At 43.1% G+C, this 144,179-nt stretch overlaps 1 protein-coding gene across 2 annotated transcripts; it reads right to left on the reverse strand.

The window, feature by feature from the left end:
- Positions 1–54,128: 54,128 nt before the first annotated feature.
- PTCHD1 (patched domain containing 1) lies at positions 54,129–113,843 on the reverse strand. Of its 2 annotated transcripts, none has more exons than XM_066250134.1 (3): positions 113,243–113,843; positions 71,036–71,573; positions 54,129–58,994 (listed from the first exon to the last, which is right to left on the reverse strand). In XM_066250134.1, the coding sequence occupies exons 1-3, from the start codon at positions 113,591–113,593 to the stop codon at positions 57,340–57,342; spliced, it is 2,544 nt and encodes an 847-aa protein (XP_066106231.1). In that variant the 5' UTR covers positions 113,594–113,843; the 3' UTR covers positions 54,129–57,339. The 2 variants fall into 2 exon arrangements, with proteins under 2 accessions (XP_066106231.1, XP_066106230.1); XM_066250133.1 differs by having other exon boundaries at positions 71,036–71,696.
- Between the last annotated feature and the right edge of the window lie 30,336 nt (positions 113,844–144,179).

The following is a 144,179-nucleotide window of genomic DNA, read 5'->3' on the forward strand; positions in this document are numbered from 1 at the left end:
TGTGAATTTTTTATTTTTCTTCTATTTCTGTACTTATTCCATTGTGGTCAGAGAAAATACTTTGTATGATTTAAATCCTTTAAAATTTATTGAGACTTGTTTTGTGGCCTAATGTATAATCTCTACTGGAAAATGCTCCATGTTCACTTGAGAAGAATATGTTTTCTATTGATGTTAGAGTATTCTTCATATTTCTGTTAGGTCTAGTTGATTTACAGTTTTGTTCCACTATTTCCTTATTGATCTTTTATCTAATTATTCTATCCATTATTGAAAGTGATGTATTGAATCCTTTAACTATTGTAGAACTATTTCTCCTTTCAAATATGTCATTGTTGCTTTATATATTTTGGGGGCTTTGTGGTTTGGTACATACATGCTTATAATTTTTATATCTTCCTGATTAATCAACCCTCTTATCAATATACAATGTCCTTTGTCTTTCATAATGGTATTTTGCCTACTGTTTTGTCATATTTATATAGCACTGGCTCTCTTTTTCTTTTCTTTTCTTTTTTTATTTTTCCAAAGTTTGAAGTGGGGAGGCAGTCAGACAGACTCCTGCATGCACCAGACCGGGATCCACCCGGCATGCCCACCGGGGGCGATGCTCAGCCCATCTGGGGCATTGCTCCGTTTCTGTCAGAGCCATTCTAGCACCTGAGGTGGACCATGGAGCTGTCCTCAGTGCCTAGGCTAACTTTGCTCCAATGGAACCTTGGCTGCAGGAGGGGAAGAGAGAGACAGAGAGGAAGGAGAGGGGGAAGGGTGGAGAAGCAGATGGATGCTTCTCCTGTGTGTCCTGACTGGGAATCGAACCCGGGACTTCCACACTCCTGGTGGATGCTCTAACTCTGAGTCAACCTGCCGGGGCCGCACCCAGCTCTCTTTTGATTACTATTTTCATGGAATATCTATTTCCATCCTTTCACTTTTGAACTATTTAAATCTTTGGATCTGAAGCGAGTCTTTAAGATTCAGCATATAATTTTATCATATTTTAAAAATCCATTTTGCCAATGTATGTCTTTAAATTGTAGAATTTAATCCATTTGTATCTGAAGTAATTAATGATAAAGAAGGAATTGCTTCTGCTATTTTGTTATTTGCTTCTTGTATTTCTTATTTTATCCTTTATTTCCTCCATTACTGTCTTCTTTTTTGTTTAGTTGATTTTTGTAGTAAACTTTTTTGTTTCCCTTCTCATTTCCTTTTATGTATAGTTTTCAGGTATTTTCATACTGGTTACCATTGATATTACATATAAAATCCTAAATTAATAACAAGCTAGGTTGATCTGATGCCAACTTAACCTTAATAGCATACAGAAAATGCTCCTCTACAGCATCTTCATCAATGCACCGGGTTCTTGTTGTTGCTAACTATAATCTTTATTTGTTGTGTGCCCAATAACAGATTATAGTGATTTTTATGCATGTGTCTTTTAAATTCTGTAGGCAATAACATGTGGAGTTATAAACAAAAAATACAAAAATATTGCTTTTATATTTGCATATATATTTGCAATGTTTGGAGATTTTTATTTCTTTATACACCTTTGAGTTACTGTCTAGTGTTCTTTTATTTCAGATAGGATTCCTTTTGACATTTATTATAGGAAAGATCTAGCTGTAATGAACTCCTTCAGCTTTTGTTTATCTGGAAATGTCTTAATTTCTCCTTCATTTCCAAAAGACAGATTTTCCAAACATAGAATTCATTCAACACTTTAAATATGTCATCTTACTGCCTTCTGGCCTTCATTGTTCTGATGAAAAATTGGCTTTTAATCTTATTGAGAATCCCTTGTATATGACCAGTTGCTTCTCTTTTAAGATTGTCTGTCTTCTTTTTTTTTTTTTTTACAGTTTAATTATAATGTATCTCAGTTGGTCTCTTTGCATTTATCTTACTCAAAGTTCATTGAGATTCATGCTTTCATAAAATTTGAGAAGTGTTTTGCCATATGTCTTTAGATATTTTTTCTGCCCCTTTCTCTTATCTCCTGCTATAACTGCCACAGTGCATTGATTGGTCTGCTTGATGGTGTCCCCATAGGTCACTTATGCTTTGTTCACTTTTATTCAATATTTTTTCTTTCTTTTCTTCAGATGCAATAATTTCACTTTCCCTATATTAAGTTTTCTGGCTCTTTCTTCTACCTCTTCAAATTTGATGTTGAATCCTTTTAGTAACACTTTAATTTCATTTACCATACTTTCAAGCTCTAGAATTTCAGTTTAGTTCTTTTTTATCATCTGTTTATTGATATTCTCACTTTGTTAATACATAATTTTACTGATTTCTTTAGTTGCTTTTTCATGTTTTCCTTTAGTTCTTTGAGCATATCTAAGGAAATTGTTTTAAAGTCTTTCCCTAGGAAGGCTGATGCCTATGTTTCTTCAAGGATTATTTCTGGAGATACCTTGTATTCCTTTGAATATGTGGGCCATATTTTGTTTTTTCTTTGTGTGCCCTGTGATGTGTGTGTGTGTGTGTGCATGCACAAAACTAGACATTTGAATATTATAATGTTGGAACTATGGGAATGAGATTATTCTTTTTCCCTAGGGTTTGCTGTTTTATTATTATTATTATTGAATACTGTAGTAATTAATTTGTTTTGTGGCTTTCCCAAATTATTCTGTCAAAGACTGTTTCCTTGGTGTATATGTTCTCTGAAATCTGTTCCTCAGCTTGAGTTCAGCTAGTATGTGAACAGATATTTCTTGAATGTCAGGAGCTAAAAACAAATAACCAAGCAAAAATAAAACAAAACCCAGATAAAACATCACAAATAAAATCCATCTCTTCCAGCCTTTGCATATTGGCTTTGTTCTGGGTTCTATTCTTTACCTGGTTTGCACTGAGCCTAGATATCAGCCAAAGGTGAAAGCTTTGAGTTTTCTCAGTTCTTTTCTGAACATGTGTTTTGCCCTGGGAATATGAACAACTTTCTAAATTCCCCCATATACACTGGTGATATTGAATGTTTTAATTTCCCAAAGAAATTCTCCCCAAATTTTGCTTTTGAGCTTTAAGGAGGCTACTGTATATTCCAACATTGAACTTTTGTCCCAGGTATCAATGGGTTACTAGTTGAATTTGCAGTGTTTTTGAATAATGCCCCCTGCTTTTCTGGCCCGAGTCCTTGAGTTAGGTGAAAGGGAGAGAAATACCTTGTATTAGTCCTTCAGATAATCCCCAGATAGGTTCAAACAGACATGCACAATAATTTGCAAATAAGGCATACCTTGTTTTCTCTAGGAGGTACCACAAGCCCATACTGAATATGGATGGGCCAAGACTCCTGCCATGCCAGAGAGGGATTAGGGCAAAGACAAATAAGAATGCCATGGAGATTTTCTACTGTTTTGAAGTTACCTTTTTGGTAGTTTAGTGTCTGCTTGATTGCTGTAAACCTTTGACTGTTTTCCAAAGTTCTGAGAGAGTTGTTTTTCATAATTTCTACTTGTTTTTGATGTTTCAGTGGGAAAATGAGAGCTTGGAGCTCTGTACTATGTCATTTTTCTCTACACAGTATCATTGATATGAGAGGGAGGAAGGGCACGCATACATGTGCAAGAGAGAGAGAGAGAGAAAGAGAGAGAGAGAGAAAGAAGCATCAACTCATTTCTTTTAGTTGTTTGATTTAGTTGTGCACTCATTGATTGCTTCTCGTATGTGCCCTGACTGGCGATGGAACCTGTGACCTCTGGTGCATTGGGTCAATGCTTTATGCACTGAGCCATCTGACCAGGGCTGAAGCTCCTTTTAAGAGAAACTATCCACTCATTACTCTTACAGAAGGGATAGTTTTACACGGGTCAAGTGGCTCCACCTCCTTGGCCATAGAAGCTTGTCTTGATAATTTTTTGTTAATGATCCAGATTACCTCTCTTGGGAATCTGAACTGAGAAAATGAGACAGGAACTGAGGCTGAAAGTATGTATATATATATATATATATAATATAAAGAGGTCTCATGATTTAGAATTAGCAGCCAGGGGCCTCACAGCAGGCCAGATTTTGAGGAAGCAGATATCCAGAGAGCTACAGAGAAACCATAAACAAGAAATCATGTGATCTTTGACAGAGAAGATAAAAGCCAATCTCCAGATTTCCCTTGGCTCCCAATGTCTTTTCAATTCCAATGCCTGTGTGTCCTTACAACAAACTCCAGTTATTAAGGTTTCTTTTATGGTTTCCTGTTTTTCACAACCTGTGGAGCTCAGAGCCCTTCCAAATCTAATCAGACTTGTAGGAAATGTGTGTGAGTCACCTCCCTACCAGGGCTTATATGTCTTTTACATTAATAATCTAAGAGACATTAATAATGAAAGGGAAAACATCAGAGCAAATATCTCCAATGAAACCAACTCGTGTGAAAAATTTTTCAAAACACTAGATGTAACTGGATTCATTCATCTTAAAAAAAAAAAGCAGTGGCCAAATTCAAAGCCCAGTAGAAATATGAACATACCTCTGGACTCTGTAAACTCCTTTCCACGCAGCAGAATACCACAGTGGAAAGACTGTATAAGAACTTGGTAGATAAATCTCAGGCGAGCTTTCTCCAAGAAGAGTTACAACTGAATTTCTTCAAAGGAGGCACATAAAAGCACATATGAAGGAAGATGACTACCTTCTAATAGGGTAGCAGAAACAGAAGGCAAAATAGCCACTAAGTCAGACTATCATTCTCTCTTTGTTTTTAAAGCAGAAGAGGGAAATTTGCTCAGAGTAGTTGTATAATACTGAGGGTGAATAACTCTACTGTCTACAAAACCTCTTCTATTGCTGTTATAAGAAACTTCTAAAATGGGCGAGACCACCAGAACTAGTTACCCTGCTTACATGCTAAGTTTAAAAAAAAAAAAAAAAAGGAAAAGCCCTTGGGGAGATTTGAGGTTTAGTGGAAGCACTACCGATTGAAGAATGACAGGTGGCAGGTGGCATGTTCTCATTGGGATACATACCCTTTGAGTTCATTGGAAGGCACCTCAGGGACCCATGTTTGAATCAACCTGAAGGACACAAGGGACATTGTTCCTCTTATCTTAATACCAGAAATATGACTTTAGGTAAATCATATGAAATAGTATTTCTCCATCATTTTCCCCCAATCCATTTATCTTTTTAATAAGTACAAAAATCTCATACCCTCCATTAATATTATTTGTAGTTCCTAAATAAAAATGTGATTTACTGTAAATCAATATGATGAGACAAAGAACTACTTTATTTACAAACTAAGGACTGATCCTTTCAAAGTCTCTAAGCAGGATAACAGAGTAATCAAGTTTCAAGTTGAACTTGAAAGTCAATTTATCAGGTTATCAATTTACATAAGTTTCTTAAATGCTTCAAACATATTTGTAGCCTTCATGTTTATCTCTTGTGCCTCTATAAAAATAGAGATAGATAGAAATAGCTGTATATCACATCTCTCTCTCTCTCTCTCTCTATATATATATATATATATCTGTCTCTATGTCTTTTTATTTCTATTTCTAAAGAGAGAGAGAGAGTACAAAATAATTGCTAATACATTTGTGAGACAGGACTTTCACACCTAAGTCAGCTATCATTGCGAAGTTATGATTTTACATTGAGTCATAGAGAAGATGACGTGAGTACCAGAAAAAAGTTATAAACAAGTACTATTGAGAGAGAACAATAACTGTAATTTGTTTTTGTCATGAAAGGCTTCTCAGTGGTGAGTTAGAGGTGTCCTGGGTCTTGAAAAAAAATGAGTAGAAATTAGATAGGGAGAGAAGAATGGAATAGGTTTTTAGTCTTATAGGATCCCTCCCTTTTTTTCTACAGATTACCCTGACTCTGAAGACCCTATGCAGACTAGCTCCTTATTCCACTGCTAAATTTCAAAAACTTTTATCAAGATCTTTGTAAAAATCCTTTCTTCAATATCAGCTGGTAGTGTTGGAAATTCACAAGAGGACACATAATTGTTTGAGGTAGGCCAAGACATAGCCAGTGACATTTTTTTTTTTTTGTATTTTTCAGAAGCTGGAAATGGGGAGGCAGTCAGACAGAGTCCCGCATGCGCCCGACCGGGATCCACCCGGCACGCCCACCAGGGGGCGATGCTCTGCCCATCCGGGGTGCCGCTCTGTTGCATCCAGAGCCATTCCAGTGCCTGAGGCAGAGGCCACAGAGCCATCCCCAGTGCCTGGGCCATCTTTGCTCCAATGGAGCCTCGGCTGCGGGAGGGGAAGAGAGAGACAGAGAGGAAGGAGAGGGGGAGGGGTGGAGAAGCAGATGGACGCCTCTCCTGTGTGCCCTGGCTGGGAATCGAACCCAGGATTCCTGCATGCCGGGCCGACACTCTACCACTGGGCCAACAGGCCAGGGCAGCCAGTGACATATTAAAAAGAATATAAAGAGGCTGATTGCATGGTAATCATTGCTCCAAAGAAGAAACAGTTCTTTAGGAAAAATAGTAATTAGCCTGTGGCTGAATGTCATTATAGTTCCGGTTGATGCTGGTTAGCCATATTGACTTCTTGTCTTGGTATTGCATGGGATACCAAAGTAATATGCTTTTTTAGATGGCTTTTTTTTTCTTTTTGTGACAGAGAGAGAGACAGAGAAAGGCACAGATAGGGACAGACAGACAGGAAGGGAGAGAGATGAGACGCATCAATTCTTCATTGATGCACCTTAGTTGTTCATTGATTGCTTTCTCATATGTGCCTTGACCAGAGATATGTGCTCCCGCAGAACGAGTTACCCCTTGCTGAAGCCAGTCACCTTTGTTCTCAAGCCAGCGACTATGGGGTCATGCCTATGATCCCATACTCAAGCCAACCATCCTGTGCTCAAGCTGGTGAGCCCGTGCTCAAGCTCATGAGCCCACACTCAAGCTGGTGACCATGGGGTCATGCCTATGATCCCATGCGCAAGCCAGGGACTCTGCGCTCAAGCCGATGAGATTGCGCTCAAGCTGGTGACCTTGGGGTTTCGAACCTGGGTCCTCTGTGTTGCAGTCTGATGCTCTGTCCACTGCACCACCACCTGGTCAGGCTCAGATGGCTTGTAGTATCTTTGTCTCAACAAGATATTAGGTCCTAAATAGGATAGATAGACATTTTTTAAAAAAAATCTAAACTTTTCACGTATAATCACTAATATGCCACAAGAAACTAATGTGCCATCTCAATTCAGTGGAAAACACTTTGTGAGAAGCAGACAGTTTTCAGGACTCTTTTAGATTGAGCTTTTATTAAGAAATGCAATAGAACAAGAAAGGAAAGAACTGTTATGTTACCAAGGCGAAGTCCTGGCCACAGCACAAGCCTTTTCCCCTGTGCCTGTCAGCACTCTTGCTCTCTTCCTACCATGCCCTGTTTTTATCTTATTTCCATGCTCTGAATTCAGAGCCATGTCTGGAGGTGTTTTGAAAGCTCACCATGTGCCCCAAAGCTCTTTTCTCTGGAAATGGTACTGCACTGGCCACTTAATATTGTTCCCCTCTGCTATTGTTCTCTTTTGAGCTGAGTCAAGTGTCCAACAAGTCTGTTTGAACTCCATTTCCTCCTCCATTACACTATGAGATATCATTTAGCCTCTTCTCATTTTAAGGGATTCTAAACCTGAGAGAACAAAATGCCTTCTGAATGTTTCCTTTGTGATTTCTGTTGGCTTCAGCCTGATTTTGGCCATAAACTGAATCATTCAAGCATCATGGCCTACTCCTTTGCTTTCCTCCTCGTCCCAACTCTAGTCCAGGGACTCCACAAAGTTTTATGTTTGTCCGTGCCAGTCCTTACCTAAAGCATTACAGATAAAAGCATCAAAAGATAACCAACACTTTATACTCAGAATCCTTAAAACATTTTCTTGGCTCCTAAGCGGCAACAGGCTAAAATTTATGCTCCTTGTCATGACCAATGGATCTTTAATATGTGACTCTAGCATACTTTTTACAATCCACTACTGCGGTGCTGTGGTGGTTAACTTGCCTATACAGGATGATACTTCCAGCCCGCCAGGTCTTTGCTCATGCCAGAACCTCTGCTCTGAAAACCCATTCACTTGCGTACTCCTACCATCTTCAAGGTCCAACCCAGTGTGTCACTTCCTTAATGCACTCGACATATATTCCACCTCGTATTAATTTCTTCTTTTATTTTTTATTTTTACTGAATTTATTGGGATGACACTGGTTAATAAAATGATACAAGTGTCGCCTGCCTAATCCTATAACACATCTCTGTACACTGTACTGTGTGTTCACCCTGCCCCCCAAAAGTCCAGTCCTCTTCCATCACCATTTATCCCCTTGATACCTTCCTCCACCTCCTGCACACCTCCCCCTGGCAATCACCCTGTTGTCTACATCCAGGAGTTTTTCTCTTTCTTCTCTTTTGCTCAGTCCCTCTACTTTTCCCTAGCTCCCCACCCCACAGCTGCCAGCCTGCTCTTTATGAGTCTGAAAATTAATTTTCTTCTTAACAGTTGTTTCAGTCAAGATAGGCCAGCTTAAACTGCACTAACAAATAACTTCTAGATCTCAGTGACTTCGTGTATGTTACACACGCACCTCGAGTTGGCTGTGCCTCTCCTCTGAACTGCTTTTACTCCAGGGCCCAGCATGGCAGAGAAGCCTTAATCTGGGAGATTGCTGGGCAGTTGGCATAGGGAAAAGAAGAGATAGTGAAACCAAGCAATGGCTCTTAGCTCAGAAGTGGGACATGTCAATTCTGCTCACATATCATTGGCCACAATAAATCCTATGTCATCAGTCAATAAGATGAGAAAGTACAGCACATCCCCAGAGAGGAGAAGCTGCTATGTTGAATATTAAAAAAATCAACCCAGCCTGACCAGACGGTGGTGCAGTGGATAAAGTGTCCAACTGGGACGTGGAGGACCCGAGTTCAAAACCCCAAGGTGGCTGGCTTGAGCGCAGGCTCTCCAGTTTGAATGTGGGGTCACTGGCTTGAGCATAGAATAAACATGACCCCATGGTTGCTAGCTTGAGCCCAAGGTCGCTGGCTTGAGTAAGGGGTTGCTCGGTCTGCTGTATCCCCCTGGTCAAGGCACATATGAGAAAGCAATCAATGAACAACTAAGGTGTTGCAGCAAAGAATTGATGTTTCTCATCTCTCTCCCTTCCTGTCTGCCTGTCCCTATTTGTCCCTCTCTTTGACTGTCTCTTTGTGTCTGTAAAAAAATAAAATAAAATAAAAATCAACCCAACAATCCCCCACAACACTTTGACTATATCACTACTGTATTTGTTATATGATATTACTGGTTACATAGCTTGTCCCTGTGAACTGTGAATTCACTAAGAGCAGGGAATGCTGTCTTATTCCTCTGCTTATTTCTACAGTTTACACTATACTATCAAGGCACATAGGAACTGTTTCATAGTTTTTTGACTAACTGGAAAAGCAAATAAATAATTTTTTACCTGAATTCAATTGGGACATTTGCAAAATAAAAACAAGAACAAAAACAAAAACCCTACTCTATTTAAAATTTTTCAGTGTCTTGGGGAAATGTATTATTTTTGGTGAAATATTCTTGCAGTGTCTTTTGGCCCTATGCCTCTGAATTATTTTCACAAACTGTGAAATCTTTGGAAGCCAGTGGGCATCATCATTAGTCACTGGGAGTTATCCATTTGACACTAGTGAAAACATGGGCGTGTCGCATTTCTCACAAGGGCTCTAAGTTAGTGAAACGCCCAGCAGTGAGAATATATCACTGTCCTTTCCTTTCCGAGGTGATATGGACAATACTCGACCCTTCTGCTGTCTGGCTGTGGAGAAGCAGTCTGATACCAATGAACCTCAGAATGCTAAATCAAATTTGTCCATAGGACAGGACCAGCTACACACAAGTGACTGTGTAAATGATGTTCCTTTAAGTGACTCCAAGAAGCTTTTACTGCTCCTAAATGATCTTTCCTATAGGGTGTCAGAAGCCGGATTTCCCCATCAGAACTTCTGTCATGTCTGATTTCGTGTTTGGTAGTTCCACCTTGCTTCTTCTCCTGGCTCAGCAACCTCCTTAGGGACTTTAGTTATAGCGTGGTTCTTTTTTCCCATTCCCCGTTCCCAGCATCTTACATTTGTATAACCTGATTTGGATTGAGAAATGTAATGGATGCAACAAAAATCTATGAAGTGGATACTGGGTTTTAGGCACTGTGGCTTCTTGTAATAAGTTTACAAGCTAGAGGGGATGGCAGTGTTGTGTGATAAAAAGCTACAATAGAGGGAGTCCTAGGTGCCCAGACATGCCCTCTATAAGGTGGGGGTGGTCAGGAGATGATGACCTACAAGAGATGAAGGAAGAAAAGGCTGTTGTGTAACTCGGCAATAGACATCTGATACAGAGGAACATCAAGGATCTGTGTATGATATAAAGTGTGTAGGTGAGGAAGACGATTTGAGATTTGAGCCTTTTGTGTGTTGGGACATTTGGCTAGACATTTGGAAAGGAAAAGTTGGTTTCTTGCTCATACCATTAGAAAAGTAAGTTCTAGAAGGATTAAATATTTAAATGTGGAAAATAACACTATATAATTATTCAAGGAAAAAAAAAAGAAAAATTATTTTGAATTTTTGGACATGATAAAAGATTTTCTTAGTTTGGCCTCAAGGTTTTACCACAGTAAAAAAAAATCACGGGGGAGTAGAGAAGGTGAAAGAGGGGCTAGATGGTGATGGAAGGAGACTTGACTTGGGGGGTGAGCACATAATACAACGTACAGATGATGTGTTATAGAACTGTACCCTGAAACCTGTATAACTGTATTAACCAATGTCACCCCAATAAATTCAATTAAAAATAAAAAAAGGAAAACCAAATCAGCTTGACCACATAGAAATACGACTACTGTTGCTGCTATTACTACTAAATTATTGGCACACCAACACTAAAACAAATAACAGCCAAAGATGCCACAGGGTAGGAACATATCCTTATTATATTTTACAAATTAATAAAACAAGCACAAATAGAAGAATGGACATTTAAATAGTCAATTTTCCACAGAAGAAATTCACATAGAAGCCAATACATAAGAGAAGATGCTTAATTTCACAATAATTAGAGAAGTACACATTTTCCTTAGAGGAGTACAAATTAAAATGGCAATATGGTGATATTTTTCTCAGCTACCTTACTGTCAGAGCTGAAAAAGATTGCTAATAGCCGGAGAGGCTGCAGATGCGAGGTGCTAAGAGGTCCTTGCACTACAGAGCAGTCTAGATTGACTCACCTTGCTGGAAGACAAGCTTTCATTAAAATATGTTTATCTTTTTTTTTGTATTTTTCCGAAGCTGGAAATGGGGAGAGACAGTCAGACAGACTCCCACATGCGCCCGATCCACCCGGCACGCCCACCAGGGGACGACGCTCTGCCCACCAGGGGGCGATGCTCTGCCCCTCCGGGGCATCGCTCTGTTGCGACCAGAGCCACTCTAGCGCCTGGGGCAGAGGCCAAGGAGCCATCCCCAGCGCCCGGGCCATCTTTGCTCCAATGGAGCCTCGCTGCGGGAGGGGAAGAGAGAGACAGAGAGGAAGGAGAGGGGGAGGGGTGGAGAAGCAGATGGGCACTTCTCCTGTGTGCCCTGGCTGGGAATCAAACCTGGGACCCCTTGCACGCCAGGCCGACGCTCTACCACTGAGTCAACCGGCCTGGGCCTATGTTTACCATTTTTGACGGAAAGATTTACTTCTATGCAATTAATTTAAAGAAATAATAATATAAAAATCCAAAGGGTATTTCATTTCAGTGTTGTATATAATAGAAAAACTGGTATGAACCCAAATGGCCATTTACACAATAGAAAAATAGGTGTTTATTTATTTTTCTTATTTTTCAATTGAATTTATGGGGGTTACATTGGTTAACAAAATCATACAGGTTTCAGGTGTATAATTCTACTACACATCATCTGGACATTGTAGTGTGTGTTCACCACCCCAAGTCAAGTCTCCTTCCATCAACATTTATCCCCTAAATCTTCCTCCACCGCCACTCTTTCCCGCTTGTGATCACCATACTGTTGTGTGTGTCCATGATATATTTTTTATTTATTTATTGAGTTTAGAGTGAAGAAAGGAGAGAGAGAGAAGAGAGACAAAAAGAGAAAGTTCAATTTGTTGTTCGACTTATTTATGCATTCACTGATTGATTCCCGTATGTGCCCTAACCAGGGAACATGCCCACAACCTTGGCGTATTGGGAGGATGCTCTAACCAACTGAGCTACCAGCCCAGGGCCAGTTGGTGTTTATTTTTAAGGACAGGCTAAGTTTTACTGATGGATGATTGGGTAAAGAAACCATAGTATATAAATGCAAAGCAATATTCCACCTTAAAAAAAAAGGCAGATCCTGCCATTTTTGACAATGAGGATCTACCTGCAGGACATTATGGTAAGCGAAATAGGCCAGCTACATATAAAAAAACCCCCAGCATGATCTCACTGGTACATGGAATAAAAAACAAGTCAAATATCTAGAAGCGGAGAGGAGAGGGGTGGTTACCAGGGTAAGGGAGGTGGGGGAAATGGGGAGATGTTGATCAAAGGGCATGGAGTTGCAGTCATGTGGGATGAATAAGTCTAGAGATGTAACTTATGAGATGATGACTGTAGTTAGTAACACTATATCAAAGACTGGAAATAGGCTGAGGGATTTCATGTGCTTTCACCACACACAGAAAGGAAAAACTATGTTAATTAGCTTGACAGTAATCACATGTCACTAGATATATATATGTATATATATATATATATAATATATATATATATATAAAATATATATATATCTACCAAACTATCATGTTGTATGTCTTATATATACACAGTTTGTATTTAAAAATGAAAGATGAAAAAATAAAGGATAGGCTGTGTTTATAGGCTTTGACATGGGAATAATACCACAATCTGCTAAGTACTTTTTCAAAAGGCTACAGAGGCCCTGGCCAGTTAGCTCAGTGGTAGAGCGTTGGCCTGGCGTGCAGGAGTCCTGGGTTCGATTCCTGGCCAGGGCACACAGGAGAGGCGCCCATCTGCTTCCCAACCCCTCCCCCTCTCCTTCCTCTCTGTCTCTCTCTTCCCCTCCCTCAGCTGAGGCTCCATTGGAGCAAAGATGGTCCGGGCACTGGGGATGGCTCCATGGCCTCTGCCTCAGGCGCTAGAATGGCTCTGGTTGCGGCAGATCGATGCCCCAGATGGGCAGAGCATCGCCCCCTGGTGGGCATGCTGGGTGGATCCCAGTTGGGCGCATGCGGGAGTCTGCCTGACTGCCTCCCCGTTTCCAGCTTTGGAAAAAATAAATAAAAAAAAATAAAAAAATAAAAAAAAAGGCTACAGAATAGTATGCATGGAATAAGCACATTTTATGTATCAATACATGCATATGTTAGCAAGACTAACACCAAATAGCTAGCAGAGAAGTTTCTCTTGGAGGTGGAAGGGACTTTTCTTTTACTTTTTTTCATTTTGTGTTATTTAAATTTTTTACAGTGACTATGCGTATTACTTTGAACTGTGAAAAGATACTGATGGTTTGCATTTTGCATAAAATTGAAAATAAAATGTAACAGTTTTACATGAAGTACAATACCAGAACTTTACACAATCACCTTGGACGCCTTTGGCTTTGTTTTAATTACTATAAGTAAATAACTAAGGTAGATAAGGAATCTTGGGCTGAGGAGTTCCCGGGGAAGAAAAACGGGGAGGAGAAAAAACCTGATTCTAGCCACCACCTCTTTTTTTCTTTTAGAGTTGAAGAGAGAAAGAGAGAGAGAGAGAGAGAGAGAGAGAGAGAGAGAGAGAGACAAGAAAGGGGAGAGATGATAAGTATCAATTCATAGTTGCAACACCTTAGTTGTTCATTGATTGCTTTCTCACATGTGCCTTGACCGGGGGGCCCCAGCCAAGCCAGTGACCCCTTGCTCAAGCAAGCGACCTTGAGCTGCAAGCTAGTGAGACCTTTGGGCTCAAAGGAGCGATCATGGGGTCATATCTATGATCCCACGCTCAAGCTGGTGACCTCGGGGTTATGAACCTGGGTCTTTAGCACCCCAGGTCAATGATCTATCCACTGTGCCACCACCTAGTCAGGCTAATTTTAGCCCTTTTGAAAGACATTCCCAGCTTTGTCCAGACCAGACTGGAGTGCTCTACACATACCTGGATAGTGGCATTTGGGGGGGGGGGGCATCATTTCTTCCTTCTGCATACTTTCCCCTCCATTTTTCCACTTCTTTTTTGCACCCTGATAAACAAAAGCATTAAAACAAGAACAGATGCTTCAGACCTTCCTCTCAAGGACTCTGAACAACACCTTGTTTTGCATACCCAGAAGACCAAAATAAATAATGAAGCCATACTGACTTTGGTTGAAGGCGGTTGTAAAGATAGCAAGCTTCTCCCGAAAGAGGTGGGCGGGGCCGAGAGCAGGTTGGCCGCTGCAGCCCAGAGGAAGTGTGAATAAGGCCAATAGGGGGAGGAGGCTCCCCAAAGGTTGACTTTGCCCAGGCCTTCCTCCCAATAAATAATCACCACGCTGCTCTTGGCTTGGAGGCGTAAGGTCTGTGCAGTGGTTCTAAATCAGGGATGCATAGCAGAACTTCGGGAAGATCTTTAGGAATAAAGATGCCTGGGAAGTACCGCTAAGCAAACTGGCTGGAGTCTGGCATGTCATCCATTAAGGGTGATTTTTATGGTCAGCCAGCCTCACCAGCCATTGGAAACCACAGCTCATTGCATAAATCTGCAAAGCTTTGAAGACCAGGAGTCTCAGTAGGCCCCTGGAGATGTCTTGTAGGACTTATTTCTTTATAAATCATCTTATAAAAATATGTTTTTGGTCTTCTCTTCAATAATCAGCAAGCTTTCCCTTCTCTGAAAGCTTATAATAACTCTTGTACATAGTATCGTATTACCGCATGTATAAGATGCACCCTTTTTTGTAAAATTTGGGGTCTAAAAACTGAGTGCATTTTATACAGTGGTTGTAGATTATTTTAGTTGCATTTCCTGCCTTCTTTTTCACACGGATAAGGGGTTGTATGAATTTTATGATGAATAAAACAAGTTCAATAACTTTATGTAATACACTTTTTTTTTTCAAATTTTAGGCCCCCAAATTAAGCTGCATCTTACACATAGGAGTGTCTTATACATGGGGAAATACGGCACATTACTGAAATGTTACCCTGACCCGGCATTATGTCACTAATGCTTGTATTAACAAATACTTACTTAGCATCTACCCCATTCCAGGCCATTTTATGGGGTTTGGTTAGTATTTATTGTTCTTAATTATGTGTTGCACCCACCCTGTAGGTAGGTACTATAAGGATTTTGCATGTCTGCCTGCCTGTCCTACAAGTGCTGAGTTCAGGGATTGTGTCTTATTTTTATTTGTATATCTACTGCTTAGCACCTTTCCAGACACTTAGTTCTAGCTCAGTGAATATTATTATCCTCGTGGGACTGGGGAGAATGGGTGGTATGTTCTCGGATTAACAGGTCAGTGATGAGTATTGGGCATGGCGTACATACACCATAGGAGGGGTGGTGGGAGTTGAGGCTGACTAGGCAGGCAGGGCCTGCCCATGAAGAGTCTTATGGGCTGTGCCAGGGTGTTTTGGTTTCATATACAATGGTGAGTGCTATGGTCTGAATGTTTGTGTCCACCCACCGCAAATTCATATGTTCAGAACCTAATGCCCAAGGTGGTGGTATTAGGAGGTAGAGCGTATAGCACGTGATTAGGTCTAGGTATAGAATGAGATTAGTTCCTTTATAAAAGAGACCCCATAGAGAGCCCTTGCCCCTTTCCATGACGTGAGGACACAGTGTGGACTCAGCAGTCTGCAAGCCGGAACAGGGCCATCACCAGAACCCGCCCATGCTGGCACTGTGATCCCGGACTGCTCCAGGACTCTGAGAAAGAAATGTCGTTATTTATAAGCCCCCCGGTCTATGGCGTTTTGTAATAGCGGCCTGAACAGACTGAGATGGTGAGTCATTCCAACTTTTATGCACGAAAGAGCTGGCAGTACAGCGGGAGGAGGCCAGGAGAAGAGCCATGGTTGGTCACAGAGTTTATTGCAATAACCGAGAAGAGAAGGTAGAACAATTAATGGAGCATTTCCCATGGTTTGCTGGGGCTGGCATGTATCAGTTTGTGTGAGCTGATTCCGTAAACTCTCTTCCCAGCTCCGTGATTAGTGATGTCACATTAGTAGCTTCAAACTGACCATGGTGGGAGTATTTACATGATAAGAATTGGTGAACTCTATAAACCAGAGCTTTTATTTGTTTTTCCCAGAAAGTCATTTTACCAGCCTATCACTACATTTACTTTAGTTTAAAGGTCAGTTCACCCGGAAAGCCTTACCTTGTTGCCATGCCTGGGTGAGGTGCAGCCTCTGTGTGCTCTCACGGCGTCCTACTCCGTCCACTCTGCACTCTGCATTTTCATAACCTGTTCACTTGTTTGGATATCCTGCTGTTTGCAAGCTCTGTGATGGCAGCAACATGTCTGCCGTGTCCACAGCTGTACCCCGTGCCTAGCATATAAATAAGTGTTCTCAGATATTTGATGACTGTGTGAATCAATGTTTTATCCCCGTACTTCGCGTGGCAGACACGTTTCGCCAGTGGTTTCAGAAGTGTACATGGTTCGTACTTTCTCTCTTTTAGGGTTAATTGTATGAGTCAAAATTACAGTGTAATTATAAGATAAAAGCCGTATATGTCCTCAGCTCTCAAAAGAAAATAGAAAGAAAAGATAATTTCTCTGATCTTAACATGAGAGAAATATTTTAAGAGAGAAATTATTTTCATTTTGTCTTAATTTTTTCTGCTTGCAGATATGACGATTGCATTTTTTTTTTTGCATTTTAAGTGTAGCAGGGGAAGAAAGAGGCTTTTGAAGAGCTAAGCCAGAGTTTTATAATAGTTACAAAAGTACCTTTTCAGAAGTTTGATTTGAAGACGAAACTAAAGGTATTAGGAAAAAACTGAGACTTTAATCTTTTCATGTTATTGACATTATAACTCTCAAAGATGATCACTTCCTGTCAAAACAGACATGTATACTTACATGCACATATAAAACATATATAAAGCACAGTTATTAACATAAAGTTCATGAAAAATTTATAACATAGCTGTGTTCATTATCCATTGCTGCATAACAAATCAATCCAAAACTTACTGGTTTAAAACAATGCACTTTTACTATTGGACCCAGTTTCGGTGGGTCAGAGTCCTGGCAGCAGCTTAACTGGGTGGTTCTTCTCTTTTGAGGTTGAAGTTAAGATGTTGGTGTGGGCTCCAATCATCTGAAGACTGGAAGGTGCTGGAGGATGCACTTCCAACGTGGCTGACTTGTGTGTCTGACAAATTAGTGATGTTGTTGTCAGGAGACTTCTCCACTGGGTTGCTTGAGTGACATCATGACATGGCGGCTAACTTTCACCAGAGCGAGTTATGTGAAAGAATGAGCAAAGGTAAAGGCACAGTGCCTCTTATGACCTTGTCTCAGAAGTATGTTAAGTCACGTTGCCATAGTCTATCCCTTGGAAGCAAGTCACTAAACACAGCCTATGTCCTAGAGAGAAGAGTGGTTAGGCCCTACCCTGTGAATGGGAGAGTATCAAAGAATTTGTAGGCATATTTTAAAAATCATCGTGATGACGAAATGCTTATATTGTACTTCTGAGCGAAAAAAAGTCCAAATCAAAATTATGTAATGTGATCAAAGGTGGGTGAAAAAAATAGTGTAAAATGATTACAGAAAGTATGAATAGGCCAGTCACCACATAAGAGACCTTTGAAAAGAGAATCAAAGACTTACGACTAAGAAGGAAAACAATTGAAACACAGGACTTTAAAATATAAAGGGTTCTTACAAAAAGTAAAGAAAACTTATAAAATGACTTAGGATAGCAATCAGGGAATGGGATATGGACAGGATCCAGAGACAGAGGCACTGTGTCAGGACAGCAGATGAGATGATGGTAGGGAATCCTGAAATGAAGGCAAATTTTTCCCCAGCCAGAAGTCTAGATGTGCTTTCTTAAGGGCAAAGGCTAATTTCTGGGCAAGCGAAATGAGGCTCTGCAGGGGGAAACCAGGTAAATTCATTAGCATGGGGGAAGGACTGTGAGTAAGGCTGAAAGGTAGGGCTGAGTTCTGAATTCTGGCATTAATGGTTTATCATTAAACAAGGTGTCTCCCTAGGTGTTTGACCTGCCACATCCATCCTGTCTATTCCATATGTATGCATTGCATAATATTTTCCTGCTTTCTTCTGCTGTATCGGGTGTTCATTTTCTGCTCCAAGCACTTGGGACTATGGACGTTTCAGATGAGGGGGATGCAAATATTGAAGGTTAAGGGAAAAAGTAATTACCTCATGAAGACTCAGATGAATTAGATACACCGTTTCTGAGGTGTAAACTGGGAACTGACGGCAAACAGTGGAGTAAAATGATTTAGGGACATTAGGAATCAAAGCACGGGTCCCAAAGATAGACAGCGACACCTGATGGTCTCTCTGACAAATTGCATTGCAACTTTGAACATTTAGTGAGTCTACTTCTGTCCAAACATACACAGAGAGTAGCCTGTTACTAACACATGCAGATCCACCTAAGTGGCCCCTTAGGAAAATAGAAAAATAGTGTCTAGAAAGACGAATGGGGTCTTTCCAAAAAAGCTATTGTTTGTATTGAAAAGTAACCTTGCTGCACAGAAACTGGCCACATCTCAGTGGAATGGATGCAAAATATTTTGTTTTTCAGGAGAGTTGGTAGTCTTAAAATATTTCCTTCTCAGCTGCTGCAATAATGTGTGTGTGTGTGTGTATGTGTGTGTGTGTATGTGTATGTATACTTTTTAGAGAAAGGATAGAGAAAGAGAAAGGGGAAAAGGAGAGGGAAGCATCAGCTCGTAGTAGTTGCTTCTTGTATGTGCCTTGACTAGGCAAGCCTGGGGTTTCAAATTGGCAACCTCAGCATTCCAAGTCGATGCTGTATCTACTGCGCCACCACAGGTCAGGCACAACAATGTATTAGTTTTCACTTTGTACCCTGATGAAGCCAAGATGTCTCTCAGAATTGTCTTTCCTCTACAACCATGGTTCCTTACCTTCTCCATTTTTCTTCAAATGTGATATACGCCCCCCTCTGAATTTGGGATTTGCCCCATCTCACCATGTTTTTCAATTCTCTCACAACCTAGGCCAAAGCTTACCTCTTCAAAAAGTCTTTCAAGATTAATTCCCTTGACCCTGGCTGGCTGGCTTAGTGGATAGAGTGTTGGCCTGGTGTATGGATGTCCTGGATTCCATTTCTGGTCAGGGCACACAGGAGAAGTGACCATCTGCTCCTTCCTTCCTCCCTCTCCCCCTACTATCTCTCTTCCCCTCCTGCAGCCAGTGGCTTGATTGGTTTGAGCATGGCTCCAGGCACTGAGGATGGCTCAGCTGGTCAAGTGCATTGGCCTCGGGTGCTAAAAATAGCTCGCTTGCAAGCATTGGCCCCAGATGGGGTTGCTGGGTGGATCCTGGTCAGGGCACATCATGTGGGAGTCTGTCTCATCATCTCCCCTCCTCTCACTAAAAAAAAAAGAGAGAGAGAGATTAATCTCCTCTATTCCATCATTGTTAAACTTAAGAGACTTCCTAAGTTTCAAGTCTTTAGTTGATGATATCTTATTAATAACTGGTTGTTTTTAATGACTCCCAAGCTGTTCCTTTTTGTGGCAACATAGTAGTAGTTGAGACCATGGACCTAGATTCTATCTGCCAAAGATCAATTCCCAGCTCTACCACAGGTTCTCTGTGTGACTTGGGCAAGTTACTTCTCAGAATCTTGGTTTTCTCATTTGTAAAATGGGAATAGCATTAATGCCGGTCTTAGGGGCTTGTTGTGAGTATTGGAAGACAGTACAGGGGTGGACAAAAGCAGGTTTACAGTTGTAAGTACATGCAACACAGAGTTTATTTTTGTATTATTATTTATTAATTATTATATTATTTATTTGTATTACAAATGTAAACCTACCTTTGTCCACCCCTGCATATATCAAATGCTCAGAAAGCACTCAGTAAAAGTTAGCAGTAGTAGTAAGAAAGAGATGCTGTATCAGCAGGGCTAGTATGTGTAGAGAAAAGGCATGATTTTGTTTGAGACCCAGATCTGCAATTTAGTAGCATAATGACCTTGGGCATGTTACTTAAACTTTCTGGGCCTTAATCGTCTTATGGTAAATGAGGAAAATAATAAATATACCAACTTCTGACCTGAACTGCTCTTAGAATAACTGAAGGGTTGGTACTTGGAGGTGCTGAAAAATGTTTGTTTCTTTTCTCCTAAGTTGTCAACAAAAAACAACTACTGCTTATTTCAATCAAGATACTATTTTATTTCCTCCTCACCTCCCACCCTGCTAATCAGTTAATTTAGTGGAATTCTGGTAAAGAAAGAAATTAATCAACCTGAGTATTAATCGTCTTGGAGCGTGAGCACACAGCTGATTGAACTTCTCACTCTGCAATCAGCCGGATTCAGGATTCACGTTGCTTGTGTTATTGCCTAGGTTTGTTTACTTCTTCCTAGGGACCGTTCACACTCCCAGGTAAGGTCCTTGTGTCCACAGGATTTCCTGCCCTAATTTAAATACGCGCCCTATGTATTTGTGAATGGGAGGCAGGGAAGCAGGTAGTCAAAACTTACCAGAACCAAATGGTCAGCCACTCCCTGGGGCTATGGCATTAACCTCAATGGCTGATTCTGGAACCTGGTTTCAGTGTAGCTATGGTTTCCACATCCTCAGTGGATATATGGTCATTGTCTCCAGATGCATCCCTGTAGCTCTCATGACAATGATGACAAAGAGGTTGCTTTTTTGTCCTCAGTGTGCACCATGAATAAAGGTAGGGAGTGTGGGGCTTTGTCTTGTCACATGATGCAGACCTCAGGTTTGTGAAGAATCCTTTCGAGTCTGGGATCCAGGGGCTGGCAGCATCAGTATCAGATGGGAACTATTAGAGATGCAAATTATTGCCCTGCACCCCAGACCTACTCAAGATCTCCGGGAGTGAGGCCCACCCATCTGTTTTAACAAACCCTCCAGGTGATTCTTGTGCCAAAATTTGAGGAGCCCAACGATCCAGAATCTTGCTAAATCTGGGTGACTTGTAACAAAATGCTTCTAAAAAGAGGCAAACTCTATATTTAGCCATGGAAACTTAAAGAACATAGGAGGCTTGGTTTAAATTTATGTTCTTTAATCCTTAAAACCTTGAATCACTGATTATTCACGTCCTATTTTATTATTGCACAGGGGCTTTCAGTGACCTGGAAGGCTGTCAAAGAATTATAAAAAAAATTGAAACCTTCAAAACAAAAATAAACTTTAATATAGTTAAAAATAAGCCACCTTAAGGCATAATATGATTGGAAACTAAACCAACAAAAGGACACCATAACTTTATGAGTTTGAGAATCACTAGCCGCAGTATTAGCCAGATATATTTCATGATTGTATCATTAATTGTACGTGTAAACAGGACTAGTACCATTGTTTTTTCTTTAAATCCACGCTCCATTGTAATCTGTACAATTATAGCTCTTAATGTAAAAGTGTTTCCTCATACACCAGAAATGATAAGTAAGTCTGAGTGGGACCAAATAAAAACACAGACTGCCGAACTTCCATGATCCAGCTCCTTCATGAATGGCTTTAACTCCTTCAGTGGAATATATAATGTCAGGGAAGCCTGCCATAACGCATCCAAAATGAAGATTAGCTGCCAAACACACCTGTGTGGCAGAGGTGACTGATTCAGGCAGACTTCAGCACTTAACGAAGCCTGTTTTTCCCCATAAATTAACTGAATGCAGTTAAATTTTGTTGATAGCAAATAACCGTTCTGACCATGAGCCTCTTCATTTATCAAGCTTGAAAGGCAAGCAAGGATTTGGAGTGACACAGACAAGAGAACACAGAAATAAAGTCCCCTAAAGGAAGTAACCTTTTATGGCCTCGTAATGTTTTGGCGTCCATATAGAGAGATGCTGTTGGTGATCTGCCCACTGCCCTCGGACAGGCCGTTTGAGTCGTTTGTCCAGTGCTAGGGCGTAGAGGTACAGGGATAAATTATGGCTTAACTCCTTTCAGAAGGGAAGTCTGGTACACATTGTGGGCATTGGGGAAATGACAGTTGGGCAAAAATCACAAGAGGGGCTGGCTTTACCCTTCCTGCCAATAAGATAGTCCTATAGCTGGTTTTATAGCTTCTTGATCCTCAGTCGCTTCATCTGTTAATGAAATAGGACAACTATAGGCCTTCCAGTTTTTGCTTGAAAAAGGATTAAATTATGTGAAGTGTGGCCGAGCCTGATGGGAGGGCAAGAAAGCAGTGGGATGATGCCTGCTCTATTGATGGGGGTGCTCTTGTCCTCCTTGCTACTGAGAGGTGGAGCCTAAGGAGCAGGAAGAGGTGAGGATGGCAGGGAAGTAGAGAGTACGTAATGGGCACAGGTGACAGTGGTGAGCTCCCAGACAACTAGAGCATTTTGAGCGTACTCCTCAAGGGTGCTCTTCCGTATACTTGGCTATGGTACAAAACTGGCCTATGTTCTTGGGTCCTTTGACAGGCATCCACTGGGTAGTTCTCTTCCGTATGCTCATGGTTCCCGAATACCTGGTGTGTAGAATTGTCCGCTGTGCTTGATGTGTTGATCTTAGTCCCGTGGTAGCCACAGCCTCTGCGAGCACTGTGTAGCCTGTGGCCCACTATTGACTAAAACAATCTAGCTTTAAAAAGTGGCTTATTTTCTTTTTTAATTTATTTGTTTTTATTTAGACAATTAAATTTAACAGGGTAACATTGGTCAGCTAGAATACATAGATTTAGAGAAAACATCTCCACATCATTTGGACAGTCGATTATGTTGTATACCCATCACCCAAAGTCAAATCATCCTCCATCCCCCTATATTTTGTTTATCTTTATGCCCCTCCCCCACCCCTTCCCTCACCTCCCTTCCCCTCCCCCTGGTAACAACTGCACTTTTGTCTATGTCCATGAGTCTCAATTTTGTGTCCCACCTATGTGTGAAATCATATGGTTCTTAGCTTTTTCTAATTTACTTATTCCACTCAGTATAATGTTCTCAAGGTCCATCCATGTTGTTGTAAATGTCACCATTTCATCGTTTCTTATGGCTGAGTAGTATTCCATTGGATATATGTACCACATCTTCTTTATCCAGTCCTCTATTGAAGGGCTTTTTGGTTGTTTCCATGTCTTGGCCACCATGAACAATATTGTGGGAAAGGCATATTTCTGAACTCAGGTATATATGTGCCATGGCCTCACCTATTTCTTTTTCTTTTTTAGTTGTTGCCAGTAAGGAATTTACTTGTTTAAAAAAACCTAAATGCTGACATTGTCCAGAAAGTTTTAAAAGGTCTATTTATAATTGTTATCAAGTTGAACTGCTGAAACTTGTTCACTGAAACATTTTGACTGGCATGAATGCTTTATGTCCCATATTTATATTTTTAAAAAATCACACACAAATGAAAGTGGAAAAACTGATTTTCCACTGATAATCTGATTTCTGTCCTTTTTTTTTTTAAGTGAGAGGAGGGGATGCAGATACAGACCCCCGCATATGCCCTGACCAGGATTCACCTGTCAAGCCCACTAGAGGGTGATGCTTTGCCCATCTGGGGCCCTTGCTCCATTGCAACTGGAGCCACTTTTTAGCACCTGAGACAGAGGCCAGGGAGCCATCCTCAGTGCCTGGGGCCAACTCACTCTAATTGAGCCATGGCTGTGGGGGGAGGGGAGAAGAGAGAGAGAGAGAGAATGAGGAAAGAGAGATGGAGAAGCAGATGGGCACTTTTCCTATGTGCCCTGACTGGGAATCAAACCTAGGACATCCACATGCCAGGCTGATGCTCTACCACTGAGCCAGGGGTCGGGAACCTTTTTGACTGGGAGAGCCAGGAATGCCACATATTTTAAAATGTAATCACATGAGAGCCATACAACAACCCGTGTACGTTACACATTATCCAATAAAAATTTGGTGTTGTCCTGGAGGACAGCTGTGATTGGCTCCAGACACCCGCAACCATGAACAGGAGTGGTAGGAAATGAATGGATTGTAATACATGACAATGTTTTATATTTTTAATGTTATTATTTTTTTATTAAAGATTTGTCTGCGAGCTAGATGCAGCCATCAAAAGAGCCACATCTGGCTCGCGAGCCATAGGTTCCCGACCCCTGCACTGAGCCAACTAGTCAAGGCCTGTCCCCTTATTTTTTATTTGCAATCATATACTTAGGTACCTTTTGACCCCATGGGCAACAAAAAATCTAACGTTCAGAACTACCAATAATAATAAGAAAATTTTTTTTAAAGAATGAAATATTTACTATTATAGTGGATTCTTAAGTGCAGTCTCCTTGTATATGGCCTGCTAGCTGGATGTTTTTTGGCATAATGGTTACACATTTGGCATGGAGAGCACACAAGTTGGTGTCCTCACAAAGGCCAACTGCACAGGCCTCACCTGCCCCTGCAAAGCACCAATAGCTGCACGCTGGAAGCCCAGATCTGTTCTGAATCCTGAGCAATTTCTCGCACCAGACACTGGAAGGGAGTTTGCAAATTAGAAGTTCAGTGGACTTCTGATAACATCTAATTTCACTGAGCGACATGGTACCAGGGCTGTAACCACGAGGTTTCTTTATTCCTCCAGTAGAGGGGCCGCTCTTGGCAGCGGCTTTTGTAGTGGGCAGTTGACTTTCTAGGAGTCATGATTTAGAGACCTTACTTACCTCTTCCACTTCGGCTGGCGCTTTAGGAGCTAGAGGTGGCGGGTGTTAGGGAGCGATGGTGGAGGGGTGGGACTGTGAGCACCATTCACCTATTTCTTATCTCCTAAAACACAAAACACCCAGTCTGGGCTCCTTTGATGTTTACAGTATGAGAAGAGCAATGAGGAAGGATGGGGTGTGGATGGTGGCTTCTCCTTGTAGGGAGAGATTGCTCCTCTGTGCTCTTCTTTCTTCAGCCTGGTGACAACAGGTGTATTTCTGTGTAGCTTTTCCTCAACCTTGAGAGTTTTGGTTCCATTCTCCCAAGCGCTTTTGGGGAAACTGACCCTACCCTTGACACTAAGGGTGATATTGGTCACTTAGGCCTGAACTCCTCAGAGTAATCCCATTCATTGGCCATAAATACTGCTTCAGGGGTGGATATGTGACACATGACTAGGTATTCCTGGGTAAGGAGCTTCCAGGCTCTTTTTTTTTTTTTAAAAAAACAGATTTTTAAAAAAGATTTTACTTATTGATTTAACACAGAGAGGAGAGAGGAGACAGAGAGAGAGAGAGAGTGAGGAATGAGAAATATCAACTTGGAGTTGCTTTACTTTAGTTGTTCATTGATTACTTGTCATATGTACCTTGATCAGACAAGCCCAGGGTTTTGAACCGGTGACCTCAGCATTCCAGGTTGATGCTTTATCCACTGTGCCACCTTGCCTTCCAGGCTCTTTTAGTCTGATTGACGGTCTCCCTAGCTTAAAGAAGATGTAGCTATGGAAGTCACTAAAGCTATCTTGAGACCAGAAAAGGGAAAGCAGACTCACAATAGAGTTGGAACATGGAGGAAAGAATATAGAACCTCAGCTTCACTGTTGAACTACTGAATCAAATCTTCCTCAAATCTGCAAGCCCTAACACTGGACTTTTAAATTATGTAAGACTTTTATTGTTTAAACTATTTTGAATGGGCTCTTCAGTTACTTGCAAGCTAATTCAAGCTAATACAATGAATGGAAGTGAGATTTGAGGTGTGTGGCTAAATTATGACAAATTTCCACAGTGCTTCCAAATTAGCAGAGGAGATGTCTTGGGAGTGGTGGAATTCACAGCAGGGTAGGAGGCATTGCATACATGAGTTTCTTAGATGCTAGCATTGATGTGCATATCACCTTTTTCTGTCTAGGTATGGGTTCCCTGTGGGCTGAGTTTCTATCATAGCTGCCTATTACTGAGCATATGCTCAATGACTATAAAATGTAATTAAATGATGCCCTGGCCAGGTAGCTTAGTTGGTTAGAACATTGTCCTGATATGCCAAGGCTGCAAGTTTGATCCCCGGTCAGGGCACATACAAGAATCGACTAATGAATGCATAAATAAATGGAACAACTAATTGAAGTTTCTCTCTTTCTGTCTTTCTCCCCACCTTCCTCTTTCTCTAAAATGAATCATTTAAAAATGTAATTAAATAAAACCAATGCTATGCAACCAAAAAAGCATGTACACCTCCTCAATTCACTTGGTTAATTTCGTAGTGTTCCAAAGAGGTCACATTTCTGTAGTACATCAGATCCTGAGTCCTTTGGGCTTTTTAATGAGGAATGGGTCTTTGGGAGTATGGGTGACGACCCTTTGCAAGACACTGAAAATAGCACCATAGAGCAGAGGAAGGGCAGGCAGCACAAATTAAGCCTTCATTCTTTTTTTTTTTTTCTGTATTTTTCTGAAGCCAGAAACGGGGAGAGACAGTCAGACAGACTCCCGCATGCGCCTGACCGGAATCCACCCAGCACACCCACCAGGGGGCGATGCTCTGCCCCTCCAGGGCATCGCTCTGTTACGACCAGAGCCACTCTAGTGCCTGGGGCAGAGGCTGAGGAGCCATCCCCAGTGCCCAGGCCATCTTTGCTCCAGTGGAGCCTCGGCTGCGGGAGGGGAAGAGAGAGACAGAGAGGAAGGAGAGGGGGAGAGGTGGAGAAGCAGATGGGCGCTTCTCCTGTGTGCCCTGGCCGGGAATCGAACCCAGGACTTATGCACGCCAGGCCGACGCTCCACCACTGAGCCAACCGGCCAGGGCGAGCCTTCATTCTTGTTACAGTTGCTTCCAAAATGTTTTGTATTCTGTTGTCTCCTTTGATTCTTTTCTAAGCTATATTGACCCCCACATCTTTCAGTGTCGCTTCTATTATATACTCATTATTCCTAAATGAGTGTGTGTCAGGGAACTCCCACTTTTTGTAAACCATTCCAGAACAAATAACACATCATTTGCTCCTATAGAATGCTGACAGTATATACTTGCTGCCAGTAAGAGGACTGAGATGTTCCTTCTAAGGAAGGGGGTCCATGTTACCCTCCACACCCTCTTCTCCTCACTGGGGTCCCATCACAAATCAGGCCCACTACAGTGTAGGGCAAAGAGCTGATCTGAATAAACTTGCTTTTGAAAATAATTTACTTAGTACCTGTTTCCAAAACAGATACTACAATAGGCCTCCAAGTTAATGGTGCAATGAATATAATCTATTTTTTGAATCACCAGGTTAGAGGTAATCACCAATTTTGAGATTTTAATATATAGGGTATCAATAAAAATCTCTGTATGCTTTCAATTTTTAATACATTGTCTTGTCTATAAGATAAACTATTTACAAAAAGCAACAGAGGAAGCATTTACCCACGATTTAACTAAAATTGTTAATGATTCATTTGTTCCTAGATTTATTTTGATTTCTTGTGTTATATTCATAGCTATATACAAATATATGAAAAGTGATGACACACATGCAGTAATTAAATGAGCTAAACATGAAGTTTGCCAGCAGTGGCAAAATTTTACAAATAACCTTTGCATAAGAAATCAAAATTTCTTTGATTTCAAGAAATTATTTCTCACTTTTCATCATCTGAAGCAACTTCCTATCTTACTAGTGAATTAGAAGCTAGTTTGAGTAGAAGAAATATTCAACCTTACCCAATTGCCCACCACATTTCCCTCCGTGTATCATACAGATTTGAGTATCCTCTATGTTTTCTTTGGGCAGGGGGCTTGAGGGAGATTTAGGTGACCTTTGTGTGGGAGGCTGGAATGTTTGATAGGTGAGTGGATGCAAGGCATTTAAGAGGAATTGTTAATAGTAGCAGAAATTATGACTTGTGTGCAATAGCTAATATTCAAGCCCATCTCTTATAGAGGACTTTTTTTTTGCCAGAGATACTATTTTTCTTTCTTTCTTTTCTTATGACAGAGACAGAGAGAGGGACAGATAGGGACAGACAGACAGAAAGGGAGAGAGACGAGAAGCATCAATTCTTCCTTGCGGCACCTTAGTTCATCAATTGCTTTCTCATACGTGCCTTGACCAGAGGGCTACAGCAGAGTGAGTGACCCCTTGCTCAAGCCAGCGACCTTGGGCTCAAGCTCGTGAGCCCTGCTCAAACCAGAGGAACCTGCGCTCAAGCTGGCGACCTTGGGGTTTTGAACCTGGGTCCTCCGTGTCCCAGTCTGACCATCTATCCACTGCGCTACCGCGTGGTCAGGCCAGAGATACTATTTTTCACATGAACCAATTAAGATATAACATTTGTAATCAGATCAACAAAGTAATTCTTTTTAAAATCTCCCTGTGAGTTGGTGGAAATAACCTTGCTCTGTGGAACCTCTTTTATATGTTGTGATCCCATTTAGCCAAAAGACTCCTTGAAATAGCAAGTTCCCTAGTTCATTAAAGGATTCATTTGGCAACCCTTAGTTGAAAGACTGGGGGGCAGAACAGTTTAAATGCAAGAATAACTTAATTGAAAATTAATATGAAATTAAGAAAAGAATCTTCTGGAATGATAATATAATATAAGTCAATAGGGTTTTGACAGGAAAACAAATCCATTTAGAGATCTTTTTAATATTACATACTTTTTACAAGTTATACTTCCACCATTTACAGGTTGTAAGATAGCTAGAAATGATAGTTCCAAACAGCCAAATACCTGATGAGAAAAAAAATACTGTAAAAGATACTGTGTTAAGAGAATGAAGCTTTTAAATATATAGACTAAATACTCCGCTCTTCCTCTCAACCCCCACCCCAACTCATCTCCTTCTTGCCTATCTGAGTGGTTATTCCTAAGTGACAGCCTGCCATCTTGAATTTTATCACTGGCCCTGGAGCTCAGTTCTGTATTGTGATGGAGCAGAGAGTTAGAAATGTTGACTTGGGACTTCAGATTTTGGAAAATGTTAAAGCTGACACATTCTTGTTACCTGGAACTGAGACTGAGTACCTGAGAAAAATACATCAGGCAGTATTCCTAATGGTTCAACAGCCAGTTCTCGTCTGATTCTTTCTTCTGATAATAAGAATACCATCTGGCTGCTATGGACAGAAGGATAGGAGAGATGTAGTAGAAAATGAAAAGTTTTGTACATCACAATTTCTCCAATGGAAATTCGGTGAGAGAATAGTAAAGAAATGCTTCTTTTTTATTTTTTTATTTTTAGCGAAAAAGGGACAGGCAGACAGGGAGAGAGATGAAAAGCATCAACTCATAGTTGCAGCACCTTAATTGTTCATTGGTTGCTTTCTCATATGTGCTTTAACTGGGGGGCTCCAGCTGAGCCAGTGACTCCTTGCTCAAGCCAGCAACCATGAGGTTGTGTCTATGATCCCATGCTCAAGCCAGTGACCCTTTGCTCAAACTGGTGATTTTGGGGACTTGACCTGGGTCCTTGGTGTCCCAGGTTGATGCTCTGTCCACTGTGCCACTGCCTGGTCAGGCAAAATGCTTCTTTTTTTTAAGACCTCTTGAAGAAATTCTGGAACTATTCTAAAAAGGTTTTGGTATTCACGTTTCTATTTTATGTTTCAGGTGAGAGCAGAAAATTATACAAGGCAGTTTAAAATCATAGCCTTGATCAGAGCCAAGGGGCAGCTACTGTAAAGAAAAGCTCTAGGAAGATAAAAATTGTGAGCTTCTGGCCTGGCCAGTAGTGGTGCAAAATGATGCTGAGGGCCCCAGTTGGGAGCTCTGAGGACGCTTGCTAGAGCATGGGCTCATCTAGTTTCAGCACGGCTCACCAGGTTGAGTGTGGGGTTGCCAGCTTGAAACCAGGGTCACCAACTTGAGAGTGGAATTATTGACAGGATTCCAAGGTCGCTGGCTTGAGCAAGGGGTCACTGGCTCGAGTTGAGCCCCCTGGTCAAGGCACATACAAGAAGTAATCAATAAACAACTAAGGCAAAGCAACTATAAGTTGATGCTTCTCACCCCCACCCCTTTCCTATCTCTCCCTCTTGTAAAAAAAATTGTGAGCTTCAAGATGGTTTCTTTTTTCCCAGGTCTTCTTGAGATTCCTTCTGAATATTAGAACTTCCAGAGCAGTCACGTACAAATAATCAAAACTTTGTACTCTTCTATCCTCTAATACTCCAATAGACATAATTCAGAAGTTCCTTGTTATAAAACATAAGAATAAAAGAATTCAACCCCAAATTGCCACCATAGCAGTGAATAGGTATGGGGAGAATTTACTCAGATGCAAAGAAATCTAAAGAGTATGTGAGAGGTATCTTAGTAACCCTAAACTTATATAACACCAGAGAGATAGGGGAAGGGGAATATTCTACTTTGAAAATAGATCTTTCGTTTTGAATACTAAAGAAACAACCAAGAAACGGGAACATAGTTCAGCATGAATCCAGCGTAGAACTTGTGTAGCTATCAGGGAGTTTATAAAAATGTAGAACTTATTTAAAGAGACCTAGGTTTTAGGTAATAGATATCACTTGGGAGGCAATAATTGTTTTACAATATGAAGGTTACGGTGAATTCCAGTTGGTGGTGTGCAGCTGTTTGTGCTGTTGCTTGCAGGAATGTGGAGGCTTCTTATAGCCATGGCAGTGACTTCTGCTAGGATGTGATAGGAGAGATGGGGTTCCTTGAACTCTGGGTGACGAGGAAGCTCGTTGTCTTATGAACTGAATATGCCTCTCTGTTGAATTGCATGGGCAACATTTTGTTCATGATTGGAGGCCAGAAAAATCTGCATTAACTACAATAAGTGCTCATTACCTTAAGTACTCATGACAGTTCCAGGGTCTTCTGTTTTTGGGTATGAATATATACTGCTTACAGAAGTTAGGAAACATGCAGATACTCTAGTACTTTTAGCCTTTTTTTATAAATAAATTTTTATTTTAATGGGGTGACATCAGTAAATCAGGGTACATACATTCAAAGAAAACATTTCCAGGTTATCTTGTCATTTAGTTCTGTTGCATACCCATCACCCGAAGAGAGATCATCCTCCGCCACCCTCCATCCAGTTCTCTCTGTACCCCTCCCCCTACCCCTCTCCCTCCTTCCCTCCCCCCACCCCCCGTAACCACCACACTCCTGTCCATGCCTCTTAGTCTCGCTTTTATGTCCCACCAATGTATGGAATCCTGCAGTTCCTGTTTTTTTCTGATTCACTTATTTCACCCCGCACAATGCTACCAAGACTCCACCATTCCACTGTAAGTGATCCGATGTCATCATTTCTCCTAGCTGAATAGTATACCGTGGTGTATATGTGCCCCATCTTCTTCATCCAGTCCTCTATTTTTTTATACAGTGATTAAAAGCCTTTAAGCAAACTCTTGGCCAATACAGCAAGAATCCATAAAAGAGTAGTGTCCTTAACATGTTCACCAAGTCCAAGTTGGCCCCATCACCATGCCAAATCCCTGAAAAATGCAACCCAAGCACAGTTCAGTCTCTTAGGAGCTGTCACAGGGAGCAGGAGTCCAGGAAAGTTCCCCACAGGAAAAGTCCACATGGCACTGGAATTGTTGTCACCATTCTGTACTTTGCAGCTCATGTCTAAGTCCCAATGACTCCTGCTTCTAGCTGGTAATGATTCAGGTAGACTGGAAAAGCCATTTGCAGCATGCGTGGATATGGAGCTTCTGTTCTCCTCTGCCTGGAGAGATGAGAGAGCAGGTTGCTTTTCCCTGGAGCTCTGCGACTGTGGCATGGTAAAGAGAACCTTGGGATACACTCAGCTGGGTGGCAAAGGTAAATTCATAATACAAGTTGGCAAAAGGAGGAAAGAGAGCTCTAAATTAGGAGTAGGTCCCAGCCTGAAATATGAGTGGGGCATTGAGGTAGGAGGGATAAAGGAAACACTATATATTAAGCAAAGCAGCAGAAAATAGGACTATCAACACCCACAACAGAGATCTTTGAGGGAAGAATAAAAAACCTGACTATTCAGGCAAAACATAGTTAAGTGGCCCTTGTGCAAATGAGATCAGTTTACCTGCTTCTTGGAAGAAATACCCTAGGCTTGTCCACAGTGTCGTAGATGGGGCCAACGGCCCTGGGCACCTTCAGCCTTCAGTGGCAAACCCCAGCTTTCTGGGCAAGGTTAGGTCATAGGTGGCTGGAGCAGGGCTGGAAGAGACTGAACCCTCCCTTAGAGGAGCGAGGGGGAAGCCCACCTTCCAGTGTCCCTGTTTCCTCACAGCAGAGGTGTGTAAGTCTGGCAGGCTTTAGCTCAATGACCTTCCTTTCCACTATTGGAGCAGGACCCAGATGGCATCCTATGAGACCCCATTGGGGCGTTGGAGCCTTTGAGGGTGTATCCTAAAAGCTGGTAGTTCCCCTGATCTCTATTGGGCTTTTTCTGCCTCTAGGTATCTTAAAAGCCATTCTCAGAAGATCTCGCTGAGGGGTTTGAGGATCCCCATCCGCCTATATAAATCTTTTCCATATATCTGGAGCTATTTGGAAAAAGACAAAACAGTGTTATTAGCTAGATCTAATAAAGAAGGTAGTAGTTTGCAGGCAAAAAAGATTTGGTGTCTCCTGTTCATCAGCATTCAAAAGAAATGTAAATTTTTTTTTTTAAGTAAAAAGCATGATATGGTAGACCCGTCGGAGTCATTGGCCTGGTGTGCAGGATTCCCGGGTTTGATTCCTGGCCAAAGCATACAGGAGAAGCGCCCATCTACCTCTCCACCACTCCCCCTCTCCTTCCTCTTCGTCTCTCTCCTCCCGCCCGCAGCCAAGGCTCCACTGGAGCTAAGCCACCCCAGGCACTAATGATGGTCCCATGGCCTCTTCCCCAGTTGCTAGAATGGCTCCAGTTGTAACAGAGCAACACCCCCGATGGGCAGAGCATTCCCCCCTGGTAGGCATGCGGGAGTCTGTCTGACTGCCTCCCCATCTCCATCCTCAGAAAAATACAAAAAATAAATAAATGAAAGAAAAAATACTACAAAAAAGGGGGGCATTCCCTTGTGCTAAAGCTCCAGGGAGCATGGAGTGAGCTTGAGTATGTCCTATGAAACATGGAGCTCTATGTTGACATATACGTCTTTGAAGAAGGAGGAACTGCTGAAATAGTTTATCAGCATTTGTCCCTAAGACAGCAGTCTTTATATGGGAACAACATACGTAAATATTTGCTGTCTATAGATTAAGGGGGGAATATGGCAAATGCTGAAAAGCCATGATCATTGTGCCCCTCCCCTCCCCCACCCCCCTCCCTTTCCTCCCCCCACCCTGTAACCCCAACACTGTTGTTCATGTCTCTGAGTCTCATCTTTATGTCCCACCTATGTATGGAATCATATAGTTCTTAGTTTTTTCTGATTTACTTCTTTCACTTAGTATAATGTTATCAAGGCCCATCCATGTTGTTGTAAAAGATCCTATGTCATCATTTCTTATGGCTGAGTAGTATTCCATAGTATATATATACCAAAGCTTTTTAATCCACTCGTCCTCTGATGGACACTTGGGCTGTTTCCAGATCTTTGCTATTGTGAACAATGCTGCCATAAACATGGGGGTGCATTTCTTCTTTTCAAACAGTGCTATGGTGTTCTTGGGGTATATTCCTAACAGTGGTATAGCTGGGTCAAAAAGCAGTTCGATTTTTAATTTCTTGAGGAATCTCCATACTGTTTTCCACAGTGGCTGCACCAGTCTGCATTCCCACCAGCAGTGCAGGAGGGTTCCCTTTTCTCCACATCCTCGCCAGCACTTATTCTGTGTTGTTTTATTGATGAGCGCCATTCTGACTGGTGTGAGGTGATATCTCATTGTGGTTTTAATTTGCATTTCTCTAATCATTAGTGATATTGAACGTTTTTTCATATGCCTGTTGGCCATCTGTGTGTCCTCTTTGAAGAAGTGTCTATTCATTTCTTTTGCCCATTTTTGGATTGGATTGTTTGTCTTCCTGGTATTAAGTTTTACAAGTTCTTTATAAATTTTGGTTATTAACCCCTTATCAGACGCTATGTCAAATATATTCTCCCATTGTGTAGTTTGTCTTTTTATTCTGTTCTTATTGTCTTTAGCTGTGCAGAAGCTTTTTAGTTTGATAAAGTCCCATTTGTTTATCCTGTCTTTTATTTCACTTGCCTGTGGAGACAAATCAGCAAATATATTGCTGCGAGAGATGTCAGAGAGCTTACTGCCTATGTTTTCTTCTAAGATGCTTATGGTTTCATGGCTTACATTCAAGTCTTTTATCCATTTTTTAAATAAATTTTTATTTTAATGGGGTGATATCAATAAATCAGGGTACATATATTCAAAGAAAACATTTCCAGTTTACCTTGTCATTCAGTTCTGCTGCATACCCATCACCAAAAGAGAGATCGTCCTCCATCACCCTCTATCCAGTTTTTTTGTACCCCCCCCTCCCCTTCCCCCTCTCCCTCCTTCCCTCCCCCCACCACCCACAACCACCACACTCCTGTCCATGTCCCTTAGTCTCGCTTCCATGTCCCACCAATGCATGGAATCTTGCAGTTCTTGTTTTCCTCTGATTCGCTTATTTCACTCCGCATAATGTTATCAAGATTCCACCATTCTGCTGTAAGTGATCCGATGTCATCATTTCTTCTAGCTGAATAGTATACCATGGTGTATATGTGCCCCATCTTCTTTATCCAGTCTTCTAATTTTTTTTACAGTGATTAAAAGCCTTTAAGCAAACTCTTGGCCAATACAGCAAGAATCCATAAAAGAGTAGTATCCTTAACATGTTCACCAAGTCCAAGTTGGCCCCATCACCATGCCAAATCCCTGAAAAATGCAACCCAAGCACAGTTCAGTCTGTTAGGAGCTGTCACAGGGAGCAGGAGTCCAGGAAAAGTCCACACAGGAAAAGTCCGCATGGCACTGGTATTGATGTCACCATTCTACACTTTGCAGCTCATGTCCAAGTCCCAATGACCGCTGCTTCTAGCTGGTAATGATTCAGGTAGACTGGAAAAGCCATTTGAAGCATGCGTGGATATGGAGCTTCTGTTCTCCTCTGCCTGGAGAGTTGAGACCAGGTTGCTTTTCCCTGGAGCTCTGCAACTGTGGCATGGTAAAGAGAACCTTGGGATAAAGGAAACATTTTGAGTTTATTTTTGTGAGTGGTGTAAGTTGGTGGTCTAGTTTCATTTTTTTGCAGGTTGCTGTCCAGTTTTCCCAACACCATTTGTTGAAGAGGCTGTCTTTACTCCATTGTATTGTCTTACCTCCTTTGTCAAATATCAGTTGTCCATAGAGCTGTGGGTTTATTTCTGGGTTCTCTGTTCTGTTCCATTGATCTATGTGCCTGTTCTTATGCCAGTACCATGCTGTTTTGAGTACCATGGCCTTATAATATAACTTGATATCTGGAAGTGTGATACCTCCCGCTTTTTTCTTCCTTTTCAAGATTGCTGAGGCTATTCATGTTCTTTTTTGGTTCCATATAAATTTTTGGAATATGAGTTCTATGTCTTTGAAGTAAGTCATTGGTATTTTAATCGGTATTGCATTGAATTTATAAATTGCTTTGGGTAATATAGACATTTTAATGATGTTTATTCTTCCTAACTATGAGCACGGTATATGCCTCCACTTATTTGTATCTTCCCTGATTTCTTTTATCAATGTTTTATAATTTTCCGAGTACAAGTCTTTAATCTCCTTGGTTAGATTTATTCCTAGGTACTTTATTTTTTTGGTTGCAATGGTAAAGGGGATTGATTCCTTGATTTCACTTTCTGACAGTTCATTATTAGTGTATAAAAATGCCTCTGATTTCTGAGTATTGATTTTATATCCGGCCACCTTGCCAAATTCATTTATCAGGTCTAGTAGTTTTTTGACTGAGTCTTTAGGGTTTTCTATATACAATATCATGTCATCTGCAAATAATGATAGTTTTACTTCTTCTTTTCCAATTTGGATGCCTTTTATTTCTTTTTCTTGTCTGATTGCTGTGGCGAGGACTTCCAGAACTATGTTGAATAAGAGTGGTGAAAGGGGGCACCCCTGCCTTGTTCCTGATCTTAAGGGGATTGCTTTTAATTTTTGCTCATTCAGTATGATGTTGGCTGTGGGTTTGTCATAGATGGCCTTTATCATGTTGAGGTATGTTCCCTGTATTCCCACTTTGCTGAGAGTTTTGATCATGAATTGGTGCTGGACTTTATCAAATACTTTTTCTGCATCTATTGAAATTATCATGTGGTTTTTCTCCTTTCTTTTGTTTATGTGATGAATCACATTGATTGATTTGCGAATATTGTACCAGCCTTGCCTCCCAAGAATAAATCCTACTTGATCATGGTGTATGATTTTTTCCATATATTGCTGGATCCGGTTTGCTAATATTTTGTTGAGGATTTTTGCATCTAAGTTCATCAGGGATATTGGCCTATAATTTTCTTTTTTTGTGTTGTCTTTGCCTGGTTTTGGAATCAGAATTATGCTCGCCTCATAAAAGGAGTTTGGAAGTCTTCCTTCCTCTTGAATTTTTTGAAACAGCTTGAGAAGGATAGGAGTTAGTTCTTCTTTGAATATTTGGTAGAATTCACTTGTGAAGCCATCAGGCCCAGGACTTTTCTTTTTTGGGAGTTTTTTTGATAGCTGTTTCAATCTCATTTGTTGTCATTGGTCTGTTTAGGTTTTCTGATTCTTCCAGATTGATTTTTGGAAGATTATATGATTCAAGGAATTTATCCATTTCATCTAGGTTGTCTAGTTTTTTGGCGCACAGTTCTTCATAGTATTTTCTTACAATATTTTGTATTTCTGTTGTGTCAGTTGTTATTTCTCCATTCTCGTTTCTAATTTTATGTATTTGAGTCCTCTCTCTTTTTTTCTTGGTGAGTCTCGTTAAAGGTTCATCGATCTTGTTTACCTTTTCAAAGAACCAGCTCCTGGTTTCATTGAGCCTCTGTATTGTTTCTTTAGCCTCTATGTCATTTATTTCTGCTCTGATCTTTATTATTTCCTTCCTTCTACTAGCTCTGGGCTTTACTTGCTGTTCTTTTTCTAGTTCTTTTAGATACAGGGTTAAGTTGTGTATTTGAGCTTTTTCTAGCTTCTTGAGGTATGCCTGTAATGCTGTAAACTTCCCTCTCAGGACTGCTTTTGCTGTGTCCCATAAATTTTGAGTTGATGTATGCTCATTATCATTTGTTTCTAGGAATTTTTTAATTTCTTCTTTGATCTCAATGTTAACCCATTCATTGTTTAATAACATGCTATTTAGTTTCCAAGTGTTTGAATGTTTTTCAATTTTTCTATTGTGGTTGATTTCTAGTTTAATGCCATTGTGATCAGAGAAAGTGTTCGATATGATTTCAATCTTCTTAAATTTGTTGAGCCCGCTTTTTTTTTTTTTTTTTTTGCATTTCTCTGAAGCTGGAAATAGGGAGAGACAGTCAGACAGACTCCCGCATGCGCCCGACCGGGATCCACCCGGCACGCCCACCATGGGGCGACGCTCTGCCCACCAGGGGGCGATGCTCTGCCCATCCTGGGCGTCGCCATGTTGCGACCAGAGCCACTCTAGCGCCTGAGGCAGAGGCTACAGAGCCCTCCCCAGCGCCCGGGCCATCTTTGCTCCAATGGAGCCTTGGCTGCGGGAGGGGAAGAGAGAGACAGAGAGGAAGGCGCGACGGAGGGGTGGAGAAGCAAATGGGCGCTTCTCCTTTGTGCCCTGGCCGGGAATCGAACCCGGGTCCTCCGCACGCTAGGCCGACGCTCTACCGTTGAACCACCCGGCCAGGGCCTTGAGCCCGCTTTTGTGCCCTAACATGTGGTCTATTCTAGAGAATGTACCATGAGCGCTTGAAAAGAATGTATATTCTGCTGTTTTAGGGTGAAAGGTTCTGAAGATATCTATTAAATCGAGTTGATCTAATATGTCCTTTAAGTCTGCTGTTTCTTTGTTAATTTTCTTTCTTGAGGATCTATCTAAGGATGTTAATGGGGTATTGAAATCCCCTACTATTATAGTATTGCTGTTGATCTCGCCCTTTAAGTCCATCAAAGTCTGCTTTATATATTTAGGTGCTCCTATATTAGGTGCATAGATATTTATAATGGTTATATCTTCCTTTTGGATTGCTCCCTTTATCATTATGTAGTGACCTTCTTTAACTCTAACTATGGTCTTTGTTTTAACGTCCATTTTGTCTGATATAAGTATTGCTACCCCAGCTTTTTTTTCATTTCCATTTGCGTGAAATATTTTTTCCATCCTTTTATCTTCAGTCTGTGTGCATCTTTTGATTTAAGGTGTGTCTCTTGTAGACAGCATATGTATGGGTCCTGTTTTCTTATCCACACAGCTACCCTATGTCTCTTGATCAGATCATTTAATCCATTAACATTTAAGGTTATTACTGATATGTAATTGTTTATTGCCATTTTTTTTTTGTCTGTAAAGCTTTTTATTTCTCCTTGAATTTTAAATGATAGCCTTGCTGGATAAAGTAGTCTTGGTTGTAGGTTCTTGTTCTGCATTACTTTGAATATCTCTTGCCATTCCCTTCTGGCCTCAAGTGTTTCTGTTGAGAAGTCAGAAGTCATTCTTATGGGGGCTCCTTTGTAGGTGATAGTCTTTTTTTCTCTAGCAGCTTTTAATATTTTCTCTTTATCATTTAGCTTTGGTATTTTAATTATGATGTGTCTTGGTGTTGGTTTCTTTGGGTTTCTCCTTAATGGAGTTCTCTGTGCTTCCTGAACATGTGAAATGTTTTCCTGCCTTAATTGGGGGAAGTTTTCCGCTATAATATGTTTGAACAAAGTCTCTATCCCTTGTTCTTTCTCTTCTTCTTCAGGAACCCCTATGATGTGGATGTTATTTCTCTTCATGTTGTCACAGAGCTCTCTTAGAGTTTCCTCAGACTTTTTGAGTCTCTTTTCTTTTTTCTGCTCTGCTTCCATGCCTTTATTTATTGTGTCCTCTAACTCACTGATTCGATTCTCTGCTTCATCCATCCTGCTTTTAATTCCTTCCATTGTATTCTTTATTTCAGATATTGTATTTGTCATTTCTGACTGATTCTTTTTTATTATTTCAATGTCCTTTTTTATATTTGTTATCTCTTTATTTAGGTTTTCGTAATGGCCATCTATGGTTGTTCTAATATCTTTGAGCATCCTAACAATCGTTATTTTAAACTCTGCATCTGGTAATTTGGTTATATCTGATTCACTTAGGTCCTTTTCTTGGGATTTCTCTTGGTTTATTTGTGTTGTATTTCTCTGCCTCCGCATTTTCTCTTCATGGGAGTGGCTGTGATCACGTGCTTGGGTGCACAAGGGTTGGTGGCCTTGGCCTTTGCCCTGCCCCCATGTGTAACGTTATGCTCAGTCCTGAGGGCACTGGCAAGCACCTTTGCTCAGCTGCGGGTCTCCGCCTGTTTCCGAGCTTTTGCCCGGCCCTTGAGGAGGATCCCATTCAAGGAAAAGCTGCTAGCCTTGGCTCTACCGCCGGGCAGGGCTGCGTGCCCAAGATCAGCTCCGTAGCGGAACTCCACCTCTTCTGGGCTTTTGGCTCCACCCCCGCGGGAGGAGCCGGCTACCAAGTCAGACCGCAAGCCTGGGTTGCACGGGTGGGGCAGGGCTGTGCTCCTCTGCCCTTGCTCCGGGGCTGGTCTCCATCCTTTCCAGGGTTCCCGCCCTTCTCCCGGAGGCTGGATTACAGGCTGCCGGCAGCTGAGCTTGACTGCTTTTGCATGCCCCCTTCTCCCCAGCTGGGCAAGATTGAGCTCACACCTGAGCCCAGTGGTGGCCAGCCGGCTTCCGCCCCTGCCAGCAGAACCGTGCTTTTGTCTCCCGCTGCCGCCCGCTCTCCGGTGCACCCTCAGCCGCGTGGGTGGGGGCGTTGCAGCTCGGACCCTAAGACTCACTACTGTAGACCCGAAAGCTCCCTCCTTCTATGCTACTCTGCTCTGAATGCCGTGCGGGAGCTTGTTTGGCTGCTCTCCTGCTTCCCTTTCCTGGTATTGCTGTTTCCGGGGGAAATATTCACTTCAGCTTTGGGGAGTGACTCATCCCAGGGGTTAGGGTGGCTATCTCCCAAAATGTTTCTCCCTATGCCTCCTAGATTACACTCTCTTCCTGTTACTGTGGTCCTCTCCTCTCTCCCCCCATCCCCAGGAGCCCCAGGTGATTGTTTTTGAGAGAGATGTTCTGTGCGGTCCCTTTAAGAAGGATCCTGAGTCTGAGAAATCAGACTCTTTCTCACAAACAGTATCCTGATTGTTTCCAGCTAAATACTGTCCTTACGCCTCTTCTGGGCTCTGGGGCTGAAGGCTGGGGCTTTGTTCCTGGGGCTCAGGACCCTTTCCCCTCTGCTAAACTCACTTCCCGCCACACGAGTCTCTCCCTGCTGCCGTTTGCTCCGAGGAGCTGGGCAGCCCTCTCCGCGCGTTTCCGTGTTTCCGCTTTGCCTACCAGTCTCGGTGTGGCTTCTTCAGTGTTCCTTGGTTGAAGAGTCCTCTTAGTTTAGTCCAAAGTTGGTTTTTCCAGATGATAGTTCATAAAATTAGTTTGTAATCCACTTTGGTTCTGGGAGGTAGATGCTGGTACGTCTGCCTACTCCAGCGCCATCTTGTCTCTCTCTCACTTTTAGCCTTTTGTATAGTGCATTTTCACCAATGAAATAAAAGTTGGTTTTGCATCTCATTTGCATAACTGAACAGCTTTCTTTGACTTGTTGTTTGCTTTTCTGATGTTCTTGTTTAATAAAAAATCAAATGCTTCTTTTTTTATCACTTCATATTTATTTTCAAATATCTCCTAATTTTTGTGAGCAGTATAGTTTGACTTTACTTATAAATACATGGTGCACAGGTTAATGAACAAGCTGTTGGAATAGACATGTAATGGAATATAGACACATTTTAGATGGCACAGTGCTGGTGGGAGTAAAGGACTGCTGATGTCTGGCCCAGAGACAGTTCTGCCATAATCTTAATTCCAGACACAAAGGCTTCAAAGGCTCTAAGGGAGATAATGATGAAGGGGATTCAGAGCATTCTAAGAGGGAAGCTTGCATTGAGTATCCCCAAGACCCAGATCAGCAGTGTCACCCAGCCCTGGCCGAATAGCTCGTTTGGTTAGAGCACTGTCCTGAAGCATAGAGGTTGCTGGTTTGATCCCTGGTCAGGGCACATATAGGAACAGATCCATGTTCTTCTCTCTCTCTTTCTCCCTTCCTCTCTTTAAATCATTAAAATAAACATTTAAAGAAATAGTGTCATCCATCCACACAAGTGCTGAGGCAATTACAGACATAATGCCCAGCATCAGGACCTGGACATCTTTGTGGTCAGTCATTAGGCTTTCAGCACTCAGAAAGTGGCTGGATGTTGGGTGGAGAGCTTCAGGCAGTGGTGTGCTGGTGCTGGCTTGTGCCAGCTTGTCATGGACAATTGTTACATTTTTAGGAATTTTGTGAGCCTGACCTTAAACTGTGAGTAGTTTAAATTGGCTCTGCCCCTCCTCCCCGGGAAGCCAGTGGCCAAAGCTTGTCAGCACATCACTGGATACAAGGATAAACCTAGAATCAGAGCTCTCCTTGGTCCAACTACTAAAGACCTGGTTTTTCTAGAGTTACCTGGTTTCTTACTTCTCTTCCTACCTCAGAATGCACTAGCTCCCAGATCACTTGATGGGCTATAATCTTAGTCTGTGTTGACCATACTGCTAGTCTTAGTGTTTCCGTATCCTTAATCAGTTTTAGTTTTCCTTTGGTGGTGTTGCTCTGCTGGAGGCCTTAACTAGACCTCAGTTTACCTGCCTTCAGTCCTCATTTATGGCCCTGAAGCCCCAGCACCCATGGTGTCTCAGAGAATTAGGTAAGATTCTGTTAGTTAGCTGTATATATCTTTTTCTTTTAATTAAGTGAGAGGCAAGGAGGCAGAGAGACAGAATCCCGCATACACCCCTACTGGGATCCACCTGACAAGCCCCCTACCAGGTGATGTTCTGCCCATCTGGGTTGCTGTTCTGTTGTTCAGCAACCAAGCTATTTTAGTGCCTGGGGGGAGGCCATGGAGCCATCCTCAGTGCTTGGGGCCAACTTTCTTGAACCATTCGAGCCATGGCTTCAGGAGAAGAAGAGAGAGAGAGAGAAGAGGGAAGGGGAGGGGTGGAGAAGCATATGTTCACTTTTCCTGTATGCCCTGACGGACTCAAACCCAGGACTTCTACACACCAGGCTGATGCTCTCCCACTGAGCCAACCAGCCAGCTGTATCTATTGATATCTTGAGGAATATTTTTCATTGGAGCAGATGCTGCTGGTGCTCTGTCCATATCCTCTGGCATTCATTTTAGTATATGCCAACAGCATCTACAGAACACCTGCAGTTTTCTCCTTGAGGGCCCTTCAGGTCACAGATGGGGCAGGTTAAAAGGTGCCATGAAGAACCCTTATCCAATGTCTGATAGCAGTTGAAAGTTAAATACCCCAGCTTCCTCAGCCCTCAGGTGGAACAGCTAGCTCTGTTCATTTTCCATACCTATGTCCCAGACATCTCCAGTGGGATTGAGCCACAGTTTCCCATAGAGGTAAACTATTCATTCAGGAACACATCCCCTACTGTCTTCCTTCCTTCCCCTGTGTCACTGTCCCTCTCCCCTGCTGATGCCCTAGAATCACCTCCTAAATAATCTACTTGCACACATATCCTTATGTCTGGGTCAGCTTCTGGAGGAGACCCAGCCTAAGACATTCATCACCCTCATTTTCATTCCAATCACAGCCTGGAAGGCACTTATGAACCACATTCTGAAAAATACCTGAGTTAGAAGATTCTTGGTTGGAAGGTGACATATTCAAAAATGTTCAACTTGGCATCTGCCAGCCAAGACTCCTCTTGTTCAGGCTTTATAACGCAAGCACTTTTCAGAATGTGGTCTGTAAGTGGTGCTTGTTGAGCTTTCCCTTTGCTGTCACCAAAGTAATGCAGAAGGGACACACATGCATTTGTTTTTAGTCCTGTGTTTTATTTATCATTCCATATAAATAAATGCAAAACAACAAAAAGGTAAATGTTTACTAAGCACTGCATTTGGTTGTATGACATCACACAGGGTGTCTGAGTGTTTTAGCCTGTAATCATGTCCTTTAGCTGTAGGTGCATAACCTTCTAACTTCTAACATACAAGTCATCTACAAGGTGTATTTACCGCCCTTTAGTGTAATCCCCGAGTGCTTGCATTTGCAAGTTTGTTTGGGGGGCATTTGAGCCACACTGGCTGAAGTCTAGGGATATTTTTAGAAACATCTAACACAGTAAAAGAATAAGGGATGGAAAGGATTTTACTTTCGGATTCATGCAGGGGTGTAAGTCCAGAACACCACAACTATAGTGATTTCAAGTTTAAGCATTGCACTCCGTATGTCTATTTATAACAATTATTGAGTACTACTGATTCTTATTAAAATTCCGTTTTCAACCAGCAGACCACATGGGAGGTCAATTGGCAAGGCCTGTTAATGACATTCAGTACTACTTCCAGTGTTTTGTTTTTAGTTGCTATTTTTTAACAGTCCAAGGTCAACTGAAGTGAAAAATGAAGCGAGCCCTTTTGCTAACAACCTTACATTTCTTAATTCATGTAAACACAGACAAATAGACCAGCCTGGGATCTTTCATTTCATGGCTTTCAATTCCTGGGGTTCAACATTCCTATGGATTCAACATTTGTATCCCTACAAGCGTTTTAATGGGTATTTATTACACATTCTTTTTTTTTAAAAAAAAGATTTTATTTATTGATTTTACAGACAGAGGTGAGAGAGAGGTACCAACTTATAGTTGCTTCTCTTTAGTTGTTCATTGATTGCATGTTTATGTGCTTTGACCAAGCAAGCCCAGGGTTTCAAACTAGTGGCCTCAGCATTCCAGATCGATGTGCTATCCACTTGTACCACCACAGGTCATGCTTATGACACATTCTTTTAGGGCTCCTTCTCAGTGGATGTCTTTGAATTTGGTGACTTAAGTGCATGACTCAATGGAATTTTTCATTTTGTATATTCCTATAAATCAGTGATGCTCTTTGCAGAAATGAAGATTTTCACATAGACGACGGAATGTCATCTCGATGTAGTACCCTGGGGAAGGTAACGCCTGCCCCCAAGGGGAGGGGCCTGGCATCTTGAGCCATCCACTGGTGATGAGAACTTTTAGTTTTCCCACCCCCAGCTCTTCACTCTTGATTGATGTTTTGATCCTAAGAAACGACTTTTCCTACTTATAGAGTAAAATCATTACCGCTCTCCCCCGCCAGGTTTTGAATACAGACTGCTAGCACCCTTGCCCCTGTATAAGGCTACTCATTCAAGTCTGAAGCACAAGCGAGAATCTACTGCAAGAAGGGTTAAAAACCCCTCCATAGGCCCTGGCTGGTTGGCTCAGTGGTAGAGTGTCGGCCTGGCGTGCAGGAGTCCCGGGTTTCATTCCCGGCCAGGGCACACAGGAGAGGCACCCATCTGCTTCTCCACCCCACCCCCTCTCCTTCCTCTCTGTCTCTCTCTTCCCCTCCCGCAGCCAAGGCTCCATTGGAGCAAAGTTGGCCCGGCCGCTGAAGATGGCTCTGTGGCCTCTGCCTCAGGCACTAGAATGGCTCTGGTTGCAACAGAGCAACGCCCCAGATGGGCAGAGCATCGCCCCCTGGTGGGCGTGCTGGGTGGATCCCGGTCGGGCGCATGCAGCAGTCTGTCTGACTGCCTCCCCATTTCCAACTTCAGAAAAACACAACGCCCCCAAAAAAACCCCCTCTCATGTTTCAGATCAGACACGAGCCTTGTCCTTCTGCCCTGTTGATCTTTGCCAGCAGAAATGTATAGCTCTTTCACCCGTCTTGGATTCCAGAAAAACCTAAAATGCTTTATGAGTTATAAAACTCACCAATATGGCTGATGGGTGTAATAAGAGAATCTAATTTAAGATCCAAAATCACCATCTATAATCCATTTTAAAATGAAAGCCCTTGAAAAGAAAGCCAAATTTTCTCTTTTCTTATGGAAAAAATGAACAGAATTAGAAAGTAAAATGATTCCCCCACCAAAAATTGTTCATCCAGGTTGCCTCATCATTAAGGAGGGATATGGAGAGAGGCAGCATTCATTCTTTTCCCAAACTTACTGTAGGTTTTAGCAGTGAGTTCCCTTTTAGAGAAAGAAACTTGAGTGTTGGTCTATCTTTGAGGAAGACAGGGACTAAGAATCATTTACTAACCATCTCCATAAATCTGAAATGTGCTCATATTATTTTGCCATTAAGAAGGAAACTTAACTAAGTATATGTTAAAGTATTAAAGTGAACTCATTCATTTTCTCTTTTCCCTTGGCTCTTATTTTCTAGGCTATTTAGGGAAATGTCAATGCTTGAGAGTAAAGCAAAGTGGGCAAAAAGCCAAGGGATTAAATTTAGTCCCTGTTGATGTCTTCCTACCATAAAATGTTTCCAAGTTAGTTAACTAAATTAATTGAATGTGTGGTTATGAAATGGCATTTTCCAAGGAATTGGTAGCAAACACCTGGTGTGATATGCTTACTTTTCTGACCTGGGCTTTTCATCTACATTATAGGATGGCTTCTGAAAAGGGAGGTCAGCCTGGCGTTTCTTCGATTTGTTGGAGAGTTGTTGCTGATGAGAGTGTCCATGCAGATCTGATGCTCTGGACGCAACCCCTCCCCAAAAGAAAAACCTCTAGACAGTTTGTGTTTGTGTGAGGGGTAGGGGGAGAGAGAGAGGGAGGAAGAGAGAAAGAGAGAGAGAGAGAGAGAGAGAGAGAGAGAGAGAGATATCTCATTTGTTTCCATGGAAATAGGCTAAATAAGGACTTTAACAGATAGCAGGATGAGTGTAACTTTTTTTGCTATTCCCAGTTCAGAACTATTGAGATAAAATCTGAAATGATTCCAGACCTTTACATTATGAGATCAATGTAATAATTTGGTACCTGTGACATATAATTTTGGCTTCAGACTTTCTTTGTGACAGTAATAATCATGCATCCATTCAATGAGCCTTGTGAAATAAACTAAAAATGAAAACCCACCCACCCCCGCCCCCAGCAATTGATTTGGCACCTCCTGCGTATCAACTGCTTTGTTACTCTGCTGCCAGGCTCTTCCCTCCGTCTCCACTCAAGTATTGGCCCATAACTAATACATCTGGCACTCCCTCTCTCCTCAACCCTAACCGCCTGTGCAAGACCAGGAGTCTACAGAAAAGAGAGGCCGAACTTCTGTTTTTCTTAGCCCTCTGTTCACTTCCTTTAAGCCCGGAAAATAGGTACATAGTGTGCTTCCTGCTACAGTTTTATTTGCCTGTTTGTGATTAAATATTAAACTAAGGCCAGGACAGCAGTATAACACTGTGACTCTTAAGCCAAAGAAGGCACCATATGCAAGGTTTTATAAAAAATCATCTACTGCTAAACACACAAAACACTCAAACCCCTGTCTGTAAGAAAGGCTGTCTTATATCAACTTTTTATTATTTTTTTATTTTTCTGAAGTTGGAAACGGGGAGGCAGTCAGACAGACTCCCGCATGCGCCCGACTGGGATCCACCCGGCATGCCCACCAGGGGGCGATGCTCTGCCCCTCAGGGGCGTCGCTCTGTCGCAATCAGAGCCACTCCAGCGCTTGAGGCAGAGGCCACAGAGCCATCCTCAGCGCCTGGGCAAACTTTGCTCCAATGGAGCCTTGGCTGCAGGAGGGGAAAAGAAAGACAGAGAGGAAGGAGAGGGAGAGGGGTGGAGAAGCAGATGGGCGCTTCTCCTGTGTGCCCTGGCCGGAAATTGAACCTGGGATGCCTGCACGCCAGGCCGACGCTCTACCACTGAGCCAACCGGCCAGGGCCTTCATATCAACTTTTTAAAAATTATTATTATTACTAATCTGGAAAAAATAGAACAAGGAAAAAGAACACATGCTAAATGCTGTTAAAGAACATTGAGGGATGGCCCTGGCCAGTTGGCTCAGTGGTAGAGTGTCAACCTGGCATGTGGAAGTCCCGAGTTCAGTTTTGGTCAGGGTACACAGGAGAAGCGACCATCTGCTTCTCCACCCTCCCCCTCCCCCTTCTCTCTCTCTCTCTCTCCCTCTCTCTCTCTCTATCTCTATCTCTCTTCTCCCACAGCCATGTTTTGATAGGTTTGAGCACATAGGCCCTGGGCACTGAGGTTGGCTCTGTGGAGCCTCTGCCTCCGGTGCTAAAAATAGCTCAGTTGTGAGCATGGACCCAGATGGGCAGAGCATCAGCCCCAGACAGGGGTTGCCAGGTGGATCCCAGTTGGGGTGCATGTGGGAGTCTGTTTATCTATCTCCCCTCATCTCACTTAAAATAAAAAAAAGAACATTGAGGGATTCAATGTAAAAAAGAAAGAAAAGAAAAAGAACGTAGACCTGAAAATGTTCTTCTGGTCCACCGCCATTTTACTTTTTGGTGTGTGTCTATCAGGAGATTGGAAATTTGTATGAAAAAGTTAAAGCAATAAGTCTGATATCTTCTTTGTACTTGAAATTTGATATGTAGTTTGAAAACAGGATGCTTTATTAAAGCATGGGATTTTAATACAAAAGGATAGTCAACTAAGGATTCAATGTGTTTGGCATGAGCCATTTCCCAGGTTTAGTGTGCTTCAGTGGCTGGGGGGAGGGAGGGGCCTACAGTCCATAAATTCTATGTGCAAGCCTGAAATTTTGCCCTCTGGTGACAGTTGGTCAGAAGGAGAGAAACTGTGGGACTGCCAGTCATCAGCAGGACAGTTTTTCCTGCTGACTTTTTTTTTGTAGGCGTGAGATGATGTAAATACATATATTAAGTGTCAGGGAAACTCAAGTGGTACAAAATGTAGGACACCATTGTTTCCTGAAAGAGTTGGTCATTTTTTTATTACTCTGATTTTCCTTAGACATCTTAAAAATATTTTGACTTTAGATATAGTTTATTATTTATTGCTCCTTGATGGACAAGTGTTTTAACTCCTTGTGGGAAATTTTTCTGGGCAAGTTCTCAATTAATTCCAGTGGAGCAGGTGCTGCCTGTCACGGCGCAAGGTGGTGTGACTCACACTTTATCAAGCTTCGTGTGCAACAGTGACTGTTTTCTCTGTAGGGTTTGATGCTTATCTGTCTCAAAACTGACCAAGCTGAACCAGTTATGGGCTCTAGGATTTAGATATTCCTTCATAGTTTAAAAATTATTTATTACTCCCAGAATTACCTATTAATTGGCTAGTATGAAGAAATCTACTGGGAAACACAGCATAATGTTGGGGTATTTTCTGGAGAAATAGGTAAGATTTCTGCATGCTGCTGTACAAATGATTAATCTGAATAACAAAATATGATCTTATGATCAATTGACATGGATCCAACTTAAAAATTCATTCTGACTTAGCCAAAACTTTACAAAAATAATGTGCAATTTCAGGAATTCCTTTCACTAGTGATGACAGTAAGAGAGAAACCACATTTTGCTACTTAAACTATTTTATATCTAAGGGTAAGGATCTTTTCAAACACCACTAAGTATTTGGACTCTCTTCCCCTTTTTTTTATTTTGTATTTTTCTGAAGTGAGAAGTGGGGGTGGAGGGTGGAGACAGACAGACTGACTCCTGCATGTGCCCGACCGGGATCCACCCAGCATGCCCATCAGGAGGCAATGCTCTGCCCATCTGGGGTGTTGCTCCATTGCAACTGGAGCCATTCTAGTGCCTGAGGCAGAGGCCATGGAGCCATCCTCAGTGCCTGGGCCAACTTTGCTCCAGTGGAGCCTTGGCTGAAGGAAGGGAAGAGAGAGATAGAGAGAAAGGAGAGGGGGAAGGGTGGAGAAGCAGATGGGCGCTTCTCCTGTGTGCCCTGGCGGAGAATTGAACCCATAACTTCCACACGCCAGGCCGATGCTTTACTGCTGAGCCAACCAGCCAGGGCTCTCTTCCCTTTACCACCCACTAAAATTGAACTACTAAAGGAACATTTCACTGTGATGACTATTTCATTGTTAATAATTATTGGCATGGATTATCTTTGATGTTAAAAAAAAACCCAACACTAAATTTATTGGCTATCCAGACACACTTTTTATATCTTTGAATAATTTGCGCATTTAGAAGAATGAGAGAAATTTGTCCAAGGAGCTATTAAACCCAAGCTGCAACTTTTCTTGTTTGGGCCTACCATTCAATAATTCTGCTCATAGCTCCAAGCTGGAGTGTGAATGCACAACCAGGAGTGGGTGGTTGAGTTATGGGATCCTAGATGATAGGAATAGCACTTAAGTATGTTCTTGCCAAGTTACTGGGGAAGAAACACGGGCAGAGACTTCAAAAGAAAATGTGGGGTCCTTTTACTTTATTTTAAAAAGTACAGACTCAGGCTCCCTATCTTTATCTCCCAGAGATTCCTGAACAACTCTATTATTCTCAGCTTATATTTTTTAGTCATTCCACACAACTGTGATTCATTTTACCTTCCCACTAATTACTTTGTCCCTGTCACACTGTCTAAATTTTTTGGAACTGCATTAGCACTCCTTACCCCAACTCCTCGTAATGACCACTCCCTAAGTGTGTGTGTGTGTGTGTGTGTGTGCGCGCACGCTCACGCGCACTGTAAGTTTCTGGTCTTGGATACTTCTGTGACTTTTCTCCCAATTTGATGTTTCCTATCGCCAGCCTTCCTTGAACTTCCTTCTTTCCTTGAGGTGGATGAAAGATGTTTGCTTTCCTCTCAGACTAATGCTAGGGGTAAGTAGAAAATGCCCAGCCTGACCGGGCAGTGGCACAGTGGATGGAACATTGGACTGGGATGCAGAAGATACAGTTTTGAGACCCCGAGGTCGCCAGCTTGAGCATGGGCTCGTCTGGGTTGAGCAAGGCTCACCAGCTTGAGCCCAAGGTTGCTGGCTTGAGCAAGGAGTCACTTGGTCTGCTGTAGTCCCCCGGTCAAGGCACATATGAGAAAGCAATCAATGAACAACTAAGGTGCTGCAACAAAGAATCGATGCTTCTCTTCTCTCTCCCTTCCTGGCTGTCTGTCCCTATCTGTCCCTCTCTCTGACTTTCTCTGTCTCTGTCACAAAAAAAAGAAGGAAAATGTACATTCCTTCTTAAGACTGTAAGTTGGCAAGATGGAACGACCATCTGATATGTCCTTCCTCCTTCCTTCCCACCCCTTACCCCTTGTTTGGATCACAAAACAAAAATTTTAGATAGATATACACCATTCCAGACCTTGAGAGAGACCTCTGTGGTTTTGGCCTTTCATTATCGTCTTAGAACATTTCATCAAGTGCATTATAAAGCTGTTGATTAGCAATTTGTAAATTCCAAGAAATAGTCACTTCCCCAGGTTTCTTTGTTCAATGGACTGTTTGCTGGTCTCAGACGTGCTCACAGGAAACCTATGGAAGGGAAGGTAATATTTGCTATGGTTTTTTGCAGATAGCTGAAGCTGTGGCTTGTCAGACCTCACAGAACCACAGGGCTGGGCCTGCTAAGGCATTTTTAATGTACCTTGAATGTTTCGGGTGCGTTGTAAAAGGCAGTGCACATGGGTACGTGTGTGATATGTGCATGCATGTATGTGTTTATGTGTATACATGTGTTATAAGTATATTGACTACACGTGCATTATGTGTGCATTATGTGTGCATGTGTGTGCATGTAAAGCAGAGCACTGTGCCGTTATCTGTTTTGACAGCCATCTGTGGTCCTGGGAGACATCGTGGGATCTGAATGGTGACTCTGGCCAGGGGCAAGGGCAATTTTGGCAGGATATTAATTTAAGAATAAAGATCTGAAAATCTGAGCCAAACATGTTGAAGTTTCACCCTGGAAATTAAGTACATTGTTTTGCCAAAGAGAATCATATGGGTTTTTGTTTTGTTTTGTTTTGTTTTTGCAAAATGAGTCTGGAATGGGTAATGGAAATGGACCAAGTCTTTGCCATGTTTTTTTTTAGAATTAAACAAAGCACTTTATAGATCTCAGTGTACAAAAATCTTCAAATTTCAGACGCTACATGTGTGTGTGGGGGTAATATCTGTCTACCTCAGTAGAAGGTTTCTTGTGTCATGTTTGGGCAGAGGGTTATGTAAACGGCGCTGGTTTGTGCTTCAGGGAAGGCCAAGCAGTGGTTCCCCAGCCCTGCCCTGAGGACAGCCCAGGTGCATTCCATTGTGCCTCAAGTTATACTAGAAAAAGCACAACCTACGGGTATAGATCATTTATTGTCCCACTACCTCCATCAGTGTACACCATCTCTAGCTTATGGGCAGGAGTTAAGAGAACTGGGCTTCTATTTGCATATGTGTCCATAAGACACACCTGTCCTTAAATATACCCATATGTCCATGGCCAAGAGTTTCTATTTGCCCAGTACAAATATGATCAAGGTGATTGAGACACATTCTCTCCCTGTTTGCTGGACAGTCTGCTGCTGTGTGTGCATGTGCACGCGTGCCTATTGCAGACATCTCAGAATAGGGCTCAACCGGGAGCACCCTTCCAAGGCTATGATAGGCTACAGCCATGAAACATACACCTACAGAACTTGGAAATAGGCTGCTTGGCCCCTGGTCCTTGAACAGCGCCCGCTTCTTTCTGTTGGCTTTGCCGGCTGCCTCCTTCTGTGTGTGTATGTGTGTGTGTGTGAGTGGGTGTGGTTACTGTAATTTTGAGGTTATAGAGACTTTATTGCAAGAATGAGAAAGTGGTAGCAAACTGGTATTCTTTCTGCCCACAGGAGCACAGTACAGAGGGGTCTCTTCCCCAGTCCTGTGTGATACTGGAACAGAAATTGGACAGTGAAGATATGTTTGCAGAATAAATAAAGAAATGAATGAGGAATATATGAATGGACATAGGCACTTGGTTGGGCTTGAAGAAACCAGTATTTGGAAGCAGTCTGGGCTCCTTAGAGAAAAGATAGTTGAGAAATTCTTGATTGCCAATTAGCCAAAATGAGGACACCAGGATCACACTCCCAATGAGGTCTTTATTAATTCAGGACATTTACCCTTTTTGGGTCACAGACCTCTTTTGGAATCTGATGACAACTATGAACTCTGTCTTTAGGGAGATGCACATATTGAACATATACACACAGTTTTGCAAATGATTTTAGAGAGTTCAGAGTCCCACCCTCCCACCAACTCATTCATGGCCCCCAAGTTAAGACCCATAGTTTAGATACATAGAATTTGGCAGTAAAGTGGCAGGATGGAGAAAAGACTGAGACTAGGAACTAGGAGACTTCATATAGTCCTGTATCTGCTTATAACTGGCTCTGTGCACATAATCTCACTTCTCCGGTGTCAGTTTCCTTACCTTCAGAACAAGGGGGGAAGCTTAATTGTCTCCCAAGGTTCACTGTGGAGGGGAAGAGGCAGGTACTCTCCCCCCCTCCCCCCACGGTGCCTCTGTGGGTTGCCTCCTTGATACATTGTTTCCTTTGGACTTTGGAAGGAAGCCTTCTTTCCCCACTAGGTAGGTTCCTCCCAACCCTTGCAGCGCTCATTTTAATCTAACTTGAAAATCTTCAGAGGCCATAGCTCTCTCTGGTCACCTAACTTCCTCTTCCTGGCATGGAGCTCTCAAAGATGTCACCTGGGCAGAGGCGCAGCAGGTGAGAGGCAGGCTGAGGAGGACATCGTGACACCGCCTAATCAGGTGAACAGATTTTAGTCCATTCACTTTCCTCTTTGCTTTCTCCTGGTCTGGCAATGACAGAGAAATGAACAGTTTTTGCCACCACGGGAGGAGCTTGGCAATGTGCTAGCTGACACCATTCTCTGTTCTTTGCCAGAGGTCCAAGCAGTGCTTGCTAATTCCATACTTCGCATTATATTGCAGCTTTACCATGCTTTTAAAAAATAGGAACTTTGTTTTGAAATAACTGGTGCTTTTTATGTAGCATGAACTACAAAGCAAATTACGCAAAAGGAATGTTTCAATGTCTCCAGATAAGCCAAGCATAGTAATTAAATAGTAAATGCTCTCCTGTCTCAGCTCTCATTCCTAAATGTCCATATCCCATGCTTCCAGGGATTACAATCCAACTCCAACATCCGGGGCATGTGCTCTCTTTACAACTGCTTTACTAAATGGTGCTCTAGCTGAATGTTAATGTCCTAAAATGACCAGGACAACTGGCTGTGTTTTTATATAGCCCTCCTCCTGGGCCCAAATCTGCAAAAATCTATTTCTCTGTAGCAGTATATCCTGAGCCCCACTGTGGTATAGACAAGTGACAAATAATGTCTTCAGTTCCTTTTCTATGCCTGGTCTGGCTATGAGCACATCATCTCAGTTAATCCTTATAGTTCATTTGCAGTGTCACTCAAACGTAGGCTCTCTGAGGGCAGATGGTTTTATCTGATTTGCTCACTGCTGTCCCTAGTCCCTAGAACAGTACCTGGGTGATGGTAGGCACTCCGTAAGTATTTACAGAATTTAAAGATAGTGATTGTTATTATCCCCATTTTACAGATGAGAAAGCAGAGAGTCACAGAGGTCAAACACTACTACAAGTTGCAGAACTACTTTAATAGGATCCGAAGGAATAAAGCCAGTAGGAGGAAGATACCATTTGTGTTCAAAAGGCTCTGCCTCTCGGCAAATCCTCAGAGTGGCTGCCTAGCCCACCTGTTCTTGAGATAAACACAATACCACTTAGAACAATGAAGTGGTGGTCAGTTAAAATGAAAGGGTTATCAAGGGCCTCGAATAGAGAGGAGTTTAATAACTAAGTGGAGGATGGATTCATATGATCTCACTTCTGACTGAACACTGAACGGGTAAAAGTCACAGGAAAGGCAGAAGCAAACAAAGCTAACATGAACACCACGGACCAAACCACAGCAAAGCGAAAAGCCAACACCCCCCGCCCCCCCAAGACCCCAAACCAAACCAAAACCTACAAGCTGGAACAATGGAGAGGGAGTTTCATGAGGGTTCGTTTGTTTTCTCTTCTGTGGAACACATGTGGTCCTTTTAGCCTGAGGAGCCCTTATGCTGCTTATCGGACCGTTGCAGTAGAACTAAACAATAATGCCCATTTCAAGTATAATTTTCTGTCTTGCAAACCCCAGGTTTCCTGTGTATGTATATCTTCTGCTGAGATTCACTCAGTGAGAGAGTATCACCCTTACCCTGACTTTTCTTTATTCCTTATGAATTACCAAGAAAGCCAACGTATCAGGTTTTTTTTTTTGTTTGTTTTTTAAGTTGACCAGGAGAAACATTGATGAATGGAATATTTTCTTTGGTAAACAAACACCAAACACCAACTCTAAACCAACCAAATAAATATCTTTGGTAAAGTGGGTATTAACATCTTGGTTGGAATTAATTGAAAAATTAAACTTTTGCAAGTGTTTGTTAGGATTCTTCCTTTTCTCTTTATAGCAATTGAAAAAGTAAAACTTCACAAAGGGAAGATTTTATCAAGATGTGATTTTGAGTGACTTCTAAAGTGTCTTCTCTGTGGTGGGTCTAAATGGGGGCTAACCCAATACTATCAGAGCAATAAGTTGATCAATAATCAATAATCAATATTAACAAATGATGACTAACACTAAATAATAAGTAATAAATCTTGGCATGCAGAATCCCCCAGTAAAGAAAAATCATTCCACAGTCAAAATTTCATAAGCATTAATTTCAAGTGTCAAAAAGACAAGTTGACAAGGTTGAAAATGCCCTTCATTTAAAAATACAATATCCCAAAGAATACAGAGACTCAATCAAGCTGGAAAACTGCTCTCTGTCATAAAACAAAGTTCCATAGTAAGTCATTCCGGTTGACCGAACTGAATGATTAAATTCTCAACACAATCCACTTAATTGTGGTGTGTGTCCTATCAGTTTTGTGGAGTCATTTTAACCTAAGGTGCTCCTGTGGCCGACACTAAATCAATGGCTGATTTAGAACACGCTGTTCAGAAAATGATTTAGCAACATATGATTTAAGAATAAAACCAATCCCCTCTTCAGCTGTGTTTTATAAAAAACGGCCTAGTTGCAGACCCCTTGGGGAGAGAATTGATCGCAGATCTATTATGCGAACTTGCCCTTTTTCGAGGACTGTGCTTGTCCTCAGATTAAAGCTCATTATCTTCTAGTTGAGTGCATAACACGTTGGCATGATCACTTCGTGCGTCTGCAGGAGAGACCGAACAACTGTGCCACACACTAGCTACGATCCCCTGCACATGTATTTACAACTACTTGAACAACAGTACATGAAATAGCACAGGTTTGCACTTGGTGTGGTTACATCTGAATCATTCGGACATTTTTGCTGTTTGGGAAAACAGTGGCAAGTCTAAATCACAAACAATTACCCAGGCATAAAAAAAAGTCTGCCCTGTGGCCAACAAAGTCCTATGTTCCTTCCTTGGAAATGTACTCTGAAGGGAGTATAGCCCTCATATGAGAAAATCGAAAATTGGCCTGCCCTATCTTAGGCACACTATCATGATAGAAAACCTCTAGTGGTGTGACCCTGGGGGAGTCGCTTCATCCTCCTAGGTCTGTGTCCTCCTCTGCGGAGGATGGGAAAGTTGCACAGTACATCCGCTAAGGTACAAAAGGTAAGGTGCTTTTGGGAAATGCTTACTGCTATCAATATCTAAATAAGCTACATCTCTAAAAGGGAAAAATACTGTAGACGGTTGCCTCACATGTGACCAGCTTTTAGCTTCATTTTTATAGACTTAAAGAAATGCAGGGGTCTGGGGCAATATACATAGCCTCTGCAGATCAAACCATTTCTGTTTCGATCCTGCAGATACTGCAAGTCAACAGTATAAACATCTAGGCTCATTGACGTGCAGAACGGCCATGCAAGGGAATAGAGGGGCACCAACAAAGGCGGGGGTGGGGCAGGAAGGTGAAAGTGCAGCCAGCTTAGCAGAAAAGTATGACCGTCGTCACCGATAGATTTGTATCACTGATTACATCTTCTAGCCATTCCATCTGTCTCCCTTTCAGCCCTTGACCCCCCTGCCTGCACTTTGACGGCGTTACTCAGTTTCAGGACTTGTGCCCACCAGAGAACCAGTTCTCCTCTGTGTCTCTGAACACGCACATACCGTAGTGAAGGCAGACTGGCACTAGACATTGGAAGCTACAGCAAATAAGCATTTCATTGTTCATTTCTCCTTCCTCAGCTAGGCGTGGGCAGATTTTGTTTCTGGGCATCCACGCAAAAAAGTGCATGTAGGGCCAGACCACAAACAGCTGTACCAGCTGGCCATTTTTGTGTCAAAACGGAAACACTGTCTCTGGGTTCAAGTAGACACCTGCTTTTCCTCCAGCGTGCCAGGTATTTGGGTTTGGCTTGGCGCTTTTGGATACTCAGAGCCTCCTGCCAAAGAGCTGTAACTCAGAAAGCAGATCCATTTGGTGACAAGCAACAAGATATTCCAAAATAGAAGCGCTCAGCTCTGCAGTGCTGGAGCTGTCGCTGGTTTAAAGGTATAGTAACCAAACTATACAAAATGTTAAAAGTACACTGACGGGGGGATAGGACAAATTCATTCTAGACAAGAAAACTGCCTCACCTGGGTGAGTATTGGGTGACTCAATTTCCATCCATGGTGATGGCCACTCCATCATGTGTCTGCCTCTGAGGTTCTGGCTGGATTCTGCTGGCCAGAACTTTCCCAAGCATCATCTTGGGATGTTGGGGAGCTAGATGTGACAGCTGAAACCTCAAACCACAGACCCTGCCTGTCTGCAGAAGTTCTGGAAACCTCATTGAACAATGCTTAAAGCTATTTCTGTCTCGGCAGCTGACCTTTCAATCAGTAGGTTTTTGTCACAATACCAGCAACATCTGCAGTGTGAATACAATAGATTCTGCTTGCTAATAAGCTTTCTTCTATTTGATCTCAGTTTAAGAGACTGTAAGTCTCCTAGAGTCTGTGTGTGTATGTGTCTCTGTGTGTAAGTTCTTCCTGATAACAACCTTTTGTCTTAAAAGATTGAAAATATGCGGTGACTATTTCCCCCCTTGTCCTTTATTTTTGTTGGCAATCAATGCCTGTTCCCTATCCTTGGAAAAGAAAGAAAAACTTTCCATTTGTTTCATTACCATAACCTCTTTGCTCTTGGTAAGACCTAGGGTGAGAACAGAACAAGAAGACACTATCACACAGTTGTAATTTGGTCAACCACCCGGGTACTATCGATATCCACCATTTCTACACACTCAATTTCCTCCTGGTTCTCAGGATTTTTCTTCTCTTTCCTTTTTTTCTTAGAGGGTGGCAGGAAAGTCAGTATCACAGGTAAAATGGCAAAGCAGTGAAAGAAGGTGACAAATGTTATTAAAAACAAGCACCTGAACAGTGTACAGGTCAGATTCGAAGGCACAGCTGCAAGAGGGATCAGACCAACAATATAGCAGAGGTAACTCTGTAACACAGCTACCCCGTGTACTTCCAGGGTGTTTTTCACCCATTTAGTTCTTGTGAGGTCCTTGCCCAGAACAAACGTGGATAACAGTGGAGCACAATTGTCAATTGTGTAGTTAATGCCGTAAATTAAGCATAGCACAGAAATGCAGTCTAGTTGTACTTTCCATAATGTCATGAAACCTATCACTCCGAACTCCACGGACACCACCGTGAGAGTGAGCCAGACGTTGATCAGAGAGTCGGCCACCAGGAACGCGGAGAAGAAGAGCAGGAACAAAGCACTGATGCAGGAGTTGTGCAGGGGGGCGCCCAGAGAGGAGGTGTAGCGGTCCATGAACACGAAGGAAGGGTTGAAAACAATGAACTTCACCTTGGAGGTGACAGAGAGTCTTCTCAGGGTCTCCAAGAGATCATAGAGTTCTTCTTTCTTTGTCTCCATGGTCTTGGCCACCAGAAACATTCTGGAGGCCACTACGTCGACCTCATCGTTGTACTTTTTAGAGAAGATGATGTCCTCTTGAAAATGCGAAAATTGGGGGGCTCTCAGGAAGGAATGCCTCAACATGTCTGTGAAATTTTTCTTAGGCAAGCCAGTGGACACATTGAGTTTCCGCAGGTAATTTAAATAGCTCTCAAACCAGGATATCCGCACAAACCCCTTGGTGTATTCTAGCACGTCCTCTTGCACGGTAGAGTTCCAGTACTCTATGGACTCATATATGTAAAAGCCAATCACTGGACTGTAGTTGCTGAAGTACTTTTGCTGGGCAGTAGTGTAGTCAATGGTTTGTGTCGCAGTTGCTACGATGTTACTAAGGTCTGACCCTTCACTGACCTGCAGATAGCCCATTAAGGCAAAGGAAATATAAATAAGGTAAAAGAGAACTACAAAAGGCTTGACGTAGGTGTTGGTTATCCAGTCACTGTAATAGCGTTTGAGGAAGCATACCATTAGGTGACTCTCGTAAGTGTTTGCTTCCTCGCCGTCACTTGTGTCCGTGCTGAATCTGGCTGTCAGGAGAAACCTGTACCATGCCGGCTTCTCCTGCAATACGTCGGGCTTTGGGAGTTTTCTACAGACGATACTATGCTGGTAATTGTTTTCGATGTAGCCAGTGAACACCAGGCTGGAACCATAAAAGGACAGTACATAGAGGTAGTTGAAAAGGATTGCGATACAGGAATTGCAGCAGAAAATCCTGGCTGCCTCAATGTTTGTGAAAGGGCTGGCCCCTATGCCGAAGGTGACCAGGTACATGGCAGTGGTGAGAGAGAAGGATAGCATGGAGTCTGCATAGACTGCTGCGGTTCTCTCTTTAACGTGTTGGTCTTCTTTAGTTTTCCTCCAGGCCGACAACATTTCAAAAGTCCCACATAATCCATGACCTGAGGGGGCAGAAAGAGACCAGATAATAGTTAGAAAGACTAATATCTTTGAACAGAGGAAGCGACTTGGTCATGGGAAAGGTACTGGGTCAAGGGAACTATTACCAGCCCTAATGTGACAGGTGACAGGTCAATGCCAATGATTTCTCCCAGGAAGAGAGAGGCCCGTGTTTTGGTGAGTCATAAATATTAATGGTGAGTCATCAATGTTAATGGCTAGTCAAAGGGCAGCTAGAGGAGCTAAGATCTCCATGCCCCAAGCTGGGTGGACTTTTGCCTATAGGGAGCCGAGCAGACTTGTCTCTATGTCTCTTGGGGATCATGTATATCGACAGTGTAAGTTTGTTGGTGTGGTTGGCAGAGGATCTGTTTCCCTGGGTCGGTGGAACACTCTAGAGAAGATGCCTGGCCACTCCTCATTTTGCTTGTCATTCCCACAAGTCTGGCTGGAGGTTAGCACAGAGGAAGGCACTGGGGATAGGGTTCCAAGTTACATATCGTCTCACTTAAGTCTGGCCAAGTGGAGGGCTTTAGGGGGAAAGACACTGGATTGAATTTGAGCTTTGACGGGAACCTAAATCACAGCCTTTTCTCCCCGCCCCCTTCCTAAGTATTAGTGCAGGAGGCAAAAAATCCGAGAAACAGACGGAAGAAAAAAAGTAGTAGGCACAAGCTTGAGTGAATAGGAGACATGAAAGAAGGAGCAAGAGTCCCATGAACTCTCCCTGCAGTTGATAACAATTAAAATTCAGGTTGAAGGGTTATGGCTTGTATCTTGTCTTCAGGGTTCTGTTGGACTGATTGTTATTCAAAGGTGACGAATCAAGAAAGAGGTGACTCTTCTGGTTTCTCTGCACTATTTGGCAATGGCCTCTGAGGGACAGAGCCAGATCAGTCACCCCTTTCCTTAACTACTCAGTGCCTTTGCTTCTTGGGTGGTATTCCAGTAACACCGGAATGGCAGAGGTTCGGACTCCATTCTACTTCCCGTGACCGGATCTAGCCTGGCTTCTCTCACCTCCTCTGGTTGGGGCTGGAGCCTTCCCCGATGGGCCTCCCTGGGTTTCCTGGCCACTGCAGCATTGAAGAGCCTACCAAAGTGACCCACTTTTGCTTTCAGTAACCCCTGTCTTGGCACTGGGATCAGCAGCTCTAATTTTCTTCCTCTACGCCTTGGCATAGTCAATCCTATTATTGAAGATAATAAAATCTTTACCCTGTGGTACAATCATCTTGTTTTTAAAGAAGAATTTAAAATCTCCGGCCAAGGGTAATGCTGAGTGAAGTGAGTCACTGCTATCTTGTGTACGCAATAACTGAGGCTGGTATTTGTATACCAATTGTGAAGTCTTGGCCTCAAAAACGAACGCCCATTTTAGTTATTGCAGAGGCCTTTTTTCTTAGAGGGACTTGACATTTAACTTACCGGGCATTGTTTTAAGCCACTTTTAGAGGTCAGATCCAAATTGTCAATTTGATAACTAGCACTGTGGCCCCTATGAAGTTGGAGGCACCTAAACTCCCCATACATTAAGCAAAAAATGCACTCAGTGACTGGCAGCCTGTTGTTAATTATGTTTTAGATCGTTCACACCTAGTCTCAGGAGAGAACACTATTAAGGCTATTTCCACTGTCTTGTCAGGGAGGACCAACAGACCTCCAGTTAAAAGTAACTGATCCTGACCCTGGCTGGTTGGCTCAGTGGTAGAATGTCGACCTGGCGTGGATGTCCAGGGTTCGATTCCTGGCCAGGGCACACAGGAGAAGTGCCCACCTGCTTCTCTACCCCTCCCTTTCTTGCTTCTCTCTCTCTCTCTTCTCCTCTCCTCTTGCAGCCATGGTCAATTGGAGCAAGGTGACCCCTGGCACTGAGGATGGCTCCGTGGCCTCTGCCTCAGATGCTAAAAATGGCTCTTGGTGCAACGGAGCAAGGGCTCCAGATGGGCAGAGCATCACCCCCTGGTGGGCATGCTGGGTGGATCCTGGTCAGGTGCATGCGGGAGTCTGTCTCTGCCTCCCCTCCTCTCATTAAAAAAAAAGAAGAAAAAAGAAAAAGTAACTGATCCCTTGACAGTGAAATTACAAGCAGGATTAATATCTTGGAGACATCGCACCCTGACCATTTTATTTAGGCTACATGGGATATGTTCTAATGGGCAAAACACAATTTAGTTTCACTGAAAATGGCAATGGAAGATTTTTACAGTATTTAATTGTTATATGATGTTATATTGAATGGGACACTTGAAACCATGTCAACACAATAAATTAAATAAGAAATGATGACATCAGATCATTTACAGCAAAATGGTGGAATCTTGACAACATTATACGGAGTGAAATAAGTAAATCAGAAAAAAACAAGAACTACATGATTCCATACATTGGTGGAACATAAAAACGAGACTAAGAGACATGGACAAGAGTGTGGTGGTTACCAGGGGTGGGGGGAGGAAGGACATGGGAGGGAGGGAGGGAGAGAGTTAGGGGGAGGGGGAGGGGCACAGAGAACTAGATAGAGGGTGGCGGAGGACAATCTGACTTTGGGCGAGGGGTATGCAACATAGTTTAATGACAAAATAACCTGGACATGTTTTCTTTGAATATATGTACCCTGATTTATTAATGTCATCCCATTACCATTAATAAAAATTTATTAAAAAAAATTTAAAAAAGAAATTACAAGCCATCTTAAACATTAAAAGAAAAAATGTTTTAAAGCAGAGCTTTACTACTGAACCATTAAATGCGGTGAGAAAATAAGGATCCACAGAGAAGGGTTTGAATTAGCCACATAGTAGCATTGAAATTAAATCTGCTTTGCAGTCCTTTTAAAAAATTGGTGTAATGTTTTATAATGACATTATCTGACCCAGATTGAAAAATACAATAGGAATCCATTTCTTTACCTTGCTGTGGAATAATCTTAGAAGCTAACTGAGAAGAGAAATTTGAATTAATGGAAGAAAAGGTGAGGCTTGAGAGTCCAGAATGAAAATAAAGCCAGGGAAAGGTGGAAGTAGGTGGTGTGCTTGTCTCTTGAATTCTGCTTCTGTATTTTAAATGCCTTGTGTGATGGTTTATTTTTATTGACTCTTAACTCTTTTTGCATCTGCTCTTGGTTCTGGGGGCAGTTCCAGAGAGAATTCTGATCTTATTCTCAGTGGCTTTTGGGAACTGTGCCTGCCCTTTGTTGCTCTTGCTATGGGGTGTGCGTGCACACACTGCCAGAGGGCAGAGAAGGAGGCCCTGGGAAAGAATCTCTTCTACCCATTGCTCAGCAGCTGATGCTAGTTATCCTCAACCCCGCCCCCATTCCTGATAGGCCAGGACTGTTGTTTCTCAAGCCACGCTTCACTAACAGACGCCTTTACCTTAAACCCTGAGCTGGAGTTGTACAGTGTCTTGGAAGAGCTCCTTGGGTTTCAGGCAGACACCATTGCTGGGCCTCCCTCCTGAAGCTGCCAGTCAGGGCAGGCAAAACTGCGGGCATTAGACCTGACTCACAGCTGGTCATTTATGTGGAAGAGGTCGGGCTATTACCCTAAAGGAAAGCTGGAATGTAAGGCCCCGTTTCCTGGCCTGTACTCAAGGGGAGACATATTCCCAGGCCCTAGGACCTGAGGGATGCCTGCTCTACCCGTGATTATACCCACACTCCCTTTGGTTTCAGCGGCCTTCACGGGTATCCTTTTAAATGCAAACCCCTCTGGGGCGATGATCTAAGGAGGCAGCTTCCCCTGGGTCTGGGGAATGGAACAGAGAATAGGGAGGAGGCAGGAAGGTGGGTTTCACAGGGATGGACTCCATACCCTTTCCTCCAGCCTGCCCAGGCCTTGTCCTTTAAAGCTGTTTCCGAACTTGGGCCAGCGGAAATGAAGGAAAGGCAGGGAAGAAGATTCAGACAGGCTCTGTTCCTCTCCTTTCCCCTCCCCCTCCTTTGGCATCACCATCATCCATCACTCTCTTAACTTGGGGCTGAGGTGGCCACGCCTTAGAGATGTAGGCGAAGAGATATACCGCATGTGGACTAGAGACCTTTCCAGTTGGCTATTGTTTTCCCCATGTTTAAAAGGGGTTTTAAAAGCAAAAGTATTGCCATCTGCTTTGAACTTTAGTCATTACATTTTCTATATGAAGATGGAGCTCTATAAGCTTCCCTATTAAATCTGGCCAAGGGGACTTTGTCATTAGCACAAAGCATCACTTTGGCAAGGGACCATTTTCCATCTTCAGTGTTCATGAGGACTCCCTGGCAGCAGCGTTCATGCGGAAATCTACTTAAACGGGAAGTTCCCAATAGATTTAGCCCATGTTGACCAGAGACCCTGCAGCAGTAGGGGGAGCCAGGGCTCATCATCAGACGGGCAGGTCCATGGCTCACTGAGATTGTATCACAGAGAGCATGCCGGGAACTGACCAATATCCCAGGCCATTCCTGCTTACAGTCACAGTATTTAAGCCTGAACAGTTGCCAAAGGGAACTGTTAAACAACACATACTGATGCTATCAAATTCTGAAATAAAGAAGCTTTTAAAGTATTCATGTGTCTTCTAAGACCACATCCAAGATATTGGTTTTTATTTTGATTCATTGCATTTCTGTATAGGTAGCTACATGCATATCAGTATGTGTCAAGACACACACATGGGTCCAAGTTCTAATTATTCATGAGTGAATGCTTTGAAGGCAACATGGGCTTTGAGCCAGGCCCTGGGATAAGGACAGTAGACCTAGTTGTTCACCAACATTCGGACACAATTTGTACTAGGAACACAGTTTAAATTTTATTAGCAATAGACTTTGGGATTGTCATCTAGTAAAGTCAAATACTAAAGGATTTAGGCTAATAGTTTTTCTTCTTTTCAAAAGAATTTGATATCTTTATGTGCAGTTAACTTTCAGGTTTTAGAGCCAATGAAGAGAAAAAGCAGCACAGATGACAAATAACACTAATGGTGGAAAAATTTCAACTGGCTAAACCTCCAGTCACTTAGGGTGCATTTCAGGAACACTCAGATTAAACCTCGCTCTCGGCCAGACCGTTTGCTGGGCCCTGACCAAAGCCTTCAGGGCTGTTTATAAGCCACTGACGTAAGGATTACGCTAAGAAATACTTGAGAGGGAACCTAACTTTACCCCGTTGATATAATTCTGCAAAGTTGTTCAGAAAGTGAATCATCTTTTCAATGTATTTTATGGTTTTGCTATCAGAGGTGGTCTGGGTGATTTGTGTATTTTTTGGTCAATGAACAATCGCAGGCAAACTGATCTAATCTGTACATCTGGATTCTGTGGGGCAGGTTGTTCTGTAGGCCCAGACTCTCCCGCCTTCCCTACACTCAGCCATAGCACAGGAGCCCATCCTTCAGGTACTCCTCCGGTTCGAACCCTTCCCCTGCCAGCAGGGTTTCCTCACCCTGACTGCCTAAAAGTAAGGGATGGCTGAGAAGACAAGGGCAGGAAATGGGATGGTTTGCTGATTTCAGTTTCAATGTGGAAATAAAATGACGACATTCTTCCAGAAAATCAAGAGAATATCACAATGGCATGAGCAAAATCTGCTTAAAACATATTTTATTCTTAGATGAGCTTTCCTAAGTAGCTCATGTTTATAAAATGTTTTTCTTTGACTGACATCCACATAAATTTATGATTTTGAGGTGTTTTTTTTTTTTTTGAAGAAATTTAACGTGTAGATATGTCTGGGTTGAGTAACATCTGTTTTCAGGGGAAAGTTCATTGATTGGGTTACATTTACACTTTGCCAGTTATAAACATTTACTTTTTATGCTGACTTGTTTGGTTTATCACAACCTGTTCTGTTTCACAGTTAAGAGTGGGAGTAAAGGCATCCTCTGCTTAAGTTGACAAATGCTCACATCAGGACAGAAACGCTCTTTTTCAACTCTACCAGAGACCTGTGGGATTTTGGTTATTCTACTCGCCGAACTGGGTTCTAATCTGAGAAATGATTTTCCTTCACTAAGGAGCTGCAAATAAGAGTCCAAGAAATGAATGTGCTAATAGCTCTTCCTTGTTTAAAGATAAGGTATTTAGACTCTGTGTGTGGGTGGCACTATATAAAATTGGTGTGTACAAATGTGGCCCATAATACATGCTATGGTCATTGTGTGATATATCTTTTCATATAGAAGACATATGGAATATATAAACATATGTATGTATGTCTTACCCTATTCAAACATGTTCTAGTGTGTGAATATGTACTGTATGATAACTACATAAGTATATAGTATTTATATTCAAACGTTCAAACTATATACACTAATAAGATGTCATAAACACATAAAATACATCTTTATACATACATGAACTCATATTGCATATGTGACATATAATATACATTATGCACGCAGATGACACACCTACACCTACAGTGAATAACAGGCTGATGTGAGATTATTTTACTGGCATGGAAAAGACCTGCTGGCACTGCAACCCCAGTCACTGCCGAGCAAGGGCTAGAAGCCTTCCTTAGGTTCCGCCTACCTTTTGGTTCTTGGCTGCTGAAGCACCCTAGGTGAAATGCAGGGTTTCCTTAACAATGTTTGTGAATCTACTTGTGTTGTGAACTCCTGCAGACCCATCTGATCATGACTATCAGGCTCAGGAGGGACTTTCTGAGATGTCAGTCCAAATCGCAGCAGCAAATGAGGCGTTTCTCCTCGTGGTTTAACTTTTACGCACTCAGTGTCCTGCTGTTGTCTCCTGCTGCCTGGCCCTCGTGGACTCCACAGCTCCCCCACGCCCTGAAGTAGGGTGGCCAGACCAGCGGAGTATACCTGGGGAGGCCTGGGTCAAAAGGGAGACGCTTTTGCATTCCTCTACCTCACTGAGCTCTGTCTTCCTAGACCCACAACCCTAGTTCTGTACTTGGCTTCCTTTATGGTTAAGAATAGAAGAATCAAATGTATTCTGTTCCATCTCCCCAAACCTGTTTCTCACTCCCCGCCCCTTACTGTGATGGAGCATAAGAATATGAGGCTGAGAACTAGCCACAAAACCAGATTACACACTCTCCTATAGATCAGTCTCTCAGTGACCGCAGACCATTACAGATAAGATTTTCAGGGAAAAAAGCATGCAATGACTGTATTTTAAACCAGATGTTAACTGGTAAAAATTGGAACAACAAAACTTTAATAAACCATTTTTTCCCTAGAATCCACTGAACCTATTAGTGATTTATATCTAAGCAGAGTATTTCTACAACACTCTAATATACTTCTCTTTCATCATGTACATTGTCATATTGTTGCAAACGATAGACTTCTACATAATGTATTAGGTTGAACCATAAGAAATTACCACTTTTGTAGTTCAAAAATGATCGCATATCAGTATCAATTTTGTTGGCAATTTCCTATGGTTTGGACTTTATTATTATTGGCTGACCCCCCCCCAGTGTTTCTCATGACTTTAGACATATACCAGAATACTCATCAAGAAAGCAAAACCTTTCATGTTTACTTAAATTTAAGAGCAAAACTAACTGAGCTGCAGTTTCTCATTTAGAACTACATTTCTTGAGCGAGAACTTTGACCCCTTGGCAAGCTTGAGCTCCATACACTGCATCACATTCCAGGTGGCAGCAAATGAGAACAAATTCTTAGGGAACTGAACCTGATCTGGTTTCTGCTGAATACAGATCATCTTAGAACGAATATCTGAAAGAAGCCCAACATCCCTGCTATTATTTTCCTCCTAGCACTCAATCACATCCTTTCTTGTTTCCACCCTTGAATATGAGTGGCCTGGCTGGATAATTCAGAAGATCTGGCATTTGACCTTCTCAAAATCCCAAACATTTGCTAGGACTTAAAGAATATATATATTTTTTTGTCTCATCCAAGCTTTGCAAGTCCTATATCTTGATCAATGCAAAGCAACCCTTGTAAATTAGATTACTGCATATAAACTAATAACCAAACTAACTTTCACCACAGGTTAAACTCCTCTCTTTCCACTGGTTACAATACACATGAAGCAACAAACCTTCCAGATGAAGAAGGAAGAAAACCTTCCTCTGTTCCCTTCTCTATTCTCCAACACCCCACTCTTCCTGATTTGTGTCTGATCAGCAAAGCTGTGGAAGTATTAAGCCTGTGAGGAGAGCTTGCCTCTACAAAATCTATGCCAATTTTTTAAAATCATACGCAACTGTAGGAAAATGGTGTAAATCCTCATCCTTTAAAGGAAATTCCATAATGGCTTAAAATGATGAGTATCATATATTTTCAAATGGCAGTTCCAATACCTTAATACCTGCTATCAATATAGTTTGGAAATAAAGGCTATTATTTTATGCATAAGGGGTATGGATGAAATAAACTCCTCTCCAAATTACAGTAACTAAAACATGTCAATGAGCATTATAATACTGTAGACCTTTAAGGATTTCAGCTCTAAATAAACTGATCTGACTCATATGGACAGGGACTTTGCCAGAAGTGGGATTGTCTAATATGCATGCCACTGATTAAAAACATTCTAAATCATGATGTATCTATGCTTACATCATTGCCAAAATGAATCATCTGTGTAGGATATAGTCTTATTGCCAGAGATGTCACGTATCGTCTTGGCTAGAAACACATAGTCACATCCCATTATGGTGAACTCTCAGAGTTTATCCAAATTCTTTCCTATTTTGGAATTTTGTCAGGTTAATACGGCTTAACACACGTGGTCTTAAAATTTTCCATTCTAAATCTACTGCCATTTTGGCATTTGGCTGAGTTTGGCCTTATGTGACCGGCATCACACTGAGAATGTTTAGTTTCTTGAATTTAAAATCTCTAATGTTTATCACATTATAGACCTTTTGTCAGCTAAGGAAATGTCTGTCCTAGAGACTTTTATCTAGGCTCCTTTTCCTTCTCAATGAGGCCACATATTTTTAACTTTTATTTGATGTTGTATTTAGATTAAAAAAAATCAAGAGATTTTGCTTAAATCTGCTTAGTTTAAGCACAGCCATTTAGTGTCATGGCCAGGCAATTTTTAAAAAAACCAGACAGTTTATTGACTCAGTGCAAAACCATTAGCATTGTATTTCTTCTTGGTCATTTGAAATATTTATTGGCATTTGAGGACTGGTCATCAAAAAACTCAGAATTTAACCCTGGCCCTGAGTGCAACATTTTCAAATGTGCTACTGCTTATATTTTATTTTACAATCAGACTCGGATAGTGAAGAGTTTATCTAGGACATACAGAAGGACAACGACCATCCTAAATCCAGGCACTGTTGGCTTTACGAGCATATTAAGCACCCATTACATGGTGCGGAGTATTTATTGCAAATGGGCCTTTAACTACTAAACGGCGTAGCTTCCTTTCATGTTGTGACTAAGTAATTTCAGATTTCTTTGGGCTGAAAATGTACAGGAAGGTTGCATACCGACCGTTAGCAGGGAAAACTGCCATCAAATCAATGCCTGGAACATTCCTCACAAATTGCAAACAAGGGAGTAACGGGCACCTGCAGTGCTTGGCCCCTTTCATCGCAAATGCCAGATTTTTCTCAATTGAACTCTGACGTCAGGTGCAGTGAAACAGTCTCTGCAGAGCTGTGACACTACTATTTCTGGATTTGTTCTTTGAAGATACTCCCCTGCCAACTACATCTTTCCATCTCGTACCTCCTTCCCTGCTCCAGTACTATCTGGTATATTCCTTTCTGTGTTGACTTTTACTTACAACATTTAAAACCTTTCTAAAAAAGTACAAAAAATAAGTTTTAAGAAATTTTAAATACTGGATGTCTTTTGCTTAATAAAGTTAATGTAAAGACGTTTTTGAATAGTTCATTTAATTTTACTTAGGGAAACTGATTTTGGGGTGAAATTAATTTTAAGAAGTTTTGAAGATGACTCTTCTATTTGACTTAAAGATTAATATTAAGAAGTGCTAAATATTGTAAGTTTATTTGACTTAGTGCAATTCATTTTTAGGGGGTTTTAGATGTTGTATCATACTTCGAGCTCACTGGTAACTCCCCAGAGTGTCATAAAACCAGAAACAATAGTCCTGTTTCCAGTTATGACCCTTTTTTCTTCACCTTCTGAATCTTACTGCCTTCCTTCAGTTTCCCACCCTTTTCTTATTCCTGTTTATCCCGCCCCCTGCAAAAACAATACAACAGCAAAACCCCACTATTTCTAAAATGAAAAGTTAAAATACAAAACAAAACAAAACACCCAAGCCTGTGACTAATCAATCATGAGCAAAACATCTTAATTTTAATCTTGGCACAAGCCTCTGTGGAAGCTGCTAAGACACTGTCTGTCCTTCCTGTATTTCCCAGTCAACCCACATCGTCTTGGGGTTATTTCCAAGAGGCAGATGACGCTGCCTTCTTAACAGACCGGAGTCAGAGGAAATACAGCGAGCGCCTCCTTCTCAACTGTGTTTAGCAGTGATAAGTAAACCGACCTGGTAAATCCGCACTCGCTCAGGCTCTGCACAGAGCCCCGCTTCCCCACAAAGGCTACCGGTCCATGTTCATTGGCGCGGTTGAAATCCCCACAGGCCACATAGCGCACAGGGCAGAGTGTAATTCTGCGGCCCCGCCAGCCTGCTTGCTTATCACTTAACCATGATGCAGCTGCGGTTCCCCAAGGAGACTTTTCTTTTCTTTCTGCCCCCCCCCCCCGGCAGACGGCATACTAATGAAGTCCACCATGGTTCCTTCTGAGCCAACGAAAAGTGCTGCTTCATTTGTCACGTCAGTATCTGATTCCAAATGACATTTTAATTTTCCTAAAGGAATTGATGAGAAGTTCCCACAGCAGAGGAGGAAAGCTAACGGTTTGAATCCTTGGCCCGTGAGAACTCTGCCATGGGGCGTGCTGGGCGTGCCAGCTCCAGTGCCCGAGGCACAGAGTGACTGCTGTTATGTTCAGACTGCTCTGCCTTTGTATTGAGCATTAGCTCTATAGGGGAATTTCCTGCAGCCCCCAAGAGGGAATATAGTAGGATTCTCACACCATCATTTTAAATCATCCTCCTAAGTTCATAGCAAGGACAGGAAGCGTTTCCCTCTGTTTATGTCTCACTTGTTGCTTTGAAAGTTCTTGTACGTTTATTTATGTCCGTTTGTGTCACGCGCACAGCCACTCTATCTACAGGGTGGGGAAACGGGGTGGCAGACACTGTCAGGGTTCAATGTGTGTGCCCTCCTACTCACATCCTGGAGCTCACAGATGGCTCCTTACTACACATTTCACACGGTCACTCCTGGCAGGCATCCCCAAACTACGGCCCGCGGGCCGCATGTGGCCACCTGAAACCATTTATAGAGCTCCCGCCGCACTTCCGGAAGGGGCACCTCTTTCACTGGTGGTCAGTGAGAGGAGCACTGTATGTGGCGGCCCTCCAACGGTCTGAGGGACAGTGAACTGGGCCCCTGTGTAAAAAGTTTGGGGACCCCTGCTCCAGGGATTCCTCCAGCCGCAGGACTGTGCTCTCTTTCCTGGGCAGTGCTAGGGTGTTAACAACCCTGGGGAGAGCCCTCAGTGAGTCCTACCAGCTTCCCCAGGCCTGAAGGAGGGCCCCTCCATGGAGTGTTCTACGAGGTCTCCCAAAGGTCTCCAGCAGGATTGAACCACAGGTGCCCGCAGCAGTACCCTGCTCATTCACAGGCCCTGAATGGCCTTCCTTCCCTGTCAGGTTCTTATTTCCACATAAACTACTTGCATCTAAACCATTGTCTCAGGGTCTGTTTTTAGGAACACTCAACCGAAGACACTACGGCATCAAGATTGACATCTGCTAAATGCCACACAGCTGCTTAATGGAGGACCAGGGCTGGAACCCAGGAGTTGGGACTTTGGGCACTTTTATCAGATAAGGTCGCTTCCTGCTGACCACCAGCACTTTATACAATTGGTCCCAGGACTTCTGGGCAAAAGGGAGATACTAAAAATGAAACAAAGTCATTAGATGGCCTTTTAGAAACCCAGTCACCATTACCAGCAGGAGGAACCAGAAAAATGAAGGGCAGTAATTACCTAGCACGACGAAAGGGACTCCCAGGAAGATGGAATTGTATTTCCCACCGGTAAGGTTGATGATCCCGGCTGCAGTGAGAGTGGCCAGGCTTATGGTCACCAACCCGAGCAGGCCGAGCCAGGGTTTGCTGCGGACGCAGTCCTGCATGGAGCAGCACAGGATGGCCATGGTGACCACCAGGATCAGGCTGGTGAGCAGGTAGCGTTCTGATACTCGGCTGGTCTTCTGGAAATCTTCCCTCAGGGAGGTGGACGTGTAAGGATACATTTTGACTTTGCTGTTGGATTTCTGGAATAGTCGGATAGTGTCACAGAAGCTGGACTCCCACCTCTCAGCCACCATATCATTGAGACTGTTGATTGACTGCAGGTAGTAGGTGAGCTGGACGGCTTCTGCGGATTTGACCCTGTCCTTGCTGTGCACGGTGACACCTCCGAGCTGGTGCCCGTTGTACACAGCCCTCCCGTTCTTCAAGTGAGTGATCGGGTATGTGATAGCAAAATTGGTCCGGTTGTTGGCCCGAGCATTCTTCAGCTCCTGCAGAACGTGCACTATGTCATCCACGATGCAAGTCTTATCGTTATTCAGGACACATATGTGGGCGAACGTGTAATTGAAACCAGGTCTTGGGACCTGGATCTTGGTCACAGCAGTATGCAACTATGGGGAAAAAAGTGAAAGCGTTTATTACCAAAAAGAAGACATCAATAAGTGATGTTGGCTCTATGGATTCAAATATCTGTGTTTAAGGGGTGGAGGGTCATTCATGCGGTCTCTAAGCTAGAGTTCAAATTCAGTGTTATAACCTTACATCAGAAGTTGGTAGCAAGGATGCAAAGCACACATCTGACTAGTGGTTTGAGGGTAGTCCCTGGACCAGCAGCATCAGCCAACCTGGGAACTTGCCAGAAAGGAAAATGTTCAGCTGCCCCCTGCCCCAACGTCAGATCTGAAAAATCAGGACCTCTGGGGGTGGGGCCTAGACATAGAGTTTTCACAACCCCTCCCAGAGATTTGGGCCTTGCTAACACTTGAAAAGTGCTGGGCTAAAATAAAGTACCAGCATTGTTTGCACAAGCCGTGCTTCCTTATTTGTGACTCAAGTGGTGTATAAATGTCTGAAAACGTCACATAGGTCCACAGTTGCGTCTCTCTCTCTCCTGACACTGTGAAGTCCAAAGTGAACGAAGGTAAGGTTCTGGCCCACAGGTCCCCCATCCCCTGCTTTGTAGGCTAGTCCACGATTTCCCCATCCAATCTAATCACCCTGTGCCATAAAAGCCAAGCGTCCACCTTGAGGGCCCTCCCAGTCTCTGACTTTCCTTGTCTGCTTATATGGGAAGGGAGCTGTAGCTGCAAGAGCCTGGCTGGGATCCACGGGAATGATGCTAATGGCGCGCAGTGGCATGCACTGTATACACGTCTCCCTCCATCAGATTTGCTATGTGGTGTCTGCGCGCTTGCTATCAGAGCGCACTAGGAAACACACACACTCACTTAGCCCCTATGACGTGCCAGGCACGGTTCTAGGCCCTTTCTACAGATTATTTCATTTAATCCTTACAAGAAACTGTGACTTACAGGTACTAGCCTCATTTGATAGGCGAGGAAACTGAGACACAGAGAAGCCAAGTCACGTGCCCAAGGTCACAAACACAGTAAGTCATGGTGAGCTGAGCTATGCCAGGCAGCCTGGCTCCAGAATCGGCACTCCTGGCCCCTCACAGTACACATCTAGGTTGGCAATGCCTGCAGGTGAGTGAAGGGTCTTGCTAGCAGCTAATTCCTGAATTTGTGCTTTCACTGTCCTACCCCTTAAAAAATCCCAGGTGCTCAAGTTCAGATACATAGGAGTACGTGTGCTCACCAGTCTAAGGTGAGGAAATAAGGTCTTCTGTCTGTGAATTGTGGCCAGTGTTCAATATCAGGCCAGTGGTTGATGTGCAGTTGAGTGTTAAGCGAATGGATGCCTGCAGGACGACGCCTGCACTGAGTGGGCCCTCCCAAGAGCAGGGGCAGCCATTATCGCATGTCTGATGACTGAGGAAGAGCACTTCAGATGTAAAGGGAATAAAGCGTAATGTCCAAAATTGCCATACTGTGTCTCTGGCATTATAACCTGTAACCTTCTGAGCATCTCCATAACCCTGATAGATTTTCTCTTAAATTTGTTCTAGATGGATTATTTTCTAAGACATTTGGCTGTGCGTGTGCCAGGGTGGGTGGGATATTTATTATGCTTTTTGAAAATGTCTGAGGGGTACCAGCTGTCAAAGTCCTTCAGTTAGCACAGAACATGAGTTAATCCTAATGCTCAGCGCCCCTCCCCCAATTCCTCTCATGGGCACCAACCCTCCGGTTCAGGAAATAATTCATCGTATTGTGTTTGGCTGAAATATTTTGCGTTTATTCCTTGTCGCTGTCTCTGTCTCTCTCTCCCCTAGAGATACCCAGGAGACTCATTTCACAAAACTCTAACCGTATGCTAAATATTTGTTTTGAGATTAATGATGAGCAAAATATCGTCAGTGGGTTTCAACTGTGAGTGTGGTTTCATCCACTCTTCTGTAAGCATGGCCCAGTGAATTTTGATTAAAAGAACTCCTAACTACAAAAACATTCTAAAATATAACAGGTTCTTTTGGAGGAGGGAAGAACCAAGAGGAATTTCTAGGCAAGGGAGAGTTTTGATAAGAGCTAAAGAAAGACTTTGGGGAAAGATCCAGAATAAGCTAGAAAAGGAGTGGTATTAAAAGCATACATGCGTATAATATTTAGTGCATTGTTTGTTCCCATGAACAGTCTAATAAATCTCCCTTAGAGTGATTACTAAATATGTCAAGAGAAAAAGATTGCCAAAGAAGAGGGTGTTAAGCTACAGGGCTGAACCCAATTATAGCAAGGGGATATTTTCCATCCACTCTCTAAGGCGACCATGCCCTACTGGGTGGGGAGTTGTAAACTATTCAGTGACCTACCAACTCTGTTGATCTACTGCTATGACCCCCCAGGAACACTGACCATAAAAACAGACACCTTGTTAACCCTTGTACCCCCAAATCATAGGAGGGAGGCTTGGAAAATGAGAACCTTACTGAAGTTTGACAAGGAAGGTTTCTTAACTCTTAGAACCAGAGCTGCTGTGAGATGCAGCTGCTTTGAATTTCTGATGGAGAGGTGGGTAGCACATGTGCCACTTTTGCTTCTGAGTGGCATGGAGATGCTGAGTGACAAAGCAGCCAGAGAGGGGGTGTTGGTTGAGGCCACCCACCTGCAAAGAGAGTCTATAGGATAAGAGGTGAAGGATGAGAAGAGACATGGGTAAGGAGAAGTAAGACTCCCTTCTGTAACTTCTGAAATGATTCAGTTCTGATCTTCAGTTCATATGCCTACACATCAAGTATACACACAGTCTCCCCTTGGCTTCCCACACAGCCACAGGCAGACACACTGCACTTGCTACCTGGACATCAACCTGTACAGGGTTGTTTGTTTGTTTGTTTGTGTTTTTAGTGAGAGAGAAAGAGAGAAGAGAGGGAGAGAGAGAGATGAGAAATATCACTTCATTGTTGCAGTACCTTAGTTGTTCATTGATTGCTTCTCATCCATGCCTTGACCAGCGGGCTCCAGCCAAGCCAGCGACCCCTTGCTCAAGCCAATGACCTTGGGCTCAAGCCAGAGATCTTGGCGTCTTGAACCTGGGACCTCAGCATCCCAGGTTGACGTTCTATCCACTGCTCCACATCAGTAGGCCAGGGTTTTAAAATACCCTGACTTCCTTTCCTAAAACCCCCGCTCAAGACAGCAGATACATTAGTAGGTGCTCTTAGATATATTCATAGGGGATAAAGGAAGCCAGAGATCATAGGATTTCTTCTGCTTTATACTTACTTTTAATTTCTGCACTGAAAAATAAAAATAAAAAGTGATGACAAGTTAGCTTATAGGGACACCATCTTTGCCTTTAAAAGCATCTTTGTTTTTGGAGGCAGAAGGGGGAAAGAAAGACAGGAAAACATCCAAGCATGACAGTGAATTGGTGACCAAGATACCTCAGTCCACAAAATGGACAACCTCACTCCATACAAGCTTATTGTTGGGCTAGGTGAGAGGCCCTGTCCCTGCAAAAGAAAACGAGGGGGTAAATGACACAAAGTAATGGTCCTGACCCTTCATATCATCTCACTCTGTCATGTGAATCAACATAAGGTCCATGTTTCTATAACTAGGTATAGATTTGAATTATTCAGTCAACACACATTCAATATGTTATCATCAGATCTACCGTGTTGCCAAAGATAGGATAATTCCCTTGAGTCTCGGGTGCTAACACCACACTCAGCACATGAAAAAATCACATAGGAGATAAAATGTCCCAAACAATGGCAACATCCTAACCGCAGCCAATGGCAAGTGTTCTGTCCTAGCAAAAGCTAATCCTCGGTTGATCCTGATCACAATATTTTTTTATTAATATTGCATTTGCTGCCAAAGAGGCCAGAACTGAATGTTAAATGGAGGTTCATTCTAAGTTTCTGAATGAACAGTTTAAATGGTCAGCTTCTTTGTTCTCATCACCCTTCAGGTTAAGAATGATGATTAATAATAGTAACTAGCCTCTAAATACTTCCTACATGGTTTTAAAAATTTACTCAATACAAGACTCTATGGAAATGGTTAAACCATTATCCCCATTTTATAGATGGAGCAACTGAGGCCTAGAGAATGTCAAAAACTCACCTAAGATGACCCAGTAAGGAAAAGGCAGATGCAGGATTCTCAGTTAGGCCTTACTCCACAGTGAGATACTTACTTAGCCACCAGCACAACTTTAGAACCTTAGTGAGGATGAAGAGGACTTGGGAAGGATGAAGAACGGTCAGCCCACCTGGTTCAAACTACTGACTGTGGATACGATTGAGCTGTGGGACGGCCATACTTGGGGATCTGGGGCCCATTAAGAGAGACCAGAAATGATGCAAACCACCAAACCTCCTCCTTAGACAGCAACATTCCATGGCGATATTAACAGGTAAGGAAGGGGATGGGTTGAGAGCTTACTGACTTTTCTTATTCTCCATCCAGCCTCTGCAGTTGTCAAATAAAACTTTTTCAAAGGCGGGCTTGCCAAGGAATAAAGGCCCCAGGCACAATGGAACCCAGTAATGAGAAGTCTAGCTTTAAGTCTGGTTTCTACCACTTAGGCAGGAGCGTCAGTGGCCCTGGGTCTGTCACTCTACTCCTTTGGGTCTCAGCCTTTTCAGTCAAAAAGGAGGTTGGTCTAGCTGATCTTAAATCCTCTTGGTTCTGACAAAACCTAACTCTAAGCTGAGCGACATCCACAGACTCTGCAATCAGATCCTGGGTGAGAGAAAGGGAACTTTAGAAGTATCAATTTGGGATGGATTATCGCTACTTGAAGTATGCTTTTACAACACAGTGAAGTTCTTTTCAGGTCGATGACAGATCTGATAGTAGATGAAATTCAGAAAGAAAAAAACTCCAGGGTGGGGAAAACAGGGTTACTGGGAAAGAAAAAGATTCACTTCTGTGAGTGATTTCGCGTTCTGGGGAGGCACTGGCTCTTATAATCCCCTTCTGCCAGAGCCTGGGACAGCGCCAGTGTGAGCTGCTTTCACGACAGGCCAGAGTCTCATTTCCTCTCTGCCATCCTTGGCACACTCAGATCTTGCTCAGAAAACGGCAGGGGCACCTTGCAGAGGAGACTCCGGAAGGGGTCCGGGAGAAAGAAAGTGTCTGCTCTGAGAGGTGATTAACATAGGGAAAATACCAATGGGCCCAGATGATCTTTTACAATAATACCTTTAGGCTCTCTTTGTCTCTGCTTCTTGTTGAAACGGGGAAGCCCAGAGGCAGGAGGGCCACTCTGCCAGGCAGGGCAATGAATACCTCAAGCTGTCCCCCAGCCACCTCCCCTGTAACATTCGGAGGAGGTGTGGGATCCTCAGGGGGAGTCAGCTTGGTGATAGCACCTTCCTGGGCTGCCTTCCCTTCCTGTCCCCCCTTCCCACTCCCTCCCTCCAGCTGCTGTGCCCACAGCACCTGTGGCCTTAAAACGTCAAAAGGGAGATTGCTGGTTTGCCTTCGTAGCCATGTGCTCCCTAATAATTACATTCAAGGTGACACTAAATCGAAATTGCTTAAAAAATGCTTTCAAGGAATAGCTGGTTTTCACTCCCAAAGGAAATGTTTTCTTCCCTGAGCCCCTCCAAATTCCAGGTCTGGATCTGGGTCTATATTCCGCAACCGTATAGGTGGAAGAAGCGCTCTGGAGGTCCCCTCATCCAGGACACAAGAGAGTACCTTGCAGTGCACGGGTCTGGTCTGTGAAGTTCATCAATTACGCTAGCTCCCTTGGCGTCTTTGCATGATCTCACTCGCACCCACTCTCTTTCCTCTTCTTTTAATAGAACGGCATTACATCACAACACCAGAAGTTGCAAGTTGGGGACTGTCACCGTGATTCATTTGTAGTACAGCCAAAAGCAAGTTAGTCATTCCTTAATAAGTGAACAGAAATATCATTCTGCCTTTGAAACATTACATGTTCAGAGGATACGAAACTTAAGCTGTGGATGTAGCCAAACAAGTGACTGTCTATCCACAGGCTTCTGCACACGTGTGCCTAGTGTCATGCTGACCTGCAGCAGTGGCAAAAGACAAATGGGTACCTCTGTCGATAGATTGCCAGCGCAGGTCTGGGAGAGTGGAATGTTTGTTTTTCTTGCTTTAGCAGGGGGTAAACACTCTTTCTGTGGCTGCTGACACTAAGTAGCAGCCAAGAGAGCCCCACACTGTAATTCCCCAAACATGCTGTTTGTCTTTGCAGCCTTGGCTAAAAAAACAAAGACGCTTTGGAACTGAAGCAAATAAATCTGAGATTTGAGAAGCAAAGAATAGTCATGATGGAGGAAAAGGCAACTACAAGATGTCGTTGCTACTTTTGCCTGGTTCCACGTTGCTCTGGATGACAAAGAATGAATGCAGTGACCCACAGCCCTAATATGCTTTCTTTCCATAGTCTGGGAGAAAATTTCACTTGGTCTTGATTACAGAGCAATTTCCTTGATATCTTGAAGACCTGTGAAAATCTGTAAAGTTATATTTTTTGATTGGAGTGGTTATTTTTTAAACCTCACTTGACTTTCATAGTCAAACTGAAAGTCTGGTTGAGCAAGTTTTTGGGTAATGAGTTCTGATGGATAACGAGGAAAAGATGCTCTCAGAAATAGAAGAATGTTAAAGCTGATTGGCCAACAGGCAAAGTGGAGTCCGAAGGAGCCAAATGCCTGGGGAACAGGTAACAGTGGTTTTAAGATTCAGTCAGGAAACCACAAATAACTATGCAAGGAAGAGAAAAGGGCAGGATGCCAAAGTTATCTAGGAACAACCGTAGATCTGAGTGGGAAAAGCACTGAATCAGGAGTCAGAAGATTTCAATGCGAGTCCTAATTCTGGGTCTCACTGACCACATGGGTAAGAGATACATAAGAAATGAACCTTGGCCTGATCTGTGGTGGTGCAGTGGATAAAGCATCCACTTGGAATGCTGAGGTCGCTGATTTGAAACCCCAGGCTTGCGTGGTTAAGCCACATATGAGAAGCAACTACTGTGAGTTGATGCTTTCTGCTCCTCTCCCCACTGCCTCTCTCTCTCTCTCTCTCTCTCTCTCTCTCTCTCTATCTCTCTCTCAAATCAATAAATAAGGCCCTGGTTGATTGGCTCAGTGGATACAGCATTGGCCTTGGCATGTAGATGTCCCAGGTTCGATCCCCGGTTAAGGCACACATCAGAAGTGACCATCTGCTCCACTTTCCTTTCCTCACCCTCCTCTCTCCATCTTTCCTCCCTCAGCCAGTAGCTCGATTAGTCTGATCGTTGGCCCCAGGAGCTGAGGATGGCTCAGTTGATTTGAGCATCGACCCCAGATGGGTCTTGCCAGGTGGATCCCGGTCGGGGCACATGCAAGAGTGGGTCTCTTTGTCTCCCCTCCTCTCACTTAAAAAAATTTAATAAGTAAAAGCTTTAAAAACAATGAACCTTTGAAAACATACACCATGCCAGTACCCTGCTCTCAATCCTCCAATAGTTCCCGATTGTGCTGAGAGCAAAACCCTAAGTCCTGACTGCCGCCAATAAGATGGTGCATTGCCCTCGCTGACCTCCCAAGACTCATGTCTTACCGCATCCGTGTTGCATTGCTCATCTTTCTTTTCCCTCTGCCTGCAATGGCCTTCCTCCGGAGACCCTCACTTCCCTGCTCAAGTGTAATCATCTTTCCTAACCCCTCCCCCAATGAAAAAAATAGCGCCCCCTGCCATCACCATCCTCTTTGCTTGTTTTAAGTTTTTCATGGCACCAATTATGACATTACATTATACATCTCTTTGTTTCCTTATTTGGCTGCCCTCACTAGAATATGAGCTTATTGTGCTGGATTATGTGTCTGGTCTACGACATCTCCATTACCTAGAACACTCCTGGGAACATCTACTCAGTAGTTATGGAGTGAACACATGGGTCTAATAATCTTGTAACTGAATGGGGCATGATGAGAGCCGAGTGGTGTGATGGGTGTACCTGCATTGTGTAAACTAGAGAGCTACACAAGCCAGAGTAACTGGCTTGATAATGTCGCTGTAACTTACTGCGCCCCTTCCCCATTTCATGTTGCCGTTCTCTTACCAGTGCTTTCTGGGGTTGTCTTCCAATACACTACTCATGTCGCATCCTTGATTCTGGATCAACTTTTGGGGAAATCCAAACAAAGACAATGACTTTAGGCATTTAACTCAGTTTCATTATCTGTAAAATGGGGATGAACCTGACCTCGTAGGGTCATTATGAGCATCAAGTGTGATAACATATAAAAGGTGCCTGGCCTGGCATTCATTTAGCTTTGGGTTAAACCATATGAAATTGCCATTTGTATAGGTTAAAAAGTTGTTCACCATTGGCAATTTCATGTGGTTCACCTAATCGACCTTCAATAAGGGTCTGTTTTTTTCCCCCTTCCTAGCCCCTCCTCCTTTGGAAGAGTCCATCAAAACTATAGATTTGCAGTGGGTATCAGACAATTTTATTTGGTTTCCAAGGGATGATCTGGAGATACCACACAGGCTTTTAGGAAAGAGACAACAGTGTCAAGCTAGAAAAGATTTCACATTATCCACTTATTCCCTTTTCCACAAGCAAAAAAAAAAAAAAAAAAAAAAAAGACAGCAAATACTGTGGGCATGTGCCCTTGCTTGTGACTCTAATTCACACCTGTAACAGCTTCAGCTTGAGAAAGAGAGAAATGCCAAGTAGTTCATATTCCTGAGATATTTGAAACTGTAAATAAATAACAATGTTAGCTCTACACAATTATGAACAAGTGTCTCCATCAAAAAAAAAGCTCCTTGGCAATTATTTTTACTTCAATGGATTTACTAAATTTCTAATGGGCACTGAACTTGCAAACAATGAAAATTAAGACTGATCAAAGAAGAAACAGAAGGAACTTCCACCTAATGACATAAAACGGCACTCCTGAATGATGGACCAGTTTTACAAGAATGAGTACTTGATGTAAATCGCAAAAGACTGTTACCCGAAAGTACATTTTTTTCCTTAGAAATAATGTTTTCTGTTTTCACGGAAAGCTACTGACCTTAAAAGTCACAGGAGTGTCTCAGCCACTGCCTCCTCCCAGATCTGAAAAGAGATCTTATAGAGCAAGTTCAGCTTGCTAGGGTCTTGAACCTTCTGGAAGGTGCTAAGGTTGATGAATAGTGTGGCGTGGAGAAGACAGGCTGTCTGGGCTCAACTGCAGATGTTTGACTCTGGACACTAAGCTGTTACTTAATAGCTCTCTCCTTGCCTCAGTTTCCTCATCTGTACAACTGGGGAAACAATAGTTCCTATCTTATTAGGATTGTCAGAGGATAAGTGAGAAATTGAACATAAAGTGATCAATATAGTCTTTGACACACAACAGGGACCCAGTAAAGGATTGTTAGCAAAACCAAAGTGAACAAACAAACACCAAACCATTTCTATCCTGTTTTGCCTTGTTTCCCTTAACTTTGTTTCCTCTCACCAGTACAACTTTCTCAGTTGTTTTGGAAAAATTTATTCAATGACATGTAGATGACAGATCTTGACTGAGACTGAAGAGACGATGGGGTTCATAGGATGCATCATTACAAATATTTGAAGAGAACAGCTGGCTAGTATGTGTTTAAAGGTTGGCATTCCCTAATTTAGGATAAGCTCCTAGCTTGAAACCACCTCACCTTTCCCAGGTCCGGCACCCCGTGAAATTTTCATGAGCAGCAGATTAGCTAGGGAACTCTGGAGGGAGTGAAGGATGGAAACTAGAAAGTAGTAAGTATCTACGAAGTGTTGGGGCTTTGTGCAAAGAATGCTGCATGTATCATCTCATTTAATCCTCACAGCAACTCAGGGAGGTGAACGTTACATTGCATTTGACAGGTGAGGAAGCCGAGACTCATGGGGCTTAAATCATTTGCCCACAGTCACAAATTTCATAAGTGGATGAGGCCAGATTTAAATCCTGGGCTCAGAAGATTGTTCCCTAGCGGGAGTTCCTTTGGCAAAGTAAAGACTTTACCCCCCTTTTATCTCTCTGCTTTGGCCGTCTGGATATTGGTAAACTGGTTTTGGGTATTAGGCTTGAGCATGGTTAAGTCACAGCACGAGATGTTAGCAGCAGTTATGAATGAAAAGTGGTGATGACGTAGCAAAGTCAAGGCTCACACATTACAAAAGAGCCTAGCTAGGAGAAGCAGCAAGACTCTTCCCTATACTGAATAGTGAGGCCCAGCAAATGCCAGATAGCTGTGACAGAGGCCTCAGAGAGAAGCCACAACCCTATTACCAATGACAAGCACGCGCAACCAGCTGGAGATGAGGAAAACAGATGTGCGAAGAGATAAGACTTTCATCAGTCCAAAGAGCATCCTTTGCATCTTGTATGTTTCGTATGACTTCCCCATCTCACTCACACACATACACACACAGAAGAGAAAAGAAAAAACACTTTATAGGGCGTATTCGTGAAAAGGGCTGGCAATTTGGGGGTTTATTTTAAAATATCAAATTGCACTTGGGGGAGCTACAGGATTTGGATATTTCCCCCCCCAAGGCAGTTTAACCTTAGAATATATCTGCTCTATAAAGACAGAGATTGCTTCATTCCATCCTGTATTCCTGACACAGAGGAGGCCCAACAAAGATGCACTAACTGAGAACCTTCAATGTTTATTCCTTCTTGCTGATTTATATTTTCTCTGGTGACATTGAATGATATTTCATTTTTACCCAAAGGGTACTGTGCTACATGCATATCATTTCCATCTTAAGTAAACAGATGACATTGAGTTTAGTCCTGTAGTTTATACACTGCAGACAAATGGCTGATCTCATTAGACAAATGGCATGGTTAGACTATAATCCAAAAAATATAAGAGCAGAGAAACAATTTAGGAAGGAGATTGGATACTGAAATAATTATACGTTCTGCTTAATTATAGAGTCGTTTGATTTGGGGGGTTATTTGTTTGTTGGATTTTTTTTGTTGGAGGGGGAATGTTTTTTAAAAATACAGAAAAGTTTAGGGTCTGGATGGTGGCTCAGTGGATAGAGCATCAGTCCAGCATATGGATGTCCCAGGTTCGATCCCAGGTCAGGGCCCACAAGAGAAATGACCATCTCCTTTCCCTTTCCTCCCCCTTCTCTCCCTCTTCTTCTCCCACAGCAGTGGCTCATTTGGTTCAAGTATTGGTCCCGGGCACTGAGGATAGCTCGGTTGGTCCAAGAGTTGGCCTCAGATGCTAAAACTAGCTCAGTACTTGAGCATTGGCCCCAGACAGGGTTGCCAGGTGGATCCTGGTTAGGGCACATGTGAAAGTCTGTCTCACTGTCTCCCCTCTTCTCAAATAAAAAAATAAACTATTTAAAAAATACAGAAAAGTTTAGAAACTAAAATAAAAATGCCAAGTACCTATAGCCAATTTCAGATATATTTGAAGATTTTGCCTGCAGTTAATGCTGTTGATGGTGGAATGCTCATGCAATTTATCGTCCAAGCTGGAACACTTTTGAGAATGCAAGAGGGCACTATCCATTTCACAGGCACACCAGGTATAAAGTGGGACCATCACAAGCAAAACAGGATGCTCTCCCTAATTATGGCTGTTCCAGAGGATGGGAACACAGATGTGACTTCATCCGTGTATGCCTCATGGTGGGCACAAAATGGCAGTCCTTTGGTCACTGCTGATGGGACCTTGACTATGGCAGGTGATGCTATGTTGTCATCATACGGGTCCCCAGGAAAGGAATCTGTAAAAACTTCCACGTCTGTTTCCAACCACATCTAACCTTCTTCCATTGCAACTTCCTTCTTCACCAAGGCTCTGATGTTCTACGGGATTCAGCTCTTACGTAGCCCAGTTTTGTTCAGTACTGCAGAGGTGTACTGAATCCACAGTCCCCTCAGAACATCCCACCGACCTGCTCTGAGTGCACTGGACCTACTGGAATGGACAGATGGCTTCCATTTGGTTGTCTCATTGACATGTGGCTTCACCCAACCAGGAGCAAAGATTGCTTTCATGTCCAAAGGTGTCACTCTGGGTGATTCTATCTTGCTTTAATGCTGACAGTGCCTCACAGAATTGGTGGATGAGTTTTTCAAGGTTTGCAGATGCGAAATCTGTGATGGGTGTCAGACAGGTGGTAGGCGGCAGGCCAGAGAATTTCTGCTTTGTTTTGGGAGTTAGAGGTCATGCAAAGAAAATCTTTTGCATTTCATCACCAGTTATAGCAATGAGCCGTTTACTCAACATGTAATAAGTGTCTACACTATGCTGGACATTAATATAAGCCCCAAGGAAATTAAAAAACACTATGGCACAGTTTTTCCCTCAAGAAACTTAGAGTCTAAGGGACTTAGGTGGATTCTCAGAATTGGTTCGTACAGATGAAACACAAAGTGAAGTCAAGGGTTATAGGTCTATGATAGGAGCAGGTAAAGGGTATGACAGGGATAGAGGCAATCTAGCCTGTTTATGTGCATGTGCATGTGTACATGCGTGTGTGTGCATGTTTATGTGGCAGCAGCGGGTGCAAGGAAATACAGAGCTAGAGAGGAGACCAGGGCCAGATTAGGGAGGATCTTCCCATTCAATGAATACAGGGGTGGGCAAAAGTAGAGTTACAGTTGTGAGTACGTGAAACACTTTATTCTTGTAATTTAGTAATTATTGTATTGTTTTCCATATGAACAACTGTAAACCTCCTTTTGCCCACTCTGGTATTTATTAGTAACTATTAGCAAATCTTATGTCAAGCCATGGGAACAAGACAGATGTGGCCTGCCCTCACGGCACATTCAAACTTGGGGAGATGCTGACAAGCAAGCAGGCAATTACAAAATCTGCAGGGTTCTAAGATGGGAGATGTACTGGATATTGAGGGAAGGGAACCTACACCAACCCTGTAGACACAAGGGAAGACTTCTTGAAAGAAACACCTTCTAAATGGCACCTGAAGAATGAGGAGATGTTAACCACGGGCAGAGGCTTGGCATGGGGGTATGGAACTGGCGGAGAAAGTATAGCAGGCAGACATTACAACGTAGGCAAAATCCCAGAAGCACAAAACAGATGTCAGGGGAAACGGAAGGGATTCAGGCTAGTGGAAGAACTGAGAGGCAGGCAAGGTCCAAATCACACAAGGCCTTGTCTGCTGAACTTAGAAGACAGGCTTTGTCCTGTGGGCAACTGGGGGCCAGTGAAGGGTTTCAAACAAGGGGTGAGGTGATCAGAGCTGTGTCTGGGGAAGATCACGGCAGTATGGTAGCTGGGTTGCCAGGGTGGAGATTAGGGGCAGGGAGATGGATTAAAACAGTAATACAACATCTAGTTCATTGGTGAAATGAAGATCTGAACCACCGCGATCGCACTGGCTTGAAGGAGACAACTGACAGCTCTACCTCTACGTTTCTACAGATCTGGAGAGTTCAGCCCAGGGACTGAGCCAGGCAGTAGAATTAGATGAACACTTTTAGATCCATGGTACTCATGAAACATTTGTACCACATTTCCCATGTTTGGGTCTCAATGTGTCACCTATCAATTGTAGATTTATAGATGTGCAGGTCACCCTGTGGCCTTTCACTTCTCTGTATGTGTGCTTCTAAAGTGCAGTCGCGGAACATACAAGGCAGTTCTTGGCCAAGTGCCTCAAGTTCCTCTGTAGCAGATGCGGTTGGCGCCCTGCTCATATCCTCCAGCCCTTACCTCTTGAGAGCACACCTGCCTGATTTCAAATGCCAGCACCCACGCTTCTTTGTCGGAGAGCCCACTTTGCCATCTGCTTGGCAGCCAGAAGTTCTGGGGAATTAACATCCCCCAGGAGCAGACCTCAACCAATGACAGATGGAAACTGGCCTATAAATACCCAGCTGCCTCCCCATGGGTGGGATTACTGGGGTGTGTTTTCAGCTGGTTCCCAGAACTTCCCCAGCGGGCTGTGCTGCTTCCTCTTTCTGTTCCACTGCACTGCTCCCCTTTGGGTGGCCTGCCACTTCCCGAACAAATTGCCTTTACTTGATTTCTCCCTTCAAGGTCTACTTCTGGAGAAACCCACCTAAGATGTGTAACACTCAAAGCCTCTGGAAGTAGAGCTTCCTAAGTGTCCTCAAAACACAACACTACTTTAAGACCAACTCTCCAATTTCTTGTCTATTCATTATGGCATGTTGAAATAAAACAAAACTCAACTCGTGGGGTGTAAAGGTAAGATCTTTTGAGCTTCTTTTCATTCTCAGTCTTTTGATGGTGGACCTGTTTTTCTTAATGAGGCCAACTTGTATAGAGTATTCATACAAGAAAAATTTCTCAAGTGGTTCTGCTAAGTTAATGAATGTAATTGGTCCCATGCTGTCAACTGCCACCTCCCTCCTTTGGGGCACAGTCCAGTCTTTTCTTAAAGTTTACAGCTAATCCCGTGTTGGGTCCTGGGTATACTAATGACAAAAATGCACTGTAACTCCTCAAGGGCTTGCTTGGGCCTACGTCCTGCCAGGAGAGGAGAACTGTGAGATGACATGATCTCTCATCTTTCTTCTTGCTGATGATAAAGGAAGCAGGCATTTCTTTGAAAAAACCCCCCACACACTCAGAGACTCTTTGTATCCTTCTGGGACATCTCAGCAGGTAAGGTCTCAGGCTTCAGTGTTCTCTGTTGACAGCAAATGCAAGAATATTGCCCAAATTGGACGACAGTCCCTATCTTTACATTTCTGGATTTCTGCTGTTATGGCGGTAGGTGTGTGGGAGAGACAGCTGATGTGTTCACTGGATCCCTTCCCAGGCAGTGATGTGCCCGGGGAGGACGTGCCGGTGGAGGCAAATTCTTCATGCATCAGCTCGGCTGCCAGTAAAACTGAGCTGATCTGTCTGCCAAGATGCAGGCTGCCTTTCTTCTCGTTGTCACTAACCCCTGCCGGTGCTCTGCGCTGCTGGGCTGGGAGTCTAACCCCCCCCCCCAACGTGGTCACTGAATAGAATGAGTGTGTGTACACTCTTCATTATTGAGGTATAACGGACATACAGTAAAATGCACACATCTTAAGTGTACAGCTCAATAAATTTGATATGTACACACGGGTGTCACCGTTGCTCAGATCAAGAGACAGATTATCTACAGTGTCCAGAAGGCCCCTCGTGTCCCTTCCTAGTCAATATGCCCACGAACCCTGAAGGAAATTATTGACTTCTATCAACATTGATTAGCTCTGCTTGGTCTTAAGCTTTCTTTCGGTATGTCTGCCTTTTCCTCAACCTGCGGCCCGTGAGACTCACCGTGCTGTGTTTATTAGTAGTTTGCTATTTTTATTTATTTTTGCATGACAACAGAGTAATTTCTTTCTTCTTTCTCCTGTTGGCAGTGCTTTTACGTTGTGTCCAGGTTGGGGGTTTTATAAATAGAACTGCTATGGGCATTGTTTGTACAAATCCTTTGGTGGACATACACACTCACTTCTCTCAGGTATATGCAGTGACGTGTTGGGAAATGTTTAACGATAAGTTCTCTAATAAAAATAGCTCGGATCTGTAAGCATCTGTAAATATCTGTTCCACGGCCAATTTCAAATGATCAGGGGATGCGCGTTAGGAAGAGATGTGCCCAATCAGCTTTCAGGAGCCAGTAAGTGCCAGCCTGAGCGTACCGCTGGGTATACTGACTCAGCAGTGGAATTTGGGGACCAGGGAAGAGGAATACATTTAGTTTGATTTTTCCAAAGTGTGGAACCATTTTACACCCCCACTGGCAACGTACAACAGTTCCAGTTGCCGTATATCTTCAGTAACACTTGTCCTGTATCAATCTTAGTAATTTTCAACCATTCTGGTGGGTGTATGCTGGATCTCATTTGGGTTTTCATGTCCATTTCCATGATGCCTGAAGCTCAGCACCTTTTTTTTTTTTGTATTTTTCTGAAGCTGGAAATGGTGAGAGACAGTCAGACAGACTCCCGCATGCGCCCGACCGGGATCCACCCGGCACGCCCACCAGGGGCGACGCTCTGCCCACCAGGGGGCGATGCTCTGCCCCTCCAGGGTTGCTCTGCCGAGACCAGAACCACTCTAGTGCCTGGGGCAGAGGCCAAGGAGCCATCCCCAGCGCCCGGGCCATCTTTGCTCCAATGGAGCCTTGGCTGCGGGAGGGGAAGAGAGAGACAGAGAGGAAGGAGGGCGGGGGTGGAGAAGCAAATGGGCGCTTCTCCTATGTGCCCTGGCCGGGAATCGAACCCGGGTTCCCCGCACGCCAGGCCGACGCTCTACCGCTGAGCCAACCGGCCAGGGCCTGAAGCTCAGCACCTTTGCATGTGCTCATTAGCCACGTGGCTATCCTCTTTTCTGAAGCGCCTGTTCAAATCTTTTGCCTCTCTGATCATTGGGTGGTTCTGTCTTTTCTTTATTGATTTGGAGGAGGAGATCTAAATTCAAAGTGAGTGGGACGGGCTGTACAGACTGCAAGAAAGCAGGGCTCCCCAGGCGGCCAGTCATACTACCAAGAGCCTGACATTGGAGTCACACAGACTCGTGTGTATATCCAACAAAGTCAGTGACCTCCTGAAAACCTTGAGAAAGTCCTCCTTCCTGAGCCTCCGTTTCCTCCTCATCAAAATGGGATTGCTGTCTAGAAGTGTTGATTTCCAAAAGGGACAGTGTAGATGCAGTGCCTGGCGGAGAGCATATCACAAGTTCTTAGTAAATGTTGAAGCCTCTCCCCGTTTTAGTCAGAAAGTGTGGCTAGCACCTTTGCCTAGCAGTTCCTACTCATGAGACACAGGATGAGTTCAGCCTCATGCCTAGAAATCCCATGTTCTTCCTGGCTGCCTAGTGATGTTCTTGTTGTAGGACTGCCTGTCTCGTGAGGTGAGGTTTTCTTCTTCGTGAGGAGCAGCATTTGTCTTTTTTTTTGTGAGAGGCGGGAAGGATCTTCAGGCACGTTTTAGGGCCCTGTCCTCTAGCTGGGGGGAGAAGCCACTGCAGATGAGCAGTAATAAAAACTGTGACTGCTTAAGGAAGGCTGCACAGTGAGTGGTGTAGTTGCAGTCCCTGGCCCTCCCTTCTAGGGGTCTGGACTTGTGAGGAGTGCTGGGCTCAGATCCAGCATCACCTCCTGCAGGAAGCCTACCCTGCTAATGCAGATGAGATCCTTTTCGTTCCCCTGTGTGCAAACACATCTGTCTCATCACTTGGCATATTATAGGACATATTCTTATAGATCGTTGAGGCTTACTCTTTGTAATAGTTCCACTCCTAGCACAGTGCAGGCACACAGTACTCAAGACAGAAACGTTCTGGACAAGCCAACAATCTTGTCTCAAAGGCTTGGCTTCACCGGCATGTGTTAGACAGTTTCCACCTGCGTGTCCTGAAGCCTAGTGAAATATTGAGAAGTAATCAAGCAAAAGTACCAGCTAGTTCTCAAAGTCTTGGAGGTGGTGGAAGCGAAACAAATAAGAGGAACCAGAACGTGGGATAAGATGATTACTTTTATGTCTAAAAGTAAAGATGAGGTGGCAATTTAAACACACAAAATACCAGCAGAATGATACTTTTTCCAGCCCAGCTCTCAAGCAGATATTAATATATGCAGTTCTCCAAAGAATAGGGCATTGGAACGAGAAATAAAGAGGTTTTTAAATTCTCAGTCTATCATTTCCTTTCTCCTTTTCCAAGTTGAAGGAACTTTCATCAAAATCAATATGAACCAGTCTGCATATCTGAAACTAAGTCTTGGCTCATTTAAGAAATGGATGAGCGTAGGTGTTACCCAGTTATCTTGTAAATAACATAGGTAGTTGAAAGCTGAGACATAATATAATGGAAAAACTTGGAATACAGAAGTATCCCTGTAAATGCCACTTAATGTTTTCTATCTCACACGAACCATATCAATAACTGCTAAACTCTGCAATGTGCTTATTATGTTACAAACTACTTATGCATTATTATAATGGAGACTGGTGGCTTTGTAACTTTTTTGTAAGTAAAAGGGGACAAAAATCTTCTCAAAGAAAAACTGAAATACTAAAGAGCAGACCATTTTGTAATAGAAACATTTGCATGGTGCTTTGCACACAACATTGGAAAGAAAGGGTCCGACAGGTAGCAAGCAGCTCTCAGTGGGGAAACCTCAGGTTGTTCGTATGAGGGGAAGACTGGTGGCTTTGGCAGGCCACCCTGTAAAAGACAATCCATTAGCCATTCCCACTCAAGGTTCTGAGGGCATGGCGCATGCTCCCAGAACAGCCTTCATGGAATCCAGGGGTTTATTTAGCAGCAAGTAGTGACTGCGAGGCTTCGCCCCAACTGCCACCCTGCTGCCTCAGAAGAGTGGGCCACTAGTGGCCACACTCCGCATCCATTGTAGCATTTGGATGGATTCCAAGTAATAGCCTCCTGGGAGCAAAACCCAGCCAACCCAAAATGAAAGACTTGCCCGAAGTAAGATGGGAATGGTCTCTGTATGGATTTAGAAGAAAGTTTGGGAGGGGCTTTCCAGACCATGCTAAGGGGCTGAGAGCAGCAAAAACAAAGAATTTCACCTTGTTCTCAAAACATTCAGCCCAGCCTGCTGATGATTTTGTGTAAATACTTCAAAATTTGGGGCTAATAGAAAGTTTTTTTTTTAAATTTTTTCCATTGATTGCTTGCTAGAGAGAGAGAGAGAGAGAGAGAGAGAGAGAAGCATCAACTCATTGTTCCACTTAGTTGTGTAGTCATTGATTGCTTCTCATATGTGCCCTGACCAGGAATTGAACCCACTACCTTGGTGTACCGGGATGATGCTTTATCCACTGAGCACCTGGCCAGGGCTGAGAGTTGTTGTTTTAATAAGATGAGGTAATATTTAGATGGCACAATTGAAGAGTTTCATTTTCATTTTAAAATATATTTGTTCCATCTATGTATGGACTTGACTTTGGGTGAGGGGTATGCAACATAATCAAATGTCAAAATAATCTGGAGATGTTTTCTCTGAACATATGTACCCTGATTTATCAATGTAACTGCATTAAAATTAATAACAAAAAATATTTGTTTACATAAGCCATTGGAAGGTAGCTAGGCTGCAAGGATTATGGATTTACTCAACATAAAACGAGTGGAAGAGGGAGGGCTACCTCTCTAACTGATCTGGACTGTCTCCTGCCTACCTCTCATCCTCCACTGGTTCGGGCACGAGGGACTGGACACCTGGGAGGTTTACCCTACACTCCCTGACTCCTCAGCCTGAGCCAGCTGCCCTGAGCCCTGCCCATCTGAACCACCGTGGAACTCTACCACCTCAGACCACCTGGGCCCACCCTCACACCTTTTAATCAGAATCTCTTGGTGAGGGCGAAAGCATCGGTATTTTTAAAAGCTTCCCAGGGGCAACCCAGCCAAGGTTGGCAATCCGTGAATCATTCATCCCATCCTGTTGATTTTAGCTCTAAGATCTCTTAAATCCATCTTCTTGGCCTCCATTTTCATTGCTCCTGATTTGGTTTTAGCCCTTATAATCTATCTGGATGATAGAAACAGCTTTGTAACGCATCCTTTTTTATTTCTTTTAGTCAATCGTCCAAAATGTCACCAGATTTATTTTTCTAAAACATAAATCCAAACCTGTCACTCTTCTGCTTTAAGTCCTCCAGTGGTTCCCCTCCGAATGAATGATGGAGCCTGTTTACTTCTTAGATGATGATGAAGAACAGCTGCTCCTCATCCTAGGCAGGCTCTCTTTTAGTTTAAAATGTTTCCTTTCTAACTTTTTGTCTCTTAAAATAATTTAAGACCCACAAAAAGTTGTAAATATAGTTTAGAGTTCCCCTAATGATAACATCTTATATAACCATAGAACATGATCAAAACCATGAACCTGGCTTTGGTATACTATTAACTCAGCTACATGCCTTATTTGGATTTCGGACCAGTTTTTGCATGCGCTCTTTGCATGTATGTGTGTATGTGTGTGCAGGTAGAATACTGTGACATTTTGATCAGATGAGCTTAATACAATTTTTTTTTTCTTTTTTCTGAAGCTGGAAACAGGGAGAGACAGTCAGACAGACTCCCGCATGCGCCCGACTGGGATCCACCCGGCACGCCCACCAGGGGCGGTGCTCTGCCCCCCAGGGGGCGATGCTCTGCCCATCCTGGGCGTCGCCATATTGCGACCAGAGCCACTCTAGCGCCTGAGGCAGAGGCCACAGAGCCATGCCCAGCGCCCGGGCCATCTTTGCTCCAATGGAGCCTTGGCTGCGGGAGGGGAAGAGAGAGACAGAGAGGAAAGCGCGGCGGAGGGGTGGAGAAGCAAATGGGCGCTTCTCCTATGTGCCCTGGCCAGGAATCGAACCCGGGTCCTCCGCATGCTAGGCCGACGCTCTACCACTGAGCCAACCGGCCAGGGCCGAGCTTAATACAATTTTTAAAGTACTGTATCTCTTTTTCTTACTTAGGGTTGTTCTCAACTGTTGCACATTAGGAGTTCCTGGGGACGTTTTAAAACTAAGCCACATCTGGTTCTACTCTAGACCATCCACTGGTCCAGCATTTCCATTCCTTAGCCCCCTTTTTTTTTTTGAGAGAGAGAGAGACAGGGACAGGAAGGGAGAGATGAGAAGCATCAACTTGTAGTTGCAGCACTTTAGTTGTTCATTGATTGCTTTCTCATACATACCTTGACTTGGGTGCTCAAGCTCAGCTGATGACCCCTTGCTCAGGCCTGCGACTTTGAGCTCAAGCCAGTGACCTCTGGGTTCAAGCCAGTGAATATGAGATCATATTTATGATCCCATGCTCAAGCTGGCAGCCCTGCACTCAAGCTGGTGAACCTGCACTCAAGCCAGTGACCTCAGGGTTTCGAACCAGGGACCTCAGCATCCCATGTAGATGCTCTATCCACTGTGCCACCATTGCTCAGATCAGCATTTCTCAGACTTTTAACGTGCATGCAACTCAATCAGGGATCTTGTAACAATACAGATTCTGACCAAGTAGGTCTGGGTGGAGCCTGGCATTCTGCTGTTCTAACAAGGTCTCGAGGGGGCTGCCGCTGCCAGTCGGTAGGCCACATTTGGAGTAGGCCACTCTGTTTCAGACCAATGGAATGAGAATCTATGGGTGTGAAACCTAGGCATGTTATGTTTGAATTCCTCCAGTGATGCTACTTATAGCCAGGGTTGAGAACCACTGACATAATGTGGCAGAATTTGAAGTCTGTGTCTCCTTTGGAGGTCACGCCATCCCAACCTCTATTTGAATCATTCTAGGTCATTTCAGCCTCCTCTGATGAGCCATTTAAATGCCAAAAAACTCCTGGAGTTAAGAAATACTTCCTTTTCTATAATTCATATTCTTCTTCTGAAATTTAAATACATCTGGTATGAACTCTCTCAGCTTGTCTATGATTTCCATTTCAATTTCTTCTTTATACTTTTGCCCATACTGAGACAAAACGGAACAAGAGATTATTTCTTTGTTCATCCAAATTCTACAAAAGAGACTGCTTCAGTTCTACTACCTAGTCTCTATTTCCTTGTCAACTGGCCTCCAAGCCTATAGATATTAGAAAAATGCTTACTGGCCCTGGCCGGTTGGCTCAGCGGTAGAGTGTCGGCCTGGCTTACAGGAGTCCCGGGTTTGATTCCCGGCCAGGGCACACAGGAGAAGCGCCCATCTGCTTCTCCACCCCTCCCCCTCTCCTTCCTCTCTGTCTCTCTCTTCCCCTCCTGCAGCCGAGGCTCCATTGGAGCAAAGATGGCCCGGGCGCTGGGCATGGCTCTGTGGCCTCTGCCTCAGGCACTAGAATGGCTCTGGATGCAACAGAGCGAAGCCCCAGAGGGGCAGAACATCGCCCCCTGGTGGGCATGCTGGGTGGATCCCGGTCGGGCGCATGCGGGAGTCTGTCGGACTGCCTCCCCGTTTCCAGCTTTGGAAAAATGAAAAAAGAAAGAAAAAAAAAAGAAAAAAGAAAAATGCTTACTTTCTTTAGTTCTTGACAAGGTCCACTTTCAGCTACTGACCTTGTTTACCATCTTGAAGAAAAAACCTAAGCCATCATACGAAAGTTACTCTCCATCTGCTGCTAACATGTTCATAAAAATACCCATTTTTATCTTTTTGATCCTCCCCATCTGTAAAAATCAAGGCCGTGGCTCAACCTCTAAGTTCAATTCCTTCCATTGGCTTCTGGCTGTTTCCCTCTTCTTCCTAGTGTTATTTATCCCCTTTTCTCCTGTGTCTTCTTTTTCTATTAGTTTCTTCCCATGAACTGTGAAGTAGGCTCATGTCTCTCTCATATTAAAACAATGCCTCATTGACCCCACTTCCCTTCCAAGTTCTCCCACATTTTCCCTCTTTTAAGGAGCTCTTTACGGCATGACTAGGCAGTGATACAGTGGATAGTGCATTGGCCTGGGATGCTGAGGACCCAGATTCGAAACTCCAAGGTCGCTGGCTTGAGCGCAGAGCTTGAGCACAGGGTTGCTGGCTTGAGCGTATGATCATAGATATGACCCTATGGTTGCTGGCTTGATCCCAAAGGTCACTGGCTTGAAGCCCAAGGTCACTGGCTTGATCCGAAGGTCTCTGGCTTGAGCATGGGGTCATGTCTATGAGCCCAAGATCGCTGGCTTGAGCAAGGGCTCACTGGCTCCACTGGAGACCTCCCAGGTCAAGGCACATATGAGAAAGCAATCAATGAACAACTAAGGTGCTGCAACTATGAGTTGATGCTTCTCATATCTTTACCTTCCTGTCTGTCTGTCCCTCTCTCTTAGAAAAATGGAACTCTTCACATTTGCTGTCTCTATACTTCAGAGATTCATGCTTGCTAACTTCATTTTCTCACCTCCCACTCACTTCTCAAGCCACTCCTGTCTAAACTCTATCCTAGCATCAACCAAAACTCAACAATGACTTCTAAGCAGGTAAATCTCATGGCTACATTTCATTCCTCATTTTCTTGAACTCCCAGCAGTTAAGTCAATAATGTGGGGTCAAAGTAGTACCTGAAAAATATGTAAGATTGTTAAGCATATTGAGATTTTTATGGGAATTCAGTAGGCTCCATTAAGTCATGAGTGTGGTTTCTTCACTGCTGTATCCTCTACTATGTGACTGGCAGACAAAGGTGCTCTCCATGTGTGGTTGGACTGTATCCCTCCCTCTCTTCCACTAACTCCATAACATGACTTTCTCCTTTCCTCCTACCTCTTCATCCGGCTCTCCAGTGTCTGTCTTACTGACTCCTCTACATCTGCCTACTTTGTAAATGTGCTATTACTCAAGGTTCTGTCTCTGGCACTTCTTAATTTCACATTCAAAAAAACTCTTCTTGGGCAGTGAATTCCACCTGCATGGTTTGGCTTGTGATCTTTATGCTGACCAGTCCGCAGTTCACATCAATACCTCACCTGTCTTCCAAACACCAGATCTGAATTTCCACCTGCCTTCTGAAGACTTATAAATATATATTTATGGAAATATTTCAACTGGTATATATCCAACAGCTGAATCTTTTCCTCCAAATTGTTCTTCCACCTGTTTCCTGTTATGATTAACAGCATCATCCTCTTTCTACTTCCTCAGGGGGGAAATTTCTAAGCCAATATCACCCTTTTTCACTTGTTTACTCACAGTCCAATAAACCGCAAGTTCTACTGATTCTGTTACCCTAGTTTTTTGTATAGTTTTTTCAGCCTGTGTTCTGAAGCAAGTTGGTTCCTTGGGATGTTAATAGGAGTCACCAAAAAAGTAAAATGTATCTATGATCAAATTAATTTAAGAAATGCTGAGCTGAACAGAGGTAAATGGATTTCTTTTACAGAAGAACTTTTTAAAACTTTTGATATGCTAATGCAGATTCAATATGGGAATCTGATATGGGAATACCATATGCATTGTTTCCCAAAGTTATTTGATCACAGAACCAACTTTTTTTTTCTAGCATCAAAGGAAACATTTCTAAAACACATTTTGGAAATTGTGATCTAGTCCCTTATTTTCTGCTATCCTGTTCAAAGCCTCTTGCTTACAGACTTATTTCAGTTCGCTGGATGAAGGAGGGGATCTCCCTAACTCCAGTATCTTGCCTCTCCAACTTAACTTCTAGACTTCTATAAGAGCTATCCTTATAAAAGTTGGATCCTGGCTGCCCAGAGTACTATCATCTTGCTCCTTACCTCTGTCCAAGTAGTCTATATCCAAGTATAATCGTGGGTTTATCTATTTCTCCTTTTAGTTCCATCAATTCTTGCCTCATGTATTTTAATGATATGTTATTAGGTGCATACGTGTTTAGGATTGTTATATCTTTTTGGAGAATTGATCCCTTTAGCCCTCTTTATTCCTGATAATTTTCTTTGTTCTGAAGTCAGCCATATCTAAAATATACCTACTTCAGCTTTTGATTAGTGTTAGCATGATGTATCTTTTTCTATAACTTTGTTTTTAACCTACCCGAGTCTTTAAATTTGAAGAGGATTTCTGGTAGACAACTTATAGTTGAGTCTTAATTTTTCTTAATCTGATAGTCACTGTATTTCATTAATATATATATATAATTCACACTTAAAGTACTTATTAATATAGTTGTATTAATAGCTACCACAGTTTTAACTGTTCCCTAGTTGATATTTTTGTTCTGTTTCTTTCCCCCTCTTTTCTGCCTGGTTTTAATTAAGCATTTTATATCCCATTATATCTCTTGGTATATCTATTAAATTTTTTAAAAATTTTTAGTGGTTGCCTTACAACTTACAATATATATTTACAGCAGATCTAAGTTCACCTTCAAATAATACTGTATGCTTCACGTGGAGTATGGTTATAACTGAGTATTCCCAATTCCTCCCTCCTGTGCCTGGTGACATGGCCGACATTCATTCCATATATCCATATGTTATAATCTCTCAATACATTGCTACTATTATTTTTTTAAACAGTTATGTTTTAGATAAATTAAGAATAAGAAAACTAGTCTGACCAGGTGGTGGCGCAGTGGATAGAGCATCAGACAGGGATGCAGAAGACTCTGGTTTGAAACCCTGAGGTTGCCAGCTTGAGTCCAGGCTCATCTGTCTTGAGCACGGGCTCACCAGCTTGAGTGCGGAGTCACTGACTTGAGCATGGGATCATACACACGACTCCACGGTTGCTGGCTTGAACCCAAGGTTGCTGACTTGAGCAAGGGGTCACTTGTTCTGCTGTAGCCCTCTGGTCAAGGCACATATAAAAAAGCAATCAATGAACAACCAAGGCACTGCAATGAAGAATTGAGGCTTCTCATCTCTCTACCTTTCTTGTCTGTGTCCCTATCTGTCCCTCTAACTCTGTCTCTGTCAAAAAAACTTTTTTTAAAAGAATAAAAAAACTAAAAAAGATTTTATTTTACTTCACTTATTCCTTTATATAGACATTTTTTTTATCTATATAATTTCCTTCTACCTGAAGAACATTTCTTGCAGAAAAGGTCTTCAGGCAATGAATTCTCTGTTTTTGTTTTTCTGAGAAAGTTTTTATACCTCCTTCACTTTGAAGCATAATTTAGCTGGATATAGAATTTTAGACTTCCTGCTTGTGTGGTTTCTGATGAGAAAAGTCTGATATAATTTTTACCCTTGCTCCTCTGTATGTAAGTTGTCTCCCTCTACCCCTGCCACCCCAATTTCTTTCAAGATTTGCTCTTTGTCTTTGGCTTCCTGTAGTTTGAATATGATACTCCTAAGTGTGGTTTTATGGATACATTATTTCCCCATGTATAAGATGCACCCTTTTCCGAAAAATTTAAAGTATAAAAAATTGGTGCATCTTATACAGTGGTTGTAGTTTTTTTACTTGCATTTCCTGCTTTTTCGCACTGATGAGGAGTTGTATGACTTTTCTGATGAATAAAACTTGAGTTTAATAACTTATGTAATACATTTTTTTCTTGAAATTTCAGGCCCCAAAATTAAGGTGCATTTTATACATGGGAGTGTCTTATCCATGGAGAAATACGTTATTTATTTTCCTTGGTGTTTTATGAACTACCTGGGTCTGTAGTTTGGTGTCTGCCACTAATTTTGGAAAGTTCTTGGCTGTTATTACTTAAAATATTTCTTCTGCTACATTCTCTCTTTTCCTTCTAGCATTTCCTAATTATGTGTAAGTTATACCTTTTGATGTTTTCCCATAATTCTTGGATGTTCTGCAGTGGTCGGCAAACTCATGAGTCAACAGAGCCAAATATCAACAGTACAACAATTGAAGTTTCTTTTGAGAGCCAAATTTTTTAAACTTAAACTATATAGGTAGGTACATTCCTTATTGAGGTAGAGCCTGCACGTGGTATTTTGTGGAAGAGCCACACTCAAGGGGCCAAAGAGCCGCATGTGGCTCACGAGCCGCAGTTTGCCAACCAGGGTTCTAGGGTGTTTTTTCTCTTTTATCTCTTTGTGTCTCAGTTTGTGAAGTTTCTATTACCCTGTATGCAAGCTCACTGATTCTTTTCTGGACTGTTAAGTCAACTAATGAGTCCATCAAAGCCGTTCTTCATTTCTGCTATAGTTTTTCTAGAATTTTCTTTTGATTCATCTTGAGAGTTTCCATCTCTCTACTTATATTACTTGTCTGTTATTGCTGTTGTCTACTTTTTCTACTAAAGCCCATAACACATTAATTACAGTTATTGTAACTTTCCTGTCTGATCATTCTAACATCTCTGTCATATCTGAATATGGTTCTAATGCTTCGTCTCTTCAGACTATATATTTTTCTTCTTTTGGCATGCCTTGTAATTTTCCCCTCATTCTAGACATATTGTATCAGTTAATAGGAACTGATGTATGTAGACCTTACAGTAAGGACTTATGTTAGTCTAGGAGTTTGGATGTATTTAATGTTTGTTGCAGCTATATGTACCAGAAACTTCAAATTTCTCTTCTGTCATTGTTTTTGTCTCTCCTCTTGACTTGGGACTTCTGTAAGCACTCTTCTTTAGAGAGAGTCTGTGTTTTGCAGCTCTTTCAGCTATAATTTACTATTATTATACTGGAGCCCTGTTAATGTGGTGGTAAGGTGTGGGGAAGGGAAATGCTATATAATATTCTGATGAAATTTGTCTTTAAGTAGGCCTGTACCTTAAGGCTTGACCTACACAAATATTTCTCCAGTAATGCAGCTTTCCCCCCTGTCTTCTACTCCCTTCCCTGGCTGTGACACCCCTGATCCATTTCCTTGAAATCCTGACCCTAAGGACTCTTTACCCCTCCCCCATATGCAGAAGACAGAGGTGGGCTTCAGCAGGGGAGAAACCTAGCATAAAGTTTCAAAAGTGTGTTCTGGCCAAGTCCTCTTCTCTGAAGAGTAAGCCTTTGTTATGGAGAAGATCTTCCACCTCTCCCTGTGCAATCTTCACCTTGGGAACTGGGAGGGTTTCTGAAGGGCACAGAAGAAAGTGTGAACCCTCTGACCCCTCCTCCTATAAAACTAGTGATTGCAGTCTCCCGGAATCTCGACCTCTCACGCTACTCCACACTCAGCCTCCAGCAATTTGTCTATATTACATTGAAGTGTTTCTATCCCAGGCTTTTGCTCCAGGTAAACCAATTGTGTGTCTGTCTCTGTAGTTGTGCCTGCTTGTACAGATTTTGGGATGGCAGTCTGCCCTGTGACCTGAGTTCTCTGATGTGTGTAAGAAAAATCATTGGTTTTCAATCTGCCTAGGCTTTCCAAGGTCTTTACATGCCAAAGCCAAAACTGAAAGTTTGCCCTTACTCTTTACTGAATGAAATACTACTTCAAGGCCACTAGACACCAGGGGCCATGCCTTACTTGTGCATTTCTGTATTTCATAGAGGCAATATGGTCTAGTTATTTTTTAAATGATGCTTTCGAAACCAGACCTGTTTGAATCTTGATCCCACTGCTTATTAGTTGAGCTATGTGATGTTATCACTTATTTTATCTGTGAAAAGCAGCACTGTCGACTAGAACTTTCTCTGATGATTAAAATGTTCTTTATCTCTTCTGCCCATCAGAGGCACATGTGGCTGTGAAGCGCTTGAAAAGTTGCTTAGGTGCAACTGAGGAAATGAATTTCAAATTTTAATTAAATTTAAATCAAATAGCTACATGTGGCTAGTGGCTTCTGAACTAGATAGTGCCGGTCTAAGGCTTTAGACAGTAGATAATCAAATTTGCTGTTTTTTATTCTCCTTGGATCGTTCAAAAGTAAAAATATAGACTGATGTAATAGTGCATCATTTAGGAATAGGAGGCCATATAATCAAAGCTTCTGGTTAGTAAAAGGTAGTCCCTGACTTGATAGGTGCTTTTTTTTTTTTTAAACAAAAAACAAAAACAAAAGAAGATGGTGATATGAAATACATCAACTGGACTAGGGTGTTTACTCTTCTCTCCCTGGGAATCCTTGCCCCAGACAAGCGTGTGTGCATGCAGTGCAGATACAGTGAGATTTGTGTGGCTCTAGGCACATCACACTTTATAAAGTTTGTTCACACATTATCTCCTTTTTCTCTTCCAACCCCATGGTGATGATACTGTTGATCCTGTTTCCTGAGTGAGGAAATGAAGACCTCAGAGAGGTTAAGTGACTCGATCAAGGACATATAAATGGTTCACAGCCTCAAAGAAAGAAACTGGGGGCTCCGAAACCACCCCTATCCTACCAGAACTTCCTGAACTGAACTCCAGGTCCACTTCACCCCTCTCTCTAACAGCACTGACATCAGACAGTAGTGGAAACTGAACATTAGCTGCCAGAACTCTCGTGGAGGACACCATACCTCTGGCAACAAGAGAGCGGGGTCTTTGTCTCAGAAATGCAACATGTTCCTCCTGCTTGCACCTGCTATGTCTTCTGGTTTGATGTAAAAAAAGTTTCTGTAAAGGCAAGTGGCAGGTGACCTGTTGGGAAGTCTCTGGAAGAAAGGAAGCTTTAACAATCTCACAGTGAAGGTAGCAATAACAGCCACAGCATATGTGTGTGTGTGTGAGTGTGGGAGCTTATCTCTCTCCCCTCCATCTCAGAGTGCTTTCTTCTATGCAGCCCCTTTTTCCTCAACTCCAACACCCAGCGCCAGGACGTGCAGCTGGCCCCTCTGTGCAATATGCTTGCCTTCAACTGCACTTTAAACTTAAACTTTAAAAGTTCAGACTTGTGCAGTACCCTTTGCAAATAGCTATTGTAGCACCATTCAGAATTAACTGCTGCACAGATAACTTTTTTTTGACAGAGGGGGGGCAGATAGGGACAGACAGACAGGATAGGAGAGAGATGAGAAGCATCAATTCTTCGTTGCACACCTTAGTTCTTCATTGATTGCTTTTTCATATGTGCCTTGACCAGGGGACTACAGCAGAGAGAGTGACCCCTTGCTCGAGCCAATGACCTTGGGCTCAAGCCAGCAACCTTGGGATTCAAGCCAGTGACCTTTAGGCTTAAGCCAATAATCATGGGGTCATGTCTATGATCCCACGCTCAAGCCAGTGACCCCATGCTCAAGCTGGTGAGCCCGTGCTCAAACCAGATGAGCCCACGCTAAAGCCAGTAACCTCGGGGTTTCGAACCTGGGTCCTCCACGTCCCAGTCCTACACTCTATCTGCTGCACCACCGCCTGGTCAGGCTGCACAAATAACTTTTGCACTCCACTTGTATCTGTCGGCCAGGTCCTACAGAGAGAGACATTTCTGGAATTAGCAGCCAATTACTAGGATGCTTTACAACAGTGGCTCTCAAAGTACAGTCCCCAGCATCACCTTGGGAACCTGTTAGAAACGCAAATTCTCAGTCCCCACCCCAGACCTACAGCATCAGGAGCTCTTCCAGTGAGACCTAAAATCTGTGTTTGGACAAGTCCTCCAGGAGATATCTGCTCGAGTTGGGGAGCCACTGCTTTGGAGTGTGGAAGCAATTAAGTGGCGCTGAGCAATTAATTAGGACACACAAAGGATTCTTGGGCTCGCCAATGCTCTGCTTTAGGCAGTGTGGTCCTCAGACCAGCAGCAGTAGCAGCAGCTCTGGGAGCCTGTAAGAAGTGTAGGACCTCAGGCACGCTCTCCCAGACCTACTGAGTCAGAATATGTATGTTTCTCAAATTCCCAGGGAATTTGCAAGCACATTCAAATTTGAGAACTGCTGATCCTTACTGCCACTGAGGTTTGTTTTGTTTGAAGAGTTTAGGCACAGAGAACGAGGTGGGCAGCAAGATTTTCTTTGGTGGATTTGATTTTGATCCTAAATAATTATAGATTTCTTTTATACTCTATGAAAGCAACTCTTAGAAAGGAGGTTGGGGAACATGCTGACCTAAATGATTAAAATTCCAATTAAGCAAAATCTTACATTTCATAGTTTCAAGGGGCTTTACAATTATCACTTTGCCTGGTGCTCCTGCTCCCCGGCAATTCTGACCACACTCTTCCCTTTGAAGTGCTTGCAGATCTATTTCCCAGGGAAGCACTGTGGTTGTGTAAATTAAGTGAGAGAGGGAAGTTAGCAACTCTTGCACCTAAATCGCTGGAGAATCTCTTTCTGGTATTGGTCCCCCACCCTTAGGGGTGCTGAAGAGAACCTGGAGACTGGAGCCCATACACTCCCAGTACTTTTAATTCCAAAGACACTTCCCTGGGCAGGAAAGGAAGGCTTCTTTTGTGTGCAAAGCACTATCAAGCATGAAGAGGAGGTTCTGAGCCCCGAGAAAGCACCTTGAAGGGCTGGAATGCAATCCGCCCATGCCCACTGACAGCTCTGCCTGCTTAAGAACTTAGGAGCTGCATGCTCAGCGGTAGGATGAATCCAATCGTCTATAATGATACAGATGGAGTCATTAAAGATCAACAGCTTGCCAATCTGAGTATTGAGAATGCAGATTGAACGCCCATTATTGCCTGTTGGATCAAAGGGAAAAAAACGCCTACCTGTGTATTTACTCAACAGGCAATAATGGCTCTGAAAAAGCTGGCACATATGAGGAAGTAACAGTCATTTTCAAAGCAAATAGCAATAACGACAACACACCTTAAAATACATGGAAGAATAGGGCTCCACATACCATGGTGCCTTCACATACCATATCTCACTACATGCTTACCATAAGGTGGTGTGGAGGCCCTGGCCGGTTGGCTCAGTGGTAGAGCATCAGCCTGGCGTGCAGGAGTCCCGGGTTCGATTCCTGGCCAGGACACACAGGAGAAGCGCTCATCTGCTTCTCCACCCCTCCCCCTCTCCTTCCTCTCTGTCTCTCTCTTCCCCTCCCGCAGCCAAGGCTCCACTGGAGCAAGGATGACCCGGGCACTGAGGATGGCTCTGTGGCCTCTGCCTCAGGCGCTAGATTGGCTCTGGTTGCAACAGAGCGATGCCTCAGAGGGGCAGAGCATCGCCCTCTGGTGGTCATGCCAGGTGGATCCCAGTCGGGCGCATGTGGGACAATATCTGATTGCCTCCCCATTTCCAGATTCAGAAAAATACAAAAAGAAAAAAAGAAAAAAAAAAAAGGTGGTGTGGGGCATGCTGTAACGTTCAGTGCACACGAGGAACCTCTTTCTCAGGGAAGTTAAGCAATTTACCTAAAGTCACATACTTAACAGAACTGAGACCTGAGCTTGGCTTTCCTGACTTCAAATTCAGTGTTCTATCCACAAGCGCTGAATCTGAGCTACTCAAAATGTACTCTTCTGACCAGCAGCAGTGTCACCTGAGAGCTTGTTAGAAATTCAGAATCTGTTTTTCACTCGATGCCCAGGCGATGTGTGGGCTGCTCCTCCAAGAGCCTTAGAGCAAGCAATCTTTACTGGGCTTGACCACTTGCTATATCAAAACAAGAACAAAAAAAAAGACAGTGATGAAAACCTCTGCCATTAAGGTACTACCACAAAGGTGTTTTGAGCACTTATGATGACAGTTCCAGAGCAGAGATGCCTTTCTTCTTGAAACAACTAGAAAGACCTGTGCTAGTTGACAAATTTGTGGGGCCCATGGAAGAATGGGCAAAGGAATATCACCTTCAATGCTGAGAAATTAGTACATCTAGTGTTTCCATTAAACTTACCGGAGATACACCAATTTTTGTGCCAGTATCATTTTTTAAGTTCACCTCTAAGAACAAATCTTTCTATTAAAATGGGCTCTGTCTTAAGGAGAATGAGGCTCAATAATAACACCAGGATGGTGAACATTGATGGTACAATTGGAAAAACTTTGATTTTTAACAAAATGTGTCTCGTGTTCACATTTTGAGTATGGTTGTGGCCAAAGTTTTGAGGCTTGACTTCATGCAAATAAGGACATAGGTAAAGGAGCACTGACTTCAAGGGTGCACCCTAGGAACTCCAGAGCACTCTGCCCTCCCACAGGGGAATGGATCAGTGGAGTCTGAGGTCAAGTTGACGAATTTCCAGACTGTAATGGGTGGTCAGGTGTTTCGTTTTCTAAGAGTTTCTCCTCATGTAGAGTAAATATTAGGTTATCTAGAAGCAGAATGGATGCCTAATTGCTTATCATCAAGTTTGGAAGCCAGTTTACCAAGGATTAAAAAATGAAGAAAGATCTAAAGAAATCACATGGTCATGCTACCAGACAAAATTACATTTGACCAAAGGAAATCAACAGGGAAGGGAGAGAATATTTCCATCCTATAAGCCATCGACCACCAACAATTTATTAAGCACCTACTATATACTATACCTTATGCTAAGTTCTAGGAAAGATTTGGGAGTATGAGACATTGTTTCTATGCTTGAAGAGCTTATGGTCTTGCTGGAGAAACTATCATGGGACAATACTGCAAATTATATAATAGTGTAGAGCTAAGCATTCAAAAAGATGGTTACAATTGAAAGCCAGATGGACTTAAGGGAGGGAAGAAGCCATTTTGGGAAGGCCTCTTAAAGTAGGAGACATGAGTTTGATGTCACAGTACGAAGTGAATGCATTTATAGAGAGAAGAATAACAAAAGAAGATGTGCAAAATCTATATCTTTTGTTACCTTTCAGATGGAAAACATCAAGAATCATATGATTTCATTCATATGTGGGATATAACTTATAGCCACAGACAACAGTATGATGGTTACCAGAGTGAAAGAGGGGGTAGGTAGTCGACAGGGACCTGTAGACTTCTCTTGAATTCATAACGGCCAGGTGGTCAGGATACTCAAATGTGGGGGGCTGGCATAGAAAACCACATCCTGGTGGTGTCCAGACCCTGTCTGGAATCATCTTTACCACTGTTCAGTGACAAACTGAAAATGGAAGTTGCTTATCAAATTCAAGAAAAAACCAAGAGCTATACTGGATCATTCTTGCCTATCAGCTTCATGGACCTGGAGTCATGGCCATCTGTTGAGTGAAGGGATGAACATCCCCTAGGAATGTGGGTCCTCAACTTCTAGGTGCAGAACTCAAGGTGGGTGTAAGACCTTTCCAGCAGGTGCTTTCTGGTCCCGCCCATACTCTCTCAGCTGACACTCACTGCTCCATGCAAAGGGCACTGACTTGCTGAAACCCCTGCAGCTTTTTTGCCTGAGCCCTTACATAAAACAACAACAGCCATTCCGATTATAGGGGCACATAGCACCTGGAATTACCAGATATTTATAAATATTTAATGCTCCTGGATGCAGCTGGATCAACTAATGATGGCTGGAGAGTTGGGGAATAAATGTCCAGCTTTTTTGCCCCCAGTTGGGATCACTGGACACAGCATCTCCCAGAGTTCCTCAGTGAGCCCGAGTCCTGGGTGCCCACAGTGGACACTTGCTTGAGAATACCCCCTTGATTGGCTTCCTGCTGCTTCCTCCTTCATGTCCCCACTTCCTTAGGGTGTTGTCAGACATTACCTCCCAGGGGAACGCTGGCATTCAAATCCTCGCCTTGACTGCACGTGGAGCCCACAAGTGAAACCTAAAGTAGAAAACCTAACAATGGGCATCTTCCAAAATACCAGAAACAATAGTCTCAAGAGGATTTCTTAGAGAGTGACGCGATAAAAATAGCTCCCCAACTCCCTCATTGCCTCCTTCTGTTCAAAATCTGAATTCTGAAGTTGAAGGCAGGACATTATTCAGTGCTTTCCATATGAAATAACAACTGGTGTTGATTTCCTTTTTTATTTCTTCCCCCTTTTAAAGGTTAGAGATTACTCACCCCCCCTGCTGGTCATTAAATCAGTCTGGCAAGATTCCTCAGAAGTTCTGTGGTCTTCCGGGCATGTGATGACAGCACAGGCAGGGCTGCAGACAGGCCTGCTAGCTGTAATGTGCTACCGAGCAGGTGACTTTAAAGGTCTGCTCCAAGCCTATCTCAAGTATCACTTGGGGCTCACACTGAGCCCCAAAGTCAGGTACCAGATGGCATATCCCACAAAGTCAAAGTTGATTGGATCCCCGGTGCCCTGTATCTCTCTAGCTCCTGGGCCAAGGCGTGCTGCAATGCCCCAGGCAGGAAACCAATCATTTCCCCCCCCCTTCTCTTTCTTTTAGTTCTCAGAAAACCAATCATTTCTTCTTTTAAAAAAGAAGTCACATAAAATTTTATTTGTGGGTGTTAGTGCAACTTGAAAAATTTGGTACTCCCAGAGTACATAGCAATGGCCAGGGTCAGTGTCATCAACTTAAACTGCTTCAGTTGCTCAAAGGGATTTTTTGTTCTACTACATACACAGTATTTAATTCTAATATATATGGAATTATTTTTGAATTTTAAATATTTAAAACTCATATGTCCAAAAGCCCTCACTGAAGTACATATACATGCACATATTTACTGAAAGAATATCCTCCTCCTTGCTTTAGAAAGCTGTTATTTTACCTACATTTCTTTTTTTATTGATTTTAATTTGTGTTTACATAGATTCTAGTGTTGCCCCAAATGCATCTCCCCTCCCCCATGTTCCCCTCAACATCTCCCTTGCCCCCCTCTCCCCTATTACTTCTCCTTCTCTTAGTTCTCAGGAGTCACCAGTTACCATATTTCCCCATGTATAAGACTCTCTCATGAATAAGATGCACCTTAATTTGAGGGCTCAAAATTTGAAAAAAAATGTGTTACCTAAAGTTATTGAACTCAAGTTTTATTCATCATAAAATTCATACAGCTCCTCATCAAGTGTGAAAAAGTGGGAAATGCAAGTTAAGAATCTACAACCACTGTATAAGACGTACCCAGTTTATAGACCCCAAATTTTCCAAAAAATGTGCATCTTATACATGGGGAAATACTGTAATTGTTTAGCTGTTTTGTGAGCTTTGTAAGTCTGGTGAACTTTGAGTGGTTCCTTTTTTTTGTGTGTTAACTTAAACAAAACCACCCTTCTCTAACTCTACAAAAGCATCTATCAGGATACTATGGAGTCATGGAAAGGTCAGGCTTCTGCTCACGCGACAGCTTTGTGTTTAAATTTCAGGTTTAATTAGCAGTTCACCTGAACTTGGTCCCAGATGCTTATCTGCATGGGGAGGTAAACATTGCTCCCCAAATCTTAAAGCAGATGAGCAAGGTGGGCACGTGAGGCTACTAGTCAAACGAAATGTGCTCAGAAATCAGACAGCACTAGAATAATATTTGGGTTATTTGGATATATGTCCCATGAAGTGAAAGAAGAATGAAAAGCAATGTTGATCTCTTTTTAAATTTCCCCTAGTGCAAAGATAAAGTGCAAAACCAACATGCTGTATAACCAAAACTAATATAATATTGAATGTCAACTGTAATTGAAAACAAAACAAAACATTAAAGGCCCAGCAGATGCACCAATGCTGCCCTTTCGTGCCTGGGTGCGAGCTTTTCTAACAATATCTGCCACTCAGAAGACTCACCGAGGGGAATGGACTGCCCCAGGTGTCAGAGCACCTGTCACCAGGCAGAGCATCCTGAGATGCTAAGAGCAGATTCCACATCAGCATTTGCAGAGATGACCTTTAAGATGCCTTCCAAACCCAAGGGCCTTTGATTCCCTGTTCTTTGGAGGCAAGTTCTTTTGACATTTTATGTTCAGAAGGGCAAAGAGCTGGGCTAGGCAACAAGGTGTTGCCTCCCACCTCCTTGGCAGGCCAGCACTTAGAGTAGGGTCTCAGTGTCAGGAAAAGCCCGGACGAGTGGGTGACTGCTACAGACTGACGGTCAGTCAGACCTGCTGACACTGGGCACTCTGACAGTCTCAAGGCCAGGGTCAGCTCGGTAGCTTTGCTGTTCTACCAGTTTGACTGCATTCAGTTTCTTGGGTTCCTCTAGACCGGGGCTCAGACCATAAAGGACAGAGCTCTAGAAGACAGAAAGATAATGGCTTCTTGGGGAAGGTCACAGTGGTAAATTCGGTTTCTGCCCAACTGCTCAAAAGAGCATTTCTGCAGAGGTAGTAGTATTTGTTCCCAAAACGTTCTATAAGATTTTGGCATTTTTTCATTTTACATAATCAATGCAGCTGCAGAAAAAAAAAATTCTAATACAACAGAAGAAACACACAAATGAACCCCTTCAAGCAGGGTTTGGGGCCAGGACATTCTTTGCTATGGTGAGGGGGACTGTCGTGCACACCAGGTGGTTAACAGCGCCCATGATGTCCATGCACCACCAGTTACCACAATCAGAGATGTCTCCAACCACTGCCAAATGTCCCCTGGAGGGCACAATCGCCCCTGGTTGCGAACCCTACCCCAGAGTTTTAACAGTATTCACTTCCTGAAAATGCTCTGATAAGGAATACAGCATAGCAACTTCTTTATATCAAGGACTAAAGAGTAAAGATGTTTGCCTTTGATGGCCACATGCCATCTCTACCTGATAGTCTTTCTGTTTTTGTTTTGATACATTTCTTTAAAAAAAAAAAAGTAAAACCTTCTCAGCTTGAAAATGGGCCAGAATATGCTGATCCTTATACTCTCCAGAAAGAAAGGGTGCTGATTCCCATAATGGTAGAAAGTGCTGAGATCGTCTTTGGAAAAGCTGGGATCTTGATCCAGCTACCAGGTCTTCGTGGCCCTGAGCTAGCAATTATTCTGCCCTACTTGGAAAAGCGGAATGAAATAATTCCCACTTAAGTTCTATTAGTCTCGTTTGGCAACAAAATGCTCCTTCATGTATTTAAACACAAAAAAGTTTAAATAAAAGAGCAACTCACTGTTTGAACGAAATGAGATTCCCTGGAAGTGGGAGGATGCCTGAAGAACAGCAATGTGTCCCTTTCTTTCCCTTGGTTTGAAAACAGTGATCCTATAAGAGTCCTCGGAAGAAGAGAGCCTTGGGCAAAGGAAATGCCCCTAAAACTGAAATAAGTTTTGAAGTGACTACAGAGATTAAAAGAGAAAGAAAAATGTATCTTGGTAAAAGAGAAGGCTGGAAACTGCTTGTAAAGTTGCCAAAAAGAAATGCTATTTTGAAAATACATTTTAAAGTGGTCTCTATGGAATTTTCTTTACCCACCACATAAGGATCTGAGGAACCCAGGGCAGATCCATTCGACAAGTATTTATTGAGGGTCCACTATGCGCCAGGGACTGTGTGGCACTGGAGTTGAAGCCACCTGAACCCGGCCAGTGGACAGCACTCAAATATGGAAGTTGCCACTTTCAATCATCCAGAGATTTGTTTCCCCAGTAAAATATTTGATCTTTCTATCTTTGTATATTGCCGGTTACAAATGTATGCTTTCCTTTGGGCACTTAAGAGTATTCATATAGGGTGGGGCAAAAGTAGGTTTACAGTTGTGAGTATGCAGAACAGAGTTTATTCCTGTATTATTATTCATTATTGTATTATTATTTTTCTTTTTTTATTTATTCATTTTAGAGAGGAGAGGGAGAGAGAGAGAGAGAGAGGAGAGGCAGAGAGAGAGAAGGGGGGAGGACCTGGAAGCATCAACTCCCATATGTGCCTTGACCAGGCAAACCCAGGGTTTTGAACCGGTGACCTCAGCATTTCCAGGTCGATGCTTTATCCACTGCACCACCACAGGTCAGGCCATTATTGTATTATTTTCCACACGAACAACTCTAAACCTACTTTTGACCCATCCAGTATGTGGAGTTTCATTGACACCAGGAAGAATCAGTCAAAAGAATGTTCCTATGATCCAGTTAGCACTATTAGAACAATGGTATGGGAAGAACTTGAGACTCTGAACATACTTCATTTGGATAACAAAAATGCACATTTTAACCATTCAAGTAGTTTATCATATGAGAGGCAGTAGCTTATAGTGAAAAGAACACTGTGCTGGGAGTTAAAAACCCTAGACCTCTGTCCTGGTTCTGTCTTTGACTTTTTTCCATGAACAAGTCAGTTAATTTTTAAAGAGCAGTTTTCTCATCTGTAAAATAGGATCACAGTACTTTCCTGCCTATCCTGAAACATTTACTATATTTAAACCTACTGTATGTTTACATTGTATAAAGTGTTATAAAGGTGAGAGCATTATTGTAAGGACTGGGTTAACCTGGTTCTTCAGTCTCCACAGATGATTCTGGAATAAATCAAATACTGTCTTACGCACAGCCTGGATCAATTATCAACAAAACCTTCTTACACTTCATTTGAAGTGATTAAGAGAAACCACATCTATAAAAGCTTGTGAGACACTCCCCAGAAATTTGCTCTGAGAGAAACATCATGGATTTTCTGTTAAAATATGTTAATGAGCTAAATGTAATCATCTAGTGAAATAAATTTTGAAGATCAACATTTATTTTGAAAGGTTCGGAAATGAATGGTTGATCCCTTACCCGCCCCCCCCCACTTTTGCCATCAGCCCCCCCCCCCCGTTTCAGTGGGAGCACACTGCACGGGAGGGTCGCCCCTCTTACAGTGTGGGGTCAAATTCTATGCTGCAGATTCAGACTATGACAGTCATGTCCCTTGCCCGAGTTTGAGAAAGCTCTCCCAAACCAGACCAGCTTGGGTTTATAAATGTGGATTCTTTCTTTTTGGGATACTCTCAATTATATTTTAAAGCATCACCTGGGTTTTTCTTGCTTGTCATCATCCTATCCCAGTCTAATTTTTGGTCATAAAGTAGCTGGACTGCTATCCCAAGAAGGACTTCCTTCATTGAATAGGCACTACCAAGAGCATGGGAGGAGTCAGGGACACAACCCCCCCCCCCGTAGGTCACTCCCTCTAGTTTCGTGGTGGGGGCTGAGAAAGCCTGCAGCCCTGCCCATGCTGTGCCCACTTCACTCCTAAGGCGACGCGATGCACCAGGCAGGGGCGGGCTGGTGTTGTGTACAATGTTAACTGTCAGCACTATCCCTGACGCCAGCAACAAAGTATCAGAATAACACTGGGAGGGGCAGCAACAGTGACTCTCACTCCTAACACCTTTCGTAAAGGACAAGTCTTCATCATGTCTCTAATGGAAAAAAAAAAAAAAGAAGAAAAAAAAACCAGTGCTCATTCTCACTTTACATTACCATGACTACTGAAGGTCCGTTTTGCTGTCCCCTGGCTCCATACCTACCAAACATAGGGGTCGGATGTAGAAAGAAAAAAATGGATACAGATAATCAAAGGTAATCCCCTCAGTGTCATAAGTCTGGGTTTTTATAAACTGTAGGCATTCATTTGACCAGAGAGCCAAGAAAGGAGCTCTGACCACTATTCGTCTGGGTTTTCATTTCCCACGGAGAACTAGAACATGAAAAACCATCCCATTTCTGAAAACAATTCACTGACAAGACGGTTGTCCTTTAAAAGCTTCCTTTAGACTTAGAGGCAAAGCCAGCCTCCCCCTCTCTCCAACTTTCTCTTATAGTACGGTTTTCTCTTGAACAGATCCGAATCAAGTAGGAAAGAAACAAGCCAGCTGAAAAGACATCTGATGTGCCTGTTGATGTCTCATTAACCTTGAGGGTGAATGTAACTGGGGATTGTCACTCACAGGGACCTGAGGGTTGGTTGGGGTGGGGGTTGGGAGGGAGAGCCGGTGAAAACATCCCTCAGGAGGGGGGGAATACAAAGAGAAACATCCTTTAGTAGATAGCTCATCTATCAAAACATGGGGCAGCTTTCAACTGTCAGACTGGCTAAATTATAGTTTCCTTAAACCTGTGATGAAACTACCATGTGTTTTCTTGAGAAAGCATTCGGAGCAGTATTTGTCTCTGTGCCAAAACGTGTTCACTGAGGTACTGGGAGAAACGCTTTGCTGTCGGAAGTATAATCATGACAAAAGCAAACATCTCGGGATTAACGTTACTAAGGTTCTGTGATGAGTATGTGTGATATCTGTGTGCCATTAAACATAGCACGAGCCATCCACCGTGGGAACGTTCTCATTCCACCGAGTCCTTAGTCAGACTCCCTTCGTTACTAACTGCCGACTGGTAACATGTAAACGAGCAGAGGGAGGGAGACTAGCTTGCCTCTAGGGAGAAAGGGTTACCTGTAGAGAAGAGAGAAGGCAAGAGTTCCCCAGGTTCACTGCCCAAGTCCTATCGGGATAACAAGGCTAGCAATCCAAGCAGCCTCCATCCCAGCTCTAGACCGGAGACCACACAGAAGCAGCACCCGTCAGCCCCAGGACCCGTCTGGGACTGAGTCCATCTGCCCTGCCCAGAGCAGCACCTTCGGAAAACAAGCCACACAATCCCCCCAGGGGCTTGCATGGAACATTCTCACCTATTTTTGCTTTTCTCTCCCAAGGTCTTTACTTTGCCATCCCTAGTCCTCACTCCTCTGCTTTCCTTAGGAACTTCCTGAAAGTTATCTCCGTGAACCTCACTTTTCACACCGAATTGCCACCTCGGGCTGTGGGCACACCCTGTTCCTGCCGGAGCCGCCCTCCGACCAGCTGCCGGCTTCCCTCCCTGCGCGCTCCTCGGGGCCGCCGCACAGCCTGAGGCTGCCCTCGCCCTCTGGCGTCTGCCCCTCACTCTGCTGCCCAAACGCAGCCAAATAAAAGTGCATCGATTCAACCCCTCTTCTCCCAAAGAAGTTTGTGCATTTCGGAGGAGAGGCGACGCTGGGAAAGATGAAATGACTGTCAGTGACAAGCATCGCTGCCCACCCTGGGAGACAGAGATGGCTCCCTCGCTCCCGGGGAGAGGGCAGCGGCAGCCCCTGCCCTTGCCGGGGACCGCACTTGTGTCTGGGTGAGCGGGAGGCATTTTCCTCACCATCCCGGGTCCCATTCCTCTGCCCCCTGGCAGCCCCTCCAGTCTTTCCCAAACACTCTGGGTCTAGAAGGGAGAGAAGAGGAATGGAGAGGAGTCTCTGACCCCCCCCCCCCCCCATGCATAGTATTTTGTTTCTAACTAGCAGGACTTTCTAGAACGTATTTTCTTGTTCTGCTCCTTCCTGGCTCAGTTACCCCCAAACCTCCGCGCCCCCAAAACCTTTGCAACCAAAACAAGCGAACCGTCCACGGCACCCTGGCCGCCGCCGCCGCCCCAACTGTTGCAGCAGCTGCCTGGGTGGCGACGACGGCGGCGAGCGCAGGGCCAGCTCGGACCCGGACGCTCCCACCCGGGAGGCTGGGAGGCTCCGGGCGGCCTCCGAGGGGCGCCCGGTGCAGGGGAGCCCCTGCGGCAGCCGCCTGGGATGGGGCCGGCGGCGCTCGCAGCCCGGCCCCTGCGCACAGCCGGCCGGGCCGCCCGGCCCGCCCCCTCTCACCTTTAAGATCAGGTCGGTGTGGTGCTGGTCCAGCATGTTGGCTTTCTGGAAGGAGGTGACGATGACCCGGCCGTAGCGCCCGGGCGTCTGTAGGTCCGAGTAGAGCCGGTGCTTGGAGCGGTTGACCGGGAAGAGGCTGTTAACGAGGTTGCGCTCGATCTTGGCGAGGCTGTGCTGGGGCGCCAGCAGGTGCTCCACGCTCTCCTCCACCTGGTAGCGGCTGAAGCTGGCGCCGAGCAGGATGGAGATGAGCACCGGCGCCGAGGCGAAGAAGACCGGGTGACTGGCAATGAAGTGGCCGAGCCGGGAGAAACACGTCCGCAAGCCCCTGTGCAGAACCTGCCGCAGCATCCTAGAGCAGAGCGGGCGCGGGAGGAGGGCGAGGCGCACGCTCGGCGCGGGCTCGGGCGGCGGCGGCGGCGGCGGCGGCGGTGGTGGCGCCCGCGGTGGCGACGGCGGCGGCGGCGGCGGCGGCGGCGAAGGCGAGACCCTGAGCTCTCCCGGAGCCGCGGCACCACCATCGGGGAGTTCCGCGCCGCGCCTCGGGAGGGTCCCCTCGGGCTGGAGACACGCCCTCCTGCCCGCGGCCGCGCCGGCCCGGAGAGCCCCCCAGCTTGGCGGCCTCCGCGCCGCCCCCACCCCGCCCTACCCCGTGCGCCCTCCCCACCCTCCGCCGCCTCCCCGCCCGAGGGGCTCCGCGCGGCCGGGCTGCGTCCCGGCTCAGCGCGGAAGGGGCCCGGGGCAGCCCTCGCGGCGCGTCATGACCCCACTCACCCGACCCCCAAGGCCAACGCCGGGGCGGCGTGGGGAGCGGCGGCGGCGCTATCGCGGGGAGACTCTGCGCGCCAGCCTAGGAACACGAGGACAGAGAATTCCAGGCTACACCCAGTCCCTTCTCCTCCCAGGCTCCCCTCCCCCGGCCCGCCGCTCACGCCTTCCCCTCCCCTGTATCCTCCGGGGCGACCCAGAGATGAATAAAGAAATGCCCCCAAATTTCCCAACAAAAAGTAAAGAGTTCTCCCGGGGGGCGTCGGGCGGACCCGCTCAGAGCCGAGTCTCCCTCAGAGGCGGCTGAAGACTGCGTGCGCCCTGGCTCTCTCCGAGCTCAGGTGGTGGCGCGCACTGGCTGGTGCGGAGAGGGGGTGGGGAGCGAAGACGCTCGAACGTGGAAATCACGCCTCCTCTTAAGTAAGAGCCATTTAAAATATCCCCAACACTGCAGCTTCCTGGGACCAAGAGGTCCGGGTGTGCGCCTGGCGCGTCCACCCAAAAGGCCCCGTGGAGAATCTTTATACTAGCCCTCCTTCAGGATCGCTCCAGACAGATCCGGGGTGGGTGCCTCTGCCGCGCGCCCTTCCATCTCCCTACCCCGTCCCCCAGCAATAAAAGTGCAGATAAGGATGGTCAGTCCGTGGAGCCGCGCGTTGCCAGAGCTCTGGTGCTCTCGGACTCTAGGCTCTCCGCCCTGTCAACTCCTCCTCCTTCTGATTCTCCTCCTCCTCTTCCTCCTCCTCCCTCCCCACTCTGTCGTCACAGGCGGGTCTGGGGGACCCGGTGCGGCGGGGCTGGAGCGCGCGCCCCTGCGGGCGCAGAGTGGTTGTGAACAGCTGGTCAGAGTCGGGAGCATCACTCCCCTTCTCTCCCCCCACCCTACCCACCCTCCCTCTCCTCCGCCAATGCACGAGTGTGGGGAATGGGGGACACCTTAGCTCAGACCTGGAGACAAACTGGTTTCCGAGCGTGCCGAGCCGCAGGGGGCGCGGGGGAGCCCGGGGGAGCCAAGGGCTCGGTAAAGTTGGGCGTGTACGTGTGTGCGCTAGCCCTGAGCTAGCCGGCAGCCCCTGTGGTGCCCCCTCGAACTCCCCCTCCAGAGAATCCCCTGAGAAGGCGGGCTCCGGCCTCGGGCCCGGGATAGACCTGCAGCGGCGGGAACAGCCATGCACAGGTACAATTTAGCACCTTTCGTTGCGCGCTCCAAGTCCCGGGGTTCATCCACTGCAGCGCAGACCGACCAGGATCTTGGAGTGTGAGCCACTGAGCCGCTCAGTCCGGCTCCGGGGGTGGGGACTGGGGCGTGGCTGGGGGTCCCCAGGTTTCACTCCCCTAGTGCTCGGCCTTTGCATTTCAAGCCTCTGGTCGCACCCGCTTGGCCTCCTAGGGCCAAGGGTCAAGCCAGAGGCGGCCGCGAATAGAGGCGCGGTCCCTGGGCAGTGGCCCGCACTACTGAGCATGGACATGCATATTAATCAAAGCTGAAGGAAGATAGAATGGGGCAAAGAGGAGGAAGAGGAGGGGGACGAAGAGAGGGAGAGTGCAATGGGTGGGAGAACGCGACTCAGGGATGTATTACTCTCCAATGCCAAGAGGCCCTGCACTTCTCAAACTGAACTTGGGAACTTGCACGTTGGAAACAGGAAATCGTGGGCTGGGAAACCCTCTTTTTTTGGTTTCTCTCTTCCCTTCCCCCACACCAGACCCTCCACCGCTATTCCCTCAGCAACACCTGAGAGTGCCGCGCCGCCCTGCCCGGGGCTGCAACTGCTCTGCTCTGCCCGCGCTCCCTGGGTCCTGCTACACATCCCTAGTCTCGTCCACTTGCTCTGCTCGGCTTCGCTTGCTCCGCACCGCTCACGGCTTCCAAGGGCTCCCCTCGGGCACCCAGGTTCCCCAGCAGCTTCAGCCAACATCTGCCCCGCGCCGCTCCGTATTGCTGTCCCCAGGAGGTACCTATGGGAGGGGCTAGAAATTCCCCTGCTCTACTCCGACTGTGCCCTTCCCCCCGAGTGTTCATTCCTGCTCGCGGACACGCCGCTGCTCTGCAGCGCTTTGCTGATTCACGATGATCGCGGAGGGAAAAGCCTCATTAACTTGTGCCCCTGCAAGCGGCGAGGCGAGCGCGAGCGGCTGCTGGGGCTCACGCTTTGGGAAAGCGCCCAGCACTGCGCAGCCCAGGTGCTAAACGGCCGGGCGGCTGCCCTGCGAGGCGCTCCGCGGTGCCGACCGAACGCCCGGGGGCGGGGCGGGGCGGGGGAGCGGCGGCCGTGGGGACGCTCGGAGCCCAGCTCTCCGCGGCCGAGCCGGCGGCAGCTGCTGGGTGGGCACTCTCAGGAGGTCTGGAGTCCGGCTCGGCGCGAGCAGAGAGTCTCCTGTGCCCGGATGCCAGCGCAGAGGCAGAAGTCAGAGAAGAGAAACCAGTCCACAGGTCTCTTTGGGAGCCTTTAACTTTTCGGCGAAGCTCTTTTTATTCTCAAATTTGTCCCACCAAAGGGTTCCCTTCTAACCTGGGTTCCCTCCCAACCCTGCAACTTCCGGCCTTTGAATGTTAGCCTTCACGCTGTGAAGCGCCGGCGTCCCTTCTCTGCGCCGGGACCGGGTCTCAGAGCCGGAGAGACCCAGCGTGGCCCGGGCGGCCCGGGTGGGAGTGCTGTCCTCCCACTTGGAAAGGGCCTTTCCTTTGAGGCAGAAGCATTTGCTTCTAGTCCTCCCAACTCTTCCTAATTGTCCTTATGTATATAGTTGAAGAAACTTCAATCCTGCCTGCTTTAACTCAGAGACGCCCAAGGGCCTGAGTTGATCATTCTGCCACTTTTTATTGCGGGCAGTCCAGTTAGTATTGTCAAAGTTGAGTTGGAGCAAGAGAGAGAAGAGAGAGGGTCTTGTCTCCTCCTGAGTTTTCTCCTCTCTTGGTTGGATGTTCGGGGGAGCATTGTCACCATCAAAGACTTGAGTTTGCATTTGGGGCAATGACCTTGGGGACAGAGCGTCCATCAGTACATCCATAAATTATTCTTTTTTTCTGATTCAAAATTAAGACATAGCAATTGTAGAAAACTTTTTAAAAAAATAACAAGAAAAAGAAGGAAACAAAAAGACACCCGTATATCTGTACTCCTACTACCTTTCAAAGGTAGTCCCTGTTGGTAAGTTATTGTGCATCTGGACAACATAATGTAGAGATTAGGACCATTGGTTCCATAGCCATTAAGTTGAGTCCTTTCTCTGCTACTTACAAACTGTGATGCGTTGCCTAAGTAACTTGACCTCTTTATGCCAAGCTCTTCTCTTCTGGAAAATGGCAACAATAATAGTATCTATGCGATAGAGTTGTGGTTAGGATTAAATAGGTTAAAAGTTGTAAGGCACTTAACACACAGACTGGAATATCACAAAAACCTAGTAAATGATACTTGTTATAATTCTAGTCTTTTCTGAATATGTGTGTATGAAAAAAAGTCAGTGCCTGCCACGTGGAAACTGGCTTGGTACTTTCAGCTGGGACTTGGTGTTGGTAACGGCTGCCCTGGGACTCTATGCTTTCGGGGTCTCCTATTGAACCAAACCCACTCCCTATCACACTGATATCAGATAAGGTCATTCTGTAACTGTGATGGATCCAGACAGTTACATTCAGATAATTCATAATCATGCCTGAACACAGAGAAAACATGAACCTTCTTCAAAACACAAAAATGACCAAACATGTCCCTAGCCTGGCTAACATGAGTGACTATTGTGGTTTAAAAAAGCTCGGTCTAGTCTTTCCTCCCTCTAGATAAAGATTTATTTAGGCAGCCAATCATAAAACTACCCCTGTATCCTGAAAGTAGCCAATGCAGAGCAAGCCCCACTGCCTTAAACCTTCCTTTAAATCACTTAACGCAAGCTCAGATCCTATAAGTCCCATCTAACACCTTATTGAGACACCTCTCAGTTCTCTATGGTGTGTGTTCTTTGCTGCAACAAAAAATAAACCCAGCTGTTCAATTATTGGTGTGTTCTCAGTGCTCTTTGGCAGGACGTCTTTGTCAATGTATATAAAATGTTTATATATATAAATATCTATATATATATAATTTTTTTTGCCAAAATTGAGGATCATAATAAACATTCTGTTTGGCAGCCATTTTTTCCCATTAAATAGATCATGAGCATTTTCTCATGTCAATTAATATTACCATGAAACATTTGAATAGTTGCATAGAATTCAATTATATGGCTGAAACTTCATTTATTTAACTCATATCATATTATTGGACATTTATTTTTTAAAATTTTTTACTAATATAAATAACACTGAGTTTAACATCCTGTACCCAAACCTCTGATTGCGTCTTTATTTTCATAGGATCAAATATCCACTGCTACATTTCCCCCCACCACTACATTTTAAAGAAACTGCTCCTAACAGATGCCTTTCTAATTATTGTTAAATGATAAGGGACAAAGGCATTCCTTCACAGGGATAACATTTGTTGATAAAAATAAATGAAGTGTTCCCACTTGAGGGAGATTTCTATCATCGGTTACATTTGGAATCAGCCTGTTGGCTCAATCTTGCTCAGAGAGGCCAGATTGATCATGGTCTGGAGGGACTTGGGGCTCAAAAGCTTATACGGCTTGATAAAGTTAGAAACAAGGGTCTTCTCTTGTCTAACAAGTTTGTCAAGGATTACCTTCCAATAACCCCACCATCATTTTCTGCCTGAGAAGCAAAAAATATTTTCATGCATACATTTTATATCTAAACAGGTCTATGCCAACTACGAAATGACTATGCATAGCAGAATCATGCGAAGGGTATTTATTTGGGTGGCTGCAGTTGAGGGTGGCACTTAGTATAGTGTTTTATCATTACTTTATACTTTCCTGATCTTAACAACACTGAAATATTTCTAAAAATGCTAAGTGTTTCTATTCTAAAAGACCTATACTGCTCACAGAAATTAGAGGATATTTCAAAATAAATATGAAGTGATAAAAAAGAAGCATTTGATTTCTTTACTAATCAAGAACATCAGAAAAGCAAGCGACAAGTCAAAAAAAGTTGTTTGATTTGCAACTGAGATGCAAAACCAACTTTTATTCCATTGGTGAAAATGCACCATACAAAAGGCTGAAAGTACTGGAGTATCTGCACGTTCCCTGATCCCCTAATTTCTGTAAGCAGTTTCTATAAGATCTCTTGGAGAATAGCAACATGTCCAGGGAAGGCAAAAGTATAGCAAAGATTATCCTTTCGTAGTAGGGAACCTCCCCTGACAACTGTCAACATTACCTTGAGTGGGGATGTTTCCATGAAATGTCTACTGAGACCCAGCCCTGTTTTGACCAAGAGGCTGTTTTATGCATAGCAACACTATATGCCCGTAATCTTATCCAAACGGAGGCTACTGGAGGTAGTTTAAACTTGCTGTTGAAGAGAGAACACATGCGCGACAAACCTTAATAGGCTGTTTAAGGTAAAGAGACACTCTGTTATGTGTAGATGATTCCTACTCAAAAGTGTGCTGATTAGATACCTGAGTCTTTTGGGATATTCTGCTGACTCAGTAGGCTTTCAATACCATCACACATCTCTTAGAAGAATGATCCAGCCTGGTGTAAGGAAAAAAGTAATGCAAAATCATTTCTCTGAATAAACGTAAGACTCAGGGCTAAGAGAGGTATATTTCATACATTGATTCAGGGAGAAACATTTTGGAATACACTGTCTTGTTGTCTGTACTCATCATGTCACCATAGGTTGAAATGGCCAGGTCCAAATCTGTGCTTCATCTTTTTTCTCCTAACAGAAAGCATGACTTTACCTTTTCTCCGCTTTTCAAAATCCTTCCATTTTTCAAGGTTCTCTTAAAATCTTAGCTCACATATCTCATAAGCTTTCTCTGACTGCCATACCAACATTGATTAATTTAACCCTAGTGAGCAGCCACTATTATTTGAATTCTTTCAGTGAGCAAGTTCCTACTGTAGTCCACAATTAGGAGAAGTTGAGCAAGGGATTCCCTACTCTCAAGGAATTTGTAGTCTAATAAGGCTGACTGGATTGGCTGATGATTATAAGCCCAAGTAAAGGAAATGCTGAAGGAGGGGTCACAACAATGTGTGAAAGCTCAAAAAAGGCATAGATACATGGTTGGTCTCTAGTCTTAAAATATTTTTAGCTTGCTGTTTTGAGTGTCTTTGTTACGTAATGTTTTCTACACTGCTCACAAAAATTAGGGGATCAGGGAACGTGCAGATACTCCAGTACTTTCAGCCTTTTGTATAGTGCATTTTCACCAATGAGATAAAAGTTGGTTTTGCATCTCATTTGCATAATAGAACAACTGTCTCTGACTTGTCGTTTGCTTTTCTGATGGTTTTGTTTAATAAAAAGTCAAATGCTTCTTTTTTATCGCTTCATATTCATATTGAAATATCCCCTAATTTTTGTGAGCAGTATATATATGATTTATAAAATATATGATATATAAATATTACATATCAGTTTTTTGATAGCCTTTTGATCACTGGGGCAGACTGGTTGAGGTCCCTTTCTCCCTTCCCTTGGGAATTACTGAGTAATGCCACTTTCTATTAAACTAAGTGCAACTGAGGTTTTTCATTAAGTTAAACTAGCTTTTCTTCCACTGCATCTAAATGAGGGGAGTTTAGGTGCAGTGTTCCGTTTCAGCACCAGGGACAGATCCATCTAAATCTAGTTACTCCTCCCCTTCCTGCCCCCATCACTTAGATTTAGAGAAATTTTAGAGTTAAAGAGGTTATTTAAACTAATATAATCCAGGGGGTTAATCATCTTTACCTAATCCAGGACAATTAAAATGGAAAGGAATTTTAGATTAGTGGATTACTAGATCCAGTATATTCATATTTAAAATTGTGCCCACTACTTTTTATGCCCTTGTGATATGTTTGTGTGGGGCAGAACACATTTAAAGGTAAATGTTAGAACTGACTTTAAAATATAATCTCTTGAATTTTAGTAGCAATTGTGCCGAAGACTCAGAGGAATGATAGAAAAGGGGGAAAAGAACGTTTTTCTGTGCTGAGTTTAGTCCTAGGCACTTTCAAGTATCTTGGCTCATGTAATTTGCAAAATTTCTCTGTAGGCTATTAAGTATTGTCAAACCCATTTTAAAGAGAGGAAACTGAGGATTAAGGAGATTATATATCTTGTTTAAGGTTACCTGTAATGGAAGTATAAATAGAACCCAGGCCTATCTGATATCAGATTCTATGTTTTTCTTTTTTCTTTTTTTGCTTAATCTCTTCACTTTTTTCACCCAGCCCCCTCCCACCCCTGACAGCTGTCAGTTTGTTTTCTGTATCTATGAGTCTGTTTCTATTTTGTCTGTTAGTTTATTTTGTTCATTAGATTCCACGTAAAAGTGAAATCATAAGGTACTTGTCTTTCTCTGACTGGCGTATTTCTTTTTTATTTTAAATTCTTTTTATTTATTCATTTTAGAGAAGAGAGACAGAGAGAGAGATAGAGAGAGAGAGAGAAGGAGGGAGGAGGAGGAAGCATTAACTCCCATATGTGCCTTGATCAGGCAAGCCCAGAGTTTTGAACCGGCGACCTCAGCATTCCAGGTCGATGCTTGATCCACTGCGCCACCACAGGTCAGGCCTGACTGGCTTATTTCACTTAGCATAATACTCTCTAGGTCCATACATGCTGTCACAAAAGGTAAGATTGCCTTCTTTTTATGGCCAAGTAGTATACACAGATGACATTACAGAGATAACCAGAGGGAAAGGGGGTGGAAGAGGTAAAAGAGGGTACAGGGGGGATAAATGATGATGGAAGGAGACTTGAACTTGGGGTGCTGAACACATAACTACAGATGATGTATTATAGAACTGTACACGTGAAACTATATATTATACTTTTATTAACCAATGTCACCTGAATAAATTTAATAAAAATTAAAAAGGAAGCTATGTTTTTCTATCACTCATTCTTCTTTTAAGCAGAAAATTACTTGTTTTCTAAAATGCCTGAACTGGATATCATAATATGTCAAAAATATATTAGTCATATAACATAATATACTATGAATATTATAAACAATTTAATGCTATTTCTGTATTTGCTAATTATTTAATAGTACTTTAAAGTAGCAATACTATGCCTTATCTATTAATCAGTTTTTCAGTGTTTAGACTCATTTCTGATGTTGGTATTTCTTAGAGGAGTTCTGTGGACCAACAAAAATGTTGTTATGGAACCCAAAGTATTTGCTGATCTACTCCAACCCACTCTTTTTGCAGATGGCAAAACTTCTGCACTCCTTGTCTGGATTTTACCATGAAAAAAAATTCCTCAGAATGTTAAAATGGAAAACTGTCAAGTGGTTCCAAAATTTATAACAGAAAAAATAACCAAATAAACTCTGATCTTATGCCTGTTGAAATTCTTCCTTTTTTTGTGGTTCAACACTAGTCGTTATACTGCAAAGAGAAAGATTCTTTAATTCTTTTTCCTTTACTGTGTAAAGTGAACAGAAACCATTATAATCATCAGATTCATTGTCTTATGTGTGAACATAAGGGACATAAGAAAGCAGGGGGTTTCCTGATAAAACTTTTAGCTTCAGGGCAGTCTTTCTTTGATGTTTATATATCTAATCCCTTTAAAAATTGTACTCCAGAGCATAACCTAAGAACAAAGCACTTCATCCCTTCTGTTATTTGAACTGTGTACTCCTTGCTTTGACTTTTAAAAATGACAGAGCTACAAGGCATTCTGTTCCCCATGGCTGAGCATTTCCTTCTAGTGAATGGCATTATGTTGGTGAATTAATTAATAGTAAAATCTGATTTCCATATCAACAAATATTCAGTGGTAGGAAAGTTACATCAGGAGGCAGCTCCTAGAAGAGGTTAAGACAAAATATTCAAAGGTTCCTTTTTTAGACAAAGCACAGGACTTGGCATTTCTCTGGCTGCTTTGCTTCCACCTTCAGGTGTCCTCTGAATATTAGAAAGGGGATTATTCTACATACGGGAAAGTCTGTTCTACCAGGGGCACAAAGGTTTAGCCTCAGGTGAATGCCGTTACCTCCTGTAGTGTGTCAAGCAGCGGAATCTAGTTGGGTTACTGGCCAGGCAATTAGCAAACATGGCCTTCCCTCTAGCTCTGTCTCATCACTGCACTTCAGATTTCTGTCCACAAAATCGGCACAATAAAGATGAGGATGATATTTCCGGGGTAAGGAGATTTCAGGTGTAAAACATGGTAATGAATCTGAAGTGCTTTGGAACAACCACACACATTATGGGGCCTGAGGGGTTCAAGACTCTGTTGCTAAATGTGGAGCATGTAGACACATAAAGATCTTGCCTTTGAGGCATCCACAGTGTAGTGGACTGAGACCAGCAAGTGGAACAACAAAATTGTGTAGTGTGACAAGGGCAGTGGTGCTATGGGGCCAGTGAAAGGGCTCCCCTAACCCAGCCCAAAGACAGAGGTATGGTTTGGAAAGGTTTTAAGAGGATTTAGAGATATGTTGCCTGGTGATTCATCCTTACCCTCTTGGCCCACTCTACAAGTTCACTATAGGTAGTTCCCACATATGCCAGTGGCTTCCTGCCTCTCTCTGTCTGAGATCTTCTCTGGCCCTGGAGCAGGCAGGGAATGCCAGGGCGCTAACACCTTTAGCAGAGCCCCTCAATTAATAAGAGACAGGAAAAATAGATAAGCACCCAAACTTCTTTGCCTCTCTGTGGGACAGCTCAGAGGTGTGCTTCACATGGGCTTTCTAAGACTTCCAGCAGAGCGCCCTCCAGCGGTCCACTGCGGCAACCCACTCACGAGCACACACTTTGCTGGCCTTTCTCTATTCTCTCTTCATCTTCTCTGCTCCCCTAGTATGTTTTCTGGGATGCCCTTCCAAGATAAAGCAGTTGCACCCACATCTTTGTTTCAGGATCTGTCTTGGGGGGAACCCAACCGCAAACAGGAGGTGACACCCTGCTGCAGTCTCACAGGTTAGCACTAGTGAATAATAATTTAATAATATGTAATAATAATTTAATAATATGTAAATTATACCCCAGTAAAGCTGTTTGAAAAAAAAAGAATTAGTCAACCCACCATAGAGGGGAAGAATATTCCAGGCAGAGGGAATAACATTTGATATTATAAGGATGGAATAGAGAACTTAGCTTAGCATTTTGGGAACTACAAATAGTTGGTGTTGGATAGGCAGATAGGAGCTGGGTTAACAAGGGACTTATAAGCCTGGTGAGGAGCTGAATGTTCATTGTGAAGGTGACAGGGAGCCATTTGAGGGTTTTAAACAGGGGGGTTCATGGCCAGGTTTATGTTTTATAGTTAGTCGAGTAACTTCATGGAAGGTGGTTGAAAGGAGGGCATGACTAGAGGTAGGGAGACCAGTTAGGAGGTAAGGATAATAATTAGGACAAGAAGAGATCAGGGCCCAAAGCAAGGCAGGAGCTGAGGATGGAGAGAAAGGGAAGGATTTGTACGCTGTTAGCGAGATAGACTGGGCAGGACTGAGATGTTCGGGGAACGGAGCTATGATAGTGTATCCAGGTTTCTGAAGACACAGGATCATTCCAAAGAGCTGTGCTAAACCATATTCAACCCTAGGGATGTTGCTTTACTTTTATCAAGTTCTACTTGGGGATAGAGCTTCTCAGGGTGAGGAAGAAGAAAAGGCAACTGTGTTAAGCTCAAAGTTACAACAAAAGGGGGTTGAATGTAACGGTTTGGACATCAGACCTGAAGGAGTCCACAGAGTGGAGGCTAAAACCAGCACATGGTGATTCATGTGGATTAATAATAATAAAAATATATAGATATATAGATATCTATATCTATATCTATCTATCTGTCTATCTGTCTATCTATCTATCTATCTATCTATCTATCTATCTATCATCTATCTATCTATCCATCCTCACTCCCAAGGGAATTGAGTTAGCTCTTAGAGCTGGTTGCTTAAACGAGCCAACTTCATTTGGAGGACAAGTAAGGAGCTAAATGAGGAGGTGAGGGGAGGGGAAAACGAAGTATAGATATATGGCTTTCATGGGTGAGATTCCCCAGAAATCTCCCTCTTTGATTCATCTTAATTCTCTTCATCTTTATAACACACACCTGGGCCTTTTCCTTCTGTTGACCCTCTAGAACCCATCCTTTTCTCTGGTTCCTCTCTGCTGGTCTGGGGCTAGAACCCATCCTTTTCTGAGGGTGACTAAAGACCATACCCTCTATACATAGGCCTCCGTTCCCCAGTAGTAGCTTATACTTCTGTTAGGACACACACACACACACCACGTGCACATCCTTTAATTTGCACAATTAGAAATCACACTGAAGAAAAGAGACACCAAGGTTTTTCAGTGACACCTGTGTGGGGGCACTGTAAATATGAGACCACTTTAATAAATATGGTCAGTCCTATTTTGAATGATGCTTCTATGAGCATTCATATACCTGTTTTTGTGTGGATATGTGTTTTCATTTCTCTTGGGTAGATATCTAGCAGTGGAATAGCTGGGACATGCAGTAACTCTATGTTTCACATTTTGAGAAACTGCTGAATTGTTTCCAAAGAGCCTGACCGTTTTCCATTCCCGGCAGCAATGTATTCTGTGTTCTGTTTGTTTGCTTGATGGCTTTAATCATTATATACACTAGTTTTTTCTCTACTTATTATTAGATGTTGGTTTCACAAAACCTTTGCCGTCTCTTTCTTGATCTGTCTGTCTTTTAAATTCTCCTTTTTGGTGAAAAACTTTTTTTTTTACATCTAAATATGTTACTTGAAAACCCCCATAGTATCCTAATATGAGTGATGATACCGAGACTGTCTGGAAAATATACCAGATTGGACCAATGTGGTACTTAGATAGATATGGGATGCCCTTGTCTTAGGGCACAGGGATCTCATATTGTGATGGGATGTCCTCATCTTGCTATGGAAGCCCAAACCTGTGGAATCTCCAGTTTGGGGGAATTCTTTTAAGCCATGGACCGGCAAAGATATAATGTGGGGAACACTATGATGCTCTCTCTTTTTAGACTCAGAAGGGAAAAGAAAATGAGGGAGGCCAAAAGGAGCTGAAAGTCCCAGACCAAGTTGTGGGAAGGCCACAAAGACACCATGTTATTTATATCTTTGACAGCAGCCAGCAGGCTAGTGCCTGAGGTACCATAGTGGGTCTGATTTGGACCCACTCGGAAGCTTGCCCAATTCACTTCTTCCCCTATTTCCAAATCAAACCACTCTTCCCAGTTTACTCCTTCAAGTTCCACCCTACACTTATCCACCCAGTGCCCATCACTCTGGCCAGTGGTTGGTGAGAAAAGGTAGGAAATGGGGAAAAAAGACAAATGAGAACATATGTTCACGACTCTTCCTCCACTTCTTTGCCTCCCTATTTATTATTAGTTCAGTAGGCATTCTGTTTAATTTGCCCCACCTGGAGCAATAACACTTTGATCTCTGGAAAGCAGTAGTATCACTAAGGCACGTAATGAACTCTCCTGTAGAACAATAAAGATGAAATAAGGTGGTGACAAACATTCCATAGGAAGGACTATTAACTAATGTTGTTAAGTGATATTTTCTTAGTGAAAATTACCTCCACGGTAATATTTCATTCTTAACAGTCCTTGGGAGTTAAAAGAAATACCTTTTTATTCCTCTGGTTTGTTCTCCTGGTACTCATAAAGGAATGTAGGCTATGCTCTATGATGCCAGAAACCATCGGTCAATCCACTCAATTTGATAATGGAACAACAATCAACTACATTATTTGGCATTATGTAAGCACAACAGCTAATCGTTTGACTGAAAGATTCACATGCAAATCAGTTATTTTGACATCCTCTGGGCACAGTCCAAGTCAATATTTAAATAGTAATTAACAATCATTAATTGCAACCATATTTGTTGATTATCCCATATATAGGCATTTTTCTCATTTAACAGATGGCTTTCCATCAATCCCATCTTAGAAATTAGTAAACACAGATTTTTCTAACTGTGGAGAGGAAGTAAACACATCAGAAGGGGCTAGAGGCAGAAAACAACTTAAGGATGACATTGCAAACTGAAGGAGTGGTAATTCTTTAGTGGTGGTGAATAGTCTGTGCAGGAGACGTCATTTGAAAATTCAAAAACTGCAGGTGCAATTATTATTAATCTGGTGTATTAGTATCATAGGGCTGCCGTAACATAATACGAAAAAAAAACAAAACAAAAAAACTAGGTGGCTTAAATAGTAGGAATTCACTGGCTCATAGTTCTGGAGGCTAGCAGTCTGAGATCAAGATGTCTATAGGATTGGTTCCTTCTGAGATCTGTGAGGGAGAATGTATCCAGGCTTCCCTTCTAGCTTCTGGTGGTTTGCTGGGAACTCTTGGTGTTCCTTTATGTAGACTCATCATGTTCACATGGTGTACTTCCTCTCTCTCTCTGTTTGTCTTTGTTTCTAAGGACATCAGTTATGTTCAAGTAGAAGTCCACTCTACTCTAGTATGATTTCATCTTGACTAATCACATCTGCATTTGCCCTATTTCCCAATAATGTACTGTTAGGACTTCAATATATGAATCTTGAGGGAACACAATTCAGCCCATAACATCTGGTAAGAGATCCATTCTGCCTTTACAGAGGCCCAGAAGTCTCTGAACTCTGGCAAAGTCTTCTTGGATTGGACGTTTCCGTGTTAAGATAAGGACAAGAAGAAATCTGCTGTCAACCAGATGCTAGGAACATATCTTACTTTCCACTTCATGCCCTTCTGATGCCTTCTCTCTACATTTGAAGGGCTGGCATTAAGAGTTGCTTTAAATTTGGGGGCCCAATGTGTTTTTGGTTTGTTTGTTTGCTTTTTTACTTTTTATAAAATTACTCTCTCCCACAGGAGGTAGTCTCCTCCACCATTTTTGTATTTTGTATTTTGAACCTAACAAATGCCCTTTCAGAGTCTTCCTTTCTACTTTATTTAGAAGTATGTGCTCTAGTTTCCCATCTTACCTGCCATATCCTCTTTCTCAGCCAATGCCATGGCCATCTTGACCTCATTGTCACTCCTATGTGACTTTCTGTTTGGGTTTGGTAGAATCACTTGGCTACCATTTCCCACCTGGAAGAGAAGAGACAGAGGTCATCTTGTTACATACCCTGAACACCTAGATTAGAGCCATCATGCTGACTGGTCAGCCCTTGCCTGAGTGATGGATGGTGCTTTGCAAGGCCATCTTTCTTGAGAACATCACTAACAGCCTTTTGGTGAGTACATCACAGGATTTTTGCATCATTAAACTGGTCTTAGAAGGCATCTTGCTCTTACCTGTGGTAAATCCTCTCATCTTGCACTGCTTGATTGGAGAACTTTTTTAGAAGTGGCTTCTTTTAATTGATGATGATTTCTGTTGCAAAGCTTTTGATAAGAAAATAATAGAGGCTATATGTGCACAATGCAGGAACAGTTGGAGGGTTGATTCAGACCACTGGACAATTTGGTAAGAAAAACATCATCAGGCTCAGCTTTCATTTGGCACCTGTTGGCCAAGTGTTGTATATATTTACACATACCTATTTCATGATTAGATGTTTATGTATGTGCACATACAAACAAGATCATGTTTCTTAGTTGTCAAGTGGAAACTATTGAAGTAAATCATAATTGTCTCTCTATACAAATCAATGACCAAATATCCATTATAAGCCTCCTGTGGGCATCATGAAGGGGGTTCAAGAAGGCAAAAATCCTGATTTCTGTTTTCAAAAGCTTAGTATCTTGGTGAGGAGATAAGGTTCTTGATTCATTCAGCAAAAATTTAGTAAAACTAATTTATACTGGCTCCAAATTGAGAACTGATATATGTTGCAACTAAGAGATCATCCCTATCTCAAGAAAATCATAGTTTACTGGAGACTGTAGAGAAGTTGACAGGAGGTGGCAAAAGTGTGACTAGGACTTTAATAGAGGAAAGCATAAGACACTGCAGGAGTTGAAGTATGTAACTCAGACTCAGAGAGTTAGGGTGGCCTCCCGGAGTTGGGAGATAACTAAGACCAATGCATAGCGGTGCCATTAGTGTCCAGCGCTAAATGAGCGGTGCAGGTGTAGGTGACATTCAAAGATGCGGGAGGTCACCTCATGCTGGAGTGATGAGGAGGAGCTTTGTGGAGGAGTGGGGTTTGAGATAAACTGAAAGTTGATGTCAAAAACTGCGTGTATCTGGCTACTCTTTAACTGTGCATTGTGGAAACTCTCTGTAGGGAGTTGGGATGATGAGATAAGCCCGGGATCTAGTATAGGTCGGAGCTAGATATAATTAACCACGAGAAAAGGATATGACATTGAATATGAACCCAACAAGTAGTGGTCTTCAAGGGTAGTCACTTGTGTCAGCAGTATTTGTGTAGGCCAGGTTGTTGTAAGGGAGAGGTGGGCCTCATGTCATATGGGTTTGGGAATGAACCAGAGTGGTTACTTTAAGTTGTTTGACAGATATTAGAAGGAGGAGGCTGTTCTGGTGTAGGAGGTAGAAATGCCTTTGGCTACCAGTTACAAAAACCTAGCTAAGAGTGGCTTTAACAAAAAAGGAATGATTCTTTCTACAAAATGTAAAAACTGGAGGTAGACACTGGGAATTTTCCTACAAAATGTAAAGTCTGGAAGTAGACACTGGGGTATTCTCCTACAAAATGTAAAGTCTGGAAGTAGACACTGGGATATTGGTTCAGTGGCTCAAGAATGTCAGAAATGGTGCCTGACCTGTGGTGGCACAGTGGGTAAAGCATTGACCTGGAGTGCTGAGGTCACTGGTTCGAAACCCCAGGCTTGCAGGGTCAGGGCACATACGATAAGCAACTATGAGTTGATGCTTCCTACTCCTCCTTTCTCTCTCTCCCCTCTTTCTAAAATCAATAAAATTTAAAAAAGAATATCAGAGATGGCATCTCTGCCACTCTCCTGACCTTCCCTTAATGTTTGTTGCCTTATGATTTAAATATGACTGTCATGGTTCTAGACAGAAGATATGTATTTTAGTCATGAAAAAGGAACAAAGTTATGTCTGTTTCGTTAATAAGGAAAATAGTATTTTCTTTAGAAGCACCCCTGCAGATTTCTCTTAAATGTTAATGGCCAGACCTGTAGTACATTGACACAACTAAAATCAAGACAGGTTCAGAAGGAGATTATGGATTTTTCAGCCTGTCATAAGTGTGTGTGTGTGTGTGTGTGTGTGTGTGTGTCCTATAACCTGGGCCCCAGTGCAGGACTAGGTGCAGTTCCAGTAATGGCCTCAAGGGGGAACCAAAGAGAAGGCCACACAGTTGGGCCCCACACAGTGCTCATTTCATGACCTTTTGGGGTCCCTCCTGTCCACCATGGTTGATTCTGTATCACTTCCCTGGATCCATATCCTCGTCCTGCCCCTAAGATGTTGGCTTTCTCTTCAATTCTGTCATTGGCCACCTTTTCTTCTGACTCTGCCCTTACCTGGAGAAAAGTCAGGGAGACTTCTGCCAGGCCTAGAAATGGTTCCAACCATGAGCTCCTTCTGGGTGGGTTCACAGTTGCCAAGTCTCACATCCCAGTCAGACAGAGAGAAGAAAATAACAGAGGCTTGAGTGCTCAATGGTCATGCCAGGCCAGTCAGTCTGAAGCCAGCCTGGAGTTACCCCAGGATAAGAAATCTGTTTTCTGAAGACAAGTTTGATTCTGGACTCTTGCATTTTCTCCATGGTTTCTGCCTTTCCCTTTAGTGTCTTGCTACAGTTTTCCAGAAACCCCGCCCTCGCCATCAGAACTAAAAGAAAAAGGGAATTGCCCACATCACACCAATGAGACTCTCTCCCTTACCTCCCAAGCCAAGAATAGAAGCCAGCCTGTTTTGGCCGGCAACCCTGGTAAGAAAAGGGCAGTTAGTGAGATAAAAACCTTGGAGATGGTCGCCAAAGGCAAGGGTGATTTCTACTATGCTCTCACAAGGGCGTTTATTTTGAAGGGATTCCCAGCCAAGGTTGCTGGTGAGATTGGGCAATCAGAAATTTTGATGAAGTTGACATGTGCTAGTTTAAAACAAAGCAATACTTTGCCCCACTGAGTGTTTCTTTTATCACTGTGTTTATTTTGCATGTCAGAGAGTATTAAAAGTGGGCATGGACGTTTATTAAAAGGTAGCATGGCCCACAGAGGTTGAGAAACACTACTAGGGACAGTGATACAGGACAGAACCAGGCATCCTGTGGGGACAAGTGAGAAAAACCCGATCTGTGTTGCAGAGTCGCCTCAGATGAAAGCTTCTCTGAAGTATCTGGAAGGGGGTGTGGCCACTTGGCCCCTTGAATGTGTGACTGAAGGTGGGGCTAGGCTTTGGGACTCTGGTGAAGCCTATGAACTCCCTCTCAGAAAATGTTATTTATTTACATATTTTTTAGACAAAAGCATTTATTTGTTGTTCCACTTAATTGCACATTCATTGCTTACTTCCTGTATGTGCCCTGACTAGGGATGGAACCCGTAACCTTGGCATTTCAGAACGACACTCTTAACCAAATAAGCTAACCTGCCAGGGCCTAGAAAATGTTTTTTAATGCATCAGATCGAATGCATAGGATAATAAAGGGAATCAATTATGTTGAAGTACAGTTATCAAACTATTCAAGAACCAGATTTCTGATAGAATAATACACGTGCTTCTTTATTAACATTTTAAATAACAAGATTCAGCGAGAGGTCTAATAACTGCTATAATTTTGAAGTCATGATGAGTGTTAACAGTGTTTTGAGCTATCTGCAACAACTGAAATGTAATATGATAACAACTGTGAATTTATTGGTGAAAAAGTCACAGGCACTGCTAGTACTGCTGAGGTTTCCTGCCTATGTTGAGTTGGAAAAAAATGCCAAATTTCGGTTAGAGATTGAAAACAAAAGGTTAAAATTTCTCATCCAAGTTATGGATCCCTGAATTCTACCCATAGGTCTCATGGAGGTCCACAGGTATAGAACCAGCTACACAGTGAAGACAGAGGGGACCACACAGTGACAGGTTAATGTCACAGTTAAGGAAGGCAGGCAGAAGGCCACTGACCATGACAGCAGCTTGGTCATCTGTCCTAGGCACTGTCTATCCTTCCATGAAGGGTCTAGAGTAGAAACTGCAATCTGTTTTCTGGGTATCTTTGGACTCGTACAGAACGCCAAGTCCACGAAATGGTGCTATTGTTTTTTTATTGGCAGTGGACTTGGTTATCTCTCAGGGGATTAATGGACTGGGAGTCCGCCTGGGAGGGTGTCTGGTGCTGGTTTGCTCCCAGCCTTCCTGCCCTGACTGGATCTGATGAGCGTTCACAAGGTGTCAGCTGGTGTAATGTTTATTTGTCTCCTCCCAGCATGTGCTAAATGCAAATGAAAAGCAAACGTCAAACGCAAAGGGAAAGGTGCAAAAAAAGATTGGCTTTGGGTCATCCCTCTTTCTGAATATGGCACTGGGAGTCTAATTGCTAACACACATTGAGCCCTCAGTTGGAAGGTCCCCTCAGGACACGTTATTCTCATTTTGCAAACAGAGGAAGAGGACTAGCCATGAGTTCAAGCTGAAGAGCATGTCAAACAGGATGTGATGAGTAGAATTTCCAACCAAAGGATCACAATCCTTCTGGCCATGGATGCAGTGAATTGCATTTTTAAAAGCTTGTCCACCAGTAAGCAAGTAATTAGCAAATGCCTGGTACATAACCAGCAAGGTAAGGGCAGAGCCTCTTTAGGTAGGATGGTCAGGCAAGACCTGTCTGAGGAGGTCCCATTGGAGTTGAGAACTCAACAAGAGGAAGCAGGCAGCCACACAATGAAAAGCACTCCGGATGGCAGGAATGATGTGTAGGGATGCCCAGGAGTGCAGCAGACATTGAGGAACAGGCGGAAGGCCAGTGTGAGTGAGAGGGAGCTTTGCAGGAGATGAATGGAGCCAGGGAGAGAGGGGTGGACCCAGAGTTTGGAGCACCTTGGAGGTCACAGGGAGGAGGCAGATATGTGGTCAGGTGGAAAGGGGAAGCCTGTTGGCATTTTGAAACAAAGCAGCCTGCTCAGTCAGCACGCTCTGACTGCTGTGTCCCACCATCGCTCTGTCTGCTGGGTGTGGCTGGACTGGCGAGGGCATGAGTGTGAAGGAGGCAAACGCAGTCCGCTGGTGATGAGCCATGCGACTTGGACTCAGATTGCAGTGGTGCAGATAGTGAGAAGTGGCCCAATTCTGCAGATACTTTAGAGGCATGGACAACAGGAATTGCCTATGAGTTAGCTAAGGGCTATGACAGGAAGAGTGGTGTCAAGGATGGCCCCTCAGTCACATGGGGAGAAGTTTCTGATCAAGGGAAAAATGGTGAGTTATGTACAGTGTGTCTGCATCCTCTGACATGTCCCCCCATGCCCCCTTCCTGGTCATCTTTCTCAATGCCACCACCTTCTCAGTCTCTAGTTTTTTGTTTTGTTTTGTTTTGTTTTTGGCTTCTCAAGGGTTGCAACCTTATACGTCTTTCATAGAAAGCAGTATGGGGTAGTAGATAAAGGGTAAAGTTTAGAACAAAGGACTAGAATTTAACTTCTATTCTGTCCCCCATTTACTTGTTGGGTGAGCTGGGCAACTTATTTCTCTGGACATCAGTTGCTTTTCATCTAGGAAATGGAGTAAAAAGAGTTATCTTGTAGAGTTTTTTAGATACTGTCTAACACCGTGAATGATAAGCAATCAGCCCAGAGCAGGCTCTCAGCAAACTTGTCCCAACTTCAATTCTTTTTAAAAAAGATTTTATTTATTCATTTTAGAGAGAAGAGAGAGAGAGAAGGTAGAAGGAGCAGGAAGCATCAACTCTCATATGTGCCTTGACCAAGCAAGCCCAGGGTTTCGAACTGGCAACCTTTTTCCCTGTGTGTTAGACTCACTCAGGATTGGACCAGATCCCTGTGCCAGCTTTCCAGAGGGCTCCAAATGAGTGTCTTCTTCCATCTTGGGTCCTTGGTGCTGGATACAGTTAAGTGGTCACTCTTGGCCGCCCTCATGGCCTCAGTGCTCTTTTCTGTTGTTTAGTCTGATCATGGCGACAATGACTTTATTAGTGGTGAACCCCATGCAGAAAGGGTTGGGATCTTGGACTGTTCTTTCTAGGATACTCCTCTGCTTCTTTTTCTTGGACATGGATTGATACTTGGGCTGAGAGTGTGGGACCATTTGCCCTGGCCACATGAACAATGTCTGTGCTGGTGGCGGGAGGGGGTTTCCCCAACCCCATTCACCCAGGCCCCAACTTAGTCAGAGTGTTTCATTATCAAAACGTTTCACTGGCGTATGGGTCAAAAGTGAGATTATACGAACAGTAATAAATAGTATGATTTTGGTGCCTGTCTACGCTTCCTATTGAGGAATAAATGGTGTATTTAGAAAACAAAGCTCCAAGGTCATTTTTATTCCCCCATTCCCAAATATAAAACCTTTTATTTTCCAGTTTGTGGGGCAGAAAGATCCATGGACATCACTAAATACATTTGCTGAGTAATTTAGTACGGGTCCCTCCTAAGCACACCTTGAGGTGAGATATAGATACAAGTAGTTAGTTTGGGGGTGACCCCAGGAAGCACCGTCAGAACAGCGGGGAAGTAAGACAGGAAAGGGAAGGAGATGCATGCTAATGAGACCGTTACTGCTGTGGGCCACTGGCCCTCAGTCCTGCCTCTGGGGAATTGTTTGTGTACAACAGTAGTTTGCAACCATTTTACACTTGGGAGTGGTGAAAATAGGAGAATTATTTCTGGACTGCTAAGGCAGAGATCACCCTGAGCATCAGTGAATTTGATTAAGATCATGGGGCCTATAATATTTATACAACATCAGGGTGGTTAACTCTTTTGTGGACCGGCACAAAATTTCTGGAGACTGGTCCGTGGATGGGCAGTCAGAAAACACTGCTATAAAACCTGCCTCAGAGTTGTTCCATCTAAGGGATGAGGAAGTGGGGCTGTGTCCACCCACTCCCATTCTTCATTGGTTGATAGCCACTGGGGAGGGTGTTAGCTCCTGGCCTTTCCTGCTCGTCCCATGCATGGACAGAGAGTGCTCCCGTGGTTAGAGAGGGCTTTCAGAATAATTGAGTGACAAGAGGGAGTGGCCAAGGTACTAACAGCTTCTGCTACTATCTGCTATACTAGAGGTCTCTGTGTGTGTGTACCACGTTGCTAGGAGTGGCAAAAAGTTAAATATTTGCTGGAGTTTTTTAAACCTAAAACGATAATAATTCAGGCAGATATATGGGACATATAATTTACAGTAAATGCTCAGGACGTATGGATACCTTCAGCAAATACAAACAGGTAGACAGATTAGGAAGGAATGTACCCTTTGTGCAAACTGGTATTTATACTAGTTAATTCCAGTTCCTTTCCCATTCTATAGACAAACTAGCAGGATTTGGGGGGACAGATTAAAGAAATAGCAAAGACATTACAAAACGATTGTCAGAAAAATGAGCAAAATTGCATTTATAGGCTTCACAGATAACTTTCCAACAATTGACAGGAAAAATGTAAATGGATTTAAATGAACAAATTAATATATATATATTATATATAATATATATTATTATATAATATATATAATATATAATATATATATGTGTGTGTGTGTGTGTGTGTGTGTGTGTGTATATATATATATATTGCCTGTTCGATACAGCTGGAAGACCTGATACTCTAAAAGCACGTTGCCGTATAAGTCCGGGTTTATGCTACCAGCCCCACTGGAGAGGCATATAATGAAGAAGAGTTGAGAGGAATTGTGGTAAATAATGGAGAGAATATTGACATGCGGAGCTCTTAGATGTGTCATGTGTGTTGGAGGCTAGGTGGGGGCAAGGGCTAGAATTGAAGACGGGCCAGCAGCTAGCCTAAAGAATTGATACATAGAATAGAACCATTGTGAAACATTTGTCTTATATTTTGTCTTGTTTATATGATTGCATGTTTTTTCCAAGGCAAGGGCTGGTAACTCAAACAATTATTCATCAGGATAAGGCCTTATCCCCTTACCCAAATGTCAACCAGTAGCGTGAGAAAAAAAAAATGTTTACTTTCGCGGGCTTGTATTTTGCTTTGGGTGGACTGAAAACCATTGGCATTTTTTCCCCAACTCCCCCCACTGCCTCTGAGTCACTGAGCCAAAGGCTGGCTTCATTTTCTCGAGGTCATAGTAGCTCTGGGGGTGGGGACTCCATGATGCTCAGAAAGGAATCTAAATGACAGCCAGCATCTGCCCAAGCTTCGTTTTAAAGTGCTTACTTCGATTCACTGCATTAATAATTTTTAGAAGTGATCTTTTTTTAAAACTAAAGTTACTTATTTAGGGAATCACCTTTCTACATTTCGGGAAATATTTGTTGGTTAACATTTAATCAAAATGCAACATAACCAAAACACTAGAGCAATAAAGATACCCTACAGATAAAATGACATAATTATGGCATTCATGTGTAAAAACCCATCCTAAAGAGTCTCCAGTTTTTTAAATGATTCTTTGAGCTTGAATTCATTTCTGGGTTATGATTTATACCAGTGTGGAAGTTGTTCAGTTTGGTTTTGAATGCACAGTTACTGATTGGGTTGTTAAATATCAAGGGTTGGGAACCTTTTACTAAACCCCACACTAAGGTTCTGTTTGTTTTTCTCCTCTGTGAGGTTGACTGTGTCCTTATGCCAGAGTATAAGCATAATTACGTATGTGACCTTTAATTCCTGTGAGGGTTGGTACCTTGGATGCCCCCTGATGACTGGCAGGTGAGGGCAGCCTTTGAAAGCAATAGTAAGGGCAAGATGATCATCCACAGTCTGACGTCATTACAAATCCACACTATTGACACATGTAACAGGTGGATTAACCTATGGGGTTACCACTCCAGGAAATACTAAAGGGGGTTTTCCAACCAGATTCAAAGAACAAAAGAAAACAACACCACAAGTAACAGCTCCACCAAGAACACAATAAAACCAAACTTAAACTGTGACAACAAAGGAAAAAAAGGGGGGAGAGGATGGAGATTAACAGTAGCAAAGGATGATGAAGTGCAGAAATACTTATAAGATAGGGTACTACAATGAATATGGTAGGTACCCTTTTCATTACTTAATGGTAACCACCCTTAAAAAAACCACCACAAAAACACTTGACTTAAAAAAGGTAGCAACAGAGGAAAGAAGTATGGAACACAAACAAACAAAAACAAATGATAGAAAAACAAAAGAGAAGAATCAAACTAGATACAAAACTAACAGAAAGCAATTTATAAAATGGCAGTAGGGAACCCACAAGTGTCAATAATTACACTAAATGTAAATGGATTAAACTTACCAATAAAAAGACACAGAGTAGCAGAATGGATTAAAAAAGAAAATCCAACTATATGCTGCCTACAAGAAACACATCTAAGCAACAAGGATAAAAACAAATTCAAAGTGAAAGGCTGGAAAACAATACTCCAAGCAAACAACACCCAAAAAAAAGCAGGCGTAGCAATACTCATATCTAATAATGCTGACTACAAGACAGAAAAAGTACTCAGAGACAAAAATGGTCATTTCATAATGATTAAGGGGAAGTTGAATCAAGAAGACATAACAATCCTTAATATATATGCACCAAACCAAGGAGCACCAAAATATATAAGACAGCTACTTATTGACCTTAAAACAAAAACTAACAAAAATACAATCATACTTGGAGACCTCAATACACCGCTGACGGCTCTAGATCGGTCATCCAAACAGAGAATCAATAAAGATATAGTGGCCTTAAACGAAATACTAGAACACCTGGATATGATAGACATCTACAGGACACTTCATCCCAAAGCGACAGAGTATACATTTTTCTCTAGTGTACATGGAACATTCTCAAGAATTGACCATATGTTGGGCCACAAAGACAATATCAGCAAATTTAGAAAAATTGAAATTGTACCAAGCATATTTTCTGATCATAAAGCCTTGAAACTAGAATTCAACTGCAAAAAAGAGGGGGAAAAACCCACAAAAATGTGGAAACTAAACAACATACTTCTAAAAAATGAATGGGTCAAAGAAGAAATAAGTGCAGAAATCAAAAGATATATACAGACAAATGAAAATGAAAATACGACATATCAGAATCTCTGGGATGCAGCAAAAGCAGTAATAAGAGGAAAGTTCATATCACTTCAGGCCTATATGAACAAACAAGAGAGAGCCGAAGTAAACCACTTAACTTCACACCTTAAGGAACTAGAAAAAGAAGAACAAAGACAACCCAAAACCAGCCGAAGAAAGGAGATAATAAAAATCAGAGCAGAAATAAATGAAATAGAGAACAGAAAAACTATAGAAAAAATCAATAAAACAAGGAGCTGGTTCTTTGAAAAGATCAACAAAATTGACAAACCCTTGGCAAGACTCACTAAGGAAAAAAGACACAGGACTCAAATAAATAAAATCCAAAATGAAAGAGGAGAGATCACCACAGACATCATAGAAATACAAAGAATTATTGTAGAATACTATGAAAAATTATATGCCACCAAATACAACAACCTAGAAGAAATGGATAAATTCCTAGAACAATACAACCTTCCTAGACTGAGTCATGAAGAAGCAGAAAGCCTAAACAGACCAATCAGCAGGGAGGAAATAGAAAAAACTATTAAAAATCTCCCCAAAAATAAAAGTCCAGGCCCAGACGGTTATACTAGTGAATTCTATCAAACATTCAAAGAAGACTTGGTTCCTATTCTACTCAAAGTCTTCCAAAAAATTGAAGAAGAAGCAATACTTCCAAACACATTTTATGAGGCCAACATAACCCTCATACCAAAACCTGGCAAGGATGGCACAAAGAAAGAAAACTACAGACCAATATCTCTAATGAATACAGATGCTAAAATACTAAACAAAATACTGGCAAACCGAATACAACAACATATTAAAAAAATAATACATCATGATCAAGTGGGATTCATCCCAGAATCTCAAGGATGGTTCAACATACGCAAAACGGTTAACGTAATACACCATATCAACAAAACAAAGAACAAAAACCACATGATCTTATCAATAGATGCAGAAAAGGCTTTTGATAAAATACAACACAATTTTATGTTTAAGACTCTCAACAAAATGGGTATAGAAGGAAAATATCTCAACATGATAAAGGCCATATATGATAAACCATCAGCCAACATCCTATTAAACGGCATAAAACTGAGGACTTTCTACCTTAAATCAGGAACAAGACAGGGTTGTCCACTCTCTCCACTCTTATTCAACGTGGTGCTAGAAGTTCTGGCCAGAGCAATCAGACAAGACAAAGAAATAAAAGGCATCCATATCGGAAAAGAAGAAGTAAAGCTATCACTTTTTGCTGATGATATGATCCTATACATCGAAAACCCGAAGGACTCCACAAAAAGATTATTAGAAACAATAAACCAATACAGTAAGGTCGCAGGATACAAAATTAACATACAAAAGTCCATAGCCTTTCTATATGCCAACAATGAAATATTAGAAAACGAACTCAAAAAAATAATCCCCTTCACGATTGCAACAAAAAAAATAAAATACCTAGGAATAAACATAACAAAGAACGTAAAGGACCTATATAATGAAAATTACAAAGCATTGTTAAGGGAAATCGAAAAAGATACAATGAGATGGAAAAATATTCCTTGTTCTTGGATAGGAAGAATAAATATAATCAAAATGGCCATATTACCCAAAGCAATATACAAATTTAATGCAATTCCCATCAAAATCCCTATGAGATTTTTTAAAGAAATGGAACAAAAAATCATCAGATTTATATGGAACTATAAAAAACCCCGAATAGCCAAAACAATCCTAAGGAAAAAGAATGAAGCTGGGGGCATTACAATACCTGACTTTAAACTATATTATAGGGCCACGATAATCAAAACAGCATGGTATTGGCAGAAAAATAGACACTCAGACCAATGGAACAGAATAGAAAGCCCAGAAATAAAACCACATATATATGGTCAAATAATCTTTGATAAAGGGGCCAAGAACACACAATGGAGAAAAGAAAGCCTCTTCAACAAATGGTGTTGGGAAAACTGGAAAGCCACATGCAAAAGAATGAAACTTGACTACAGCCTGTCCCCGTGTACTAAAATTAATTCAAAATGGATCAAAGACCTAAATATAAGACCTGAAACAATAAAGTACATAGAAGAAGACATAGGTACTAAAATCATGGACCTGGGTTTTAAAGAACATTTTATGAACTTGACTCCAATGGCAAGAGAAGTGAAGGCAAAGATAAATGAATGGGACTACATCAGAATTAAAAGTTTTTGCTCAGCAAGAGAAACTGATATCAAAATAAACAGACAGCCAACTATATGGGAACTGATATTTTCAAATGACAGCTCAGATAAGGGCCTAATATCCAAAATTTACAAAGAACTCATAAAACTCAACAACAAACAAACAAGCAATCCAATAAAAAAATGGGAAGAGGACATGAACAGACACTTCTCCCAGGAAGAGATACAAATGGCCAACAGATATATGAAAAGATGCTCAGCTTCATTAGTTATTAGAGAAATGCAAATCAAAACTACAATGAGATACCACCTCACCCCTGTTAGATTAGCTATTATCAACAAGACGGGTAATAGCAAATGTTGGAGAGGCTGTGGAGAAAAAGGAACCCTCATTCACTGTTGGTGGGACTGTAAAGTAGTACAACCATTATGGAGGAAAGTATGGTGGTTCCTCAAAAAACTGCAAATAGAACTACCTTATGACCCAGCAATCCCTCTACTGGGTATATACCCCAAAACCTCAGAAACATTGATACGTGAAGACACATGTAGCCCCATGTTCATTGCAGCACTGTTCACAGTGGTCAAGACATGGAAACAACCAAAAAGCCCTTCAATAGAAGACTGGATAAAGAAGATGTGGCACATATACACTATGGAATACTACTCAGCCATAAGAAATGATGACATCAGATCATTTACAGCAAAATGGTGGGATCTTGATAACATTATAAGGAGTGAAATAAGCAAATCAGAAAAAAACAAGAACTACATGATTCCATACATTGGTGGAACATAAAAATGAGACTAAGAGACATGGACAAGAGTGTGGTGGTTACCAAGGGTGGGGGGGGAGGGAGGACATGGGAGGGAGGGAGGGAGAGAGTTAGGGGGAGGGGGAGGGGCACAGAGAACTAGATAGAGGGTGACGGAGGACAATCTGACTTTGGGCGAGGGGTTTGCAACATAATTTGATGACAAAATAACCTAGACATGTTTTCTTTGAATATATGTACCCTGATTTATTAATGTCATCCCATTACCATTAATAAAAATTTATTTAAAAAAAAAAAAAAAAAAAAAAACAACCTATGGGGTTAATGCATAAAGGGACTACTTGAGGACTCCCGTAGACCTCTGTTATTGGCACCACCTTTAGATGTACATAACATGTCCTTGTAAGATGCCCTGGAAACCACATTACAGTTGAAGGAGGAAGAAAGGTAGAAAGAATAAGGGTGGTGGTGGGGGAATAGTGATATGATCAAGATCGCCTCCACAGCTTCTAAAAATAACATACTGATCCTTTCCCCAGCCCCTCACTATCAATGGAAAAATCCACTTTCATCCTTCATTGGCAGTCCCTGCCTTGCTGAGACTACCAGGATCTAGTTAATAAAAGAAAATCTATGCCTTACCCGTGGTGGCGCAGTGGATAAAGCATCAACCTGGAAAACTGAGGTCGCTGGTTCAAAACCTTAGGCTTGCCTGGTCAAGGCACATACAGGAAACAATTATGAGTTGATGCTTTCTGCTTCTCCCTCCAGTTTCTCCCTCCCTCCTTCTCTCTCTCTCTCTTTCTCTCTCACTCCCCAAATCAATAAATAAAAATCTAAAAATAATAAAAAAGAGAAAGAATCTACTCTAGGATTTGAATGGAAGGGTTTAATACAGGAACTGGTTACACTGGTGTTGGGAGGAAGCTAGAGAGCAGAAGGGGAAGCGTAGGAAAGCCAGAGATAAATGGTTGCAGGGAGCAGCTACTACCCTGGGCTGGGAGGACGAGAGGGAGAAGTGGTGTCTTCAATCCCACGACTTGGAAAAGGATCTTGTTGGAGCACGCACCCTGATGCTGACATGAGCCTATGAAGGGGTGGTCCAGTGAATGCTCTGTGGCCGACATGGCATGGCCCAGTGAGTGAGGGAGCACAGATGACTGACCCTTCAGCCATTGCTGGCACGTCTGGGGTGATGCTGACAGGAACTGGGAAAGAAGAAAGAGCTCCCTTTCCCCCTCTTCCCACGTTCCAATGTCCGTGGGGATAGTCTCCGTGTTCAGTCTCCCACTGGCAGAACTGGCCAGGAAGCCAGCTGGCAAGGCAGCCTGGGAAATGTGGCTTGCAGAATCCCAGCTCCAGGTCCAAGAAAAGTGAGCTTAGAGCTGAGAGATGACAGGTAAAACAGTCATGGTGGTCCTCTGTCACCAACAGGAGTGGCCCTTCGTCTTTGACCCTGGTCTGTGCTTTGCATTCCTCTCCTCCATCCTGGCCACGAGAAACTCCTCAGCTCGTCCTGTCCCTTGCTTGTTCTCCCTGCTGGGGGAAGGATTTGCACCAAATGAAGATGGTGGGGCTTTGGTTTCTACTTAACCTCAGTGATATTTTCTCCACTCTTACACTTCTGGAGGACATTCTGAAGCCTTGCATGTTTAATTGAATGGAGTAATATAATTTTGAATTGACTTTAAAACATATCATTAATTTGAACAAGAGTCAAGAGTATTGAGGCTTGAGAGAAACAAAGAATGGAAATGAGCACATCAGAAAAGTTCAACTTAAGCAATAGGTGAATGCACCGCCTTCATAGACCCTTATGAAATACTTTGCTGTTTACAAGTCAAAGTATTCTTATTCCAATTTATCTGAGGGATTTAATGAGGTCTTCAAATCCTCCTGGTTTGCTTTTTTAATAAGATTTTTTTTTGTTGATTTTACTGGGGGGCAGGGAGGGAGAAGTATCAATTCATAGTTGCTTCATTTTAGTTGTTTATTCATTGCTTGTTGTATGTGCCTTGACCAGGCAAGCCCAGGGTTTCAAACCAGCCACCTCAGCATCCCAGGTCAAGACTTTATCTGTGCCAGGCCATCCTGGTTCACTTTTAAATGAACCAGCAAGCTATAAGGTTCCCTTTGGTCCATGCATGCAAATTATCTTTGAGGCTGATGCAGGTGACAATGGAATTTTCTGACTGCAAAGCAATATATGCTTAATTATACATGGTATTGTTAGAGATACCATTTCTCATGGAATTATGAAGGTTTCATAACATTGGCTAAGTCATTCAATGAAAGCAGTGCTGAGATTGTGACACTGATATCCTAAGTAACATTTCTAATCATCGGTGATTAGGCTTCCAAGGGGTTTTAAATTTGTGATAAATAATTCCTTTTATATCTAAGGATATGTGCTTTATTAAAAACATTTTCTCTTTCAGTGAAGGTTTTTGATGAGATAAGCTGGCTCCGTGGGTGAGGTCATCCTGCACTTTCCAGCAATTAGCAGGCTTTATTTAGGAAATCTGGGAAGGGAAGGAAGAAGTAGAGAAAAACTTTACAGGGAGAAGGATAAATATTTGGGTGCGTTATTTGTTCCAAGAATTATTTCTGAGGTGCTGGAGCTTATAAGCACTTTTTTTGAGTCTGTACTCACAGAGATTTTGCATCAAGGAAGTTAGAACCAATGTCCAGGTAAGATCATTTCATGCTTTACTCTCATGTTTTAGATTTATGCCCAAGTTCCCTCAATCTATGGGATTAAAAAAAATAATGTTTATTTTATTGACTTTAGAGAGGAAGGGAGGGAGCAGGAGAGAGACAGGAACATATGTGCCCTAACTGGGGATCAAACTGGCAACCTCTGTGCCTCAGGACAACACTCCAACCAACCAAGCCGTCTGGCCAGGCCTTATTCTCTATTCTGGGCACATGCATTTCTTCAGTAACTTTTTGAATCCCCATATTGTCACTTATCTGCTGGGCTGGCAAGCATCATGCTCTCTCCCCTCTGTGTT

This window comes from Saccopteryx bilineata, chromosome X (assembly GCF_036850765.1).
Source record: "Saccopteryx bilineata isolate mSacBil1 chromosome X, mSacBil1_pri_phased_curated, whole genome shotgun sequence".
NCBI classification, from domain to species: domain Eukaryota; kingdom Metazoa; phylum Chordata; class Mammalia; order Chiroptera; family Emballonuridae; genus Saccopteryx; species Saccopteryx bilineata.

Excerpts from the sequence above, each read along its gene's own strand:
- PTCHD1 (XM_066250133.1), bottom strand. The coding sequence starts at position 113,593 with ATGCTGCGGCAGGTTCTGCACAGGGGCTTGCGGACGTGTTTCTCCCGG. Across the intron at positions 71,697-113,242 it reads ACACCGACCTGATCTTAAAG|TTGCATACTGCTGTGACCAA; the intron begins GTGAGAGGGGGC and ends TTTTCCCCATAG. Across the intron at positions 58,995-71,035 it reads AGTCCCTTTCGTCGTGCTAG|GTCATGGATTATGTGGGACT; the intron begins GTAATTACTGCC and ends CTGCCCCCTCAG.